The 115542-nt window shown below is 44.0% G+C and overlaps 3 protein-coding genes across 5 annotated transcripts; 2 read left to right on the top strand and 1 right to left on the bottom strand.

Moving 5' to 3' along the window:
- Window positions 1–89: 89 nt before the first annotated feature.
- Window positions 90–30323, top strand: Znf131 (zinc finger protein 131). 2 transcript variants are annotated; one of them, XM_050152796.1, is made up of 7 exons: window positions 90–237; window positions 442–580; window positions 2139–2240; window positions 11928–12072; window positions 19009–19688; window positions 26245–26375; window positions 28470–30323. In XM_050152796.1, exons 2-7 carry the CDS (start codon window positions 457–459, stop codon window positions 29151–29153), a joined length of 1866 nt encoding a protein of 621 aa, XP_050008753.1. In that variant the 5' UTR covers window positions 90–237; window positions 442–456; the 3' UTR covers window positions 29154–30323. The 2 variants fall into 2 exon arrangements, with proteins under 2 accessions (XP_050008753.1, XP_050008754.1); XM_050152797.1 differs by lacking the exon at window positions 90–237 and having other exon boundaries at window positions 448–580; window positions 19009–19363; window positions 19466–19688.
- An 8822-nt stretch (window positions 30324–39145) lies between these two features.
- Window positions 39146–86369, top strand: Nim1k (NIM1 serine/threonine protein kinase). The gene is made up of 4 exons (XM_050152767.1): window positions 39146–39422; window positions 69383–70249; window positions 83414–83682; window positions 85559–86369. Exons 2-4 carry the CDS (start codon window positions 69958–69960, stop codon window positions 86306–86308), a joined length of 1311 nt encoding a protein of 436 aa, XP_050008724.1. The 5' UTR covers window positions 39146–39422; window positions 69383–69957; the 3' UTR covers window positions 86309–86369.
- A 4615-nt stretch (window positions 86370–90984) lies between these two features.
- Hmgcs1 (3-hydroxy-3-methylglutaryl-CoA synthase 1) lies at window positions 90985–109936 on the bottom strand. 2 transcript variants are annotated; one of them, XM_050152791.1, is made up of 11 exons: window positions 109812–109928; window positions 104813–104871; window positions 98749–99206; window positions 98190–98315; window positions 97331–97495; window positions 95866–96031; window positions 95008–95178; window positions 94404–94510; window positions 93739–93864; window positions 93403–93566; window positions 90985–92689 (listed from the first exon to the last, which is right to left on the bottom strand). In XM_050152791.1, the coding sequence occupies exons 3-11, from the start codon at window positions 99194–99196 to the stop codon at window positions 92600–92602; spliced, it is 1563 nt and encodes a 520-aa protein (XP_050008748.1). In that variant the 5' UTR covers window positions 99197–99206; window positions 104813–104871; window positions 109812–109928; the 3' UTR covers window positions 90985–92599. The 2 variants fall into 2 exon arrangements, with proteins under 2 accessions (XP_050008748.1, XP_050008747.1); XM_050152790.1 differs by lacking the exon at window positions 104813–104871 and having other exon boundaries at window positions 109812–109936.
- Between the last annotated feature and the right edge of the window lie 5606 nt (window positions 109937–115542).

The following is a 115542-nucleotide window of genomic DNA, read 5'->3' as shown; positions in this document are numbered from 1 at the left end:
GGGGGGAGAGGAGGGAGGGCGCCGGAGGGAGAGGCGACCCAGGAGTCGTTGTGGGCCGCGGGCCGGACCGGGGCTGGGGCTGCGGGAGCCCGGGCCGGGCGGAAGTCTTGGCGGGCCGTTGGGAGGTCGCCGTGGCTGTTCGGTGTCCTCCCTGGCCGGACTTGGCGCGCCCGGGCGCCCGGAGCCTCCGGCACCGTGCCCACCCCGCTCCAGCTCGCGTCTCCAGACTCCAATTAGGTCAGGCTCGGAGTCCCGCGGCCGCGGCTCCGGCCCGCGACGCGCGGCGGCCGCTCGGCTCGCCTTTCTTCTTCCCCAGCCTTGCTGTCGGCCTCCCCCTCCCCCTTCTTCCCCCGTTCCTGGGTTTTGTTTTGTTTTCGGCTGTAGGGGTTTTTGTGTCAGCCCGAGCTCATGGGTGTACATTATCATGCTCCTCTTTTGTAGAGCACCCCGACGGCCATGGAGGCTGAAGAGACGATGGAATGCCTTCAGGAGTTTCCTGAACATCATAAAATGATCTTGGACCGGTTGAATGAACAACGGGAGCAGGACCGGTTTACAGACATCACCCTGATTGTCGACGGTGGGTAGGGGAGTGGGCAGAGGAGAAAATTGGAGCTTTAGTTCCCTCTCCCTGCCCGCCTTTTTTACCCACCCTCTCCGGGCTCTCTTCCAAAGTCGTGGAGGGTTTGCATCGGAACCAGGAGGGCGCTTGTCAGTGTTGCTCACGTAGACCATGCTGCAGGAAGCTGGTTGGCCACTGTTAATTTTAATTTAGTCTGAGGTGCATCGCATTTTTAACTTATTGCAACCTGTTCAAGTTTTCTCATTGCCCTCTCGAGCGTAAGATAAAGGCCTCTAAGAGTGAGAAAATACCTCAGACTATTTGGTAACAAAACAGGGAGGCTGTCTCAACGTTTTGTTAATAAGCTTCCTCTTAGCAAGCCGCTTGGAGAGTCCAACTCAGGAATCATTTGGGAAATTTTCATCCTAGTTTTCCAAAATGGTGTGGGAAGGAGAATGAAGAGAGACACTGGCTACACTCATCCTCACCTCACTTTGGGCTACTCCAAAATTAGTTGGGGTCTTTACCAGTCTTCCATGTACAGGCAAATCCAGGTTGGAATTCTTTTGTATTTAGTGAAAATGGGCTTCCAAGACAAGCTGTTCCTTAATAGGAGTTTGTAGGTGTGTTGTGCCTACAGATACGGTAGGCATATCGAAACATTTCCCATACCAGACACATGTAGCTTTGTACCTTTTTTCCTTTTGGGGATGCAGTTTCTCTCTGTAACAGCCCTGGCTGTCCTGAAACTTGCTCTGTAGACCTGGCTAAACTCCAACTCACAAGAGATCCTTCTGCCTCTGCCTACCTCCAGAGTGCTGGGATTAAAGGTTTATGCCACCACTGCTGGGCCTGTAGTGTTTAGATATAGATATAGATATCTTCCTAAATGATATATAGACTGCTGGGTTGTTATATTTAGCAGGTTTTTAAAATTTATTTTATGCGTATGAGTGTTTGGGCTCCGCACGTGTACATACGCAGCACATGCCTGACTGGTGGTCACTTCCCTTGGAACTGGACTTGCAAACAGTTTTGAGCTGCCATGCGGGTGCTGGGAATTGAGCCAGGGTCCTCTGGAAGAGAAGCTTGGTTCTCTTAACTACTGAGTCATTTTTTTAGCCAGTATTTCACAGTTTCAGCTTAAATATACCTTGTTACTTAATTGAATGTAACAAAGTGCTAGAAGACATTCTTCGTAAACTGGCTTAAGTCTTTGAAGCTACAAATTTAGCTTCATGTCTAATTAAAATTAAAAATTCCCAAGATAAATAACAGTTATATTATGCGGAGAGGTCTCCTTTATACATTTTGTGGGTTGTTTTTTTTTTGGTGGGTGGGGGGCCGTTATTTGAGACAGGGTTTCTCTGTGTAGCTTTTGGTGCCTGTCCTGAAACTAGCTCTTGTAGACCAGGCTGGCCTCGAACTCACAGAGATCCACTTGCCTCTGCCTACTGAGTGTTGGGATTAAAGACATGCGCCACCACCGCCCAGCCACATTTTGTAGTTTTAACTTTGATTTTGATGTCAGTGTATGATTTCTTTTTCTCCCCCCACCCTAACCCCTCTACCTTAGGACACCATTTTAAGGCCCACAAGGCTGTTTTGGCTGCTTGCAGTAAGTTCTTCTACAAATTCTTTCAGGAGTTTACTCAAGAACCTTTGGTTGAAATAGAAGGTAAGTGGCATTTCCCACACGGTGCTTAATAGAAATAACTGGTTGATTTAGCAGGATATCCTGGGAACTAAATAGCAGTGGTTGTTGGTAGACAGCTGTGTACACCATCCATTGGGAATTCTTTCAGTAAAGCATTTGAATAAGTGGTAGGTACTGGTAGAGTCTGGCTTGTTGCTAAAACCAGGGTGCACTGTTGTTTTCAGAGTATGCATAAATGGAGACTGTTAATATGGGCAATATTGCTTTAGCCTGTGTTTAGGAACGATTATGATTTCAGAGAGGAGTTGATTATACTAGGCAAAGGTTATCAAGAAAATTGTGTGTATGTGTATAGGTAATGTGTGTGTGTGAGTATGTGTGTATGTATGTATTGGGTACTCCTGTGCCTACACACAGCCTAGGTCTAAGGCCAACATCTAGTGTCTTACTGGTGGCTGTCCACTTTACTCCTTGAGGCAGGGTGTGAGACCCAGAGGTCTAGTCTAAGCCTGTCTCCACCTTCCCAGTGCTCTACTTAAAAGCAGATGGCTGCGACATCCTGTGGGTTGGTGTACAGGTTAAATGGTTTCTCGGGGGCTGAACTCCAGTCCTCTTGCTTGCACAGCAAGCACTTTAGTCAGCGAGCCACCTCCCTCAACAACTAACTTTTTTTTTTAATTTTTCAAGACAGTTTCTCTAGCTTTGGAGTCTGTCCTGGACTCACTCTGTAGACCAGGCTGGCCTCCAACTCACAGAGATCCTCCTGTCTCTGCCTCCTGAATGCTGGGATTAAAGGTATGCCCACCACTGCCTGGACACCTAACATTTTAAACCCTGGCTCAGATTAGAATTGTTGCTAATTGAGAAAGCAGCACCGGAGAAAGGATCTTGGCAGTTTTCTTTTCTCTCAGTACCTCTGACCTATCCTGTATCTATTATAGTGTGGTACACATAAGCCTTAAATACTTAAGTTGCAAATAGGAAAAAAAAAAGGAAAATACTTGTTTTAAAAAATAAATTTTCTTTAATCCCAGCACTTGGGAGGCAGAGGCAGGCGGATCTCTGGGAGTTCAAGGCCAGCCTGGTCTAAAAGAGCTAGTTCTGGGATGGGCACCAAAGCTACAGAGAAACCCTGTCTTGAAAAACCAAAAAAAAGGAAAGAAATAAAATAAATTTTATCGATTATCATTTTAACCCTTAACTCTGAGATTGCTCTATTTTCTCCCAGGGTCACCTGGCTGTAAAGAAAGTCCTGGGCACATAATTAGAACATGAGTTTTGGTCTTGGTTTTACTGTTTATTACATCATGCTCTTGAATGATGTTTTTTTTTTTTTTTCTTTCCCTCGAGACAGAGTTTCTTTGTAGCTTTGGAGCCTGTCCCGTAACTCTCTCTGTAGACCAGGCTGGCCTCCAATTTACAGAGATCCACCTGTCTCTGTCTCCCGAGTGCTGGAATTAAAGGCATTTTGCCACCACCACCCAGCGTGTAGCTTCTTTTTTTTTTTTTAGGCTATAAAACACATAAAGTAGTTTGAATCATGTCCTGGACATTTGGTGTAAGAGTGGGTGCTGTCATCCTCTAGAAAATGCTTTTGTTGGAATTTGCTTTGAGGATGCAGTCAACCTGCTGGGTTCAGACACAGTTGAGGCTATGCATCCAATCTAAATTAGTTTCAAAATCTCCATAGTCCTGCCAAGGTGCTAATCCCAGTTGAAATCCCATCCCTAGGGAGACAGGCAAGATGATTGGAAACTGGAGGTCACCAGGAGAAATATTAGGATCTCAAACACATGAACATCTTTGTGTGGCTGTCAGAGTACCTGACTTGGAATTACAGCTTATTTTACATGTTGCTGAGAAAANTATATATATATATATACACACCCCTTTTATATTACCTTGCTTGGTTCTCTAGAAATTTCTTGGAGTGTATTTTTCTGCTTATACCTCATTGCTCAGCTATGGGATTTGGGCTTTGCTTAAGTCTAAACTGGAATATTTGGGAAGAAAAATACACCCTTAAGATTGAGTGCTGTTTGGTTTCACGGTCTGGTCAGCTCTTTGCCGAGTCCTGTGTCTCCTCTGGGAGTTTAGTTGTAGACAGATGGTGGGTGTGCTTGTGCTGGCTCGTCTCCTGGGTCTAGACTTCCCATCCTGCAGCGTGAGCAGGCTTGGGCTTTCCTGATAAAATTACCTTTGACAAGAACTGCAGCTGTGTCATTCCCCACCGCCACCTTGATGACGTGGAATAAAAACTGTTGCCCCTGAAGCCAGTTACACACCATTTCAGCTTTGTGACTTGTCCTTCAGCCATCTGTAATCTTCAGAAGACAGGTAGTCCCTAATTCAGAAAGGAGACTGATTTTCTCAGTCTATTTTTTATCTGCTTCTGAAACTACAGATCTAAAGTATTTGATTTCTCTTCTGGCAATTCTGTCATGTCCAGAAAATTTATTCCCAATGAAAGACAAGACAGACAAGGACCTATTAAACATTAAAAACCATAGGTTTTTGTTTGATTGTTTTTAAAGACCAGCTCCTGCCGTCATAAACACTATATAGACAAGACTGGCTGCTCAGATTAAAGGCGTTGCCACCATACCCAGCCAGAAATTATTCTGAATGTGAATTTATTTTGGTTTTCGATAGATAGATAGATAGATAGATAGATAGATAGATAGATAGATAGATAGATAGATAGATAGATTTTGGTTTTCTTTAGATAGGTAGATAGATAGACAGACAGACAGACAGATGATAGATATTTGGTTTTTCGAGATAGCATTTTTCTGTTTAACAGCCCTAACTGTCCTGGAACTAGTTCTTGTAGACCAGGCTGGCCTCACAGAGATCCGCCTGCCTCTGCCTCCCGAGTGCTGGGATCAAAGGCGTGCGCCACCACCGCCAGGCGATAAATTATCTTAAAAGAAATATTTTTTAAAAAATATTTCCACTATGAGAGGAGTAAGGGATTGGTAAGAAATGTTTTAGTCCTAAAATACCAGATTGTATTTTTCACAAACCTGTCTGCCGCCTCTTCACTTATGTGGCAGGTGTTGCCAGCTTGATTTACATTAGCAAATTATTAAAGTCATTGGTTTGCTCCTGGGAGAGTTCTGGACTGGTTACATCAAGCAAACAAACCCTGAAGTGCATATATTAAGAGAGATAGATTAAATAAATAAATAACATTCCTAGGTTTGAGGCTAAAGATCGGAGAACCGTACTTGAAGTTCTCACGACTGATGATTCTGATTAATCCAGATTAGGAATGGGGCTGGAGAAAGAACTCAGCAAGGGTAATACAGGACAGACAAAACTCTAGAAACAGTAAACATTCCAGTTTCTCTTTTAAGGTCCCCTTCAACAGTTTTTTCTAACTTTGATCAAATTTCGTTTTTTATGAATGTTAGTGGCTTGGTTGTTAAGTGAGAAAAGTATCTGTTGGCCATTTTTCAGGAGGACCGTGTCCAAGTTATTTTGTGGCTCTTGATAGCTTCTCTTTCCTTCCTTCCTTCCTTCCTTCCTTCCTTCCTTCCTTCCTTCCTTCCTTCCTTCCTTCCTTCCTTTCTTTCTTTCTTTCTTTCTTTCTTTCTTCTTTGTAGACTTCCCTTTGTAGACCAAACTGGCCTCAAACTCACACAGGCTGGCCTCCCTCTGTTTCCTAAGTACTGGGATTAAAGGCGTGTGCCACTGCTGCCCGGTTTGGTGGCTTCTTTTTCTAAAAGGATTTATTTTATTATATTTCTATTTTGTGTATATGAGTATTTTGCTGTGTGTGTTTTTGTTGGGTATATGTGTGCCCACAGAATCCAGAAGAGGTATCAGAGCTCCTGAAACTGAAATTACAGACAGTTGTGAGCTGCCGGCGGTGCTGGGAATCAAGGCAGGCGCTCTTTAGAGCAGGTGGAACTCTAACAACCGAGTCATCCTCCAGCCCTCTTGCCGGCTTTAACCTGCGTGTACCATGTGGAGTTTTCTACAGACAGATGGCCAGCCCCTTCGGTTCTCTTTAGTAAAGCAGATCTTAATATAGTTTGGTGCAGTTTCTCTCGCTCGCTTTCTTTCATGGAATCCTACTAGGCTGGCCTAACATCGGAGTGCTAGGATTACGTGTGTTCACCACCAGGTCCAGTTTATTTAAGATTCTTACTGGTATTAAATTTTTGTACTTAAAATAGTGCAAATACCTAATATATAAGTACCTACAAGGGTTCATGAAACCTCTCTGATAAAATCCAATAATGAAGTTCAAGTTAAAAAGCTAAGAATGTAGCTCAGTAGTAGAACACTTTCCTAGCATGTTCATACAAAGCCCTGGATTTAATCTGCATCAACTTCCACCCCCAAATCTGTGGCAGAAAAAAATTCCAAGATATTTAAATTGGGAGAAAGAGTGATTCACATGGAGGATGTTGATTTATGAAAGTGATAATGTAAACCTGGAGTTAATAAGACCAGGGTGTTCGGACTTCTAAGCAACAAGAAAAAATTGTCTTTTTCCGTGGACCCAGGAATCATACTACTTAGGTTTGCTCCTACTTTTTAAACATTTAATTAATATTTCTTTCTTCTTTTTCTTTTTTTTTTTTTTTGTTTGTTTTTTTAAGACAGGGTTTCTCTGTCGCTCTGGCTGTCCTAGAACTAGCTCTTGTAGACCAGGCTGACCTCAAACTCTCAGAGATCCGCCTTCTTCTGCCTCCCAGTGCTGGGATTAAAGGCATGCGCCGCCACCACCACCCAGCTAATATTTCTTAGGCATGAAGATTCAGTAAATGATACCATGCCTGGTGTATGATGAGCAGTATCGATGCTTGATTTTAAAAAGCAGTATCTAATTTTACTGTAGGACTGTTTAAACATTGTATTAGAAAGAACGTTTGTACTTTCAAACATCTAGTCAAATTTCTTAAAAGATAGCATAGCCTTTCCCTTAGCAAAGCAAAATTGAGGTGATGAAAATTAAATTAGGGAACCAAAGCTTTTGATGAATCCATATTTTTAGTTTCCTTACTTAGTATCACATAACTCAGTGTATATTTCGTCTTAAAGTATTTTTCAATATTCAAGTTACTTTCAGACACTTTGAAGACAAGTCAAAATGAGTTCTAAAGTTCTGTCTTGCCCCAGATCAGTTTCTGGAAGAGCTGGGCCTAAGATGTAAAATTTTGACTCTCCTGAATGATATCCCCCAATTTCTAAAAAGATTTATTTTCGTTTTAAAATTACATGGTGTGTGTGTGTGTGCATGTGTTTCCAGAGGCAGCAAGTCGAGCTGGAGCCACAAACAATTGCGAGCCACTTGACATGGGTGCTAGGAACCAAGCTCAGTCCTCTGCAAGAGCAGTAAACACTTAACTGCTGAAACAGTTTTCCAGACCCAATCACTTTCCTTTATATACATAAAGATTCCTGTTCTGAATACTTACAGTTGCCTTTAGATATATAAGGTAAATGGAACAAACATAACAATGTTTTGTGAGCAACAGTTGTATACTTTTTGCAGTGTAGACTTGGACATTTCTTGGTCTGGAATTCTATTAAAAGTTTTTCTTTGCTCCTTTATTTTTTTAAAAATATTTATTTATTATGTATACAACATTCTACCTCCTTGTATGTCCACACGCCAGAGGGTGCCAGATCTCATTACAGATGGTTGTGAGCCACCATGTGGTTGCTGGGAATTGAACTCAGGACCTCTGGAAGAACAGCTGGTGCTCTTAACCACTGAGCCATCTCTCCAGCCCCTTCTTTGCTCCTTTAAATAGCCTTCTTTGTGCTGGAGAGATGGCTCAGCCGTTAAAGGCTAGGCTCACAACCATAAATATAAATAGCCTTCTTTTTTTTTCTTTTCTTTTTTTTTTTTTTTTTTTGGATTTTCGAGACAGGGTTTCTCCGTAGCTTTTGGTTCTTGTCCTGGAACTAGCTCTTGTAGACCAGGCTGGCCTCGAACTCACAGAGATCTGCCTGCCTCTGCCTCCCGAGTGCTGGGATTAAAGGCATGCACCACCGCTGCCCGGCTTAAATAGCCTTCTTACACTCAACTTTTTTGTTTGTTTTTCAAGACAGGGTTTCTCTGTATAACAACCCTAGTCATCTTGGATCTTATTCTGTAGACCTGGCTGGCATCAAGATCTGACTGCCTCTGTCTCCTGAGTGCTGGGTTTAAAGGTGTAAGCCATGACACCCAGCTGAAATAGTCTTTTAAAATTGTTTCTTGAACTAGGCTAGCCTCTAACTTCAGAGAGATCCTCCTGCCTTTGGATTGAAGGTGTGTGCCAGCATACTTGAACTAGACACTTAGTTTCAAATTTAACTTTAGCATTTTTTTGTGGTATGTACCTGTGTTTTGGAAATCTCTGTTAGATGCTCTTGAGGTACAGATCAAAAGTTTTCTCTCAAATAGGTTACAATGAAGAGAGTTTTATAAACTAAATTACTAGGGCAGTTGCAGGCTTGAGCCTGTGGGAAATACTGAAGGTTTTGTTCCTAACTCATAAAGAAACAGCATAAAGGACCTCCTGTGGAGATTGAATTAGTTACCAAAATACCTTTGAACAGAGGAAATTCTAGGATCAGTTGGCTTTAACTTGTGACCTCAGTCAAACATTTGAAGAACTCTTGCCATGTTTAGACTCAAACGCATCGAATAAGGGGCTAAGGGGCTGGAGAGAGAGTTCTGCAGTTAAACGCACATAACTGCACCTTAGAGACTCTGAGTTTCATTCCCAACACCCATGTCTGATGGCTTACAACTGTCTATACCTCCAGTTCCAGGGGGATCTGATACCCTTCTTAGGTCTCTGCAGACAACTATGTGTATATAAACATAGACAAGTGTAGATAAAAATAAATGTTTAAAAATTTCAAACACTTCCAACTTTGTTTTATTTTTTGAGACAGGGTTTCTCAGAGATACACCTGCCTCTGCCTCCCAAGTGCTGGGATTAAAGGTGTGCACCACCACTGTTTGGCAAACACTTCCAGATTTACTTGAGACCAGTATGACTCTGATGACCATATCAAGAAAAATAATTTAAAAAGAAAACTGTAGGCCAATATCTATTATGATATAAAAATTCTCAGTAAAATATTAGGAAAGTAGCCAAGCATTGTGGCTGGCACCTGTCAATTCTCTTACTTGGAGGTTGAAGCAGGAGGGTTGTCACATGTTCAAGGCTAACTATAGAGTGGGACCCTATTTTTCAAAAAAGTTTAGGGAAATGGCTCAGCAAGTAAAAAACAACTTGTAAGGAAAGCTGAAGATCTGAATTTGATCCCTGGAACCCACCAGATGTGGTAGCAAGCATCTGTAACCTCAGCACTGAGTGAGGTAACTGAGAATAATGGGCCAGCTAGCCTGAGGTTACCAGCACAGCAGCAGAAACAAAGGAATAGCCACTTAAACAAGGTGGAAGAACAGCCTCAAAACCTGTCCTCTGATCGCTGAACTTGTGTACTCTCACTCTGCATACACATAAACTAGGATCCTAAATCCAGCATCATAGTAATTGAAAGATGATTTATCAAGATCAAATGAGATTTGTTCCTGTGATACAAAGATAGTTCTGTGCAAAAATGAGCATGGCACACCATACTGACTGGTTATATCTTCCCAATAGAATGGGCAACGCATTTCACGAATGTGACCTTAACATCATGGGCGACAGAAGAAGTAGACATAGTAAAGGAAACAGAACACAACCGGTGGAATGGGAGAAAATGTTTGCAAACCAAGTATTTATCTGAAAGAAACTGAGAGAACTCAGAATAACATTTAAAACTTCGTTATTTAAAAACAGAGTAAGAACTTACGTAGAAACTTCTCCAAGAAAGAAAACAAATGACTCTCATGTAAATGAGAAAAGTTCCATCTGTGTCATTACTGGCCAGACAAGTATGTATTTAGCAAGGATCACTGCATTTTTGAAGAAGGTGTCAGGGAAGTAGAAGACGGGGTGATGAGAGAAGTGAGTGTGGCCACTGTGAAAGATGGAAGCTTAAAGTAGAAACGCCATATGTGTTGAAGAGCTTTCCGGGGAGGAGAGTTGCCTTGGCTCAGGTCCAGAGGTTGTAGTAAGGCAGAGCACCTTGACCCAGTGCAGTGCTGAAGCAGACGCCTACAGCCACTCTCTTGGCGGTTTGTAAGTGAGGAAAGACCTTCCTCCAACCAGCCCTTCTTTAAAGTCCAGTTTAAAGAAGTGTGCATTTATGAGCCCTTGCTATGCAATGTAACTAAAACTTTGTTGGCACATAAATGTTCCTGTCCATGTTTGAGTTTAAAAAAATTTCAAGCTGGGCACTGGTGGTGCATGCCTTTAATCCCAGCACTTGGGAGGCAGAGGCAGACAGAGTTCCAGGACAGGCTCCAAAGCTACAGAGAAACCTTGTCTCGAAAAACAACAACAAAAAAGAATTCAAACAGTTGAAGTTGCACAAAGTCTGCAGGGTGGATAGAATAACTAAGGCCCGTCTCTTTAGTAGTCCATTCAGCTTTGAATAAGCATTCTCAGGATCCAGTCTGAGGAACATGCCACCAGCTGGGGGCCAGGCTGCTAACACACGAGCTTTCATCTTTTAGCCACATCACATATAAACCAGTAGTTCCACATCTGAGCATCCATGCAAAAAAATTGGCATCAGGATCTTCAGGAAGTTGTGCTCCTCGGCCAGCAAGATGGTTCAGTGAACAGCAGATAGAATGCAGGCCTGACAACCCTAGTTCAATTCTTTTTTTTTTTTTTTTACCCTAGTTCAATTCTTGAAACCCACCTTTGACCTCCCCAGGCACACTGTGACACGTCTACATGTTCAAATACCACACATACATAGAATAGTTGTAATAAAATTTAGAAATTATTTTTTATTTTTTTATTATGTATATAGTGTTCTGCCTGTGTGTGTGCCTGCACGACAGACAAGAGGGCACCAGATCTCATTACACATGGTTGTGAGCCACCATGTTGTGGTTGCTGGGAAGTGAACTCAAAACCTCTGAGCCCTCTCTCCAGCCCTTACAATTTCTTTAATTGTTTGTCTACATTCTTTTTAGGACCATTCATAGTAGCTAACATGTGGAGATGACCTAAATGTTCATCAGCAGAACACGGAATGAATGTTCTAATGAATAAAGGGAATTTTTATATACACAAAATAGGATACTGGTCAGCCTTTAAAAATTCTGCTGTATGCAACATGAATAAACCTTGAAAAAATGTTAAATTAAGACAGTTAAAGAAAGATAAATGATAAAATATCTATTTAAATAACTTTCTGAAATGGTCAAACTCATAATTGAGGGGTGGGGGTTGGACAGGTGGCTCAGCAGCTAAAAGAGTATTGCTTTTCCAAAGACCCAAGTTCAATTTCCAGCTCCTCCATCAGGTGACTCACAACCACTTGTTACTCTAGCTTCAGGGAGCCATTGTTTCTGGTTTACACAGACACATAATTTAAATAAAGTAAACCTTAAAAAGTAAGTGGCGGTGGCTGGAGTGGGCTCCTCAGGCCTGGAAGGGGGAGCATGAGATCTTACTTGGTAAGTAGGCTATTAATTGTGATGATGAGGATTGTGGAATGTGACTAGGATATTAATTGTGATAAGGAAATGACAAATACTTATCAAATCCCATGTGCTTTCCTCTTTACTGTGCATTCTGCAGTTTGAGTTGCCGTGAACTAAGTGTACTGTGCATCTTTTTACAGGGGTCAGTAAAATGGCTTTTCGTCACTTGATTGAGTTCACGTACACAGCAAAACTAATGATACAAGGAGAAGAGGAAGCTAATGATGTGTGGAAAGCAGCAGAGTTTCTACAGATGCTGGAAGCTATTAAAGCCCTTGAAGTCCGGTAATGGTTACTTCTTCAGAAATGCTAACTGATAGTCAAGACTGTACTGTGTCATAGCATTAAGTAGTGATGTTCTGAAACTAGGAAAATTTTGGATATTGATTATGCCTTCCATTTGCATTGATTTCTCAAGTAAAAACTCATTAAAATAAGATTAAAATAGCATGCCTGAGTCAGGTGTGGTCGCACACACCTTTAATCCCAGGACTCAGGAAACAGAAGCAGGCAGGTCTCTGGAGTTTGAGGCCAGCCTGGTCTACAGAATTGAGTTCCAGTACAGCCAAAGATACATAGAGAAACCCTGTCTCGAAAAACCAAAAAATTAAAATAAAAAGTAAAATAGCATGTCTAGGCAGGTTTTCAGGGTGGTCTCTGGACCCTCTTTAGCTGGATTTGATTGATAATTATTAGTACTGGGAATATTAATAAAAATCAGTAGGCTAGATGAGGGTAAGTCATGGCTTACCTATTGGTAATGACTTCTTAGTTAAAGTTGTAGTACTGTGAGAAGACACCATGACCATGGCAACAAAAAGGAAAGCACTGAATTGCCTTACATTCAGGTTTAGTCCATTATCATCACGGTGGGAAATCGAGGAGCCTCTGGAGGCCAGTTCTATTACAGCCACCTCAGTGGCCAAATTAGAGCTATTGTAATCTAAATGCATTTATGTAAACTTGTTATAAACTCCAGATGACTTAAACCTCCATCTGACTTCTGATATGTCCACCACAAAGGGAAAAGATAAGTGTTCAGTGGTATTGTAGCATGAAAACAGGTCCATTGCTAAGGGGTTACCACTTGGTATTAAAACACAGAGTTTCTTCTGTGTTTTCAAAAACTACTAAAGGATACAATGAGCAAATCTCAGCACCTTCACTTGGAGCAGTGTAAAGGGTAAGCTGAGGGCTCTGGCGTTGCTCTAGGTTACCCTAGCTCTATCACTGACCTTAATGAAGTACTCAGCCCATCAGATGATATAATGATGCAACTTCCTTCACAGAATTGTTTGTGAGGCTTAATGCCTGTAAAATGAACAGCGATGTATGTAGCGTAGTATTCTAAATGTGCAAACTGTTACTTCACTGGTACCTCCCGGTACTATTTGGCTTTCCCTTTCCTCCTGTTGTTTGCTTTTTAAATGATTAGTTTAAAAAGATTATTTCTTATTTATTTTAGTATAGTCCATTAGCATGTCAACAAATAGTTTTGCAGGTTGTTTTCCTGCAGGAACAAAACTATTCATTCCAACTCACTGGTATGGTTTAGTCAGAAGATAAAATTGGGAATAAATCTAGGAAAAACTTGAACTATAATTGTTCATAAGCATCATTTTTTAAATTTTTGTTTTATGTGTATGGATGTTTTGCGTGCATGTATGTCTACACCATGTGCATGAGAACCACAGTTAGAAATGTTTGTGAGCTGCTGCCATGTGGGTGTTGGGATGGAACCCAGGTTCCGTGGAAGAACAAATGGTGCTCTTAACTTCGGAACCACCTCTCCAGACTCCAGTAACATTTCTTTTAGTTAATATGACAGTTCACAATTGAACTGTTCTGATAAGAACTTGTGTATCTCCGTTCTGAAAGCTAACACCTGGTACATAGTGTGGAGGCGTTTGTGAGTGGGTGCCAATCCACACCAGCAGAGATAGATGATCCGAAATTGATTAGTAAGATGTGCGTGAGGCTCTACATAGATGGCACAGTTTCAGATTTGTGTTGTGTGGGAGCCTTTTCCTGTTTAAGGTCATGAGTAGTATGTGGACACTAGACAGCAGAAAAGTGGAGCACACATTGAGTGTATGTGTTTCGTGGTGCAGGTGTGGAGGTCAGTACAGTTCTTGTAGTTGTTGTGGCTTTCTCCTTGTTGTGGCAGGGTCTCTATCTTTGAACTTTTACTTAAATTTTTAAAAGAAAAATCACCTCATTCTAATTAACTCTAATTAAATAAAAAATCACCACCTACTTTAATGAAGTACTCAAATAGTTGCCCACTTCCAAACGTCTCTGCTTTCTCTGTTGCTCTTTGTATTTGAGCCCACTTGGCCCGTAAGCACATAGGGGTCCTGTTTCTGCCTCCCATCTTTCCTGAGTGCTGGGGTTAAAAGCACGTGTCACCACAGCCCAGCCAGTTTCTTCCTTTTCAATAAAATGGTTTTGACATCTTTCAAAATAGAGATGTTCTCTTAAATGAATGACTAGACAGTGTAATAACTTAGTTTAAGTAAAATTGATACAGACTTCAGTTGCTAAAAATACCTGAAATGATTACAGTGAATTGATGTTAAAATCATTCTTAGATCCTTAAAGCCTGCTGAAATGATCTTTCAAAATTTGTATTACTGGAACTGTCACCTGGAAAGGAGTATAAATTATTAACTAAGTATATACTTTATTATGGGCTACAGGTTTGGCAGGCAAGTCCCCAGTGCTGCGAAAACAAACATTAATTATGTAAGTTTAATGGGCTAGACAGTTTAAGAATGAAGGTTTAGTTTTGGTTAAATTTACTTCTTAAAAGAACAATTGATGGGTGTTATATTTTTTTTTTTTTTTTTTTTTGCAGACAAAGGTATATACAGTACTCCTTTTTTTCTTTTCTTTTTTTTGGTGGGGGTTGTTTTTGAGACAAGGTCTTTCTTTGTGGCTCTGACTGTCCTAGAGCTCACTATGTAGACTAGGCTAGCTTCAGACTCTAAAGAGCTTGCCTCTGCCTCCCAAATGCTGGGATTAAAGGCATGTGCCACTACCACCCAGCTTCCAGTCAGCGTTTTATTAAATCAACATGAGTGAGGAATCTTTACAGTGTACAAAAGCATTATCGCACAGCACTTGATGATGACAGGTTACAGTCGTCCCCCATCCGCTAACAGCTGAGAGGACAGCTTTGTGGAGCTCATCTCTTCCTCCACCTTGCTCAGCAAGTGCCTTTATCCGCTGAGTCATCTTGCCAGCCCAGCAAACATTTTTTTCAAGAGAAATAGCTAATAGCTTATACTTGTGTTATCCATGCAGTGTGTAAATGAATGAGGTGACTTTTTAATAAAGCTTTGTTTGCATAAGTTGCCCTTAGGTCACTTTGCTAACTCCTCTAATGAACATTTGTTATTCTGATAAGAGTATGTATGTGTGTATAAGTCTTATGATTTAATTTTGTAAAACTTTAACCACATTTATTTATTGTGTGTGTATGGGGGTGCATGGGCCCCAGCACAAATGCCAAATTATAAAAAGCAACGATTTAGGGACTGGAGAAATGACTCAGTGATTAAGAGCGTTTGCCGTTCTTGCAGAGCACCTGGGTTCAGTTCCCAGTGCCCATGTGGTGGTTCACAGCCATCCCTTTCATTCCAGGAACATTCTGGGAACATTTCAGAAAATCTCTTTCCCCCTTCTGACCTCTGCAAACACTATGCATGCATGTGGTATACATACATACATGTAGGCAAAATGCATAAAATGAAATGATTACATGTAATAAAAAATTATAAGTAAAGACTTTAAAAATATGCAGTTTTAACATACCCATAAAACCATTATCACTATCAAGTTAATGAATATGGCACTCTTCTGTTTCTTCATTTTGTAATCCAGACCTCCTTTCCCAGTCTTAGGGATCATACCAGTCTACTCTTACCACAGGTCCCGTCATTAACGTTTTCTAAAATTTTATATACATATATGGTAGGTGCATACTTACCTAATTCCATCAGTTTTGAAATTCATTGATAACATTGTAGACATTTTTATCTACCTTACACTCTGAAACAGGAAAGACTTTGTTTTCAAGATGTTATGTGTAAGTCATGTAACAGCCTGAGAGATCCATGAAAAGTTGTTTCCTAGAAATACTCTTGTTTCTATATTTTCTTGGCTTCTGGTAATTTTTTCTCATAATTAACCTCTCAATCACTAGTCACTCTGATCTACCAGTAGGAACTGTGACTTAGTCCATTCATTCAGTTTTTCACGTATTAGGCTTATTTAAGACTACTATTAACAGAATTTGAGTAAACACCATTCGCCTACCTTGCACATACAGATTAAGGCCTTCACTAGGGACACAGGTCATTGCCTGCAGTTCAGAGAGAATGCTTGAATCTAGCTGTAGTGTTTGGAGGGGGCTGTCTGAAAGGCGGTCAGTCATTTAGTCTTATTTATCACAGACACCTGAATAGCACCTGAGTGGTGGTTGTCCATGTTGTGATCCTGGGTTCTGAAAGATTTAATGGTTTTCCCACTTGCCTTCTGGATGTAAAATACCGTCTCTCCAGGTCCTGGGGTTGCTGCTTGCCCCCAACCCAGTGTCCTAGTATAGCAACCGTAGCTTACTCTGTTCTAGGTGTTAGTGACCCACTCCTACCCAGAACTTGCATAGGAAATGTTTCAAGAGCATTTTTACAAAATTTAGAGACCCATTTGGCCTCAAGTGTGCCCTTATAAATGAGCTGATTTGTTCTTATGATAAGATGGTATCCAGGTAACTAAACTAGAATTGAGTTTGAATCCTTTAAGCCCATATGTGACTATTTCCTGGAAGCGATAACTACTTTGTCCCAGAATTGCTATTGGAGAAAAATAATGTCAAAGACTATCAGGGCAGAATCCTAAATTGTCTAATTAGGTTTACAGGAGCTTCCCATCCTTTCTGTCATCTTCATTACTCAGGAAGCAGCTGAGAAGAGGTGACCCCTGTGTGGGGACAGCTGAACTTGGCCATCAACCTGCCTTACTCAGATTTTTGGACAAGGAGGAGGTGAGGGAAGTTGAGTGGGAAACTATTTGAGTTAGTGTTTGAGGAGGTTATTGTAATAATTTGCATATCAGTATCTGTGGGAGGTAGGAAGCATAAGAGACTAACCTCTTTCTATTATCCAGTTATTACAGTGCTTTTGTGATTTAAAAGAGGCACCACTTTCAGACTAGCTAGTGCAGGAAGCCAGGCGTGACGTGATATTCAAGGAGCAGCTCTGAGCCTTGAAGCAGCTGCTCAGATTGGAGCAGTAGAAGAATAACTTGAGAAGCTTCTCAGGGTGAAGCCACCACACACAGCTCCCAGATCAGTGTCAGTCAGTCAGTAGTAGCATCCTGTGTGCAGCCATGTCACATCTTTACAGTGAGACAGGCGTGAAGTCTACATCAGAAAGAGCGTCTTTTCCTTTAGGACCAGTCTGCGATAACAAATGTATTAACACATTCAGAATGTTGGCTCTTGGTGTAACGGTGGCAGTCTGGGCAAAGCAGACTTGTTTAATAGACTGCTTAGTTAGTCTTATTGAGAACAGCCATTTATAATATACATGGACCTCTAAATGAGTAACTCAGGAAGTTTGCGAAACCACTCTCTTTTCCCTGTGATTGTGGTTTTGGAAGTAGGTGTCTTGAGTGTGCCCTGCCTTTCAAGTTAGCTCACCAGATAGTTAAGCCACTGGCAACAGCTTGTGTGTCAGTAAAAATATAGCAGGATAAATCATGAGGAATGTTGGCAAGAGCTGTGAGGACAGCCTACCAACCTTAGCCGCTGTGTGTGTTTTGACTTTCATAAATCTGGTTGAGGCTGAGCACCTGCAACAGAAAGCCAGCTACTTTGTCAAATTAAGCATTTCTTCCTGACTGACCAAAGATACTTGTGGGACACTTGTTACCATATTAGTCACAAAGTATGGTTGACTCTATACGAAATGAGACTTTGAGACTGGCAGACTTCAGCTTTCCAAAGGTTGGGTGTCAGTTCCAGTATGTGACCAACAGCATGCTAATTGCTTCTTTTTAGAAGAATTAATAGCGTGCAGTTGTGATGAGGATCTCAAGTCTAAATCCTCAGTCTTTGATTAGAAACTGCCTCCCTTTGCCCGAGTTCCTTAGTTCCCATGTCTGTAAAGATTTTTGTTCCACCATGAATTTTGTTTTTCCTTAAAGCAGCTGAAATCAGGATAGAGGGGAAGGGAGAAGGTAGAGACAGCTGTGGGCGGTGGCAGACTGCCAGGACACAAGGCACACCTGCTTCTGGTTTTCAGCCCACCTGTGTCAGCAGTGAGACGTCTTCGCTTTCAGGTTTTGGAGCGTCTGGTTGAGCATTCCTCTCTAGCATTTCTAGATGAGGATGACAGATACATACACGCCTTCTCCTTGTTTCAGGCTTGATTTGCAGAGATTTCTTTTTAAAGCGCCCACCCTGGACATTTGATGCCCTGTTGTCACAGTATTGTATCTTAGAGGCTTTCGTGTAATTTCAGCATGAAGATTGGCAGTGGGGAGGCAAAGGTGGGTGGGCCTCTGGCTAAAACTTTTTCCCTTGTTTTCTAGAAATTTAATTAAATTTTAGTTCTCACATTTTAATCTGTGGTCCAATTAGAGTTCTTATTTATAAATGATCTGAGTTTAAAGGTTGAAATTTTCTGATACACATACCAGATATTCCATCATCACCACTTTGTTGTTGTTGTTGGGTTTTTGTTGTTCGTTTGTTTGTTGAGACAGGGTTTCTCTGTGTAACAGCCCTAGCTGTCCTGGCACTCGCTCTGTAGACCAGTGTGGCCTCAAACTCATAGAGATCCGCCCACCTCTGCTTTCTGAGTGCTGGGATCACAGGCGTGCAGCACCACCGCCCAGCTAAGCATCAGCCCTTTTAAAAAGAGTCTCCATTGAATCACTGTGAACAATTTTCTTTTCAGAAGTTAATTTCATAAGTATTTGTTTTTGGACTTTGTCATGTTCCATTAACCTTTGCTTATCTGTACAATATCATTGCCTTAATCGTTACAGCTTTTAGGAAATCTTAAAATTGATACAGTATAGGCTGTCCAATTTTATTTTCTGCCTTCCACTTAAATTTAGTTTATTTTTTCAAAGAATTCTATGATTTTATAGATTTTTGTTTAATATTTATTTTCATAGTTTTTTTTTAAGGTCTTAATTTATACTTTTCAGGAACAAAGAAAATTCGGCTCCCATAGAGGAAAATCCCGCAGGGAAAAATGAGGCAAAAAAAAGAAAGATTGCAGAAACTTCGAATGTTATCACTGAATCCTTGCCGTCTGCAGGATCAGAGCCTGTGGAAATTGAGGTGGAGATTGCTGAGGGCACGATTGAAGTAGAAGATGAAAGCATGGAGACCTTGGAGGAGGTTGCTTCCGCCAAGCAGTCTATAAAGTACATCCAGACAGGCTCCTCGGATGACTCTGCGCTCGCATTGCTGGCAGACATTACCAGCAAGTACCGCCAAGGTGAAGGCAAAGGACAGCTTAGTGAAGATGACTGTGCGCCCGACCCCATAAGCAAACAGGTAGAAGGCATTGAAATTGTGGAGCTTCAGCTGTCACATGTGAAGGACTTGTTCCATTGTGAGAAATGTAACCGTTCCTTTAAATTGTTTTACCATTTTAAGGAACACATGAAATCACACTCCACTGAGAGTTTCAAGTGTGACATATGCAATAAAAGGTATCTCCGCGAGAGTGCTTGGAAGCAGCACCTAAACTGCTACCACCTCGAGGAAGGTGGGCTGAGTAAGAAGCAAAGAGCTGGGAAGAAAATTCACATTTGCCAGTACTGTGACAAACAGTTTGACCACTTTGGACACTTTAAAGAACACCTTCGAAAACATACAGGTAATTAGCAAAACTTTGAAGTATATTTTTTCTGCATTCGCTTGAAGTCTAAATCCTGTGTTTGGTTTTTCAAGACAGGGTTTCTCTGTGTAGCTTTGGAGCCTGTCTTGGAACTTACTCTATTGACCAGGCTGGCCTTGAACTCACAGAGATCCACCTGCTTCTGCTGGGATTAAAGGCCTGAGCCACCACCGCCCGGCTTAAATACTTGATGCTTTAAATTACAAATCATTTGTCAACCTTGAAGATGATTGTCACTCTTATGTCTTACCCTTGTTTATATTCTTCAAAGAAGTATGTAAAACATTTATTTGCTAAGTACCATGAATTATTAAATCCTAATTATAGTATGACTTTATTCTATTTTTGTTTCCCATGTTAATGTTACATAGACATTTATAAGCAATCTTAACATTTTTTTTTCTCCTTTTGGGGGGCATACATTTAATTGTCTTGAGAGTGCATGCTGTATTCTGTGGGTGTTGAGTGGACATGTGGGTCTGGTCATACCTGGTGTGCTCCTGCATGTGTGGAAGCCAGAGATGGTTGAGTCTTTCCTCGGTAATTTCTTTTCAACTTTATTTAAGCAGAGCCTTACTGAATCTGAAGTTAATCTGTTTAGTGAAGCTGACTAGTCATGGATCTTCAGGGATCTGCCTACACTCCTCCCCCTGGCCAAGTGCTGGGGTCCATACCCACACTGCCATTCCTGGTTTTTTACATGGTGTCTGGGGTGCAGCTCAGGCCCTGTTGTCTGTGCAGCAGACACGTTACTTCAAGAAGTCATATATATTTTTGAGCCAGAAAAAGATAGTCATCTGTGTCTGTCATCCTCTACCTCTCTCAGTGGCAAATATCTCAGGACTAGTAGACAGCCAAGGGAGGTGAGGCATACTCTTTCTTCGAAGAACTGTCCCAATCTTGAAGAAATCCTGGAAGTCTTTCTTTGGTCACTGTAGTTCTGTGTCATTTCCCTACCCTCCCACCCCCACACATTTGATTCCTTGTCCTTGCTTTAACTCCCTGAGCGTTCCTTGCTAGATTTCCTAAGTCAAGCACAGGACCTACTGCCAGTGACTTAAATTTTTACTAGGCTCTAAACCCCATATAGTAAGAGAAAGCAAGTTACTGAGAGCTGCTAAGAGTTGGATTTCTAGACAGTTGTGCCCAAGTCTTCTTACGTGTGGACTCCCTCCCTCCCTTTCTCCCTCCCTCCTTCCTTCCTAATTATCCCACTGCCCAAAGTCCCTTGTAGCTCACTAATAGAAATTGAGGAATCAGATGCAGCCCCAGTGATGATGGCCCACAGGAAAAGTAGTGTGGGAACAGGTTTTCAAGCAAAAGAAGACACAGGCATAGAGGAGAGCATGAAAGCAAGTTGTGTGCTTTCCTAGTAGAAGGGTGGGTGACTGTAGAGTTGGGTCACAGTAAAGGAATACCAAGAGATTGCTAGAGCAGGCCTCCTGGGTGACATGTGGGGGATCTACAAATGGTTTATGGGCAAAATAAGTGTGAGCAGTGAGAGAAGGGACTTCCACCCTGTGCTTTTGATATAGCAGCGTGACTATAGGGCTGAAGAACTTCATATGAGATATCAAGTTAACTTATTTGATTTTATTAGTTGTAAATTCTAGAACCATATATGCTCACTGTAGGGTCCATTTAGTACAGAAGCAAGCTGAATGAACATTGCCTTGTAGCCTTAAATATGAAAGCAGAAGGGTCAGGTTTCTATTTAGAGCAGCGACTGGCACAGTAGGTTGATGTGAAATAAAACCTGCTGACTCTGATGAAAAAATCTTTTGGAATAATCTTAAGAACGGGAGATGAGATAGCAGTAGTGAAAAGAGGCAGGGCCCATGGGATTTGGTGATCTCTGAACTTTATGTTGGAGTGACTTTGTGACTGGCGGAAGCCAGCAAAGGGTGAAGAAGAATACCAGACCCATTTGAATAAGAACCTTGAGGTGACTTCAACATGTTTTTAAGTAGTTGTTCCCTACTTTCCAAGGAGAATCAGAAAATAAAAATCACAGTTGAGTTCTGGCTTCAGTCCTGACAGTTACCGCTTTGGTGAACATGTGGGTCATTTTATACTGAGGCCCCTTTCTTTGCATTAGGGATAATGGTACACATCCCACAGAGAGACTGAAGTTTAACAGTCTACATGTCTTTCAGAAAAAGTCGCCTGTGCAGTGGTGGTGCACACCTTTAATCCCAGTACTGGTGGATCTCTTGAGTTCAAGCCCAGCCTGGTCTACAGAACAAGTTCGAGGACAGCCAAGGCCACACAGAGAAACCTTTTCTCAACCCCCCATCCCAAAAGTCATATGACTGTTTCTAGATTTCAACTAATTGTTTAGTAACAGCTCGAGTAGCATGCAGGGAAAAGCGATTCTTTTCAACTTAGCTAGATCTTTTTTAAAGATTTATTTATTACAACACGTATACTGTGTTGCTTGCATGTCTGCCTGCAGGCCAGAAGAGGACACCAAATCTCATTACAGATGGTTATGAGCAACCAGTGCTCTTAACCACTGAGCCATGTCTCCAGTCCTAGTCTACATCTCTTAAAAGTAGCTCCTGGCTCCAGGGAATAACTTACTGGAGAGTGTTGCTTGGGCATACAAAGCACCTGGCACATTCGGGGCAGGGCAGGGTCAGTAGGTCAGTGGTAGAGAATGTTTGCCTCTAACCTTCAGGATATTGCCGGCATTATCAAGTGACCATAAGCACACACTTCTGAGAATAAAAGTGCAAGCAGCAGATTTATACCATTTCATTTTAGACTCACCTTTCTTTGTTTTTGGCAAGTTCTCATTATGTTGCTCAGCTGATCCTTTTGCCTCAGTCCCCCGAGTGCTGGGATTGCAAATGAAACACGACGGGTTTTATTTCCCTGTGGCTACATATTATTTTAGTGCACATCGTTGCTGCTCTGAGTAAACACAAGGTTTTCACTAGAGTGGCATAGTAAGCATCCTTGTACATTTACCTCTACACACGCTCATATAATGTAGTTTGAAGGGCTTTTTATTGCAGGTGTGTGTGTGCCTGCCACCACATGAGTGTGGCGATCAAAGAAGAGCTAGCAGGAGTTGGTTCCTTCCTCCTGCAGTGGGTTCCGGGAGCGGAACTCAGTCCATCAGTCAGAACAAGTGCTGAGCCCTCTTGCTGGCCTATGTAATTATTTTTTTAAGAACAGAATTTCCAGGTTAAAGGAAATCTTGGCAAACATCAGATTGCTTTTTTTATTCCTCCTTCACTACGTACGTATGAGCACGTGTGTGTGTCTGTGTGTAGCGTGTGTATGTTTCTGCGTAGGTGTGTGACTGTGGCACATGTGAGTGAGTGCACGTCTGTGTATATGCGCCGTGGGAGCCAGAAATCAACTTCAGGTGACTTTCGAGTCTCACTGACCCTGAAGCTCACCCACCCGCTGGCTGCCTGGCTGGCCGGCTCCACAGAGCTACCTGTGAACACCCTGCTACCACATCAGCTCCAGGGCTGAAGCCCCAGCTGTGCTCTCCCACAGCTGGGTTCTTAGGTGAACGCTGGGTGCCGACTCAGGTCTTCAAGCTTGCACTGCTGGCACTTTGTGGGCATCTTCCTGAGCCGCTCATATTGCCTTCTCAAAAGGCTTATAGATTTCACTGGTAGTGAAAAAATTACGCACTGATAAAACAATCATTTTGTTGAGCATATTTCTCAATGTTTCTTGAATCAAAAAGTTCTCTCATATCAACACTAATTCTGGATAATCAGGTATTGCCTAATTTATCATGTGCAAACTGTACAAAAGCTATATTGACTTTATTGGGAGAAGAACTTGCGACTTGGTAACTTATGTCAATGTACATGAATATTTTGGTCATATAGATCCAACATGTCCTTGTTTCTGGGGTAGTGAAGCCTCTGACGTCTAGGTTCTGTGCTCTGCAGACACTATGCTGTCTTTGAATCCCCATACTCTTGCTTGGCAATTGTTCCTCCACATCCAAGCCTTTCAGCTCATCCTTCCCCATCAGTTTATTACAATATTTCTGATTTCTCTCTTAGCCTGAACCTTGTCTTATCTTTTCTTGCACAGAAGGCTCCTACTTGTATTTATCCTTCCTTGTTAGAGAACAGTGCTGGAGAAAGTGCTGTCTCAGACCTTCATTGAGGCAATTTCTGGTCTGATGCCTTTTTCTAATGGAATCTCCAGATTCCTGCTGTGTGTGTTCAAGACCCTTCCCTCCACTCCTGAGTTAGCATAGCTCTTTTTACCCACGTCTCCAACAGCTTGATTTTTCTTCAAAGGCCAGTGCTGAATCTTGCAACTTGAACCATGTCCATCTTTATTGCAACCCTTCTTCCCTCTTTTCCTGCCTTCTTCCCCCACAGAAAGTCAATAGATGGTGATTTCTCACGGATTAGAAATCTCTTCCAGTCCTTTTTCTTCTTAAAGAGTGAGTGTGTGTACGAGCTTGGAAGTTGAACCCAGGGCTTTGTGCACGCTAAACTAGCAGTCTATCGCTGAGCCACACCCTCAGCCTTATTATTCAAAACACTCTGTTTGTACTGCCGACTTCTCATTAACTGCTCCATTGTGGCTAAGCCCTGCCTCTGATCCCGATGTACGGCCTTCGGCAGTTCTGTTTCCACTGTTAGCTCCTCTATCTGCTGTCTTACTTGGGGTTTCTCTAGACTCTGTTTGTGATTCTGTGGTTATATAGCACACTGAGCATTTTGATCCATCTTGGAAGTATTCATTGCCGCTGGAAATGACCCGTTTATCTATGTATCAGTCCATTCTGTATATAGACATTCTCCAGAACTGTCTATACAACTAGCTCCTGGGAATCTCTACTCTGCTTTGAGTGCCTTTTAAAATTATTTTTTAAAATTTCTCTCTCCTTAAAAATATGTATGGGTGTTTTGCCTGCATGTAAGTCAGTCTGCACACAGAGGCTAGAAGGCATCTCCTGAAACTGGAATTATTAGATGGCTGTGAGCTGCCGTGTGTGCTGAGAATCAAACTTGTGTCCTCTGGAAGAGCAGCTGTTGAGCCCTCTCTCTAGCCTCTCATTTAATTCATTTTTTGAGACACAGTTTCATGTAGCCCAAGTGGCCTTGAATTCAGTAAATATATTGTCCAGGATGATCTTGTACTTAAGATGTAGCTGCCTCCCCCTCCCAAGTACTGAGATTATAGATGTGAACCCCCACACCCAATTTATGTGGTGCTAGGGACTAAACCCGGGTCTTGGTGCTATTTTGCAAACACTCTGACTTCATGGTCTTTCCCTGCATCCCCACTTGACAGACACTTTAAACTCCTGCACTCTTGGTTCTTGATAGTAGGTGGCATACTACTATCCCATACATGTATCAGATATTACTATCATAGTCATAGTCAGTTCCTCCCTCCTTACCCGCTCTGCAGTGCTGTACCTGGGCTCTGGCTAAAATCAACTCCCTTTGGTCGTTCTGTTCCAGGCAGAATTGCCCTGCCTTAACACTGATGCAGCATTCGGATTTATTTTCATGACAGTGTTCAAGGCATCAGCTTATTGTTTTATTTTTTAGTTTTGTTAGAGACAGAGTCTCACTGTGTAGCCATTATTGGCCTGGAACTTAGCCATCTCAGGCGCTAGGATTGAAGGCGTTCACCGCCATGCTTTATTGCTTTTTGAGACAGCATCTTGCTGTGTTACAGCTCAGAATCTTCTGCCTTGGCCTCTCCTAAACGGAGATTGTGGAGCTGTGCCTCTCTGTCCTTATTATTTTACTGTCGTCACCGAAAGTGTGATCTGGTCCAGGGGAGTGCAAAATAGAAAAGAACAGGTGCTTAGTGAAAGGGTAGCAGAGATTGAGCGTGATTTTTATCTAAGGAAAAATAGTTTTAGGTATGCTAAAGTACATGAGTTATAAATTGTGCTCCCCTCCTTGAGATCGTGTTAATTAAGTCAGACATTTGGTTCATTCCTGTAGTTGTAGCACTTGGGAGGCTGAAGCAGATTTTAAGTTCAATTCCAGCATAGGGAACACAGGGAGACTGTATTTAAAAAAAGAGAAAGGAAAGCCGTGTGTGGTGGCACATGCCTCCATTCTCAGCCCTGGAGAGGCAGAGGCACACTCAGAAGGGTAACCAAAAAAGTTTGAGGACAGCCTCGTACACATAACAAATCGTGCCCCCACCCTACACACACACACACGCACACACGCACGCACGCACGCACGCACGCACACACGGGGAGGGAGGGGGAAGATGGATATGATCTGGGTTTAGGGGTACACACCTTTAATCACAGCACTTGGGAGCAGAGGAATTGGAGGCCAGCCTGGTCTACAAAGCGAGTTTCAGGACAGCCAGAGATACATAATAGACCCTGTTTCACAGGTGTGCCTCAGTGGTAGGTCATTTTCCTGGCATGCATGAAGCCTGCGTGTGGTTCAGTCCCCAGCACTGCAAACGAAAAAAGAAAAAAATTAATAGCCAAAATGATGAACTCTTATCCTTGCCTTTGCTGATGTTCTCAATTTACCAATGTATTTTTTTTTTCTTGCAATAGGTGAAAAACCTTTTGAATGTTCAAACTGTCATGAGCGGTTTGCTAGAAATAGCACCCTTAAATGTCACCTCACTGCATGCCAAACTGGAGTAGGGGCAAAAAAGGGAAGGAAGAAGCTTTACGAATGCCAGGTATGTGTGGGTGTGTTTTGTTCTCAGAAGTGCAGAGTCAATAAATAGTCTGACTCACAGGGTCGACTTAGACGTTCTTGACTCGACAGTAGTGCAAAAAGCAGTATGTGTTCAGCAAAAACTTTCTTGGAATTTCAAAATCTGATCCTTTCCTGAATTAGTGATAATCAGTAGAATGTTCTCTTGTGACACTGGGCAGCAGCAAACCTCAGCTCCCAGTTAACCATGTGGTCACAATTGTCATCAAAACTGATCCTCTCCTGACTGGGTCCAGTGTGTGGCCTCAGAGCAGCTGTAATCTGGGCAAAACCAAAATTGTAAAATTCTTAAACACTGAGGTTTTGTTTTGTTTTCTAGCTTGTGCAGCTCTTGCGTGCACCTTTGTAGGTGACAGTCTCCTGGTGCGCCACCCGCTTGTGTCACTGTAGTGTCTGCTAGGGCAGGTGGAGCTCATGGCCTTTCGTTTTGTTTTTTCCTTTTTTTTTTTTTTTTTTTTTTTTTTTTTTTTTGAGACAGCTTTTGAAGCCTGTCCTGGAAAGCTCTTGTAGACCAGGCTGGCCTCAAATTCACACAGATCCGCCTGCCTCTTCCTGCTGGGATTAAAGGCGTGCGCCACCACCAGGCAGCACGTGTACTTTTGATACAAGTTGTGGTGGTGAATCAGCATGCAACTCCGAGTCAGAATATCACCATCTCAGGCAAACAGAGCCGGAGAAAGACCTGGGAGTAAAGAAAAGGCTGTTTACTTTGTAAGGGTTACTAGGTGTTTTTTTTTGTTTTGTTTTGTTTTTTTTGTTTGTTTTAAGATTTATTTATTATGTATACAGTGTTCTGCCTGTGTGCATACCTGCACCCCAGAAGAGGGCACCAGATCTCATTACAGATGGTTGTGAGCCACCATGTGGTTGCTGGGAATTGAATTCAGGACCTCTAGAAGAACAGTCAGTGTTCTTAACCGCTGAGCCATCTCTCCAGCCCCATGGTTTTTTTTTTTTTGGGGGGGGGGTGGCAGGTTTCGAGACAGGGTTTCTCTGTAACAGCACTAGCTACCCTGGAACTCACTTTTTAGATCAAGCTAGCCTCAAACTCAAAGGGATCCTCCTGCCTCTGCCTCCTGAGTGCTGGAATTAAAGGTGTGTGCCACCATCACCTGATGATTATGGAATGTTTTTGTTTTCATTCAGCCCTAGATGATCAGTGTTAATAAGAGTTGCCCTGAGTAATAGTCTGAAACCACAGAAGTGCTATGGACATGCAGGTTTAAAGACAGTCGTAGCCCAGGCAGCTGCTGAGGCTTGTTCCACTACACCTGCCTGGTTTTGGGGAATAACAGGTTTGGGTGCTTGAATTTATTTACTTATTGGCAGTTGGGCACACATGCTGCAGTGCGTAGAGGTCAGAGGATAATTTGCAAGTTTATTCTCTCTTTCACCATGTGGGTGCCAGAGGTTAAACTAAGGTGCGCGGACTTGTGGCTCAGGCTTTTACCATTAAGCTATCTTGCCTTCCCACAGTTAGTTATTCCTAACCACAGGGACACTCAGTAGCGTCTGGGTGAGCGGCAGGGAAAGCCGGGTCTGAATTTTGAAGCTGTGGGGAAAACTATAGTATTGTTACTTTATATTTGATACTTAACAGGGAACAATGCTAAAATGTTTCCAGAATCTAGTAAATTGTTAGGTTGTATGGGCTGAAGATCAAATGAAACCAAGTGTGGGAAATAGCTTTGCATGTGGTGCACTGGAAACTATATTCAGAATATTTTTGTGACGCTCAATTTACCAATGTGGGTGGTAGTGTTTTGTGTAGTTTTTGTTTGTTTGTTTTTTCCCAGTCCTAGGGATTAAACCCGGGACATCCCACAGATATATTAGGCAAGCCCTTCTATTCTATTCTTTGTGGGTTTTGTTTGTTTGTTTTGTCATTGTTTGTCGATGCTTAGGATTAGACTCAGTACAGTGCCTTGTTTATGCTTGGCAGGTTCTCATTTAGATAACCTCAACCCCTTAGTATATTTTATGGAGAATAAATGTATTCACGTTTACTTCAGTTTGATTATAAGTATTATTAACATATTATGTTTGGTGATTTCAGGTCTGTAACAGTATGTTTAACAGCTGGGACCAGTTCAAAGATCACTTGGTAATACACACTGGAGATAAACCCAACCATTGTACTCTGTGTGACTTGTGGTTTATGCAAGGAAATGAATTAAGGAGGCATCTTAGTGACGCTCATAATATTTCAGAACGTATTGTGACTGAAGAGGTCCTTTCAGTAGAAACCCATGTCCAGACTGAACCAGTGACGTCAATGACGATTATAGAGCAAGTTGGGAAGGTGCATGTATTGCCACTGCTTCAGGTCCAGGTGGACTCAGCACAAGTAACTGTGGAACAAGTCCATCCAGATCTGCTCCAGGACAGCCAAGTGCACGAGTCACACATCAGTGAGCTTCCAGAGCAGGTCCAGGTGAGCTACCTGGAAGTGGGTCGGATTCAGACTGAAGAGGGGACCGAAGTGCACGTGGAAGAGCTGCACGTTGAACGGGTGAATCAGATGCCAGTTGAAGTACAAACTGAGCTTCTGGAAGCTGACTTGGATCACATGACCCCCGAAATCATGAGCCAAGAGGAGAGCGAGCCTAGCCATGCAGATGCTGCTGAGGCTGCCATGGAAGATCACGAAGATGACGAGGGGTTAGAGACCAAACCAAGAGAGTATTCCCAAGCTGGAGAAGCAGAGAATGACAGAACATCTATGCCGGTTTTAGAATGAAATAACAATTACATCTTTAAATTTACATTTGGGGTAAACTGATGGGCATTGTGACCTTACACTATCAGATAAGTGGACCAAAGTTAAAACTACTTCCTGTTGTGCTGAACTGTTTCTATGGAAACAGACTGATGTCCTTCCTTCCAGTTAATGCCACAGAGTGGGAATATTTCTCATAATGAGTGAGAGCTTTGAGAAGTATATTTCTGGTAACTTAAATGAATTATATTCTTATTATATAGTTGGGTACGAATGCATCTATTTTCATTGTGGTCAGGGTCTCCGTATTCTCTTCCCCAGGTCATCTCCTTCCTTAAATTCTTTGCATATTATAAAATCATATAAACCATTAGAATACGTATCTGTATTCTAATGCATGTTAGGAAACTGAGTATGTAGGTACCACAAGGCTGCATGCGGGAAGTGCATTGTTACTGTGCAGTTCACATTTGGGGGTCTGGCTGGCTTTATTTTGAACAACATTCTTGTCTTTCCAGTGGTTACAAATGCTGTCTCCGAAACAGAAACAGTGGTGGCAGAATTTCTAGGATGTTAAAAAAGGAAGAAAAAAAAAAAAAACACCCTTGTGCCTTTTCAAAACCAACAAAACTTCAGTAAAACATCTCTGGTTCTTTCAAAGTTTGTGTTTTAAGGAACATTGTAAACTGCTCTGGGACTTGAAATTTTTGCTTATAATGACAACTACCAATTCTTTATCCTTTAAGTTACATGGAAAATTTTTCATTTAACGGCAGCTGAAGGGCCATTTTCAATTGGAAAAATTCATTTGCATCTGTGGTAAACTTTATTTTGATGAGAAGTTGCACTAGTATTTTACCACCAGATGAAAAAACTAGATGAGCATCATTTTAAAATTAATGTATTTAAAATAAAGTACAGAGGAAAGTATGTATATAATATATCAGGCTTTGTTTTGAATGGACTCTTTCCCCCAATCCTTAATGTAAAGATTTTGTGCTATAACTTTTAAAGCCATACAAATAAGAGTGCTAAACTGTGGACTTAAAAGTAGGTGTGTAAATATTTTTAAATCAGTATTACTTGGAAAATAAAAACATAACAACCACAAAATCAATATGCTATTTTCTTTACCTGTTATATACTGGGAAATATTTACATTTTAAAGTAAACTTTAAAATTATGTGTTCATGACTCTTTTTTTTCTTTTTAATGATTTTATTCTCTTGTATGTGTGGGTGCTTTGCTTGTATGTATGTGCACCATGTACATGCCTGATGCTTCAGAAGCCAGAAGATTCTTGAACTGGTGTTAGAGATAGTCGTGGGCTTCCGCATGGCGTGCTGGGAATCAAACTGGGTCCCCTGGAAGAACAGCCAGCATTAACTGCTGAGCCTTCTCTCCAGCCCCTATTTGTAGTTTTTAACGGCACAACAAGAAGTGGTATTTTTTTTTTTTAGTAGTGCCTATTTTAAACAATTTTCTCCACTTTTTTTAAGTTTAAAGGATCCGTCCAAATAACACTTTAGATAATCCTGATATTTGATATTAAATAGTACCAAATCACAAACTATACTGAAGAGGTGTTTGAAGTCACTCAACAGATTTTGATAGGAATATGAGAGTATGTTTGCTCTGTTTTGTACTTGAGTGCCTACTGCAAACAAAGCTCATTTATATTTTCTCTGAAGTTAGAAATCCCTGAGGAGTTGAGACACCTGTGTTTCAGACTGAGCTGTGGGTGTGCTTTAGCCCCGACGTGACCTCAGACACGTCAATCACCACCCAGTGTCGTGAGCAGTGAGCCGAGGTAGGAAAGCTTGAGTATAGTAAGTAAGGGTTGTGATCACAGCATAGAGGTCAGAGGCAAAGGCAGCCGAAAGGGTTAAAGTTTCCATATTTGGCACGTTAGAGGGCTAGCTAGAACTCACATTCCTTTCCCAAAAGGCTAGCATGTTCGGAACGCAGCTGGATTTGACTGGAAACATGGAGGAAGACAGCTCACTGCGACTGAACTGTTAGATGAATAATGCTTTGCCTCTTGCAAGATATTTTGCATATAGCAAACTCTTAAAAAACATAAATATTCGCTCTAAGTAGTAAATTGGGTGCTTATTCCTAGAAGGTTTTCCCACTTACTTCCCACGGTGGCTTTACGCTTCGGCCTAGAGTGTGGCGGCAGATCTGTGGGTACAGTGTTTGCATTAGAGCTTATGTCTCCCCTACTCATCGAACAGTCGTTCTCAGACACCAGCCGGGTGGGTGTTCAGCAGTTCGGTCCTGATGACCCAGGCTTAAAGCAGAATCCCCCAAATTAAGTGCTTTACATTTAATTTGCATCTTCAGGTTAGCATGAGTTGCCTGAAGTGACAGTGTGGTCATTAAGGTGTTCATTGGAAGTAGTCACACTGTGCCTCACTTCAGAGACAAATAAAACCAACCGGCTGTAAGAGTTCATGCTCAGCCGCCCCAAAGTTCAGTAATCCCCTAAAACACGAGGATCAGAAGAGACGCGGAACGAGGGTGACGATGTGGAGTTCTGTGTTCCGTTGCCTCCTCCGGCACTCTGGTGTCTTCACCAGCCTGCAGGCCCCCTTATCTGAAGCTTTCGGAACCTGGACTGACAGTTGTCCATCTTTGGTCACTGAGCTCAGTTCTATCTACAGGTCCTCTGCTCTCTCAGGTGGTCAGAATGAGGCTGATAGCGTGGCTGCCCCACTGGTGACCTCAGCATGGTCCCAGCCTGTAGTCAGGTTTTAGTACAGGCTGCTGAGGCCAAAGGGTTAGCCTAAGTTACAGAAGACATTTATAAGGTGGGTTTAAATTTATTTCTTTAGCATGAGTTGTCTTAGTGACAATGCGTGGTCATTAAGGAGTTCACTTGAAAGTAATCTTAGAACTGATGTGGGTGTGAAATGAGGTTAGCCTTGGAAGTCATTAAGGCTAATTTATTAATTACACTGGGAGAAAAAGACTTAGGCAAAATCTATTGTATAGCCAGAACTTAAAGGACATCTTAGCCTTCTACTCAGTGTTCGCTACCCTTCAGCGGCCCCTTGGTGGGCAGCATCTTTTCCCCTTGACGTTCTTGTGATTTAGCTGAAATAACCTTTGCTCGGTATTATTGTAGCCTGGGAAAGAAGAGTTTGTTTATAACAGTAGCCGTCAGTCATGAATCACCTACGTATGTATACATCCACACACTTCTCCGTGACCTCGTGGCTTTGCTATTAGATGTGGTGAGACTCTTTCGCTTCAGCTTGCACACAGCATAGGGTAAATACTTATTTTCTTTCTGGAACCCACACCAGCTTTTGATGGGACTGGGAAAGGAGGAGATAAGAGATCAATAAAGCTGTCAAATTGCCTCATTTCCTTGTTCTGAGGCTGTACTGTCTGTGTGGTGGTGGTTGTTCCCTTATACTGGCATTCCATATTCTGAGAAAACTGCAGCCCAAGTAACTGCATGTTACTCCCAAAGATTATTGCATCGTTCCTTAAATTCACATAACCCAGAATATCTGGTGGTTGTTAGGTTATTTCAAATGTGTAAGATGATACTTACCTTGGGGAAAAGTAATTCATCTGTCCAAAGAATTACGGGGACTGCCTCCAAGAAGTCAAAGTTGCTTGCTTGTTACTGACAAGAAAAGAGGCAGCCTTGGATGACACAGGCCACCCAGCGTGCAGCCTGACTACACATGGTCCCCCTGCACTTCCTTACGACGGTCTTTAGTTGAGTGTAGGAGCGAGCTCCTCCTGTCCTCTCAGGATGCTGTTCAGGACTAAGCCTAACTTCCTTCCCGTCAGCATTTGAATCAGCACACAGACTTCAGTAACATGGCAGTGGTCTAGCAGTTAACTGGATCTCGTTAAAACATTGTCCAAGCTGGAATACTGTGTTGGCCTGGGTTAGCCAGCACCTGGGGATTTGCATTGCTAAGCAAGTTCCCAGATATCACTGGCTGTCGGAATTGGGGGTCGCACTTGGTGAACAACTGACCTAGGGACAGGACAGGAAGCAGTCCATCAGCCAGTGGGAGGAATGTGAGTCTGGGGTGTTGCTTTGTGTTTTCGGTACCTGGGGATCAAGCCCGGTGCTTTGACTATGCTAAAGCGGCGCTGTGTCTTCAGCTCAGGACGACTTTGAGAGACGTTGATAGGGCAGCCACGTGTTACTCTAGCAATAAACTTTTTCCTATCGTTCATGGTAGCTTTTCATTGTAGTGACTGGACCACAACAGGCACAGGCACGGACTTTTTCGTATCAAGCAAGACATTCTGTGTTGCAAAAGAATCAGACTAATTGACCAGTTAACACTCCTGTTGCTTCTTGGTAAGTCACGTGCACTGGACTGAAAATGTTAAGTCCTACCTGTCAGTGAAAGAGCGCATTTACCCTCCCCAGTAGACTGGCCCTCTGTGCAGCTTAGCCTATCTGCTTTTCTGAGTTCTAACCCAGAAAGGTGTAACTTCTTTTTATTGTTCTCTTTTGGATATTGCCCAAAAACATGAGCATGCGCGTCCTGACATTCTGGGCTTTCTCTATTTACCGAAGTCCCCTCTTGACAGTGGAACTGTTTGACAATTTCCATTGCTAAACACGCCAAGTTTTTCAGACGTAAATGCAAAAGACATGGCTTCTCTTTCTTTTCCAGCTCCCTTCTCCCAGCAGCTGCTGAGAATTACGAACTCTAATAAAATTATCTCTTTTTAAACTGTTTAACAGCACTAAGCCCTCAAAAGGGGAGTTTGGTTTCCCTGTAACACTGGTCAGTATACTTGGCTTCACGTTGAAGAAAAGTTTGAGAGGTTGGGGATATACCTCTGTGATAGAGTGCTTGCCTGATACGCTGTAAAGTCCTGAGTTCAGTCCCCCAGTCCGGAAGTAAAGAGAGGTTTGCAGGATAGTTACCACAGCAGTGAGAATGGAGCAACTCAGATTTCATAACGCTAATCAGTCTGCCCTTTCAGTTTTTTCTCCATTTTTTTTACTTATATTTTCATTTTAGTAAGAAATTTCAATGTTAACCATTAAGAAGTAAATTAAAACTAAAAGTCAGGACAGCTGAAGTAAAAACACCCAAGGTTGGGAAGATTGCTCAACAGTAAAGTGCTTATTGCTCAAAGACCTGGGCTTAGATTCCCACCATCCACGTAAAAAGCTAGGCATGGTAGCATGTCCCGTCATCCTAGCTGGGAGACAGGAGGATCCCAGGGTGTGCCTCGCCAACCATTCCAGTGGAATCAGAGCTCCAGAATAAACAAGAAACTCTGTCTCAGTAAGGTGGAGAGTGGTGGAGAACACCCAACATTGATGTCTGGCCTCCTCAGGTACACTGTCCCTCACAAAACCACTTTTAAGATAAAAGAAGAACTAGAATATCAGTGGAACTAAAGCTTACAGGGTGGCCTCTTAGTCACTGACATCCAGTTACATTTGCTAAAGTAAAAGTCACGTGGTTTAGAATCATGAGATTCTAAAGGTGCGTGCCTTTAATCCCAGCACTTGGAAGTCAGAGGCAGACACATCTCTGTGAGTTCAAGGCCAGCCTGGGCTACAAGTAGAGTTCTAGGACAGACAGGGCTGTACAGAGAGACTTTGTCTAGAAAAAAAAAAAAGAAAGAAATACTGTGTTAACATTAGATAAAAATCATTTCAGATATCTCTGGGAGAGGAAGGAGGAAGAGGGGAGAGGAGGAGAGAACCGGAGAGAACTTTGTAAAAATAGGATTACGGCAATTGTTTTAATTCAGTTTAATTTTGCTTGCATTTGACTGTAACAAAACCAAAAATGGGGGCTGGCAAGATGGCTCAGTCTATTCATCCGAGCTCAGCCCTTAGGAACTACATAGTCAGTGGAGAGAACTGGCTTCTACAAGCTCTCCTTTAACTTCTCTATGTGCACAATGGCATGCGTAACCACTGCCCCCCAAAATCAGTAAAATAAATGCAATTAATTTTGGTTATATTTTTTTTTTTGAGACAGGGTTTCTCTGTAGCTTTGAGGCCTGTCCTGGAACTAGCTCTTGTAGACCAGGCTGGCTTCAAACTCAAAGAGATCTGCTCACCTCTGCCTCCTGAGTGCTGGAATTAAAGGAGTGAGCCACCACCTCCCGCCTGCAATTAATTTTTTAAAAGAACAAAATTATGGTAAGCAGGAGGCTGGAGAGATGGCTCAGAGGTTAAGAGCACTGGCTGCTCTTCCTGAGGTCCTGAGTTCAATTCCCAGCAACCACATGGTGGCTCACAACCATCAGAAATGAGATCTGGCGCCCTCTTCTGGAGTACAAGCATACATGCAGGCAGAATACAGTATATTTAATAAATAAATTATGGTAAGCTTCAGATAAATGCTTCATTACCATAACAATACTAGGGTTTTTTTATTGTTTTGTTTTTGAGATAGGGCCTCTCCTTGTAGGCTTAGCTGGCTTGGTACTTGCTGTGTAGACAAGGCTGGTCTTGAACTCACAGAGATCAGTCTGCCCTGCCTCTGGAGTGCTGGGATTAAAGTCATGCTCCTTCGTGCCTGACCCACTGTTAGTTCTTAGAAGGTTCTTGTAAAGTTTAAGAAGAAACAACATTAATAAATGCTAATTGTTGTGAAAAAGGAATTCAATTTTAAGCCCCAGTTGTCTCCCCTCTGAGAAAATACAGAAGTAGGCATTTGGAGACTTTCCTCCCCGGCTTAGCTGTATTTCCCTTCTCAAAGTACTAAAGGCTGCCAGGCTGGATGGCTGATTTTCTATGACTCGAGTGGTAATTAGAGACAGAGAAGATCCATGGGAACCAGTTACCTAAAATGTCACACAAAGACAAAAATCTACTGAAGACAAGACAGAAGGAGAGGATCTGGTACATCTAATGTCCATCAGGAGATTCTGAGAAGGAAAGAAAAACTGGGAAGGGATCTGATGGATTAAATGTTCGTGTGTCCCCTACCCCCAGTTCATACATTGAAATCGCAGCCCCTAGTTTATTGGTGTTTGGAGAAAGGTCTCTGGTAGATAATTAGGTCATTAGAATAGAGCTAACCTCGTGCACAAGAATAAAGTTATATGAGAGACTCCAGCACACTGTCTGGTCCTCCCTCTTAGGAGTCAATGAGAAGCTGGTAGTCTGCTGCCCATAAGTTGCTGTCTCCAGCCAGGCGGTGGTGGTGTGCGCCTTTAATCCCAGGACTTGGGAGGCAGAGACAAGCAGATCTCCGTGTGTTCAAGGCAAGTCTGGTCTACAGAGCAAGTTCCAGAATAGGCTACAAAGCTACAGAGAAACCCTGTCTCATTAAAAAAAAAAAAGAAAAAAAATTGCTGTTTCCAGAACTTGACCACATTGGTTCCCTTAGCTCAGATTTTTACATGCAGAGCTATTGGTAAGAAAATGTCCAAGGGCAGTTGATTATACAGCCCAAACTAAGACAATATCTTTTCCATTCAAAAACATCGTCAAATTTTGCAAAGACATGCGTTCTCAGATTTGGGTTGTACACAGATCTGAAATAAAATTTCCCAGGTTAGGCTGCACCGCTTTAAGTTGCAGATTCCACTATGTAATGATAATTTACAGTCAGGGGAAATGTCCACATTCTCTTCTAGGATGTGTCAAGTGTCACCAAAGAGGGAAGGAGGAAGGACAACTAGAGGTGGGAATGCCCCAAGCATGGCCGGGTTCCTGATCAGTGTGGGTGTGGTGTCCTGGGTAACTTACTGGGTACCTGGGAAATGAGGGTAGAATGGCCCTCTTTGTCCTTGAGTAGCAAAAGCACAGACAAGTAGAATTCTGAACACACCTGGGTCCCAACTCCTTAGACACAGATGAAAGTACCCACTTAGCCATTGGTCCCGTCCCATCCCTCAACTTTCCAAGCTTCCTGACCAGATCACCCTTCTTGACTATTGAGTGGACTTTTGTAGGAGAAAAACAACATTTTTTTTTCAAGTTAAGAGAATCAAATGTATTCCCCTCTTCTATGGCCAAGGGATCCCAGAATGCCAAGGACAGAGACAGGTCTGACTTGGAGAGAGGATACTCTAGCTGATGGTGCGGGCTCTGGTCAGCACACTTGAGGAGCAATCTCTGACTGATTACACATTTTCCTTGCTCTGCGGGAGCACGGTGTGAGGGTTTTGCCCGCTGTGCCTGTATGTCTGGTCTGGGATTTGAGGGTCTAGGTTTCTATACAATTTTCCTACAAGCCCAGCGTTGGTGGCACAAGTCTTTAATCCCAGCACTTGGGAGGCAGAGGCAGGTGAATCTATGTGAGTTCGAGGCCAGCCTGATCTAAGAAGCAAGTTCCAGGACAGACAGACAGACAGACAGGACTGTTTTACAGAGAAACCCTGTCTCAAAAAACCAAAAAAATACATGTACTGGCATGTTTTAAGACTTAAAGGGGGCCCTTCAAATATCTATCTATGTTTCTTTCTTCCTTCCTTTCCTTTTATTTTTCGAGACAGGGTTTCTCTGTAGCTTTGGGCCTGTCCTGGAACTCACTCTGTAGACCAGGTTGGCCTCACAGAGATCTCATAGAGAACTCACAGAGATCTGCCTGCCTCTGCCTCTCAAGTGCTGAGATTAAAGGCGTGGGCCACCACCACAGGCACCTTTTTTTTTTTTTTAATGTGACACTTTATCTTTCATTTTATTGTTTTAGGAAGTAAACAGGCTGGTGGTGGCATGCAGTACTTTAAGATTCCTGTTTTTTGTTTTATTTTATTTTGTTTTGTTTTAAGACAAAGAACCCTTATCCTCCACCAAGAGACGACAAGGCTGAGGAAACAGTTCTTCCAGGGTCTTGGCTTCCCTGTGCACGGCCAGTGCATGGAGCTGTCCAAGGTTTTCCTGTCTTAGCCATACTGTTTCTGACCTTTTTAAGGAGCACACAGGAGGTGGAGGCTGGAAGGAAAGGGCCTTGCCTGTGTCTGGAGTCCTGAGGCCTGGGTTTCAGTCCCAGCCCCAGCGTTCCGCAGGGCATTGATTGGGTTATAAGTCTTTCTTTGCCTCAGTTTCCCGAGTAACACCAGACCTCACTCAGATTGGTGTGAGGAGTTAGTCTGTAAAATTATTTAACACAGTGTCTGGCAAATAGAAAAAAAAATTCTTTTGGTTCCCCCCCCCCCCCATTTCTGCCTCATAAGGATTTTAGACATAGATTGTTTTGATTCTTGTAATTCTGCTCTGGCCTTCGGGAATACTTGGGGTAGGCAGTAAGAGAACGTGGGCAAATTGCTTACAGAACTGAAATTGCACCCCTCGATCTGGCTCGGCCATTAAACCATGTGTGAGACTCTCGCTAAGTTGACTGATTTTTCTGAACTCGGCTTCCTCCTCTATTAAATAAAGCACTTGAACGCCAGGAGTTATCTTCTACGTTCTGTGGCCTCTGAATCAAATTCCCAGATCTACTTTCAATCCAGTCACTTGGCGTCCTTGTCTATAAACTAGAGAAATAGTATTTGATACCTACGACCAGCTAGTGTATCATAGCAAGGAGTAGGCAGGCTACAAGGGGGCCAGGACTAAGCTGCACGGTGAGAACTAGGCCTGGCAAGTGTCAGGGACCCAGGCAGGGGGTAGTAGGACCACTTCTTTCTGCAAAGATTAAGCCCTGCCAGACTCACCTGGAGGAGCTGTCGATCGCGGTCACGCAGTGCTTTGCTGGAAGTCCCTGCTCTGTTGGAAGGATCACAGGGTTGTGTCGCGGTCATTTAGAGGCAAGGAATGAGAAGGCTCGGTCGAGAATGCATAGGAACTGTTCATTCAACAGCAAGGGGTTCCGTTGAGTGGTTTTTCTGCTGCGTCTCCGCTTCCCATCCTCGCTCCAGCAGGGATCCACTGTGCAGCAGGCCCGAAACCCGTCACGGAAAGCCTGCCGTGGGTGTCCCCCCCCCCCCCCCCCCGCAGCACAACTACACACTCCCTCCCTTCCGCTCCTCCCTCCTGGCTGCCATAGAAACCAGCCTGCCAGGACCAGGCCCGCGTCGCGCGTCCTGGTGGCCATCCAGTCTCCTTTCCAGGCTCCCCAAAGCCAGCCCCCTGCTCGGGATTGGTCCCGTTCAGGACGCTGAGGGGCACTGGGCTCTGGTGGCGGAGCCTGGAACAGACAGGCAGCGGGCTTTGCCACGGCCCTGTGGGTCAGATCTGCTGCTCAGCACAGTTCCCTGAGCCTTAGGAGCGATCCCAGACGTCTGCGCCCCGGGACACCTACGAGCCTACTCCAGCGCCTGCCACTCTTGTGCGCCGCGTCCGGCAGCTCAGCGAGCTCTCCAGGCGGCCTCACGACAGAGGTAAGCGGGGCTCGTAGCCAGCGCACGGGTCGCGCCAGCCTCGCCACCCTTAGGCTACAGATGTGCGTGGTTAGAAAGAGGCACTTCTTCAGGACCGCAAGGGAGAAAGGGAGACACATTTCTGATCAGCGGTGGCGGTGAAGTGAGGTTAGGAGAAGGTTAAGCGCTCCTGGGGACTTGCACCGTGTCAATCAGCAAACTGAAGAAGGGGACATTGGCACCGGGGCACTGGCTCTCAGCCCTGTGTGCGGGGCCCTGGTCTCGTGTGCACCGCTCTGTGTGTACGGTGCGGTCACCCGTGTCTGTGTGCGTGCCCACACGTGAGCCAGAGGGTAGCCGAGCGCCTTCCGTGCACACACCGCTTCTCTGCACCACAGGCGCGAGATACCAGCCCAAATCTGTAAATTTGTGACTAGGGTTGAGCGAGCACCTGTGTGTCCTGGATTAGCAGTGGACGCAACTTCTCACAGGTGTGGCCCAGGGAAGTGGGTGGCACGAATCCTCAAGGACACCAGGCACCAGAATCTTCCCTAGAGAAAGGTGCTTCTTTGGGAAGACCCAACAAAGTAAGGAGGAACTTCATTGCTCTTCCCGGGTATCTCTCCAGGATTATTATGATAGAGGTAGAGAGGAACCGGAGATAAAACCAGGAAGGGACCTCAACAGAGTCAAAACGCCTTCTACAAGCAGAACCCATTGGTTCCGATGGAGAAACCAACAGATCGATTTTTTTCCCCCTTCCCCTCTCTTCCTCCTTCTCTTTTTCACCGTTACTCTCTCCCTTTTCCAGTTTTTCCCCCTCCGGAGTGCAGCAGACACGAGGGCTGGCCCTATGTTAAGCCCACCTTCCCACCCCCCTCCCATTTCAAAACAAGGGCAAATGAATCACATTGTAAATGCTCACCGTGTAAGTCAGACAAGTTTGGGAGTTAAACAAATCGCGTTTGCACTGTGGGGCCTGGGGCATCCAAAGGAAAACAAACAAAACCAGACGAACAAAAGTTTGTTCCAAGTTCCGATTTCAAACGGGAATGTAAAATGGGTATTTGTTTATCGTAATGGGGATTTAAAAAAATTGTTTGAAAATTCGTATACACAGTTTGCCTCATCAGCATTCAGTGTGATTCACAGAAGCACTTCGGGAGATGGTTTCTGTTAGTGTTGCAAAAGCCCTTCTAATTTTTTGGTTGCCATGGTAACTGAAGAAGGCGCCCTGCACTTAGAGAGGCTGCCTGGCTGGAACCAGGAACTGTTCCTGGAGGGAACATATCCCCTCCCGTCGCCAAGGCAGTAACCGAATTCATAAAAAGATTAAGTTTATTTTCCTTAGTAGTTAAACTCTACGCCATGTTTCTGTGGCGTTTTTATTTTATTTTTAAAATTTACAGTTTGTGCAGCAGACGCTCCCTCTCAGCCTCTCAGACTAATAAGTAAACATTGCCCCAGGAAGTCAAAGGGCCACCATTCCGGAGGGCCCGCTCTCTTCCCACACTAACGGAGGACAGAGGAGCTGTTTTGATGGTCAAGGAATCCTGGCCTGGGACTGGGCTGTTCTCTCTATTTAGCGGCTTAGTTTGGAATTCTAATTAGCCTTCTAATTACGAGCTGGAGAATGTAGGTGGGGGGCCTGGCAGAGGCTACTGGGAAAAAAGCCGAGCCTCGTCCTCCACCGACTGGTGTTTGGTGGGCTGTTGGATGTGCTTGTGAAGCTCTCGGGCATTTATTTTTGGACTGACCACTATTAAGTGGTAAGCCTAGAAAAACTTTCAAGAAAGGCCTTTTTCTGTTAGGGAGAAATGTGGCTGGGATTTGGGGCTGAACTGTATGCTTTTCCTTATTTAAGCTGTATTTAAAATAAAGACAGGTTTGTATGAATCTAAATTTCCCAGTCATGATTACAAATAGGTTATAGAACTCTCTACGATCTCGCTTAGCTTTCGCTAAGGTTTTAGTTTAGGAGACTTGATTTGGGACAAACAGTGGTGCCACACTTCAGACTCTGCCATCAGCAAATGTTGGTGCCTTTAGGGAAAAAAATCAACAGCCGTCATTGCTCTCATTTCTAGACATCGCTCTCACACACTGGTAGTATATGAGTGAACATTTTGAAAGCTTCTAGCCACGGCATCAAAGCGGGAAACACCAAGATTTTTGTCTGAGTAAAGTCGTGTTTTCAGCCACATACAAAACTCCATTTGGGGGATTTTTGTTTGTTTGTTTGTTTTGTTTTTGTTTTTCGAGACAGGGTTTCTCTGTGGCTTTGGACCCTGTCCTGGAACTAGCTCTGTAGACCAGGCTGGTCTCGAACTCACAGAGATCCGCCTGCCTCTGCCTCCCGAGTGCTGGGATTAAAGGAGGCGTGCGCCACCATCGCCCGGCCCATTTGGGGAATCTTAAAAATTAAAATCGACTTAAATTCAACCGTATTTCTCTAGGGTTAAAGAATCTTCATTCATTGCCTGGTATTCTGGAAGCTGTTATAAATCTCAGAAGCAAACTTGGTCTTGATAGTCTACAGCTGGGATGAAGTCTACTGCAGTTCTTAAATGACTTCGATTAGCTCCAAAGTTAACTCAGCCCCTGCACTACAGAATACTGACCAGTTGTACAGGGGGCCAAGTAGCAGTTGAAGGACAAACGATTTCAGTTAGCCACCTGGACAATCAAAACAAAAGTATGTCACTTGGCGGGCTTATGAAGGTGGGTATCAGTCAAGCCTTAGAGGAAATGAGGGTGAGAAGGGGTTGAAGTAGGGTGGTGGACGAGCTTGGGACAGGAAGGAGAGGAGCTGCAAGGGAAGAATCTCAGGTGAGGAGAAAGCAGACCAGGACAAAGTGGACGGAGAATAACACTGAGGATAAAGGGGTCACATGGAAGGACCGCCAAGCAGCGTAAGCAGGATCTAAAAAGAATTCTCCTTTCATTCTCGGCTAGAGCACTGGTACTAAAAAAATGAAGATTTTTTTTTTCTAATTATGTGTTTATGTGTAGCAGGGGTGTGTGCATGTGAGTGCGCATGCCCAAAGGAGTCAGTTGCCCTGGAGACGTTGTGAGCCGCCTGATGTGGGTGCTAGGAACTGAACTCAGGTCCTCTGGAAAGTAGTATATGCTTTTAACCGCTGAGCCTGGTCTCCAGCCCCTGCTACTGACGACTTCCTTTTTTCTTTTTTTTAAAATTTTTTAAAAGATTTATTTATTTACTTATTTATTATGTAAACAACATTCTGCCTCCACGTATGCCCGCAAGCCAGAAGAGGGCACCAGATCTCATTACAGATGGTTGTGAGCCACTGTGGTTTCTGGGAATTGAACTCAGGAGCAGCCAGTGCTCTTAACCTCTGAGCCGTCTCCCCAGCCCCTACTGACACTTTCTAAGCAAAGACTAGGTACCGTAGTTAGCAAAAAAGAAGAACTGTGATTTAGAGAATCCCTGGAGGTCTGGAGTGCCCAAGGAAGGGCAGTGCATTCTGCTCCCAGTTATGTGATGTAGGAGGTTGCAGCTCTCTCTCCTCTGGGTCTGCTGAGCTAGATGCCTGCTAGACATTTCTGCCCAATCTTCAGGCCCCCAGGAAGCTTTCTACTTGTTATTTGTTAGAATCATTTCATTGAAAGAATTCATAGACACACTTTCATTATGTGATTACAACTTTATCTTTTTAATTTTCAAAATATTGTTTAAATTGTCATCAAAATAATATGTCCATTTAATTTTAACAACTTAAACCACATTTAAAGATTGTAATAATAATATTCATACTCCCCAAATATAATTTTTAGTAGTATTTAGCAGTTTGATCACTTGCCTTCCTATATCCAAGTAATCCTCTTTGTTGCTGGTTTGATTGAACAGTTTTAGACATAGCCTACTGAGTTACTTTTATTATGGGTAAGGAATTCATTCTCTTGCTCCACTCCTTCCAACTCACTTCCTCCAGTTTTTTTTTTTTCCAATATAGTTTGTAGATGAAGTTCAAGTACAGCCTCACTAGTAAACCCCTTTATCTGATAATGGCAGGCACTGGGGCCAGGGACACCGTTTCAGGCTTGACATGTAAGCCTGAAGACTTGTGTCCCAATCCCCAGAAGCTACGTAAAAGCCAGAACTGGTGGTGCACGTGTGTGCGTAACCCCAGCAGTCCTAAGGATGTGGAAGGCAGAGATTGGAGAATTCCCAGAAAGCTCTAGTTAATCTCAGTTAATCTACAATACACAGCACAATGGCAAAACAAAGAGACCCTGCCTCAAACAAGAGAACCAGTTCCTTTAGCAGGGCCCTGACTTCCACACATGCTCTGTGGCTCTCTCTCTCTCTCTCTCTCTCTCTCTCTTCATGAAAGCTTCTATCAGCATCTGGTGAAAGATAGCTAAATGTTTTCTAGGACATCAGCCTAAGTACCCGAGAAGCAGTTCTGTAGCCTTCAGATAGAGTTCAAGGATGGCTTGTAGAAAACAGAGGACCTGTTCTCACAGGTTACCAGCCATTGTTTGGATAACCTGGGTTTTATGTAGGGGAAGGGGAGAAAGAATTAGGGGCTAACATCAAGTTCTATGACAGTGGTTAGAAATAGCTGCAAGGAGCAAAGGTCTTGCCTGAACCTTAGTAGAGAAGTCTGTCCTTTAACGTCTCCCATACATTGTATCACAAGTAAATTAAATCCTATTGAGCATACATTGTGACGACTGAGCAATAGATGGTCACTGCCCATCCAAGTTGTAAACTATGATTCTATTTCTTTTAGTTTTTCCCCTCTCTCTGTTTTAGATGATTTTTGGAGAAAACTATGATTTTTTTCATTGCTTTAATTTTTAGGAACCTATTGCTATTTCTTGCCAAATAATTCTTTTAAAAAAAAATATTTATTTATTATGTATACAATATTCTGTCTGTGTGTATATCTGCAGGCCAGAAGAGGGCACCAGACACCATTACAGATGGTTGTGAGCCACCATGTGGTTGCCGGGAATTGAACTCAGGACCTTTGGAAGAGCAGGCAATGCTCTTAACCACTGAGCCATCTCTCCAGCCCTTGCCAAATAATTCTAATGATGGTGAAAACACCTATTCTTAGTATATTCCTCACATTCAATGCATCTGGAAAGCACTGGTTCTTTCCTGGCCTCCTCCTAATCATGCAATACAGGCCTATCAGTTCTCTAGTCCCAAGTCACCTACCAGTTTCCGTATGTGCCGGTGTCCTGAGAGAGTCCTTGTTCTCTCGTTTCTTCTATTATTAGTTTACTGCCTACTTCTATGAAAAACTTATTTTAATTTCTTTTTAAGATGGGCAGTGGTGGCACATGTCTTTAATCTCAGTTCCTAATCCCAGGTAGAGGTAAAGACTAGTCTGGTCTACAGAGTGAGTTCTAGGACAGTTACACAGAAAAACACAAATGTTTATGTGTGTGAGTGTTTTCCCGAATGTATATCCTGTACCATGTCATGCTTGGGGCATGTGGGGTCAGAAGAGAGCATCAGATACCCTGGAAATGGGGTTCAGATGTTCAGAGCCACTCTGTGGGTGCTGGGAATCAAACCCAGGTCCTCTCTGCAAGGGCAGCCAGTGTTCTTAAGTCTGAGTCATCTCTCCAGTTGCTCTGTTGCTGGCAGCTTCCTCTTCTTCTTCTTCTTCTTCTTCTTCTTCTTCTTCTTCTTCTTCTTCTTCTTCTTCTCCTTCTCCTTCTCCTTCTCCTTCTCCTTCTCCTTCTCCTTCTCCTTCTCTTTCTCTCTCTTCCTCCTTCTTCCTCTTCCTCCTCCTCCTTCTTTCTTCTTCCTTCTCCTCCTCTTCTTCAAGTTTTTTTTTTACAATCTATCTATTCAAATACAAAGTAAACAGATTAAATTATTCTGGTTTCAACTTCTAAAACTTCAGGCACATTCATGGATTATAAGAAACCATTTATTTAGCTAGTCTGCCCAGACCAGACCCTCAGGTTAATTTTATATAGAGAATTAAGAAGACTTCGGAGAAAAACATGAGGGGGTCATAAGTGCCTTTAGTTCAACTCAGCAAATTGCCAAGTGCTTTCTGCAGAGGGAAGACATTTCCTCAATGGTGAGGAGGTGAGGAAGGAAGGCCAGAGGAACCCTGTCTTGAAAAAACAAAAATAAAAGATGCTAGGGATTTAAAAAATTGTGTACACACACCTATGTCATGATATTTTGCTTTAATTCATTTCCTTCCCCCTTCTGTCTGGTTTTCTTTTTTTTTTTTTTTTTTTTTTGAGACAGGGTTTCTCTGTGGCTTTTGAGCCTGTCCTAGAACTAGCTCTTGTAGACCAGGCTGGCCTTGAAATCACAAAGATCCGCCCGAGTGCCGGGATTAAAGGTGTGCGCCACCACCGCCCGGTGCTGTCTGGTTTTCTGCATAGTAGATGGGCATAGCTAAGGCATTCAAGGAGACTGGCCCTCACTTACTAGTCCTCTGGGATTGACTCAGTTCTCAACCTCTTTAGGCTGTTTATTTCAGTAGAAGAGTGAGCAGTGCAGTCTCTCTGGTGGTTTGAATGAAAAAAGTCCCTGTAGGCTCCTGTATTTGAGTGCTTGGTCCCTAGTTGATGGAAGTGTTTTAGGAAGGATTAGGAGGCGTGACCTTCTTGGAAAAAGTGTGTCACTGGGGATGGGCTTTGAGGTTTCAAAAGCCCACTTCAGACTCAGTCTCTCTCTCTCTGTTTCTCGTCTCTCCCTCCCTCCCTTCCTCTCTCCCATCTTTCTACCCCACCCACCTCTAACTTGTGGATAAGATGTGAGCTCTCAGTTCCTGCACCAGCACCATGCTCCCTGCCGTGGAGGTCATAGGCTCACCCTCTGAAACGGTAAGCATGACCCAACTAGATGCTTTCTTTTATAGGTCACCTTGGTCATGGTGTCTCTTCACAGCAATTCGGCAGTAACTTAGACAGTCTCTGTCTTACAGAGTTTATTACAATGGCTGGATCAGTGAAATAAGAATATTTAGCACAGTGTTTGGTATATAGTAAGTGATTAATAAAAGTAGATTTCAATATTCTTCATGTTATAATGAATAAAATGCTATCACTACTGACTTAACCCCAGCTAAAAGAACAGCTACTTCCAAATATCAGTCCAAAGGTGCTAGTTACGTGTATTCCTCTCTAGGTCCTCGTATATTACGCTTTAATTATTTTTTGTTAGTTTTTCACTTGGCTCCTACTATGTCCTTGATTTCATTCGATGCTAGGATGAAGATACCAAGCAGAAGGCTAGTTTTATACAGGCTGAACATAAATTTATCTATGAATTTACTCAATGGAGTACAGATAACTTAGCAATTAGCATCAAGTAAGTAGAGAAGAAAATAACAAAGAAGGGGCTGGAGAGATGGCTCAGTGGTTAAGAGCACTGCCTGCTCTTCCAAAGGTCCTGAGTTCAATTCCCGGCAACCACATAGTGGCTCACAACCATCTGTAATGAGGTCTGGTGCCCTCTTCTGGCCTGCAGGGATACACACAGATAGAGTATTGTATACATAATAAATAAATAAATAAATATTAAAAAAAGAAAATAACAAAGAAGTACTTCTGAGAGTTCTGAAGAGCTTTTAACACATAGAGTCATAGCTAACTGAAAACAGGAAGAGTTTGACCTCTCTCTTGGCTGTTTGTATCCCTTTGAGATCCTCCGCCTGTCTTTCTGCTCTAGCTAAGACTTCAAGCACTATATCGAACAGAAATGGAGAGAGGGATCCTTGTCTTGTTCCTAATTTTAGTGGTAATGCTTTCGGCTTCTCTACATTTAGCATGATGTTGGCTTCTCGTAAATTGCCTTTATTATACTGAGCTTTGCTTCTATAGCTCTGGTTTCTATGGGATTTTTATTATGAAGGGGTAGATGGTGAATTGTGTCAAGAAGTTTTTTATTTTATTAAGAATTTTGGCCTAGGGGATTTTTATTATGAAGGGGTAGATGGTGAATTGTGTCAAGAAGTTTTTTATTTTATTAAGAATTTTGGCGTGTACATCATTGGAGATATTGGACTATAATTTTTTTTCTTTTTTTGTTATTTGGAGCCTTGTTTGGTTTTTGTAGCAGGGTAATACTGGCTTCATAAAAATACTTTGTAAATGTTCCTTCCTTTTCTATTTTAAGGCATATTTGAGGAATACTGGTGCTAAATATGTTATTTGAAGGTCTGCTAGAATTCTGTGCTATATCCATCTGGCCCTGGGCTTTTTTTAGTTAGGGATTTTAAATTACTGCTTCTATCTCATTGGTTGTTGTGAATCTATTTAAATTATTTTCTTCATCTTGATTTAATTTTGATAGGCCATATGTATCTAGAAATTTTTTCTTCTCTATAAGTTTTCCAGTTTAGTGAAATGTAGGTTTTAAAATTTTTATATATTTATTATTTTTATGAGTATTTTTGTTCTGCCTGTATGTATGGCTGTACGCCACATGTATGCAGTGGCTATGGATGTCAGATCCCCAAGACTGGAGTTACAAACAGTTGTGAGCTGCCATGTGGGCTAGGATCTGAACCCAGGCCCTCTGCAAGAGCAGCCAGGGCTCTTGCCAGCTGAGCCATCTCTCCAGTTCCTCAATGGAATATGATTTTCTAAATTTTCTCAGGATTTATGTATGGCTTCCTTCTTCATTTCTGACTTTATTTCTTCTTCTTCTTCTTCTTCTTCTTCTTCTTCTTCTTCTTCTTCTTCTTCTTCTTCTTCTTCTTCTTCTTCTTCTTCTTCATTGATTTTTATTAAGCTGTACATTTTTCTCTGCTCCCCTCCCTGCCTCTTCCCTCCCCTCTTCAACCCTCCCCCAAGGTCCCCATGCTCCCAATTTACTCAGGAGATCTTGTATTTTTCTACTTCCCATGTAGATTAGACCTATGTAAGTCTCTTTTAGTGTCCTCATTGTTGTCTAAGTTCTCTGGGATTGTGGTTTTAGGCTGCTTTTCTTTGTTTTATGTTGAAAAAATACTTATGAGTGAGTACATGTGATAATTGTCTTTCTGTGTCCATTTCTGACTTTATTAATTTGGGTTCTCTATCTCTCTTTCTTTTGGTTAATTTGGCCAAAAACTCATCACAAACACCACAGGGGAGAACGGTCATAATCTTACCCACCTGCAAACGTTGTAAGCTACAGTAACTGTCCCGGCTAGTCATGCCCGTTGGTGCAATAGTGGCATGGATATTCTGGGAATAGATGATGACTCTCTGATTGGATTTAAGGCCCACACCTTAAATTGATTGGAACCCGTACCTGGCTCTGTTATCAGTGCCAAGAATCTGTGGTTGAGTAGCTCATAGGCCCCAGGGGAGAACTCAGTGTTATTATTCTGCTAAATGAACACAGCACTAACCAATTAGCAATAACAATCTATTGCTATACCCATTGATTAGTGCGTCCCTCCCCCCTCGTCACAGAAGCTTCTTCTTGCAGCCGGATGATGATTAGCATCGAGACGGCGGAATGCTCACTTCTAAAAATGATGTCACATCGCTCCTTCCCCGTAGTAAGGTTCAGGGAACTTCATAGAAGAGGTTGTAAAAAGATGGCAAGAGCCAGAGGCGATGGGGCAGTAGTTCCTGGTCAGCAGGGTGGCTGTGGAACTCACAGGGGTTGTGACAGCTCCCACAATATTTGCGCAAGCTCAAGTCAAACAAAATGCCAGCAAGGAGGTGGGGTGGGGAGGGGAGGTGGGTGACAGTGATTGACACTTGATAGCTGCCGAGAGAGGAAGCAGAACCCCACTAGGTCAGTCACACTCCAGGGCAGACCCCACACCCAAGAGCATTTAGTTAACACAAATTGGGGAGAGAGAGAGAGAGAGAGAGAGAGAGAGAGAGAGAGAGAGAGAGAGAGAGAGAGAGACTTAAAGGCAAAGTATAAAAGCCAAGTGTGTTCCAGTTAGGGAGACTGGTTTTGTAAAGGCACCTAGCACGAAACCTTTAGGAATACTTTGCATAATTGAAGCAGATCCCAGACTATTCCTTCAAACTAGGTATTTAACTGTGAGTCTCCTGTCTTTGAGGGGAAAGAGACTGGGGATTCTTTGGGATCCTGGACAGAGACTGAGCAGCTAGTGCCTTAGAGGTAGGATTTAACTTACTGCTGCTCTGTGTTGCCTTTGGCTCCATGGGGGAAATAGAAACTTGGAGAAGCCAAGAGCAGAAAGAAGGGCCCAGGCAAGTTCATGGGTGTGTATATTTGCCGAACTGTTGGGAGAAGCCAAGACAGGCAGAGAAGGTCTTAAAAACAGAGTGGAGATTATTTTTTGCGCTTTAAAAATAAAGTTAAATCTGCTGGAAGAGACTAACATAGCACCTCCTAAAAATAAAACCCAGGAAGAACTGAGACTTTTCTACATTCAGTGCGATCCTGTTAGCCTCAGCAGCCTTCCACACTCGGCTTGTTTTCATTGTTTAGGGCTGGCACAAACGCTGGTTTGCAAACATTCTGATGCTCCCAATTCAAACGGCCCCTTAGGAGTGTCTACCCGCATGCTGTGTGCTTCCCGGGGCACCAGAGCCTGCCATAGGACAGCAGAGGGACACCTCGTCAAACCCACGGTGTTCCAGAAAGTTTCCACCAGATGTGAGCTGTCCAGGGTCACTTCTAGCCGACCTGCCCTTGTTTAGAGAAAGGCATAAAAGCATTTTAAAATACTGGGTTGTTTTAAAAATTCATTTTACCTTTTAAAATTTTTTCTCATAAAATAGTTGTTTATAGTGTTTAATTTTTTCAGAAAATAAAAATACTCTTATGAGAGAAATATCTATTTCCCTACTTTCTGGGGGGTCATGCCAGCTTTAAAAACTTCCATCCACTCAGATCAATTCAACCAGCATCTAGGGACCCTTCCTGGAGCCTGGGTTCAGTCCCTGAGGCCCACATGTTACCCTCTGACCTCCACATGCACACAGCGGCATGTGTGCACCCCTACACATACACAGTGAATAAATACATGTAAAAGGAATTTTTTGTAAACCTGCATTTTAGGCTGATCAAGTAGGTAGTTTTCTGGGGGATAAAGTTACTTTGAGCAAGGTGGGAAGGAGGGAAGTCTATAAGCAGGCTGCTTTAACCAACTAGAGACAGGGTAGGTGTAACCCTGATGGGGTTTCACATTCTTCTCTGGGGAAATAGCTTGGAGGGAGAATGCATGGTTACTGCGCGTGAAGCTGCAGACCTCTCAATCCCTGGCGCATGCAGACGCCATCAGTCCTTGCCAAACCTCACATACAACTGCAAATTCAAGCACAGCTACCTGCGCTGTACTGCTTTCTGTGACTGTGACAAAGATGGGGCAATCAGGTCACGAGATGAAAGGTGGCTGCGGCTCCCAGTTGTGGCTGTTCTGATGCTCACTATCTATTGGCCCCGGTGATTTTGGGACCGTGGTGAGTAGTGCCTTATGGCAAGGAGAGCATTGTGGAACAAAACCACTTAGGCTTGACCAGGGAACAAAAGAGGAAGAGAAAGGACCAACGTTCAAGAGGCGTACCACAAACCATAGTACTAGCCATATACCAAGCCTAATAAACCCTAGTTACGATATTCTGTTATGATTATTTAGACGTATTGAAAGTAGCCATCAAGTGTCAGGGGATCTTAAGACGTTCCTATCTCGGTTTAATGTCCCCTAGGTCTACTGGTTAGTTCATCGGTTTAATGTCCCCTAGGTCTACTGGTTAGTTCATGTGAGTGACTGTCCACTTGTGTGGGATCCATCCTGCCCCAGGACCAAGTGAGGGGAAAACAAGTCAGGGCAGCATCCGGTGTCTCTGGTTTCTTCCGCTCATCATTCCTGACCTGTGGCAGGGACTCCTCCCTCCCAGGCAAGCCTCCTGCTGACCTCCAACACCTCTGCAGAAACTCCTGTCTTTGTGCTTCAAAATGCCCTACCTCAGAGCCCAGAATAGACCCCCCCCCCCCCGCAGCCTTCAAGGCCCTCACAGCTCTACCCGAAGGCTCTTCAACCCAACTTGATCAGAACAGAAGGGTCACCAGGGTCCCTTTTTATTTTCCCATCTCTGTTCTTCCTCCGTTTAGTGATCACCTATATACACAAAAGTCTCACGGTCACCTTATCCTGGGATAATGAGTCAGAGGCAAAAAGGAGAGGCCACAGCCTGAGACACAGCTTTACTGACACCTGTAATCGAGCCACTCCCTACCCATCGGTCTAACATCTGGGAGCAGTCTCCAGGCAGAGGTTAAACACAGCTCTAAGTTTGCTCCTGAATATTCTGGAACACCAAGAACTTGTGTGTGTGCACAATCATGATCATGGGTCTAGAGTTCATTGGATTTGTGTCAGGTTCTCCAAGTCCCAACTTCAAGAGAAAATAAATTTAGAAAGCCTACCAGATGTATTCCTAACTATAGTTTTGGCTTTTTCTCATTGCTCCAGCAAGGCTCGGTGGAGAGCACAGGAACCCACAAATGCCATTTATTTATTTCATTTATTTATTTATTTATTTATCAAGATGGAGTTTGTCTTACTATGTAGCTCAGGCTGTCCTGGAACTAGCTCTGTAGACCAGCTTGGCCTCGAACTCACAGAGATCCGCCTGCCTCTGCCTCCTGAATGCTGGGATTAGAGGTGTGTGCCACTCACTACTCTTGGCTTCATTTCTTTCTTTCTTTCTTTTACCCAATATTTGAGTGTTTAGAGCACACCTCTACCTGGGGGGGTATGCTCTAATCGGTAATTATGCCACTTGACTTACATTGTGACTGCTGACCCTTTCTTGGTCATCTATTTCTAGATTCAAAACTTTTTCGAGTGTTGAATTCCATCATCCCAGGCAGATGGAACAGTTAATTGCACTAGATCTAAGTTACTTTAAATACATGGTTTTCAGAAATAAGAGACATTCTCAGATAGCAATAGATATAAAGGTGTGTTTTTTTAGCCCTTAGGTTATGGGCTAATTATGATCAAAACAAAAACAATAACAGAAGCGGTCCACATGGTAGAACTGTGAAAACAGCTGGATCTCACCTCCACCCTGGTCTCCTTTCCTTCCTCCCTGACCACAGCTAAGTATTGCTAAGGCTGAAGTTTTCTGGCACGCCGAAGGCACGCTGGCTTTCCTTGTGTATGCACGGACAATAAATAAAGCGCTTAGAGACGGCTTGGTTTTCACCGCGCACTCCTTAACTTCCCAATTATAAATCGAAAAGTCAAGCTGAAGCTACATAGGGCTCAGGTGGGAGGCAGCGCGCCGAGACTCCTGCCAGTAACCCAGCGCCTGCTCCGGAGACCTGCCAGAATCTTTTTGAAATGTTTTTGCATTTAAATAATGGTCGGTCCCCAGAGCTCGGAGCTCTGCTCCCGCACTGCCCTGTGTGATGGCAGGTCCTCATTAGCTACCTTCATTTGCCTCCTTGGGGAAATTTTTTCAGTCAGAAAATACAGGGCAATTAGCGAGCTCCGTGGAACAGTGCGATTCTAAGAACTGGCTGGGAGGCCCGCTGGCTCCCTGGTAGGCTGCCCTTCAGCTGCCTCTCCATCGTGTGATCACGACTTCCATCAGCCCCCGCTCAGGGACAACTCTGGGGAGCAAAGGGCCTCTAATTCCATTTGTCTTTCTCTGTCACCAAGGCCTCGGTGCAGTCACCTGTGCCCAGGAGTTGGAGAAATAAAGGCAGAGCCAGCCAGATCCAGTCTTCTTACCCCCTTTTCTGTTAATTTTCTGTTGCTTTTTTGGTTTGTTTTTTTGAGATGGGGTCTGACTGTTGCATAAGCTGCCCTGGAACTTAGTTTTCCTGTATCGGCCTTCTAAGAGCCAGATCTTTTAACTAATTAAAAAAAAAAATCCCTCTTTCTGTGTGTGTGTGTGTGTGTGTGTGTGTGTGTGTGCGCGCGCGCGCGCGCGCGTGCGGTGCCCTAGGAAGCCTAGAAGCACCCTAGTGTGCCTTAGAAGATAGTGTCAGATCCTCTGGAGCTGGAGTTACAGGCTGCTATGAGCCACCTGACATGGGTCCTAGGATCTGAACTCCAGAACTCTCTAAGAGTAACAAACACGTTTAACCAATGAACCCTCTCTCCAGTCCCTTCAGAATCCTTTCAAAGACAAGTTTATTTTGCTTTTTGCAAGTCAGGTATGTCTGGGCTAGGGCAGTAGCTTGGTAGGCAAAGCACCTGCATTAACTTGCATGAAATCCGGGGTTCGCTCTCCAGCACTGACCCCATCAGTTAGGCCCGGTGGCACTTGGGAGGCATAGGTAGGAAGATCACAGGAGCCTTACGCTCTTTGACGCCGTGATTCATGTTCTTCAGCGGGCTTGCGTCATTTACAGCCTCCTTGAAGTTGGAAGGCCGGCTTGGTTTTGACATACTTTCTCTTTGTGTGAGGTCCAGATGACTGCCTGGCCCTGCGTGAGTTCTGGGTGTCCTGCATCCTCAGAGGTTATTCTGTTTCTGACAAAAGCTTGTTAAAAAGCAGCATATACTTTTGATTCTGGTATACTCAAGGGATAAACCTATGAAGAAATGTCTTTTTTCATTTTCTTAATTGAGCAGTGATTAAGAAGTATAAAGATTCTGTGGTCTATATGAGCAAAACAGCATTTCCCTTCCCGCTGCAGATATCAGGAATAATTTTGAGGTAAGCTGAGAGAATGTCTTGTATGGAAATGGGGGACAGGGGCTGCTCATGGCTTTTCATAAGGGGGAATTGAGCTATGCACACCAAGACGAGGCAGAGGATTTTTTTTCTTTTTCAGTCTTTTTTTTTTTTTTTGTTTTGTTTTTTGTTTGTTTGTTTTTCAAGGCAATGTTTCTCTGTGTAGCTTTGGAGCCTGTACTGGAACTTGCTCTGTAGACCAGTCTAGACTCGAACTCACAGAAATCCACCTGCCTCTCCCTCCCTGCCTCCTGAATGCTGGGATTAAAAGCATGTACCACCACCACTAGGCTAAGCACAGGACTTTCTTTCTTTCTTTCTTTCTTCCTTCCTTCCTTCCTTCCTTCCTTCCTTCCTCCCTCCCTCCCTCCCTCCCTTCTTTCTTTTCTTTTCTTTTTTTGTCTTGTCTTGTTTGTTTGTTTGTTTCAAGACAGGGTTCCTCTGTGGTTTTGGAGCCTGTCCTGGAACTAGCTCTTGTAGACCAGGATGGCCTTGAACTCACAAAGATCCCCCCTGCCTCTGGGATTAAAGGCGTGCGCCACCACCGCCTGACAGCACAGGGATTTCTAAGACTAAAAGTCTTCTGCTTTGTCCTCCCAGATCTGTACAACCACAGGACGCGTCTTTCGTTCCCGGACATTTATTGTGCACACAGTACGCACAGAGCTGAAGAGCCTTTCCCATAGATCTCTCTGCTTAGAAGCAATCTCCTCAATTCTCCCTCTGCATGTCACTGCCCCCCTAAATCACAACTCTCTGAATATTATGTGTGTCTGTATCTGACGGCACTTTCTGCGGTCATGTGCTAATGTCTGTATGGGGATCATTATTCATTCATTTGTATACATCGCAGCTGAGCAACGATGCTGCCTACAGACCAAAGCAGAGAGTGTTTCTTCACACTCAGGGCTTGTAATAGTACCTGAGACTATCTATACTTGCTAACGGTTCTCATCTGGCCTTTTTTTTCTTTTTCTCTCCTTCCTTCCCTTCCCCTCCCCCCTCTCCTTCCTCCCTCTTTTCCCTTCCCCTCCCCTCTCCCATCCTTTCTTTTGACAAGGCCTTATTAAGTTCTTTGGTCAGGCCTTGAACTTGTGCCCTTCTTGCCTCAGCCTCCTGAGTATCTGGGATTATGGGACCGTACCAATAAACCTAGTTTCAACTTCTTTAAAAGACATAAAAGTTCTGGGGACGTAGCTCAATTGGCAGAGTGTTTTCCTAACATCCCCGAGGCCCTGGCTCAGTGCCCAGCACACCTATTATGCCAGCGCTCTAAGGAGGTACAGGTGAAAGGGTCGGAATTCCAAGGTCAGTCTCAGCCTCGTGACGGGCAGGCAGGGATACGTGAGACCCTGCCTAACAATAAGAAAATACACACAATTATAGAAAAAAATAAAACAATGATTTATCATATTTGAACACATAGACATAGCAATATAATAATATAAATAGACAGAATGGAGCTACAAAGGAGGGAAAATTTCTAGCTATTGTTACAGTTAACAGAAATTTACAACAATTTCTACTAAGTTACAGCGTCCATTGTAAACAATTGAGCAACACTAAACAAAAAATACTAAAAACAAGAACAGCAGAGAAACCTAAAGAATTATAGCTAAAATATAAGGAGCTAGCCACCATACAAAAGAATGACATTAAGCCCTTACCTTACACTATAAACAAACTTAATTCAAGATGCAACAAATATTAGAGTTAAAATATTAAAACTCTAGAAGAAAACAAGGATAAATTTTCCTGAGTTTAGATTAGGTGACAGTGTCTTAAATGGGATACCGAAAGTAAAAATAATAAAAGATAAAAACAGAGAAATGGGGGCATCATCAAAATGTATACTTTTTTTTCAAGAAAAAAATAAGAATTTGTGCTTTTTCAAAGGTCAATATCAAGAAAGGAAACTCACAGAAAAGGGAAAAAAGGCGTTTTTGTAAATCATGTATCCAATAAGGAATTTGTGATCTTCTTGCCTTCACCTTCAGCAAATCTTACCGGTTGGTGTATGCCACCATAAGTGGTCAAAAATCTGGAAATAACAAATGTAACAATAAAACTGAATGAGCTACCTTTAAATTTAAAAATCATTTGTTTTAGTTTCAATTTTTTGTGTATATGCGTGTGTGTTTGTTGTGTGTGTAACGTCTGTGTGTACATGTGTGTGTGTGTGTACACATAAGTAAAAGTGCCCTCAGACCAGAAGAGGGTGTTATATCTTCTGAACTCGGGTCTGCTGAAAGAACAGCAAGTGTTTAACTGCTGAGCCATCTCTTCAGCCTCCAAATAACCAATTCTGAAAACACTTGAAGGATCCAAATAGATATTTATCCAAGAAAATACACGTGTGTTGTGACCTGTTTACCTTACCTGATCTCCTTGAAACACATTTGATAATTTAACTGTCTTAGTGTAGAACCTGAGCTCTGTCCTTGCCAGTCTCCACACCAGAGACACGGGGTGCACATTGGTACTTAATATTCTCACCTCAATAGTGGAGTGATTATCTCTGTTCAGCTACACAGTGGATGTTCAGGACATTGGGGAAAAAGGAATCAATGGCCCATGGTGGACAGTTGATAAATGTTTGTTAGCTGAACAAATGCTAGTGCTTATAGAGACCTGAAAATAAACTGACCGAGAAGCTGATCATCAGTAAGAATTCCTAGATTCTCGCACCTGAATGAGCCCGGACAGGTTATTTAACTGCGCTACTCTAATCCTCCGTTTCTGACTTTGGAGGGGACATAAATTAACTTATGGAAGTTCCTCGAGATTATAAAGTAAGAGCAGCAACTAAATATGGTACTGAAGACTCCCTGTGTTACACCCATTTGCCGGGTATTGAGTTTGAAACCTGGCGCTAACAAAAGAGCAAACCTCCCTTCAACTCCTCTAAAAGTCTAGGTTGAACTCTGTTAGCCAGGTCTGTTTGCTGGCTAGCATTGGCAGTGTGTTTCTTCACTCTTTGGTCATTAATGGTTCTTTGTTATTGGTTTGTTTGTTGGTTGGTTGGTTGGTTTGTTCTTCTGGAAAGGGTTTCTCTGTGTAGCCCTGGCTGCCCTGAAACTCACTCTGTAGACCAGGCTGACCTTGAACTCAGAGATGTCCCTGCCTCTGCCTCCCAGCCTGTTGGTTTTCTTAATGGTGTCTTATTGTTGTGGTTAGTTTGAGGCAGTCTCTTGATGCCCACACTAGCCTTGAACTTGCAATCTTTTTGCTCTAGGCACCATCCCAAATATTGGGATTTTAAGTGTAGCATACCCTGCCACATCTGGCTCTTAGTGGCTTCTCTTTAATATCCAGGTAATTTTAATTCTCTTTTTGAAGATTTGTTTATTTATTATATATGCAATGTTCTGCCGGCATATATGCCTTCAAGCCAGAAGAGGGCACCAGATCTCATTACAGATGGTTGTGTGTCATTATGCTGTTGCTGGGAATTGAACTCAGGACCTCTGAGGCATCTCTCCAGTGCCCCAGATAATTTTAATTCTGATAAAGTCTATTCATCTACTTTGTTTTCTTTCTTTGGATTTTGTGTCTAGTCCAAAATGCTTAGCAGAATTCTTATTTATTTATTTATTTATTTATTATGCATACAATAGTCTGTCTGTCTGTGTGTATGCCTGCAGGCCAGAAGAGGGCACTAGACCCCATTACAGATGGTTGTGAGCCACCATGTGGTTGCTGGGAATTGAACTCAGGACCTTTGGTAGAACAGGCAGTGCTCTTAACCTCTGAGCCATCTCTGCAGCCCCTGCTCAGCAGAATTCTGAAGATGTTGCCTGCATATACTTCTCTCACCTAAGCTTAGAGCTCAAGTCTAATCAGTCTCAATTTACTTACTGTGTATGGGCTGAGAGAAATGTTGACTTCCGTTTTTATTTATAAAACTACCCAGTTGACTTGTCACCAGGAGAAGCGAGCCAGGAAGCAGCATTCTGCCACGGCATCTGCTTCAGTTCCTGCCTCCAGGTCCCTCCCTCAGCTGTTGCTCTGACTTCCATGAATAATGGACTATAAGCTATACAATCAAACCAACCCTTTCTTCCCGAAGTTACTGTTGGTAGTGGTCTTTGTTTGTTTGTTTGGTTGGTTGGTTGGTTGGTTAGTTGGTTGGTTGGCTGGTTGTTTTTTAAGGCAGGGTTTCCTCAGTATCTATCGATCCTGTCCTGGAACTTGCTCTGAAGACCAGGCTGGCCTCCACCTCACAGAGATCTGCCTGCCTCTGCCTCCCGAGTGCTGAATTAAAGGTGTGCGCCAGCCCTGCGGTCGTGGTATCACATCAATAGAAACCCAACTAAGACACCCTGTCTAGATTACTGTAGTCTAAATAAGTCAGGCAGGGTCACTGCCCTTAAGAAACACGCGATCTGGTGGGAGAGACCATCTGACATAATGAGTCACGACTATAAAGCAGTGAAGGAAAACCACACGGCTTCAGGTGTCGGAAGTACAGGAGAGAGCTCCTTTTGGTTTGTGGTGAGTGAAATCAGACTCACAGAGTCTGCGGGCGCTGGCCGAGGTGACAGCAGGCTTAGTGCGTTTAAGAATGAGGAGAGAAGAGGAGAGGCAGAGTGCGGGTGAGTAGAGCGGCTATTGGGGGAGGTGACCTCAGAGGGGAAAGGGGCCCCATGTGGAAGAGTTTTGGAGGACATTGTAAGCTTTTACTGTGAATAAAATGGAAAGTTATCAAAGGGGTTTTGTTTTGTTTTGAAAAATTTTTTTTTAAATCTCAAGACAGGGTTTCTCTGTGTAGACCTGTCTGTCCGCAAACCTGTTCTGTAGACCAGGCTGGCCTTGAACTTAGAGATTCACCTGCCTCTGCCTCCCTTTGCTGGGATACAGGTGGGAGCCACCATCGCCCTCCTTCAAAGGGTTTTAAGAAATGACCTGATCTGATGTCTTTTTAGAGGCTCTTTCTGGGTACTTCGTTTGAAACAGGCCCCATTTGTGGTAGGTCATGGGCATGCAGGGGCAAAAAGAGCTGTGTTTCTGTTCAATTTTTACATTTAAAATGACTTATTTTGTGGGTATGTGTGTTTGAGTTATCAGGTTTGGTGACAAGTACCTTTAGCCACTGAGCCATCTCTCCAGTGGGCAAAAGATAATCAAGCAAAAGCTGGTGGTGGTTAGGTAGTGGTGGCAAGGGGCTGTGTTCCGGGTAGTCTCTGACGGAAGGCCAACACAGACTCAATATGAAACGTAAGGGAAGAGAGGGGTCAATGTCTGTGACTTCAGTAGAAAAATGTTTTGCCGTTTACCAAACAGGGAAAGCTGGGAGAGGAACTACTCTGGAGGGGAAAAAATTCAGAAGTTTCATTCTCCGATTTTAATCTAAATATCGATCCCACTCCTTGACATCCAGGCAAGTTCTCCTGGAGAAGACCTAATGTATGCATGGTATGAGTAAAGGTGGGGGCACCGTCTGAATTGTCAATACGGTCTCAAGGACAACTTGAGAGGGCGCTTGACCCACCCAAATGACAGGGAGCTGTGTTCAGGCAAAGACCAGACACCGGCACGCAGCTCTCATGTGCCGTCAGTACGTAGCAGAGGGAAACATGAGCTTGGGCTGGAGTGGAGGAAGCGAGGCAGGAGCCATCACACAGGAGCAGGGAGACCTAAGGAGGGCAGAATGAGTCACTGAGGACATGGGTACCGCGTGTGACTGAAGACTTGTTGAGATGACTTCAGAAGAAAATACACAGTGGGGAGTGAGAGGAGAAACGGTACCAGGTGGGGGTTGTACATTCGTAACAAATCATTTCTAGAATGAGCTGCCTTTAGGGGCCATTAGACAGTCCCAGGCAAGCAGGAGGAGCTGGACTCCTGTCCTCTCTAGCTGTCAGTGTATCTAGACTCTCTCAGTTCATCTAGGGTTAAAAAGTCACAGGCAATCTGCAACAAACCAGAAAGGAGGGAGTCTTGAATCCCAGGGTATATATTAGGTAAGACTTCGATTCCTGAATCAATAGGATGGGGAATTTGGAGAGGGAGGCAATGGAGAAGTTGGCCTATGAAGAATTCAGGAGGTAGGAATGCATGCAACTAAGAGCATAAAGCTAATGCTGTGTGCCAAATCAGCATGCCAGCTCTGTGTGTGTGTGTGTGTGTGTGTGTGTGTGTGCGCGCGCGCGAGCATGTGCTTGCTTGCCTTTTCTCTAGGTTGACACCCAACCATGCAAAGTCACTCTGTTTTCCATGCTCTGAGTCTTCGGCACTCTTAATATGAAGTGAGAATCACTGCTTCTCACACCTTGAGAGCCTTTTCTGGATTGTCTCCCAAGAATCAGAGTTCTTCCAGGCTTGCCTTCTAAGTTGTGTGCGGCAGAAAAAGAGGACTGACTGTGCTATAGTATTCCAGCAGGCTCGGTGTGGTTTACGGCTTTTTGATGGTTTGATCCATGTGGATACTTCAAAGGTCCAGAAGGGGGCAATGTGACATTACTGAAACTTTTGCTAGCCTTGCTAAATCCAGAGTCCCTGAAGGTCTGGAGCCAAGTGAGCCAAAGACATCCTGGGTCCGGTCCTCTCACTTGCTGGTAAAAACACACAGGGACATCCAGTGGGAAGCCAAGGCCTGCCCTAATTCTGACCCTAAGCCAGCGATCGCAAAGTCCCCCTTTGGTGGTTTCAGCTCACAGCATCTCCTGATAGTGTTTAATGGAAGAACACTCTTGCTGTCTTCTGCGTAAGACCCACAGTATTTTAGAAGTGAATAGAAACACCTTTCATTAAAGACACTGAAAAAATATGAAAGTACAAATTCCTTTAAATTCCTTTCCCCTAAAGCTTGTGTGCTATAAAGCAGAACACATTTGCCAAATACAGACAAAAAATTCTCGAGCTTGAAATGTCCATCATTACTTAATTGACAGTATTACTGGAAAAGTAAGGATGGCTTGGGCCAGCAAGATGGCTTGGCAGGTAAAGAGGCTTGCTGTGCAAGTCTGTTGGCCTGAGTTCGATTCCCCCAAACCCCTGTAAAGGGAGGAGGGACCTGACTCCACAGAGCTCTCCTCTGTCCTCCACACATGACCACACACACACATCCTGCAATGAACATTTAAATAAATAAATTGATAATACTGTTTGTTGAAACTAACTTTTTACTCAGAAGTTACGGCGGCATACCTTTGTGGATCTCTGTTCTTTCTCCCACAGGATAACATATAAAACTAAGGTTTGTGAATTAGATTACACAAAGGTATTTGTGTAATATTTGAAATAGTCTGCAGTACCAGAAAACTAAAATGTGAAGTTTCTGCAGTTGATTTTCTGTCCTGGGCTCACCATCCATCATCTATCTATTGTCTATTTCTATTCATCCTCTATATCTATCTCTATATAGACAGATAGATAGGTGTAGACAGGTATAAATTTTAATTATAGAAGTAGTTATTCATGTTGTAAAATGTCCAGACAGAATGGAATTGGATGTAAGAAACCAAGGCACCTCTTTGCACAACCATCAGATTGCTTAAAGAAGGCAGAATCTGGATTAGTCAGCTTCTCCTGGTTTTATTTTTGTTTGTTTGGTTTTTATCTATATACATGTTATTATGAGATAGAGGCTTGGTATGTAGACTGGACTGTTTCACATGCCCCTGCCTCAGCCTCTTGGGTGCTTGAATTGTAGGTGTGCACCATCAAGCCCCACCAGTTGGCTTTCTCTCACTGTCGTAAAATATCTGTGGCAAATGCAGGCAATGGAGGCTCACCTTTAATCCCAGCACTCGGGAGGCAGAGACAGGTGGATCTCTGTGAGTTTGAGGCCAGCCTGGTCTACAGAGCTAGTTCCAGGACAGCCAAGGCTACAAAAAAAAAAAAAAAAAAAAAAAAAAAACTCTGTCTTAAAAAACAAACAATGATGTGGTAAAATAAATTAATAGGAGTAAACATTATTTTGGTTCATGGTTTCAGGAGTTTCAATTCACGTTCATTTCTCCGTGTTGTTTTGGGCCTATGGCACCTCACAGTCCATTATGATGGCATCCACACTTCTCTCTGTGGCTCTGCCAGCCTCAGTACTTGGCTTCCATCTTGGTGATTTCTATTACACCATTGTGTCCACATTCCAGCCAGCCAGAAGATGGAAGGAAGCAAGAGGACCAGGTATGCCTCTCTCCAGTTGTCTCTCATAGTCCCTGACTGAAATGCAGGCATACAGCCAAGTCCAGCCACAGCAGAAATGGGAAAATACAGCCTTCAGATAGCAGCACGCCTGGCTCAGGTTTCTGTGCTGTAAAACAGGGGCTTTCAAAAATGGCTGCATGCTGAATCTTGGGAACCCTAAAAGCAAACAAAGGCTGGAGGAATCTCTCAGGCAGAAGACTTAACGCAGGATGCATGAGGCCCTGGGCTTGATCTTCAGCCCTGATCTCAAGTGTGTTGCCTGTTCTGTGTGCAGGGATCAGTCAGACAGGGGAGCCTCGATAAGGCTTTCAAATGCACTCGAACTTTATTTATTTATTTATTTATTTATTTTATTATGTATACAATATCCTGTCTGTATGCCTGAAGGCCAGAAGAGGGCGCCAGACCTCTTTACAGATGGTTGTGAGCCACCATGTGGTTGCTGGGAATTGAACTCAGGACCTTCGGAAGAGCAGGCAACGCTCTTAACCACTGAGCCATCTCTCCAGCCCCTGCACTCGAACTTTTTAATAATAAAAGTGTGTGCAGTATTCTCCCCTCACTCACAGCAGTAAGTGCTCGTGAACGATAGACTTTCCTTAGCTTGGCTCAAATAGAAAAGGTTTTCTTGAATTCCCTGATCCCATGGCCCATGTGCTTCACATCTTCTCCACATCTTCCAGACTATATCCCTCTGGAACGAAGTGACATCACCAAGCAGCAAAGGAGCAGTCTGGGCTTTGATGTGCAAACATTTTAGTCCCCTAAAAATAAGCTGTGAGTTGCAAATAAGTATGAGTGTTCCCACACTGCTTCCTAAATCAGCTATTTCTGGGGACACGGGGACCGTGTTTGTTTTTCTGCTCAGGGCTACCTGCTCGTGGTTGGGTGTGTGGCACACTATCTCCACGTCATTCCCTGCTTGTTTGAAGGCAAGCATTGCCTTTTCAAGATGATGGGGAGATCTGTGCTTGCAAAATGAATCATAAATGGGATTTAAATTTCTATTCCGCATCCAGGAACCTGGAGTCTTTCTATTCGATTGTGGTGTTTTCTCTTCCTAGTATTTTTTGAAACGCGTGGTTGATAGACTGTCAGGTGACCTAAACACTCAGTTCTGGCAGTCAAGAAGCCAACAGTGGAAAAACCAAAGGCAACGTTGTTGACCTCAGTTGCCCTTGTGAAAGAGGACTGAAGACAGCGTACTTCACAGTGTTGCCAGGGCGTTCATTCATGGCAGATGTGTCAGAAGTTGATGCGAGGGGTCTCCATCACTCTCAAGACAGGGCCTCTCACTGTCTTGGAGCCCTCTGTGTTGGTTAGACTGGCTGGCCATAGGCCCCTGGGGTCTGTCTATTTTCTGAGTCCCGGGTGCTAGGAGATAGATACTGACTACCACATCCAGCTTTTGTACAGGGGCTGGTGGTCCAAACTCATGTCCTCATGCTTGAAAGAGAGGCATTTCACCCACTGAGTCACCTCCCCGTCCTGTTCCTATACAATATAATTTTTAAATTGTCGCTAAATTTTGCTTCTGTAAAAGAATATTTGTGGTTTGAAGTGCTAGGCATTCTACACAAGACGATGCCCCGTTGAATGGCCTGCGCATGCACACACATGGTCTGTGCATCTGCACAAAAGGGCACACCACACAACCCTGGTCCAACCCTTCGGTTCCATTTACTTATGTTTTAAACATATTTAACTCACCATTTACAGATTTAGAGAGCGTATCAACAACAACAGCAACAACAACAGCAACAACAAAAACTCTCAATTGCCAGTTTCTTTGGGGGATTACAAGATTTGACTTCCTGCATGATCACCCAGCTGGAGTGGAGCAAGGGCTGGCTTAGCATGCGAAGGGCATTGTGAGGGGTCATCTAGGTAGGGCACCCTATCACAGATGTTTCAGCCTGGGATCTCAATGGTCGTGGGGCTCTCCGGTGTGGTAGAACTCAGTATGGGAAGAGAGCTGACGTAGGCCCATCTGACTGTAGGCTACATCTGGACCTTGGATTGTGAGTGTGGGTGGCCTCCGGAAGACCCAGGCTGAGCAGCTGGGGAAAGCACCCTGTGATAACAAGTCGGGAAGCAGCTGTGTTACAGAGTAGCAGCGGCGGCACTTGCGTAGAAGCAGTTCATAGCGAGTTTACATTTGCTTCAAAATGTCTTTGCTGCTCCCCATGGGGATCTCATTGTGTATGTTAAGAACTAAGGCCAAAAGTAAAGATGGCGCAAATTATTTCTAAATGCTAAACTTTCAAACGAACTGTGTTTGTTAACGATCTCTGTGTGAGGGTGTAATGTGTCTGGGAAGGATTACAACCACAGCCTGATTATCACCAAATCTTGTTGCCACATATAGGGAAAAAAAAAAGCACCCAGATTTTCTTCTAAGCGAGCCTGACCCTGCCAACCAACAAAGGGACTGTCTGAAAGCCTGGCCCAGAAGTTTTGAAACAGAGACAAAGAGAACAAAGGCAAGATGGCTTCCTTTGATATTATTTTCACAGTGGGTTGCAAGTCTAGAAAATAAATTACCAAGTAAGCCCTGTTTGCTTTCATCTTATTTAATGCATTGCTGTGTGGCAGCGGTAAGCTTGTAATTAAGGTCCATTCTGGCTCCTCCGGATACTTTGATCTATGATGACATGACTCCATATTTTTTGTCTGACTGAGTGTCTAAGTTCTTACTAGGGTCCATAAAAAAAAAAAACCTGGTAAAAACAACGATGGGAACTACCTGCATCTGAAAAATGGGAGATTTCCCTCTGAAATTAAGCATTACCTTAACTTCCATTACTTGTTTAATTTTCAACATGATCTAGCACTAAAGAGCAGTCAAGATATGCACTGAGGGTAGCCGCCCTTTAGACTCTAAGTAGGATTTCTATTGACAGAGGCCTAATGTAAGTCCCTGGGGAGGGGGTGGAAATAAAATTTTGCACAGTGGACGTGCTTTCCCTCATGGACCCACACAGCTATGCAGATCTAACCTTCCTGGGCATTCTTTTATTCTGATTTTCATTCTAGTAGAATGTGAGAGTGTGTGGAGCTTCTCCTCTCTTAAGACTGACTTAGAAAAGTCATTATTAGCAATTATTAGCAAGTTTATTAGCAATTCAAGTGCATAATGACACATGTTTGTCAGGACAGGGTTTCTCTGTGTAACCCTGGCTGTCCTGGAACTAGCTCTGTAGACCAGGCTGGCCTTGAACTCACAGAGATCCTTCTGTCTCTGCCTCCTGATGCTGGGATCAAAGGCATGCACCACCACCACCTGGATTTTTTTTTTCCTAATGATTGTTATTATTGAGAAATTTGCAGTATGACTGGGAATTCTGATAATCAGATGTTGGGACTTCTAATTTGATTGACAGATTTTTTTTTATTCTCTATTGCTCATCTCTTCTAGACTAAAAAAATAAGATTCTTCAAGTAAATAATTTAATTCTCAAGAGATCTCTCTCATGTCTGAGTGATCTTTTAAGTTTTAGTGTTTTGGTTTGATTTTATGGATGCTTTCTGCTTCCTTCTTGTTCTGTTTCCTTTAAGTTCCTCTTGGTTGTCATGGTGGTTTGGGTGGGTGCGGTCTCTTTCATTTTGGAGCCCTTCTATTGGTGCCTCTTGTGTGGCCGTTCACTCTACTAGGAAGAAACTAAGACTGGGTTAAAAACAAACTCACAATCTCTTTCTCTCTCTTCCTCTCTCTGTGTCTTTCTGCCCTGTTTCTCTGTCCCTGTGTCTCTGTCTCTTTCTCCTCTTTCTCCCTTTTTGTCTCTCTCTCATGTGTATGTGTGGCCGGGTGGGTGGGTGGTTGGCTCTAGCACCCAAGGGTTGTGAAATGGGCACTCAAGAGAGCTTTTGCATTGCACAGTCTCCAAATGTGGTCTCTCTCTCTCTCTCTCTCTCTCTCTCTCTCTCTCTCTCTCTCTCTCTCTCTCTCTCTCTGGCAGTCCTCTGGAGAAACTCTGAGGGTGGCATCAATAGAATATCTCCCTGAGTCGTATGTTTCTCTAGACCATTTATGATTGTGGTAGACCCAAGTCCGGAAGACATGTATTTACAATCTTGCTCTTGCAAGTACATTGGCCCTGCTCTTGCAAGTTCTGGCCCTGCTGATGGAACCCAAGTGACTTAGAGCAGTTCCCATAACCAGACAAGAGGCAGAGTACTGGATTGGAAAGCAGGATCCATAGCCTAGGCTGGTAGTTGAAGACAGTTGGAAAGATCTGGAATATCTATAGGCAAGATGGGAGGAGAGAGAGAGAGGAGTGTTGGGACTGACCATTCACNGGGGGGGGGGGGGGCGGGGGGGGGGGGGACTTTTCCTCTGGAGCTAGTCCAGACAATGAGAATCCCCTGCCTAGAGGTTTAGATGGTTAGTCCTCTCTTTTCCAGAAACTGCAGGTGCAGGAAGATGAAGGAAATGGGATTCTGTAAACAAGTTTTACCTAATACTCCCTCCTGTGCCCAGGGTTCTTCTTGAACTGGGCAGGGAGAGGAGGGCAGAGCGCCGTTTAGCCTTCTTTGGAGAAGTATGGGCTGGGAGCTTGCTCTCCCACACTCAAGCCATCACCACGATTTCGGCTCTGCAATCTTCAGCCTTGTAACCACTGAGACACTCAACCCCACCCCTGCCCCCGGTGTTTCATGCTTTTGTTTATATCTATTTATGTGAATTATTTTGTTTATATCTATTTATGTGATTTATTTTGGAGTAGAAAAGGGCTCCTTTCCCCCTAATTGGATCATTGGCATTATCAATGAGTTTCAATTCATCTTCAATACAAACCTAATTCTTGTAAATCTGTAAAAGCTTCTTTATCTAATTTAAATAGAAGATTAATTGTTTTCCTGGCTTTTAAGAAAAAAAGAGAATCGGTTTAAGGCCATGTTGCAAGAAATCTAACTTGAGGGTCTACAACTCATAAACCACAATACAGTTGGCCACTGTCAGCAGCCGTATCTGATCTCTCCCCGATGTGGAGCCAGGAGAAGGGGGACTTATTGTTTCTAGGAGGCCCCCGAAGTCAATTTGGTTAGTGAGGTTAGAACACTGCAATCCCAGGGCACAAGTGGAGCCCACAATGAGAGTGTTGGGGAGCCAGAGGAGGAGAGGATGAGTCCTGGGTCAGCAATTGTGTGGGAGAAAGCAGGTGCCTGGAGTCCTGAGGACTTGGGAAGAGTAGACCTCTTGGAGGGAGCAAGGGCAAGGAGAGGCATTAGTAGGGGTCCAGCACCACTTCCCAGTCAGATGATAGAACTACAGCTAAGCTTTTCCTCACACAGGAAGGTGGGGTCAGGAATCCCAACAGCTGCTACAGCGTAGCCCAGGCTTTGGAAAGAATGTGCTGAAGCGAGTTTTCTGAGATAATTAAATGTTGGGCTAGTGTTATTAGCTTATAAATAAAAAAGGTATTTGCCTCTACTGAACCAGACTAAAAGCTAACATTGGGTAACTTAATTCATTTCTTCTTTAATAAACTTATCAGATGAGCGCCAGGCACTGTGCAGAGTCCTGGCGCACTCAGAAAGAACAAAGCACACCTTCTTTATTTATTTAGCTGTGGTAAAATAGGCCACTGACAGCCGCAGCCCAGAGAGGAGGCACTCCAAGAGGGTGCAGAGCCGAGAGTTCTTCACAGCTCCTGCTGCCTTGTAAGTGACTTACTGTGCCCAGACTTCTCTTTTGCATGGGTTAGTTGACTTACTCTGCCCAGACTAGCCCTTCTCTTTCGCATGGGTTAAGCTAAAGTTTCTTTCAGAACCATGGTTGACGCTACCCCTGTCTCTTGTGAGCTCCGCGTTGCAAATCTGACCGTCCGTGTCTAGTGTCACTTGAACTTAGCTTAGCCAGATATCCAGAGACAAGTTTCAGAATGCCTGTGAACTCTCTAACATTGGATGCAGATTGTGTGGGTGTGCTTTTTCCTGGTCATAGATTTTGTTAGTGTCTCAAAGGAGTCTGTGAACCTAGGACAATTACTAATTAGTGCCTGAAATCCCCTTAATCCAGGAAAGGGACTTTTGACTTTTTTCGCCTTAGTGTTTTTAGCATCTGAACCATTCTACTTTAGAGCTGTATTAGTTATTGCTAAGTGGCCCCTTATAACCCTGTAACCTTCATCTACCTTCATGTCCCCATATCCAGGAATAGGAGGAGTATTGGGCACAAAGTTCCCTTTCTGATAGCAGTCCCATACTTAGCCCGTAATAACAATAAGGCAGCCCTATCTATAATAATAACACAATTTCTTCAAGCAGACTAGAAATTGTATTTCCAAGGCAATCTGTTAAGTTGGGTCTTTTTGTTTGTTTGTTGATGTGTTTTTCCTTTTTTCCAAATTTTTAGTTAAAAAAAAAACTCTCAAGTTCAAAAATGACACATTTAGGGAATGCTCTCAACACAGAGAGCCCAGCATTCCGTGCTGTGGGAGGGGACGTGGGGACAGGCTGTGCTTACCACCTTCACGGAGAAGTGACATTTCGGAAAATAATCAAAACACCAAGGGGATTCAGGGAGATGATGCTTAGTGCTATTCTGTGAACATCTCAGAGGGCTCTGGGAGTCTCAGACGATGAACGGAACAGGGGGTGCAGGCTAAGTCTGGAATGCGGTCCACAGGGCAGCCTTGGCACCTTAGCCGTGCTGCCCTGGGTTTCTGTCCCTCACATGGACATGGCCCATGAGATGAACAGCCCATCAGAAATATAAGGAAAAAATGAGCAGAGGAGAAAAGTCGCCTTTGTCAATGGCAAAACAGAGAGAACAAAAACAACTAGAGAAGGAGACGCTGTACTGGAATATGACGGCGTTAAAGGAGATAAGAAAGATTCGCAAAAATGTAAGGCAGTTTGAGAATCGATAAACGTTGTCATTATTGCTATCTTGTATTTTTTTAAAAAAATCGATTTTTTAAAAAAAACCGAACTAATACAACATGTGTATTTTCCTAAACTTCAAGAAACAGAGTTGCCTTGCTTGAGACGCATGGACAATCTAGGTTTCCTAAAGCTGGCACGGAGAGCATGTGTGCATGTTGACTTCTCTTTTTGTTAGACCGTATGTAATTTAGCATCTACTATCAATAAGACTCACAAACTCGCAGAGTATGTTGAGAAAAACGTTCACGAGGCGGTCTCACATTCTCCTGTGCGGCACGTTCGAATGCGCTAATTATTTTACTCTCTGTCCTCAGGACGAGCCGTCGTCTGCCAAATTTTCAGGACAGCTCAGGGCTTAGAAGAGGGCTCATCTAAATAAAGGCCGGCTAAAGTGACATTGTGCGGATTTAATCCTCTCGCTGCCTGTGTGACCAGAGGCTGACTTACAAGACTCTTCCTTTCTTGGAGTTCAGATTATTAAGTCCCCAGGGTCCTGCGATTTGACGGCAAGAGAAACACAATATGAAGGTCAGCGACGAGCACCCGCTGCGGGGACTCGGGGGCCTCCAAAGGGCTTTTGCACTCTGGAGTGCGAGACTGCCCGGTCGCACAGGGAAATAAAACGGAGCCTTTGTCCCCCATCGCAGCCACTTAGACGACAGAACATCAGATTCCACCTCTGCATCTAGCTTCCCCAGCGAGTGCTTGGAAAGCTGAGGTGAGTGAGGGAAGGCGTGAAGGGCCAGGAGTGAGGCCCCGCTGGAATTTTGCTCACTCTCAGAGCTCTCATGGACGCTGCTCCGGGAGACCTCAGCTCACATCTGCCTGCCTTACAAGTTGCCCTGACCGTGGCTCTGGGCTGAGATGGACACATGAGCCTGCGTGGACGATGACTGCGGTGTTTGTGAATGGAGGCGGCCTGGTGCACACACACTGTGACAGGTGGGACCGGCGGGACAGCACGGAGAGCAGCTGTCAGACCGAGTGCGCCCAGGAGGGCGAGGAGGACCAGCCCCGCCACCTGACGCCCTTCGAGAAACTAACTCAGGACATGTGCCAAGATGAGAAGGTGATGAGGGAGATCACGTTGGGCAAACGCATAGGCTTCTATCGAATTCGAGGGGAGATCGGGAGCGGAAACTTTTCCCAGGTCAAGCTGGGGATTCACTCTCTAACCAAAGGTAGGGTCGGACTTCCCGAAGATCACCTGTGAGCTATTGGGCCCTAATTGAGGGTGGGGGCTAGAAGGTTACTTAAGTTCATGTTTATAGCTTCTGTTTGTATTGATGGGTCACTAACAATGGCCTGGAATATTGTAGAAGACCTCCCAGTTCACTAGGGTCTCTGGATAGTAGGTACCAGGGTCCCCCCCCTAACCAGGTAAACTACTCCTGTTCTTGTAGTCTCGGGGTCTTTTCTGCCTTAGTCTGCTTCCTGTGCGTCCCCAGTGATACTCGGCTCTTCACTTTATACTTTATACTTCTGGGATTCTGGATGAACAGTGCTCACCACTTTGGCCTCAGGGAGGACCGTGTAGAGAGCACCCCTCTGCTATCCCACCCTAATTGGGCCCTTTCCCAGAGTTACCACAACTTAGTTAGCTAAAGCTGGCAATTGGCGTAAGGGAGAACCTTGGCAAGTCAGCATGCTGAAACTACCATCTGAAGCCCATGGGTTCTACCCTCTCCTGAGACGCCCTCCCTAATGTTGTCGCCTCAGCCTACCCCGTCACCATGCCCCAAGGTCCTGCTTTTTCCCCTATCAGAGGTCTTCTGCTCTCTGTTTAGCCAGGCCCCAACCCCAAGCTCCAGGGCCAGGGACACAGCACAGTGGTATGGAACCGGCCTAATATGCACACGAGGCCCCGAGTTCAATCACCAGCACAGCCGAGAAGAGAGCCTTAGATATGTGCATGCCTGTGTGCATGCCCACAACACGCATGCACATTGGCACATACACTCAAGAGTCACTGGAGCGCCAAATCTTCCAGGCGCTCTGAAGCCTCCTGGGTATCTGGGTTCATATCGCCTCACCTCAGCTCTCTTCCTTGGTGATCTCTGTAAATTCAAGGGCTTCTCCCATTTCCTAGTCTCCGTTTGCACAACGTGCAATGATACCCAGTAACAGTGCTTATTTCTCTGGGTATCAGAAGGAATGAGTAAGTGGTCAATAAATACTAGTTACTGGTGTAATTTTTCACTTACATCTGACCTTCCTTTGTGCAACCAAAGATACACTGAAGCCTTTATTTATTTATTTATTTATTTATTTATTTATTTATTTATTTATATTTTCTGTGTATGTGTGTTTACATGAACATACATGTGTGCCCTGGACCTGGAGCTATAGATAGTTGTGGTGCTGGGAACCCAGCCTGGGTCCTCTGGCAAGAGTAGCCAGTTCTCTTGACAGCTGAGCCATCTCTCCAGCACTGGAGTCTCTCATTCAAGAGAAGTCAATCCCTCATATAAACCCAAATCAGCTCACCTGCATTCCCTCCGGGCTGTGACTTCCAACTCCAACTGCCTGTAAGAGTTATTTGGGAAGGTTAAAAACAATACTGCCTACAAAGCACCCCAGAGCCTTTTAGGTAGTTGTTCCAGGGTGAGATCTGGCACGAGACTTCTTTTAAAACTCTGCAGGTGACAGAAACACTGCCTAAGCATCTCGCAGGTGCTGTCGACGGCCTCTAGAGGAGTAACTTTTGAAACAGGTATTATTTGTCTTCAAATTCAATTATGTAGCATCATGTCAAGCTTTCGCCGGCTTCAAATGTTGAACCTTGTTTCGCTTGAGGTGATATTCACCTCCTCAACAACAGAGGGCACTGCACTGGGCTCTGGGGATAGAAAGAGAGGTACTAGTCACCACCCTCAAGCAGAAGGAGAAAGAGGACATTCAGATAAGGACAGTGCAAGCCAGGATTTGAGAGATACGTGAGCAAACTTGTAGGTTTAAGTCTTCCAGCTTAGGAAGGTTGCACAAGGGGCCAGAGGACAGCTGGATGGAGTCAGCTCTCCTCTTGATGAGGAAAAGCACCTGTGGGACTGACGCTGGTCAGGGTGCTCCAGAACAGGTTGTACTAAGGGCGTGGGGGTGGGATTTATTATAAAGTTGAGATCCCATGATGGACTAAGGACGTGGGGGTGGGATTTATTATAAAGTTGAGATCCCATGATTGTGAAGACTGAGAAGTTCCAAGATTTGCCGTAGGTGAGCTTCAGGACCAGCAGAGACAGTAGAGGAGCTGTTTGAAAGCCAGCAGGCCCAGGGGCCAAGAGCCAATGTTTTACTGGTTGAACGGTTGAATCTGGGAGCTAGAAAAATAAAACTCAGTGTCCCAGGGTAAGACAATTGAACAGAGGACATTTTGAAATCCAGACTGGGCAAAGCCCACCCACCTTTTGGTGTATCTCTTGCTTTATTCTACTAACGTGAAAATGTATATTTTTCACTCCTCCATGCGCAGAATAAACGTTTGACCAAACACCTGAGCACCCCAGGGCCAGTGAAGTTGACAGAATTAACGTTCACAGTTGGCAGCTGTGTGGATGTGGAGTTGTGGACGGAAGACGGCAGAGGGAGGTGGACTTGGCCTCCTTGGCTGTATGAACCAAACAAAGATTGGTGCTTTTTAGTATGCATAGGGCAATAGTAAAGAAGGAGTGCGTGCGGGATGGAAAACAAGAAAACTGCTGATATCCAGAAGAAACCATCCCCTGGGTGGGGACATGGCGTGAGATCCGAGCAGGGTTGACATTGCGGTGGTTAGAGAAGGCAGTGGCCGTCACTCAGAGGGACAGCAAGGAGGAGCAGTAATAACATTTTACACCCCAAGTGACGGCTGGGTTGCACCTACTTCCTTTTTGATGGAGACTGAGCCTGGGTCCTCACATATCCTAGCTAATGCTCTATGCTGAACCACACTCAATCCTCTCCTTACTTTTATTTTGAGCCACAGTCTCCTTAAGTTGCCAAGGCTGGCATTGAACTCATTCTGGAACCCAGACATGCCATGAACTCATTATTCTCTGGCCCTAGCCTCTTGGGTGGTAGATGGGATTACAGGCCGGTGCCAACAGGTCCAACATGGCTAACATTTTATGTAGACATAAGCCCATATAGACAGGGTGTTTGTACGCATGTGTTATCGGGTGCTGAGAATCAAACCCATGGTCTAGCACATTGTAATCAAACACTCTACCACTGAGCTATATCTCAGCCCCTGGAGTGGTTTTAAATACATATCTACTCTTTCTCTGTGAGCACCATGACTTTCCTTATTTTAACTTTTAAAAATATTTAGTTTTAGGCAGGCGTGGTGGCACATGCCTTTAGTCCCAGCACTCGAGAGGCAGAGGCAGGCGGATCTTTAAGTCTGAAGAGCCTGGTTTACAGAGTGCGTTCCAGGATAGCAGAGATACACAGAGAAACCTGTCTCAAAACTAATAATAATTATTATTAATTATTCTTAATAATACTCATTAATATATAATTATTACATTATTTATGTGTATCAGTGTTTTTCTTGCATGTTTGTCCATGCACCACGTGAATGCCTGATCCCCACAGAAACCAGAAGAGGGAGCTGGATTCCTTGGAACTGGAGCTACAGACTGTTGTGAGCAGCGTGTGGGTGCTGGGAAACAAACCTGGGTCCTCTAGAAGAGCAGCCAGTGCTCTGAGTCAACTCTCTGGACCTTCCTTTCCTTTTTCTTTTCTCAATGAACACTGGCTCTCAAAAAAAAAAAAAAAAAAACACAACTTCACTTTTTACTCAAATCAACTATTTAAAAAGGAAACCAGTGTTACAATAATGGGGTCAATAGCATCAGCTGCTTGGAAGGCAATAACGAAATAAATACAATACAAATAGATTTTAAAGTTACCAGCTAATAAAAAGCCATTGATTAAAGCAACCAATGGGAAACTTTCTTTTTGAGGGGCTGGAGAGATGGCTCAGTGGCTAAGAGCACTGGCTGTTCTTTCAGAAGTCCTGAGTTCAATTCCCAGCAGCCAGATGGTGGTCTCACAACTGTCCGTAATGAGATCTGATGCCCTCTTCTGACCTGCAGGTGTACATGCAGACAGGACACTGTACACATAATAAATAAATCTTTTTTTTTTTTAAAACAACTTTCTTTTTACATTGATTAGGAGAATTCAATGAGAATTGGGCTGAGCTCACATTATTATCCTGGAATAACATTTTACGTGGTTGAGGGTTCTACTACTATCACTGCTTTGTGCCCTGTGACTCTTAAAGGCTCCCCTATAATGTCACCCAGTCTCTTCTGTCTCACAGATGAGGAGGCAGAGGCCCACACATGGCTGCTCCCATGTTACAGCAAAGCCAAGTATAGAACTTGGCTTCCTTCCTTCCTTCATAAGACTTCTCCGCAATTGTGGGAACTGTGGGAAAATGTTAAAGAGGCCTGTCTCCTCCCCTGCCTTCGGCAAGCTAGCCAGGTTAGCTGCTGCCAGCGACTTCTTCACACCTGTGGACATTCTCCCCATTTTGACACCATTCTGGAGCAGTGGGTTTTGTCGAAGGAATAGGAAACACACTAGGGGTCAGCGTTGCAGTACTAAGACGTAATACCTGAGATATTTGAAGGAGGGAAGGTTTATTTCGTTCACTAGTCAAGAAGTTTGACCCCCATTGTCTTTGATCCTGTGGTGAGGCAGTGCAGCGGGAGACATAGCGGCTTGGAAGTAAAAAGGAGATGTGAGAAGGGACTGGGGTCCCCACATCCCCTTCGAGTGGACACCCTCAACGTCTAACATCAATTCCAGTAGGCCCCGCCTCTTAAGCTTCTGCCACCTCCCAGTAGCATCGTGGACCAAGGACCAAGTCTTTAACACTTGGGCCTTGGGAATGGGGTACTTCATAGCCAAATGATTGATAGTAGTGACCAGATCTTATAAAAGAAGCATGGCGCCTTCTTCCAGCTGACTTCCTGCCTGACCATCTTCCCCATCCAGACAAGGTCCAGGAGAAAAGAGCCACCATGACTTATGTGGAAAAAAGGCAGGGCAATCCCGAGGGAACACATGGACTTGCGAGTTTGTGAGATTTGCGTGGAATCTGCTTTTCTATCTGTGTGACTATAAAAAAAGCCTTGTCTCCTTTCTGTGAGTTTCCCCATGTATAAAGTAAGGCAAGGGTTAGCTTGCATTAGCAGCAGATCATTGGATGGAGCAGATTTAAAACTGCATGACATCATTTTAGCTTGCTTTCTGTTGTTCTGATAAAATATTCTGACCAAAAGCAACGTGGGGAAGAAGGATTTGTTTGCTTACACATTCCTATCACAGTCCCTCATTCAGCGAAGCCAAGGCAGAACTCTGAAGGTGGGAACTGAAGCAGAGGCCATGGAGGGGTGCTGCCTACTGGCTTGTTCTCCACGGCTTGCTCAGTCTGCTTTCTTATATATCCCAACACCACCTGCCCAGGGGTAGCACCTTTCACAATATGACCACAGTGGGCTGGGCTCTTGTACATCAATCATTAGATAAGAAAATGCTTGCCCATAGGTCAATTTTAGAGTGCATTTTTTCAGTTGAGCTCAGTTGAAGTTCTGTCTTTCCACATGATCCTAGCCTATGTTGTTGGAGGCTGCTCATTTGTTCCCGGCCACTCAGACCTAAAATATTTGCAATGCTGTTTGGCCCATAGCTTAAGCATATTTTCTAGCTAGCTCTTATATCCTAAGCTAACCCATCTCCATTAATCTATGCATCACTACAAAGGTCATGGCCTATTGGTAAAGTTTTGGTAGGCTCCGGTGGAGGCGTCTGTCTCCTGATCTGGCTACATGGCTTCTCCTGACTCCGCCTACTCTCTCGCTATCTCTTTCAGCTTGACTTTACTTTGTTAAGCAATGGCCCTAAGTAGCTTCTTTATTAACCAATGTCAATAAAACATATTCCCAGCATACATCACCTCCTACACCAAGCCTGTGTAGAGTTAACAAGACTTTGATCAGAGCAAAGATGCTACGTAGCACACGCTAAACGGAACACATGGGAAATACTCATTAAAGAATAGCATCGGTCTTCTCTCAAAGCAGTCTAGATTTTTCAGGCCTGAGCCATTTATCACTCAGTTCCAGGAGCAAAGGTGTGCTCAAATTAGCTCAGGAGGGGAGAGATATAGTAGGGAAGTCTGAGGACCCACAGCGGGGTCTCAATCACTTCACTCATTCCATCTTTCACCCTTCATAGGATTTTATGGCTTCCCGTGATAACATTTTATCTTTATTGTCATGGTATTTATCATCATGATAAATATCTCTCTGCTTCTGTATACAGAATGACATTCCACGTTTATTATTCAAATGCATCTTGGCCAGGAATTGCAGTTGCTAGCTCAAGCTCTCTATAAGTTCCCCTTTATTGCCTATCTCCATTCTACTAGTTTTATTCTATTTCGGTTCAAATTCTAATATATATATTAGAATATATTATATGTTATATATATTATATCTCTCTGTGTGTATATATACATATATATTGTATATATATATTGGTTCACTGGACAGCTGTGATGGCTGCTTTAGAGTGAAGGCCATTGCAGTCTGCAGGGCCACATACCCACTACTCTCTCAGCGGAGCTCCAGGTCTAAGGCGAATAAAGAAAACAGCACGCTGGTAAGTCTAAGTGTATCCACGATGGGCAGAATAACCAGCTAAGCTGAGAGACCACCACGAGGCCAGAGCAAGGCAATGCTCATTTCGTAGACAGGCTGTTAGGTGAGAAGACAAATGATGACCAGCATTTATCTGAATTGCATGACTTCCTGTCTGATATATTAAAGTTAACGTTGTACCCACCTGCCCGAGTTTCAGAGAACAATTCCCTACTGCGTGGATGGCGCTTCATAAAGCTTGAATGCTCTTCTTGGGCCTAACCACCAGGAGCCTAACCCTGTTAGCAAAAGCCCAGTGTCCGCCCGGGTATGGGGTGGCAGGTGAGAAAGAGGGCAGGGAAGTGGATAGCGGTTTGTGCAAATGTGCCCCCCCCCCAAAGCCATCTTGGCCAGAATTGTCACGAGGTTTTCTAGGAAACACGAACGTTCTGGGTATCAGAAAACATCATTTCGATGCCCAGGAAGTTCCCAGGACAATAGCTAAGGATTTAAGAAGGAAAAAAAAAGACAATAACAATAAAGACACCCGCTGCTCTGGGTCTCCAGGAATAAGATAACAATATGGCCTCTCCTCGGGCAGGAGTTTCTTTTCATAGCTGACAGCGTAGATTCTCTTGGGATCTGCAGGGACATAGGGCAGGCTAACAGTCAGCGTGAATCCCTTTTTAGGCTAATTAGACGTTTCTCGAAAGCGATGATGCACCGGGCTTCTGAATGTTTTATGTCCCATCTGCGGTCACCAGAAAATAACAAAGAAGCCACAGGTACCCAGAGCTTTTCTGGGTCGCTGCCCCTGGTGACTGCTGCCTTGCTCTTTCCCTCAGCTTAAGTTTCAAGAGTCCTTGCTTCTTCTCTTTCAGTTTGCTCATTCATTGGTCTGCTCACTTATTTTTGTTTCCTTTGACTATTTGTGTGTGTCATGTACGTGTGTGTGTCCATGTGTGTGGGTGGGTAGACTCACCCGCTCTTTCACGTGTGGTGGCTGGCGGCTGACATTGGAATCTCCTCCTGTATCTCTATCTCACCTTTAAAAAAAAATTAAAAATTCATTCTTTGGTAATTTCACACATGAATACAACGTATTTAGATAATATTCCCCCACAGTGATTCTTCCTCCAGTTTTCCCCAGACCTGACCCTCCCCAGCCCTTTTCTAACTTCATCTCCTTCTCTTTCTTTTATAGGTCACCGAGTCCAATTATTGCTGATCATATGTGTCTATCATTTTTTTTAAACATTGTTCATTTTGCCAATGGACTTCTTTGCCCTGTTTTGGCTAGATTAGCTAACAGAGGTCCCAGGGGGACCCCTTTCTCTCTGCTCCCCATAGCACTAGAGTTCTAGATTTTACAGTTTGTGCTGGGGATACAAAGTCAGCTCCTCATGCTTGCATAGACAGGGCTTTACCCACGGACCCATCTCCCCAATTCCCCAATTACCATTACAAAACAGGCATATATATATATATATATCAAATGCCTCCTGAGTGCATGCCTTATTCTGGACTTTAGAGGGACGAGTAAGGTGTGTAAGGTGTGGCCTCTTGTCGCGTAGGTTCTAATAGCTGCTTAGAGGAGACTGAAAACAGATACTACAAGTTGCCACAGAGTAAGGCTATAAGTGTGTGCTCACCGGACACCAGCAGAATCCAGAAACGGCCTGTTAACTAGAAAGGTTTACAGTGGGTCCTGAGATTTACTTCACAGTAGGAAAAGCTTCCGGGAGAAAGATAGTATGTAAAGTACCCACAGGTGAGAACCAGTGAGGGGGCACTTGGGAATTTAGAAGAGCTGGGGCAGACGAGCCTGCAGAGAGAGGCAGGAGCGGACACGGGCGATGTTGATGCAATCATCGGCCTGCCCGCAAACACTCTTCTTACTCGGTTGAATTTTGTCATTTAGGTATCAGAAAGCCACTGAAGACTGTAAACAAGCAATTGATGGGATCTGATTTCAGTGAGCAAGATGAACTGAAGGCGGGGAGTCAGGAGAGTAAACGAAGGCAGTCTAAAGATCCGGATGAATGAGTAACGATGCCCATTGTAACTAAGGGAGTGGCAAAGAGGGTGGAGAGAAGCAGTGCCATTGAGAAAGGTTTAGAATCCTGAAAACTGGGCTGTGTGATGGCTCAGTGCTTGCATTGCAAGTGTGAGGATCAGAGTTCAGATACTCAGGACTCACAAGCAAACCAGGTGGGCCGTCTGCAACCCCAGTGCTCAAGAGGCCAAGACAGGGCTCTGCAGAGCAAGGTGGTTAGTGAGATTAGCTGAGTTTGTGAGTTCTGGGGTTCTGGGGTCAGCAAGAGACCCTGCCTCAGACAAAGTAGAGAGAGATTGATGGAGACAGTTGGCATCGGATGCTGTATCTATCACATTATGACTTGAGTCCCCTCATGTTTATTATAAATACTCAACATTTGGCAACTGTTTGGTGAATTGAGTCAGGACACTAGCTTCTCACGGAAGCATCACAATGGTAAGAAGAGCTAGCAGACAGAATGAAGGTGGGCTAGAGGCTTACTCAAGGTAACCCTGCTTAAAGAAAGCCCATTGGTTTTTAGAAAGTAATCCCCTCCTCTTAAAGGGGAAGAGAAGATGCAGAAGGAAGAAAATTTGGAGGTATTCATTATGGATACTTAATAATTGAAGCCTTCACACAAGTTTAAAGATATCTGGATTCTCTTGAAAACTAAAAACTCAACAACTTCAGATCCGTGGTCAAACTAGCAATGACCATTCAGAATTGAGCAGCAGCAACTGCCCTTCGGTCTCAGGCATACTGCAGCCCCTGCAGCCCCACTGACCTCTCTTGTTACCCCTGTCTGCCCTTCCCACACTTCAGCTACTCCCCTGCCCTCCCCACACTTCAGCTACTCCCCTGCCCTCCCCACACTTCAGCTACTCCCCTGCCCTCCCCACACTTCAGCTACTCCCCTGCACTTCCCACACTGCAGTCGGACCACTGTTCCCACAACCGACCGGAGTCAAGATGATGACACTCTCCATAAATCCCTGGCTTTCCCAAGGCTGCCTTCCCTAAAGCAGGCTCCTCTGAGCCTAGGGGTTACCTCACCCTGCTAGCACTCCTGGCTAATTTGGGGATCACTATCCATCAGTTCACAACTCTGTCATAGAGGGCTCCCCTCAGCCTCTCTAGCACAAATGTTACATCTCATGTAGGCCAACATATGCATCATCCCCTGGGCTTCTCCCTTACCCCCAGTCACAACTTAGTGTTCTTACTCAGAGGGGCCGCACCATATTTAAAAAAAAGGGGGGGATTCCTTCCTAATATTAACCACATGTATCATAAGGGCTATTTTCAAAGCCCTTCTCTTTCGCTGGTTTGTAAGAACAGTGTCCTGTCTTCTCCCTGCCTAGTGAGCACTGTATCCTACCTGAACACGTGTTTAGAGAGTAGATAGGGGTTGTGGAACTGACTCAGTTGGTAAAGTGCTTGCGTCACCAGTGCAAGCACCTGAGTTTGGATTCCCAGAAGCCACAGAGAACACTGGCCATCAGCACGTGGGGAGGTAGAAGGCAGAGATAGGGAGACACTCAGGAGGAAGACCCCTGGAACATTCTGGCCAGCTAGCTTAGCCTACTGACAAAGATACAGGACAAGGAGAGGCCTGATCTAAAACAAAAGGTGAAAGGTGCTTAAGAAGAAATGACACCCAAGGTTGTCCTGTGTACGTGCTTCTGCACATTTGTGCACCTACACATCTGTGCATACATGAGTAACTATGAAGACGGAGTTCTTTAGGGAACCGACATCTTTCTCTTTCTTTCTTTCTTTCTTTCTTTCTTTCTTTCTTTCTTTCTTTCTTTCTTTCTTTCTTTCTTTTTTTTTGAGACAGGGTCTCTCTGAGAAGTCCTGACATCTTGGAACTCACTATGTAGATCAGTCTAGTCCTGAAATCACAGATAATCTGCCTGACTCTGCCTCCCAAATGCTGAGATTAAAGGTGTGCAAAATTATGCCCGGCTTTAATAATGTTTTATGTGGTTCTACATTTGTGTTCTAATGCAAAGCACAGCTGTCACGTGACTTAACACGAGATGAGCAGAATCTCAAGAGGTACTCACTCCAACAGCACTTGTCCCACCCTACTCTAGTCCTGGCTCGGGGAGGGGGACCTTTGCTAAAGTGGTTCTAGTAAAGGGAGGGTTCTAGGAAAGGGAGATTAAGATCCCTACTGCCACCTATTGTCGAACATTCACAGTGCATGGAGCTAATGGGTCACAGAGCTGAGGTTACAGGATCCTGTGACAAGGAGAAGGGAGATAGCAGGAGAAATCCCTTCTGCAGGGACTGCGGGTCTGGAAGGTGGAATTTTAGCTCCGCAATAGCAACTCTTCTGGACGGGATGTACAGACTGTATGGTTTGTTGGTTCAGGGAAACAGCGAGAGGCAATCAGTGCTAACCACTGAAAGGTAGAACAGACGTGACCAAGGAAGAAGAATGCCCAGAGGATGTCGGTGAGGAAGCCCATTTGTAGCCAAAGTGGGACTTAATTACTCATGGCTTGCTTCCTGGCTGCTCAGTGTTGCTTCCAACAGAAGCAGCTCCCCACATCAGATACCACCACTCCCTCAGTCCATTTCAGAAAGCGGAACTGACCTTTAACTCGCTAGTAAGACTCCTGCTTTGAGCAGGCAGCGTCTATTTTCATGCCAATAACACTGTACCAAAGTTCTTCGAAGCAGGTGTGTTGCAAGTAGGTCAAACAGCCAGTCTGCCTCCATCCCTTCTTGCTTGACTGCTAACTGCTTTCTGGATAGTCTGGCCAAATCTGAACAACGGAATGAAGCTGTGTTATGAACTCAAGATTCATTTATTTCTAACGGTAACCATTTTCATCATGTGCTCTATGTTTATTGTAGAAAAAATTACAAGTATTAGTAATCAATACACAGAATTTATAGAAGAACTATCTGTGATCCTTTAGATAAGCCTTCCAGAGTTGGGGTGTAGTTCAGTTGGCAAAGAGCTCACACGGCGTACACAAAGCCCCCCACCACCCCGCTTTAGTCCCTAGCCCTACAAAAAAGTAGGCGTTAGTAGCACACACCTGTAATCTTAGCACTTGATAGATGGAGTTAAGAAGTAAGAAATTCAAAGTTATCTTTAATTATATAATGAATTCAAGGCCATCTTGGGCAACACAAGATCCTTTCTTTAAAAAAAAAAAAAGTCCTCAGGGGTGGTGTTGGTGCATGCGTTTAATCCCAGCACTCAGAAGGCAGAGGCAGGATTTTTGTGAGTTCAAGGCCAGCCTGGTCTATGAAGCAAGTTCCAATATAGTCAGAGCTGTCACATAGAGAGTTCCTGTCTCGAAACCCTGCCCCCGAAAGTATCTAAGCATTTTAATAAGCTGTCTCACTATATTTTTATCTATGAGTGAATATTTGTATTTTTCTGATGTCTCTTACATATTTAATGTCTTTTCATATCAATAAGTACAGACTGACATCACTCTGGGGTGCGTTGTTATAAACAAAGATGAACTACCCTTTAACCACCTCTCGCTGGCTACTTGCTATTCCCTGTAACCCCGGCACCCTTGTACATACATCAGGTCATTTCTTTAAGATTCATTGCTAAAAGTGAATGGCTGGACTAAAGGATGTAATCATCTTCAGGATTTCAACACTTTATACTAAACTAAAACGCTATCCAGAACTATTGCACCACGAAGTCCTCCCTCCAGCTGCACAGGGATGGGCCAATGCCTTCTTACCCTCACCAACCCAGCATAGACACAGTATGTCTGCATGTCATACGTATGTCTACATACATACATGTCATACATATGTCTGTATGACTTTGCATGTCAGGCACAGACAAAGTAACATAAAACACAATCCTTACAGGGAGAGGGAAGATAATAGGGAAGACAACATTTATAGGCTGGGGAGCTGAGACTGCAGAACATGGGTATTCTAAACACCCAGAGCCTGGGTGTCACGGTCACCTTATGCAGGTACCATGGGAGACTTGCAAGGGTAGGCTAATTGTGAGGCTAGCTTCGCAGGGTCACCAGGGATGACCTGAGGCAAGGACAGGGACATAGTGATAGAGAGATCTAGGTAAAGAAATGGTCCCGTGCATGAATGTTTGCTGTTTCAAGAACAAACTAGAGGAGGAAGTTGGAGGGGAAGCTGGGCCAGAGCCACAGGCTAACACTGAAGACAGAAGCCTGTTCTGATCCTGAACTGCTCTCTGTGCTAAGTCAAGGACTTTTAACTTTACTTGGAAAACTAGGTGAAGATGACAAGTGAGAACTCATTTGTGAGATAGGAGTTGGCAACCAAACCTATTGATAGATATTGATACTAGACTTGAGATTTTTTTTTCATTTCCATTGATTTGGGAACCACTGAACCTCTATGTCTGATAGGATAAATAGACTGCCCAGAACCCTTCCAGCTTTAAATACCAATTTCCTTGTTAAAAAACAAAACAACAGGGCTGGAGAGATGGCTCAGCGGTTAAGAGCATTGCCTGCTCTTCCAAAGGTCCTGAGTTCAATTCCCAGCAACCACATGGTGGCTCACAACCATCTGAAATGAGGTCTGGTGCCCTCTTCTGGCCTTCAGGCATACAAGCAGAAAGACTATTATATACATAATAAATAAATAAAATAAATATTAAAAAAAAAAACCTTTAGCTCTTTTTTTTTTCTTTCCAGAAAAAGTGGCCATTAAGATTCTGGACAAGACCAAGTTAGACCAGAAAACCCAAAGGCTGCTCTCCAGAGAGATTTCCAGCATGGAAAAGCTACACCATCCCAATATCATCCGCCTTTACGAAGTCGTGGAAACCCTGTCCAAGCTCCACCTGGTGATGGAGTATGCAGGAGGCGGGGAGCTCTTTGGGAAAATTAGCACCGAGGGGAAGCTTTCTGAACCAGAAAGCAAGGTCATCTTCTCCCAGATCGTGTCGGCCGTGAAGCACATGGTAAGCGGGGAGGCCCCCACTCTGCCTGCCGGGGGGCCCCTATTCTGCCTGCCGGGGGGGGGCCCCACTTCGCCTGCTGTGGGGCTTCAACTCCGGGGATGTAGGGCTTTGATTTGTTATCACATAGACACCACAGAGAAGGTCGGCTCTGCAATAGCGGACAGCTGACCCTTCTATAAGTCAGAACTTTAGCTGGGACCAGGGTTCTTGCCTCTGAAGCAATATTCAGGATCTTGGTACCCAGCAGGCTTGTGGCTCCTTCTGAAGTTGGCAGGAGCCTATCAGAGAAGCCAGATGAGCGTCCTTCATTTACTGCCCACCCATTTAGCTTGTCACCTTTCCTTGGCCCTCCTTTCCTGTACTGGATGCCTGTATACCTCATCTCAGAGCTCACATTTCAGTCCTGGCCATACTTCCCGACCAGCCCAGTTCCCCTCTCCCTTCCTGAAATTCACTTCAGTCCCAGGTCAACTAACACCAGACTTTCTCATCTTCAGTGACCGCCATCTCACTCTTCTCCCCCCCCCCCCGCCCCCACCTAGTGCTTACTGATTCTCTGCTCCACGTATTGACGCCCAATTAAGTCATTCTTTAGTTCTCCAATGATTTTTTTATAAAGCTGGATTTTGTGACACACACTACCTGACTTCTCCGAGAACTGTTTCTTCTGTGTGCTCGCTCGGGCCCCACCGTACTGCTGGGCACATAGCGGGAACTTGTGTACGTAACTACCCGCTGCCAGGTAGGAGAGCACCAGGCACTCCAGGAGATGGTGCAGACACGGGTCCACAGAAGCCCTGTGTCCTGCCGTTGCTCCCTGCAGTCTGGCCTCTGAAAAGAGAAAGGCTGAAGGGCAGTCATAGATGTCACTGGATTTGTGTGCAAAGACCACGCTGATGGGGCTGGAGAGATGGCTCAGAGGTTAAGAGCACTGGCTGCTCTTCCGGAGGTCCTGAGTTCAATTCCCAGCAACCACATGGTGGCTCACAACCATCTGTAATAAGTTCTGGTGCCCTCTTCTGGCCTGCAGGCATACATGGAGGCTGAACACTGTGTACATAATAAATAAATAAATCTTTAAAAAAAAAAAAAAAAAAAGACCACGCTGAGCATCCAGCGTTGTAATGGTCCTCACAGCAAGCAGCCTTCTGAGGCGCGCACCAGCATCGCACTTTGTGAAGAAGTGCGGTTCGTTTGACACGCTGATGGAATTGAATGTAAATTTGACCAGTTCTAGCTTGCAAAGCCTGTTTTGTTACCCCCAAGGACTCATTGGGACAAATGACATTAAACCTTTACCCAAGCCTTTAAAATAAAATAGGTCAAAGTTCCCAAGACTATTGCCTGAACTTAGAGTGTAAGGGCAGGCAGGGACACGTACTGACAACACATAGCAAGAAACCTGCCAAATTCAACCCCCTCCTTTTGGCTAAATTATATGAGCCCACCCAAAGGAGTATGACCAGGAGGATGGAGCAGGCTCCAAGACTTCCTGACTCTTGATCTCAGTCAAGGGAAAACTGAGAAAAGCCAGGTAAGACCTCCAAAAGGAAGGCTCATTATTTGATTGTGTCTCAGAATTGTGCAGTTGCATAAGAGCCAGGTCTTTTGTTCTGGCACGAACTCCAGAGTCTGCATGGCACAAATTCCAGTAGCCACCGCACAGAAGACTCAAACCTTTGGTCTACTTTTGGGGGTAAAGGCATTACACTGGGTTAAAGGTTGTGTTAGTTTCCTAATATGATTTAAGTTGTTCCTATTGAATTTCTGTGTCTATGCCAGCACCGTCACCCACTTCTCTGTTGCAGAAAAACGGATCTGTTTTCTATTTTGCCATTTACCTTAAAATTGACCGTCTCCCATGTTTCCTTCACAGCATGAAAACCAAATTATTCACAGAGATCTGAAAGCGGAGAATGTGTTCTATACCAGCAGCACATGTGTGAAGGTGGGAGATTTTGGATTCAGCACCGTAAGTAAAAAAGGCGAAATGCTGAACACCTTCTGTGGGTCTCCACCCTACGCCGCACCCGAACTTTTCCGAGATGAACACTACGTTGGTGTTTACGTGGATATCTGGGCCTTGGGTGTCCTTCTGTACTTCATGGTGACAGGTACGATGCCATTTCGAGCAGAAACGGTGGCCAAACTAAAGAAGAGCATCCTCGAGGGTACCTACAGCATCCCCCAGCACGTGTCAGAGCCCTGCCACCGGCTCATCCGAGGAGTCCTTCAGCCCGTACCCACAGAGAGGTATGGGATCAGCTACATCATGAACAACGAGTGGATGCGAGGGGTGCCGTACCCCACCCCTTTGGAACCTTTTCAACTGGACCCTAAACATTTGTCGGAAACCAGCACCCTCAAAGAAGAAGAAAGTGAGGTGAAGAGCACTTTAGAACACTTGGGGATTACAGACGAGCATATCCGGAATAACCAAGGTAGAGATGCTCGGAGCTCCATCACAGGGGTCTACAGGATCATCTTACATCGCGTGCAAAGAAAAAAGGCTTTGGAAAGTGTGCCAATCATGATACTACCAGAACCTAAAGAAAGGGACCTAAAGAAAGGCTCCCGGATCTACAGAGGCATAAGACACACATCTAAGTTCTGTTCAATTTTATAAATGATATCAGACAGCTGGCAACTAACCACAAGTTTCTGCTTTTAACTTTTCTCATAGACAACTTGGAAACGTTTTTGTAATTTTTAAATAAAATTCAAATTTGAGATATGCATACCGCCCCCGCCTCAACCAGAATCTCTTAGCCTAGATTCTGACTTGCCTCGACATCTTTGTCTTGTCGTACTTGAGTATTCTCTCATTTAGTGGAGAGACGTTACGTATTTAGGGCTGGGTGCCAGGCACCGTTTAAGGTGCCGAGGAGATAGCAGAGACAGTCCCCTTCTCCTGCGTGTAGGAAGACAGATATCCTTGCTAGCCGCTATTTTTGTTTTTAGAGGAAAATGACAGCTAGAGGGAGATGCCATGCCGACTCCCGCAGGATTGCCTAATTCTAGAAGCATGCTGCTTTGGATTAGACCTTTAAGGAGGGCCACCTGAGTTGGAAGACAGTGTGAGAACCAAAGGAGTAGCCACAGTGACTTGGAAAAGGCGGAGATTGTGCCTACTAGCCAGGGATATAAATTAGATTCCTCCAAACAGGACCAGTGACAAAGGCTTTCACATGGTTTATTTGGAGAGAGATCCCACAGCAGAGTAGCAACAGACAGAAGAAACAGCAACAGACAACTCAGAGACATTATCAAAGCTGGCCAGTGGCATAGGTGACTGCCATTCAGTCCCGGGGGTCTTGAGAGGCATCGTGTGTATCACATCTCAAGGGGCTGCCCAAGGTATGAAAGGGGAAAGACTTATCAGCCCTCGTTCACCGTTGGGCAAGGGTAGTCAATGACATCACCTACCCTCACATTTCCAGAAAGTGCTGGGTGAGCACCAAGGGATTTCTTTGTCCTTCTCAGGCCTCTGCATCAGAAAAACCTTAGAGAAGGCAGGAAATGGCCACAGCAGTGGCTTGAGGCAGTGTGCTGTCAAACAGGGTCTCTGTGAAGCCTTCCATCTTGCGTGGAAAGGGTTGCTAGCCTCGGTGGCGGTGGCTGGAGGAAGCACTAGGGCAGGGAGGACCTGACGTGGTACACAGAAGCTAACATGGCCTTTCTGGACACCCCTCTCCACATCAGTCCCTCTGTTAAATAGATTCCTTGGAGCGGGTGGTACCTGGAAGGACTCAACCCAGCGAGTTATCAGAGCCGTAACAATGGCTCTCAAACTCCAGCCACCAGGATTACTTAGTTTGTTTTACCAGACCAGCAGGTTCCCCCTCCAGGCCTTTAGATTCAGTGACTCCTTGGGTGGACAAGAGCCTTAACAACCAGTGACTTGAAAGTTTGCTATTCTTTCTAACAACCTAGGCTGAAGTGGATGAGTTGTTTGGGGTCCTAAACAAACCCCAACAAAGAGGATGGTTTCACTGAGACTCCAGTAAGGACTCGTGTGAACTGGAATCTATGACTACATTGACTGTGGCTATTCCTTGACACACTATTAGGAGATATGACTGCTTAAACAACATCCCAGGTGAAGCTGATGCTATTAGTCAGGGGCCAGGCTTTGAGGCTCTCTGAGCTACCATCATTGCTGTGGCCAATCTGGAGGCTCTAACTGGACTCTCACCTGCTTCTCCCATCAGCTACCCTGATTTTTCCTCACCTTTGACCAACATTTGTGCGTGACCCAAACTGTCATCATGAAAGGGTTCGAGTCCTTGCTTGCCCTACCCTTGGTAGACCATAATTGCCGCCATTGCCTGCTCACTACCATCGTTGACTCCAGTAGTAACACACCAGCATCTTCAGGGTTCCCAACACCTTCTTTAGTTCCTTATTACACTTAGGGTCAAGTATCTTCATTAGGATAGCACTTCCATTCTTACCCTGCGAGCCCACTGGCATGGGCAGCCGAAACGATCACGTTAGTCATAGATCCAATTCACAAGAGCCGTTTCATTAGGGTTGCTAGTGAAAACATCCCCCTTACCCCCTGGGAACCCAGACTGTTCATCTACTTCAGCCTAGGTTGTTGGAAGGAATACAAAACCTTCAAGTCACCGATTGTGAAATTAGTCTACCTTCCTTCCAGCCTGATTCCCACACCCGTGATTTTAAAACAGTAAGGGACATGGAAGCCATTATTAAAGCATGCACACCGATCGCTGGAAAACAGCAGACCAATAATGCAGGTTACACATATAGCTGGGCCTTAGGCCACTTGGGTTCTGTTTGCAGCATTCAGGGCTATGGTAATGCAAGGGGGTTCTGTAGTCCTTGATACAGTGTTGAATGAGATAAAAATCAAGTGTGCTCTAGGACAGTGGTTCTAGCCTGTGGGTCGTGACTCCTTGAAGGGGGGGGGAAGCAATGATCCTTTCACAAGGGTTGCCTAGCACCATCGGAAAACATAGATATTTACATTAAGATTGTTAACAGTAGCAAAAGTAATTATGAAGGAGCAAGGAGAATAATTTTATGATTGGGGATCACTGCAGCACGGGGAACTGTATTAAAGGGTCCCAGCACTCGGAAGGTTGAGCACCTCTGCTCTAGGACCTAGCATGATTATTTGGATGACACACTGCAGGCGAGAGATGCAGAGCCGTAGACCGAGTGGGCATCAATTCCAGTGAAGATGAATTGCTGCTATACTCACGCAGTTGGCTCTGAGGATCTGGTAATGCCCAGATCACAACCTGGTGGCTCTGCTTGCTTGCCACCCAGTGCATTTTGGACGGCCTTAGTGAAGGCACCATCCTTGGGATGTTTGTTCAGTCTTGCATAACGAATCCAAATATTTATACCTCCAGGAGTTTCTCAGAATTTCAATAGTGCGCTAGGGTGGCTCCACCATAGCCACCCATCTGCTGTTTGCCACAGTCACAGTCCAAACCTCATGGCCGCGTGGAGGAATACCAAGATCAGCTTAGATGCCCCTCCCAAGTCCTAGGTAAATGTTGTCACGATGAACACTCCCACAGCCCATCTTATAGTCCCCACTCCACCTTTTCTAACACTTGCGTGTCTGCCCAAATTGACAGTACGTATTAACCAGCTTCTGCTGTTATTTTCTACTTTGGCTGTGTTTAGACTTCACTTTGGTTCTTGGTTCAACAATGGAAACATGAGGACAGGCTCTGGAAGCAGAAAGTCATTACACAGGCATGATTTAGAAGTCCTGGCAGCGTCTCTGGACAAGGAGCTGTCCTTGTCCACCAGAAGACACCTGTTTTGCAACCTTCCCCACTGCACTGACTTCATTTGAAGGTCCCCGTCTTCCTGTCAAACCCTGACTTTCATAAAGGGGAAAGGTAACAACCAGCCTTCTCCCACCCTCAGATGCTGTAGTTTCCTTCTGTAGCAAGAGATGAGGTTCCCCTTACATATTCTTTTAAAGACACTCTGACTTTTAGTATGCCTTTAATTGGTGGTTGACCGACTTGGGGCTACCATTTGTTTCCCAGGCTTCTTAAGTAGGTAGTAAAAGCTGGCCAAACTCAGTCTTTATCTTGGGCCCTCATCTTGTTCAGGTAACCACAGGATCCACCGTTTTGTCTTCCTCCAACACCTACAGATGACAAGCCTTAGTAGTGAACGTTGATCCTACATGTCACGTTTCCATAACCCTGCTTGCCAATACCACGTTCATGTTTTTAGTGTCGCAACAATCCCTTCGCCTGGAGATTCTAGCCAGCCTCTTACTTCTCATGGAAAAGTATGTAGGGACAAGATGCTACAGGAATCCACAAGCTTCAACGCCGGTGAAAAGTGCTTGTTCTGATAAAGGACCTGGCGCCCTGCTTCAGGAAACCACCCGATGAACGTATCTGCAATCCTCTGCGGCATATTACTGCCTTGGTAGAAACCATTTTGAACAAAAAAATCTCAGGTCAGCTCCCTCTTCCTGCAACCAATTACGGACAACAAAAACCAGAGGAACCTTTAAGTTAGAGCTGCTCTTCAAAAGTCTGAAGGAAACTCACTCTGACATTAAGATCAAGTGGTTTCTGCTGGGCACAGTAGCACAAGCCTGCAATCCCAGCACTTAGGAGGTGGGGGCAGGGGAATCAAGAGTTCAAAGCTAGCTTACTAACTTACATGAGACGCTGTCTCAAAGAAAACAGAAGCAATGTAATATAAAATGAAAGATCCCGCTACAATCTTTGCTATACCAATTTCTGTCTCAGTCTTCGGAAGACTCCAGGTAGCAGACAAAAAGACAAACTCTCAGTCAGGTCACATGAGGATCACAAGTAACTTTTCATATCTATTGTGAAGCCCAAACATGAGTATTTGTAAAATTAAAACTCCAGAAACAAACCCCCCCAAAACAACAAAGGAGATTCCCCATAGGACACAGGAAACAGAGTTGTTCTTAGGATTCTAGAACCTGCAAGAAAAGTGACCTAAGAGAAGACTGGACTCAAGGCAGAGTGCTAGGACCGGCCCTGAAAATAAATTATGCGCACTCAATCTAGATCCAAAATGATAACATGAGCTGTACCGTTCTAAAAAAACAACCTGCTGTGTTTGCTAATTCGTAGACTCCTAAAAGGGGAGGCAGAGACCACACATGGGGCACATTTACCTCTGGCGTAAGCAGAGTGTGTTGCTTAAACGGGTTTGGATGTGTCTGAGGAACAAGCAGAAGAGCGGCGAACTGAAGGCTCAGATCTAAAAAGAGCTATCTGCTGACTCCAGGCTCAGAAAAGGAAAGAAGACTCAGATATCTGAAATATTTGCCTAAAACTTTATTTCAAAGGTATTCACCTTGCTGTTAGTAAGGTGTATGGTCAATGCTCCGTGCCAGTATCGCCAGGCTTGCCCATTGCCGGCAATGGACTCTGAGAAAACCCACTTCTTGGCACTCAAACATTAAATTACTTTTCCAAACATACAGAAATCTCAATACTTGCAAAAAGAATGACATGCACTGTTTCCCCACCATCCTTTAAATCTGAACGTACATCATTAATCTATAGCAGTGGATGTTAAAATGAAATCATTTTAACCAATTAAAACTGTACAAATCAAAATTCTACTGGTTAATATTGACAAGAATATATTACAAATGCTACATTACACATTACCTTGCAATCTGAAACATTACACACTTATGTGTTTAGATAACTGAAACTTCACAGAATTGAACAGCAAATAAAGTTTAAAGAATTTAGTTCTGTCCATTAGTTCCAACTATCTCTGTTTTACAGTTTATGAGGCTCATGTCATGTTCAGCACCAACATCACCCAGAGGACGTTCCAAGGGATTTCCTTTTTCATCTCATGTGGTAGTTTTTGTTGTTTTAAAAGTGAAAGTTAAGGGGAAATGTTATGAATTCTACTTTTAGATCTTGAAGTGAATATTCCTTTTGGCTGGTCAGACTATATGAAACTTGTCACTATGTGAAAATGTGGGTTATATTCTTATTTTTATTGGACAGATACAAAAACAAACAAAACACAAAAAATACACAAACTACAAAAGAAAAAAGGTGTCCCGTGAATTTAAGCTGTTGGCCTATAAACTGGACTTGTAACACTGTAACCTAGTAATACCCTGCCTCATTCTTCCTACTTCCCACCTCCTCCTTGCCAGCAGGGTGCTCAGGGTTGCTTCCTCACACCAGCTCCAGTCACCATGAACTGGCTGGAACCAGTTCCCAGGCTGTGTCCACAGTGCTCAGGAGAACCAACCATTTGCTGTGGCAGAGGCCTGCTCAGAGCCAACATCTTTTTGCTCACATGATCACGGCTAACCTTTCTCAATGATGGTTCCTCCAGATTCTAGAACCATTACCCTCTTCAGGATTTACAAACCTTCAAAAAAGATAGTATTTGCCTTGCCATTTTCAAGCATGGTTTATGTGTAACATTTAAATTCCACAATCCGCAACCTAGAAAAGTTTTTCAAAAAAGGTACAGGTACTTTTTTTATTTGTTAAAGTACAAAATTCTTACACATTAAAAAAAAAAACATTTTTTAGAATCGGACACTAGTACCTCCGCTACCGTCGACAGAAGCAGTCAGTTCATGCCGTGTTTGCAAACTAAACTGCATGCATATGAACATCCAGAGAGGTATAGAGTTTTTCAGAGCCCTTTAACATCATTGCAGTACATTCACCATTGGCCAGACCACAACAGGAAACGTGTTAGCAAGTTCAGCAAAGACTTTTCCAAGAACACAACAGTTTTCTAGGCTCTGTGTCAGTTACATTCAGTTACATTATACTTTAAGCAACATGTAATCTTTAAAATTGTCCCCAGACAGCCAATCCTCCAACTGTTTCCATTCCCCATCCCAGCCCCAGGCCACTGTGAAGCCTTCCACCCCACAAAGCTCTTAGTGCTCCCCGTTGCTGATGACAGCTGATTCCGCCTCTGCTGCTGTGGTAGGGAGTCTTGGCACTTTCTTAGCAGGGCTTGGAATATGCTAAAATGAAAAGAAAACAGTTGTTGGCTTTTGTAACTTTTTCACTATCAATCATAGGACTCATTAAATTACCTACAGAGAGCCTACTAAAGGACAAATTCAGAGGCTGACGCTGACACTCACATTCTATACAGCTTTCCAAGGAGAAGCCCAACACCCAAGACAGACCTTACAGTGAGATGACTGCCATTACTCATGGAACGAGAGGAGGGCCTCCCAAGACTGCGCTTGCTATAACATCTACTCGCAACTCAGACACTAGCTTGAGGTGCCGCCCACCTGGTTTAACAGCAAGATTACACGCTCACCAGAGGAGCTGTAAGGAATAGAACTAGTGATTCCACTGGCTTTACCACTTACTGCTCTAATCCTGACTTCTCGGGGCCTCACTCTGGAGTTAGTATCATTTGTAAACATCACAGAGGTTAGTGTAAGGTTTCCGAGGGCTATAAAATGAATGTAAGCAGCGTGCCTCACACACAACAGGAATTTGGACCACAGCTATCGCCGTCACTTCTGAAAGCCTCAGAGAAGTACGAGAGGCTCAGCACCCTCCTCCATATTGCTCCACAGCTGGAGTCGGCACAGCTGGCCTCGGAACCCTGACTCCCCCTGCTTTACTGATATTTCTCTAAGTCGCGGTATCTGTTAGGGCTCCGAATCCCAGACACACGGGAGTGAAAAGAAGAGGACCAACGATGCGGGTGACTGACCTCTGTTGCTGTGTTTGAATGTACAAGTCCCACTCCTTCCTCCAAATTGTGGCCATTGGTGGAGGGGCGCCGCGCGTAAGTTCTTCTGTGCTTTTCATCCACCCTGACTAGGTACCACGTTCCTTCAAAGAGTGAATCTATCGAACACTGGGGAATATAGTTGGCTGAAGAGAAAGCAGGACACCGAGTTACTCACGATATGACCCATCTGGCTACACTCAACAGAGTTTTCATCTTCCTCTGCAGCTTTCACTGACGTCACACCAGCACTCCCGAGCCTTGTGTGCCCTGTTCCCCGTGACTGTACACAGTCAGCCTACAAACACACAAGCTTACCTAAGTGGTGTGTGTCCTCCCTCAGCTTCATGTTTTCAGCAAAGACATCCGGCGCCACACAAGTTCTTGAGTCGAGCCTTGATTTTAGATCACATAAACTTGCTGTTATTTTGTCAAGAGCGGATCCTAAAGGAGCAAGTAAGTTCAACATTAGAAGACAGAGTAGCATGTCTCCAACAAAGTTAAAAAAATGTTGCCAAATGCAAATAACTTCTTGTCTCTTAACAACTACTGGCTATTGTCTAGTTAAAATATAGATCTATCTTGACACAACTTCCTACCACCTCCGGCTAGATGTTATTTAGCATCAGCAAGTCTACAAGTTAAGTAACACCTGGCATTTGAAACTATAAGTATTAACTTGTCTATAGTTAATCCTCAGTATAATTTTCAATGATGCCAGGTTTTCCTAAGTTTTTCCTCAGTATTTTTCCTCCTCCTTTCTCAAGGAAAGCACAAACGTTTGCTTCAATACAGTCAAAACCACAGGGAAAATACGGTCTATTAGTCATATTAAGGCAGATTGGTAGGGTAGAGAGTACAAATTTATGTGGCAAGAAGATATGAAATTGAGAATGGAATGATCGATCAGAGTGACTAGTGAAGCCATCTGACCTCAGCGGGTTGGCTGGCAATGTGCCCTTGCTGAAAGACCCAGCACTTACCTGGGGTGGCATCTTGCGTGACTTTAAGGGAGTACAAAGTGGCAGCCAAGCCAGACCCATAAGAGAACACTCCGATCCTCTTCCCTGCCAACTGCTGAGGCGAGTACCTGTGTGAGGGACAAAAGGGCAAACTTAACAGATACAAATGACATCTTGTCAGGAGCCACACAAGCAGTACAGAGCTAAACACAAGCTCTAACTTAAAGCTCCTTTGGTTTGTTTTTCTGGTACATGGTCCCCCCAACAGGCTGGGCTTGCACTAACAATCTTCCTGCCTCCACCTCCTGTGTGTTGGGATTACAGGTGAGTGCCACCATTCCGTGCTTCGTTTAATGTTCCTGTAGATCTAGGAGTGGTAATACTGCACTAAGGAGTCTGACCTGAGGATTTAGTATTAGAGTACTACTCCAAACAAAAGCTTACGTCTTTTAGGAAATGATGGGGCTTAGTGAAATTACTGAACCACACATAAATCCTCATCATTAAGGACTTGTGGTTCAACTGCAGCCTGAACCTGTATACCTCCAACAGTAGATGGCAGCCGAGCAGACCTGAAGATAAGAGCAGTCAGAAGAGGAGCCAGGGAACCGCAGTTTCTACTTACTGTGCCAGAACAGAAGCGAGGGACCCATACACAGAAGACGTGTACATATTCCCATTCTGATTTGATACGAGCAGAGACGCCTTTGTTTTCTGGTTAAACAGATCAGAACTAGCCTTCATAAATGCCTTCTCCACATCTCTGTCAAAGTATGTATCTTCCAACTTAACATCCCTGGAAGAGCATATTTAAGGAGACAATTATATGGCATCTAAACACCATGCTTTTATTTTATTAGTAGTTGTCCCAATTAATATTCAAATCTATGAACACATAGGATTTTGTTTTGCCACTAATTAAAAGTCAGGGAGCAACAAGGTAATTGTATAAATGATGCTAGCCACTTCTAAGTTCTTTGCCTGACATGGCTATCATCAAGTGAAGACACCTTGATACTGACAGACTAATAGGCTAACAGATTCACTGAAGCTTTGCAGCCACTAAACACATAGTGGAAGTCTTTCAAAGCCAGCCCTGTCTATCAATTTAGCAACCTATGAGACCAAGGAGGAACTGTGTTCATCTTCTGGGCCAGAGACTGTACTCCTTAAGAGTGAATGATCTATACCAGCTCCAAGAATGCCATCAAAAAAGAGATGACAGGAATCAAGCATGAATTACAAGCAAACTGCTATTAGGTGGTCACCGCGACACCCTGGCAGAAAAACTAGAGGGCAGTGCTCTGGAAGGCAAACCTTTGTTAGCCTCCTCCAGCCCCCTGCCTGGAGCTTCTAGCAGCCCCAGACCTGCTCCTGGGTGTAGCAAGCTGCCCTTTTCCTGCCAGAGGGGTTGGGGAGGATCCCAGCAGGGGGAGGGTAACATACAAATAAACATTTAAAATAAGCACAAAACAGCTCTTACCCAAAGGCTTCCAGGCCACTGTAAATACTGTTTTTATCTCTGTTCTGATCATTAAGAAAGTCATTCAGGAACATCCGAGCTAGAGATTTCTGCACCAGTTTACAATATGGCGAGTGAAAGATCATGAAGCCAAAATCATTCAGGGTGAAATCTTTATCGTTTCCCTCTGGAACAGAAGAGCAAGGAAACCATGAAATGCACAGAAGCCAGCTCGACTGTAGGGTGTTTCTGTCTTTACTTACTCACTAATCTTAAGAGCGGAAACAAGTTTTCGTACTGCACTGCAGAGAGCAGAGGGGATGGAGACAGAAGAGCTACTCACCCAGGTCCTTAAACAGCAACCCCAACCTATCTTATGAAACTGCTCAATGGTTTAGAATGTGTAGTTAAACAAGACACTCAGTTACGTAGGACCACATCATTGATTTTCAGCTCTAAGAGTCATAACCTATTAGCACATCAGTTGGTCGGCCTCTTTCTCTAAAGAACAGAAAAATGGCAAGCTGCGTTAATATGCAGCATGGGTCATTTCATGGCACTTCTGCCTCTGTTCAGATATATACACATAAAAACATATACTGTGGGGTTCTAATCAAAAAGCTGAAATATCACTGGCCTATTAAAAACACAATTAAGCCTGATGAAGGAGGACCATGAGTTTGAAGCCAGTCCAGGTTATAAAACCAGACTGTAGCTCATGAAACACTACCTTTAAAGAATGACATTTAACATACACTGTTAAGTATAGTACAAATAGCAAGCATTGTTACATATTTTCTGTAAAACAGTGTATTTTATATACCACTATACAATGATCCTTTTTGTGGCTACTATGTTCCTCAATATTTATCTTGAATTATTTTTTTTATATTTATTTATTTATTTATTTATTTATTTATTTATTTATTATGTATACAATATTCTGTGTGTATGCCTGAAGGCCAGAAGAGGGCGCCAGACCTCTTTACAGATGGTTGTGAGCCACCATGTGGTTGCTGGGAATTGAACTCAGGACCTTTGGAAGAGCAGGCAATGCTCTTAACCACTGAGCCATCTCTCCAGCCCCCATCTTGAATTATTTTTAACCCTCTCTTCTCTAAAATCACACTGTAATAAGAAAAAACTAACTTTTTAGACAGTTGCCTCTGAAAAATAGTTGAAAACTAAAACTTGTTTAAATACTTTTCTCAAAATTAACAAAGTTCAATTTTAGTTTGTAAATGTAATTTACAATGTAATGTAATGTAATTGATAAATCAACTTAAGTTTTAGAAAAATACTTATGTCTTTACCTAAATTACACACTCTCAGAGACTATGGGAAAATGATATTTAGTACACGAAGAAATGGAAAAGATATTAATAACGAAGGCAGTTCACGAAGAAGTTTCTCATTACAGTCACATTACTACTGCTCTGTAGATACCAGAACGTAGTACAAGAAACGGGGTTGGAGGAAAACCGACCTTTCTGCCACTGGGCACGGATCTTCTTGCGGTAGACAGAGTAGCAGCGGTCCAGTGCACTGAGGTAGCACTGTATGGAGAGCTTCCCATCTACTACAGGGTATTCGGACAGCATGTCAGGCTTGTAGAAGTCATAGGCATGCTGCATGTGTGTCCCACGGAGCCCTATAGAACCAAACAGAAGATGCTGATCCACTCCTGCTCCACGATGCCTGCACTGTAGCAGCACACCGCCTTATTCACGCGCTCTTCTCAGTCAGTCAACCCACAGCACTTCAGCATAGGAAGCGCAAGGTGAAGTCAAAATTAAATAAAACCTGGAGCACCACGGGCAGTCCCAAGACTGCTGCAAGTTTCCTAAGCAAATCTACTAAACGATGCGGTTGTCCTGAGGATAAGTGAACCTGTCAATCACTACTCTAAGTTATTTCTTCAACTCTACCTCAGCCCATTTGATTTCTTGGTAGAGGGAGGACAACTCTACCTTTTGGACAAAAGGCACAAAGATAAAGTGATAACACATAAAGCACTTGTCAGTCAATAAACATTCAGCAAGTGGTAGCTTCTACTACTACACTCAAATTCCTCAGAACTTTGTGTCACTGAAACAAGTAAATACAAATAAATTAGCTGAATCCCAGGTATTTAGAAGCCAAAACAGAAGGAGCAAGGCTGCAGGCATCCCTGGGCTACACAGAGAGCTCCAGGTCAGCCTGCAGCATGCAGTGATAACCAGTGTCTCGACATTTAAAAACAAGGGTCTGGGATAAGCTCAGGTGAAGAACGCTTGCCTACCATGCACAAGGCCCAAGGGTCAAGTTCCGCACCACAAAAAAGAAATGTCTTCTCAAATACTCACCTCGTTCAAAAATTAAAGGAGCATTTGGCCCAATTAGCAGAGCCACAGCTCCGACGCCACCTGTAGGTCTGGCATTTCCTGTGGCATAGATAGCAATATCTCCTGCAACTACCAGAGCATACCGTCCTGAAAAAAGTAATGCAGAGTGATCAAAACCACACATGTGAACTCAAAGGTCGGTTATATTTTCCCCAGAATATGCTTTCTTTACACTAGTAAAAGAAGAAAAAAAAAAAAGCAAAGCTTTCTGTCTAAATTTTGAATGGATAATTTTTTTCCTATTACTGCTCCTAAAGAAAACAGTTCACATAAGCTGAAAGTCACAGTCATCTTTCTGAATTATTTGAATTGTTACAGCTAGTACTAGTTAACACACAACACTGTCTAAATAGCCACTGGAGGGCTGGGGACACTATTCAGTGCTAGAGACCCTGAGTTCCATCCTTAACCCTAAACAGAAGAGGTATCAGGTCTACACATCCTCAAGAAGGGCTATGTGCATGTCTATGTGTTTCTGTTTGCTTTTGTCTCTGCTTCAGAATGCAGGCATGGAACATACCATCCCAAGAGCTGGATTCGATCCAGTTCACAGCGTTGAAGACTGCAGCTGTGCCTCCATAGCAGGCATTAGTTGTATCTATTCCTTCTATATCTGTATTCCCAGACTCCTCAAACAGCTGCATCAAATTCGACTTCACTGATTTTGATTTGTCGATGATTGTCTCTGTTCCGACTTCTAGCCGCCCAATGCAATCATAGGACAGGCTATTTCTCTCCATCAGATTCTGAACCACAGTCAGGCAAAGAGAGTTGATGTCTTCCCGATCCGTGCAGAAGCCCATCCTGGCCTGCCCTAGGCCGATGGTATACTTTCCAGCATCTACACCATCGTATTTTTCCAACTCAACTTGATCAACATATTGAGAAGGAAAGTAGATCTCAAGGGCAACAATTCCAACGTCTTTTGGCCAGCAAGCTTCTGCATTCAATGGAAGTGACCCAGGCATGGTGAAAGAGCTGTGCAAAGAAAAAAAGTCCATAGTTTTAGATCTTAGGTTGCTGACTTTTCAGTTTCAAGGCTGCAAAACCAAAACAGATGGTGAGAATTCAAGTCACCTGGATTACTGCAGATTCTCTAAGTTTAGCACATTGTATTGGGGGCAGTCAGTTAAAAATATGCAAAGCAGCAACTTCATGAAAGGAGTATGATTTATTAGCTTAAATTATAGCCTTTTAGAAAGGCTTCCACCTTACTCAACACTGGGTATCTTAAGACTTAAAACATCATTTAAGGGCTGGGATATATATAGTTCAGTGGCAGAGCACTTGCCGAAAGTGTGCAAGACTCTGGGTTCAATCCCTAGCATTTCTCTCTCTCTCTCTCTCTCTCTCTCTCTCTCTCTCTCTCTCTCTCTCTCTCTCACACACACACACACACACACACACACACACACAGGTGAGGGACCCTTCCATAAAATTTTTCAGTAATAAGTAACTATGAAATAAAATGATAACTTAAAAGTATGACTGACAGGCTCTGGAGAGATGGCTTAGCAGTTAAGAGAGTTGAGTCCTTTTCCAGAGGACCTGGCTTTCATTCCTAGCACCCACATAGATGGCTCACAACCTTCAGCAGCCCCAGTTTCAGGGGATCGCTACCCTCTGGCCTCCACTGGGGAGGCAGAAGCACGTGGATCTCTGTGAGTTCAAGGCCGGCCTGGGCTACAAGAGCTAGTTTTAGGACAGGTTCCAAAGCTACAGAGAAACTCTGTCTTAAAAAACCAAAACCAACCAAACCAGCAAACAAACAAAACAACAACAAACAAAAAAATCTTTTTTAAAGTATATGAAGGATCAATCAAAGAGAATATTTATTTCTGACCACTATCAAAAAGTATAAACAAATCAACCATTGTCTAGGTTTACCTACCAAAACAATGACAACAAAAAGCTAGCCCTTCAGACCACTGTCATCTACCCTGGGACTAGTCATTTAACCTAGGTGCCTCAAGGCCTTTAAAAGGTTTAGTCATCAAGAAATGAAAAACCAGTCTGGATGTTTCCAACAGGGTGTGTGTGGAGGACCAAGTTAATAGAAGAACTGGTTACAAGCCTACTGGCTGAGCTGCGGTGACACAAGGCAGGAGCCGTTCTTCAAACCCTACGAGAGCACAGTTCCCATGTTAGGTATGTAATAGCTGGGCAATGCTGATCAAGAGATGGGACTTTTAGTTCTCCACCCATCTAAACATGTAGTTTGCCAAATCAGTTTGCTATCTTCTATAGAATTTGACAACCTACTGCTACTCTACACTAAAAAGGAAAAGTCAAGCCCGCATCACCTGTCCTCTGCCACTCCCAACACTCTGCTTTAACACTAACATAGAATAAGATTATAGGTTAATTATTGAGATCCTAGGGAGATATCTAAAGCAGAGGTTTGGTCCTCAGAACATTAAACATCTTCAGAGAACAAGTCATTAGGCTGTGAATATATTAAAACATAATAGCCGGGCATGGTGGCACACGCCTTTAATCCTAGCACTCAGGAGGCGGGTGGATCTCTGTGAATTTGAGGCTAGTCTGGTCTACAAAGTGAGTTCCAGGTCAGCCAGAGCTACACAGAGAAATCCTATCTCGAAAAACCAAACCAAACCAGAACATAATAAATAAGCACCTAACATCTAGGTTAAAGATTTTACTTTTTTGATAGAATCTTACTCTATAACTTAATCTTCTAGACACAAGACTCTTTTCTTTTTTTTAGGAGGTAGGGTTGAGATAGATCTCACTAAGTGTAGCTTTAGCTAGCCTGAAACTCACTATATAGACCAAGCTGGCTTCAAACCCATAGACAAACATCTGCACCTACCTCTGCCTCCCAAGTAGTACTGGGATCTGGGATCAAAGGCATGTGGCATTTTTTTTTTTTAATTCCCAGAAACAATTTGCTATAGCACACTCTTTACGTCTGGCAGCCATGTAGTCTGGGGAAATTGAATCCCACTGTGATATGATGATATCAGAGGTTATGATCGAAACCAAAAGGACAGAACCAAAGCCTTCTTACTCTTTTACAGTTCTTCAATGGATGCTGTATTATAAATATTCTCTGTAACACAGACAGGGTTCCATGGGAATTACAACTCGATATAAAAAGAATTCAGAAATGGCAGACACAGTGATGGCAACATGAACCTAGCACTTAGAAGGCTGAGCAGGAGGATCACTTGAGCCCAGAAGTTCAAGGACAGCTTGGGCAACATAGTGAGACTGTTACCAAATAAATAAATAGAATGCTAAGCTCTAACTATGAAAACACTGGCAATCTTCCCCCCCCCACACCCCTTTTGGTATGGCATTTGGAGAGATGGTCCTTGGGAGGAGAGGTCATGAGAATGGGGACCTCACGACGGAATCAGTACCCTAGCATTTCTGATTGTGAGCCTAGCCTTTACCAGCTTGGATAGCACCTTTACAAGAAGATACTAGAGAGCTGGTTCAGGTCTGTATTCATGCATTCTGTACCTTCCATGAAGGGCCATGACATCTCCAATCCACAAAAGAGCTTTAAAGAAGTGATCATGTATCTTGAGCTGTACTCCAAAACTTTGCCCAAAAAAAAGAGAAAAAATTGGGGGGCTGGAGAGATGGCTCAGAGGTTAAGAGCACTGGCTGCTCTTTCAAAGGTCCTGAGTTCCATTCCCAGCAACCACATGGTGACTACCATCTATAAGATGATCTGGTGCCCTCTTGTGGCCCGCAGGCACACATGCAGGCAGAACACTGTATACATAATAAATACATCTTTCTAAAAACAAAAATTCTGTTGTTTAATCCCTCCAGATTAAAGTACTATTTGATATGGGGCTAATTTGTGATGATATCTAAGCAGACTAATAGACCTGGGTAACCTCAATTAAATCCAATGCCTTTGAATCTCTTCATTTCTTAGACTTTCATATATCCATTTTACCAAGCAAAGTGTATGTACTACTCAACGGGAAAACAACAACTAAATGTGATAATTTGCCAATTATGTACTTTAAGCTCTAAATTACTGACAATGGTTCAGTGTTCATTACATTAAAAAAAAAGTGTCATTAGCAACAGACACAGAAGCATACATTACATTACAAGGGGATCATTCCAGTGGTAGCCTAAAAAGAAAAGTAAAGTGGTCCTTTTTAAAAAAAGGTTTTGAGACAGGATTTCTCTGTATAGACCCAGCTGTCCTGGAACTCACTTTGTAGACCAGGCTGACCTCTGCCTCCAGGAGTGCTGGGATTAAGGGTGTGTGCCACCACCATCCGGCGGGATAAAAAGGTCCCCACCTTCCTATCTCCTAAATCTTCAGCTCCTTTTCTATGTTTTAAATCAGAAGGAACAAGCTGATTGCAGCTGCTGTCTTCACTTGGTGCTACTACAGAATCTCTCTGCCAATTCTATGGCTGTCTAAAGTTGGTACCCACCTGACTACACTGAGGTTGAGATGAAGACATAAAGGAGCTGCGCATTACTAGGCACAGATTCTAAATTAAGTCCTCCGCATAACATACAGCAAAAGGTTCAAAAATTAGCATTAAGACAAACAGATCAACATACAGGGCCCTGAATTCAATCTCCAGATCCTCAAGGAAAACGTAAACTGAGAAAGAAGCCAGCCCAGACACTATGACAGCATGTAGGTGACCCATCCACGGACTCCCTTCTGAGTGCCCACCGCAGAGGCAGTCGGAGTGACACCCTCACCAGCCTTCTTTCCCTCTTCAAACTGCTTGCGACATGATGAAGACAGTGGGACTTTCTGCCTTGCCTCTGCCTACAGACTTACAAAGCTTTTGGAAATCAAATGAACAAATCCATAACCTCTAAACATTGCAATGTACCTTTCCCACTAGTAAATTTAGTGACAATCTGAGATTATGTTGCTGCTAAATATCAAATCACCTGTCACAAAAGTATAGGTTAGCTCAAACAGACCACAAGGTGTCAAGCTCATGCTTCAGACTATACACACACTGCACATCTATGAACGCTGTCTGATTTGGTCAATATTGTTCATCCTCAGAGATTTCCTAGTGGCAGAGATATTTTCAATGTGTTGTTGGTAAATAGATATCCAATTTGAAATACAGCAGCTCTAATGGGGGTAGGGGAACCAACCAAGCAACCAGACAACACCCAGCTAACAGTATGACACAGCAGAGAAAAAGTGATCGCTTGGTGACATTTAGAAAAGCAGAAAGTGGTATTTAGAAGAACAGAAAGTTGATCTAACTTCCAGCATAAAGGTTATAGTTGGGTAATAGGCCAGAATAGACAGAATAGGCCAGAAACAATTGAATTGTAGTGTCTGACTCCTTATCCTGCCAGGGGATGAGATATTTTGGTTAATTCATGGTGATTCCTAAAACACAGTGATTTTCTAAACAGAACTTTGAAAACCTAACAGTTAAGACATTCTCTCACATAGCTTAAATTGTTGATAATAAATTATCTTTCACGGCGTGAAACTTGCAATTTAAAAAAACTGGCAGCAAGTGAAGATTCTTTATTTCTAATAAAAATACAAATATTTCCCCTTTCAATCTCAATTTTAAAAGGAGGCAAAAAGTACATACATGCCTACCACAAAAAATGGGAAACCACAAGTTTTCCAACAGCCACCACCCTCTGAAAACAGTCCTCTGCCCTCTAAAGGGACCACACCTCTCTGGGGGACAAAAGATGCTACATGCCTTAACAAAGTCGGGCAAGAAATCTTGTATACTTGTGATACTTTCTAGACCTTTCGCTAGGGGTAAGAAGTGCACTCCCCTCCCCCTGTGAATAGTAAAGGAGAGAGAACAAAGAAGAAAGAAGTGGGGAGGAGGAAAGCAGAGGACTGGAGCTCTGGCGCCTTGGGCTATCATGAGTCTCCTGGCTGAGCTCTCTGCAGCCACTCCCTGCTGGCCCACACCTGACAGTTTTTAGCTCCTGCAGATTCTCCAGCTCTTCCTTTACTGCTTAGGGTCAGCATCTTTTTCCTGTGAGACTGTGTGGCGCTGCAATAGTCTAAACACTGCGGCCGCTGTCTGTTCTCACCCAGAGCACTATAGGTGCACACTGCAATGTCAAACTACTGAAATCTCAGCATTTGGAAGGCCAAGGCAGAACTGAGTCAGATACCAAATAAGATCCTGCCTCAAACTAACAAATGGCAAATAAATAAATAAATACATGCATACACTGTTGGCAGGCATGCCTACCTGTGACTATTTCAGATTAAGTTTATTACCTATATTTTTCATGTTATAAGCAGACACTAACTTTTAAATACAAAATTAGAAAGTCTCCAGAGGGATTTATAACAGTAACTAAATTTTCCAGGTAACATACAATCCTAAGAATAGTTTTAGGAATACAGGTCTCAAGGCATGGTGGTACGTGCCTTAAATCCCATTGCTTGGGAGGGAGAAGCAGGCAGATCGACAAGTTCCAGCCAGGTGACATAGTGAAAGAAAGGAGAGGGAGGGAGAAGAAAAGATTTGGCACAAGAAACTGTCATTAGTTCTAAGATTAAAAATTACACCCCTCCCACTAGAGAAAACACCTTCCTTAAAACATGACTGGCGCCATACCTGTGCGAAGGACAGAGAACTGCAGTCTCCAGGTCGCTCACTGGTTCCTCCTTCGGGCACTACAAGTTTCAAAGGAGAACTTCTTTTAAAGTCATAAAGCACTGCACAAATCAACGACTTCAATTCAAAGAGCATTAAAGCAAGAATTTCCTTATTTAATTATATTATGCAAAAAGACGGTTCAACGCATGCTTAGAAAAAGACGGCACTTTGAGCCCTTATGGCGGCAGCCTTACGGCTCTGCTGAGGAGCCAACATCGCAGCATCACTCAGACTGCGGACTCTGCTGCGAGAGTAGCGGTCTCCTCATGAACATGCGCTACTAAGAACTGAGATTAAAGAAAAAGAAGTAAACTCTACGGGGCTAGCAAGCTTCTAGAATAAAGAGGCCTACAGTTTCAGCTTATTGGCACTAAAGGAGCTTCAGCAATAATTTGTATCTTTTTAATCTCAATTTCCTCACCCGTAAAATCAAGGTACCCGCCCCCACCAGCTCACTCTGAAGGGCTTTTTGAGAAGATGAAACATGGAACTGCTTGGTAAGATCAGGCACCAACACTCCAAGGGAGGCAAATGCTCACAACACTGAGCTACTACAGCTCCAGAATAAGCAAACCTTGAATTTGTAAGAAAAGAGAATATTACATTCCAAAGGGGGAAAGCCTTTGAGTACAGCATTGTACATACACTTTCAGGAAATAGCTTATCTTTTATTCCTTATTGTCTCAAATTATGCTGTGTTATCTGTAAACTAAGGAGGCCAAGTCAAGACATTTCTCAGTAGCGTAGAAAATACCATTCCTTCCCCATGTTGAGGTGCAACAACTTACTAACTTCTTGAAGCTGTGGCTAATCTGCAGCAAAGGCATTTCCCCTGAAACACTACTATGCACCTTTTCCACTTGTTTATTTTCAGAGTGCTGGGATCAAACTAGGGCCTCCCTTCTGCCAGTCAAGTATTAGCCACACCCTCAGTCCTCTTCCTACTTTAATTAAACTGGGGAGGGAAATAGGAGGAGGGTGGAGAAAGACACACATAGAGAACCTGAGCACATTAATGCAGAGAAGGAATAGTGGGAACATAAAGTCTGTATGATTCTCACAAGAGAGGAACGGCATCCGGGAGACGACCCCACCAGAGAGGCATAAGCTTTAGATTCTATTCTAAGTTGCTGGCAGGGCGCAGTTCTGCATCTTTGATCGGAAAAACTTGAAGGCTAGGTGCACCAAAGTCCAAGTTTTCCAATGCTGATATGATGCCGCGTGTAGAAACCTCACCTAAACTCCTGCGACAGGTCAGTCAAAATGCTTGCAACACTACGAACGCCATAAATTCAGACTCGGTGTGTAAGGTGTATGTGAAACATTCATTTTACCTTTGGACTTGGGTCTTATCTACAAAATCAATCTCTCCCTTCCTTACACAAACACACACAAACACACAAGCGTGCAAGTGTTTCAAAACATGAAGTTTACTTCCAGACTCAAGCATTTCTGATAAAAGGATACACAGCCCATAGTGACAAAATCTAAAGTTATCAGACTCTAACATCTTTACGGAGCAGATAAGAGGAATCAACAGGGATGATCAAGAAGCAGTTAAAAGAGCTGCAAGCAGCCACACACACCACAACAAAGGCTTGGAGACTCACAAATCATGGTACAGGCAGTCTGAATTTGGCCAAGACTAATAGAACTTGCTGCATTTACTCAACAGAATTTCTCCTTTTAGCTCATTCACCAGCCTTGATTCAAACAAGTCCTCAGATAAACTACTCTAGTAAACACTGGTCCCTGAATAACTGTAAGGAGTTGTTTGTTGATCTCTTGCATCACTGGAGAGAAAACCAGGCTATTGGAATGTTCATTTTTCTTTAGGAGGCTATAACCAAAAATTGTTAGTCTTTACCCTCATCTGTACAATTGTACCTAGATCTCCAAGTAAAACACACACAGCCCTGACTCTCCCACAACTACTGGTCTGCCAATCAGAGAGTCTAGTCCCATTTGTGTATCTACTGTATGTATGTGTGTGTGTTCATGCGCCATGGCTTGTGTATGAGTCAAAGGACAACTCCCCATGATGGCTTCTTTCCTTCTACCTCCATGTCCTGGGGACTGAACTCAGGTCATTTAGACTTGGCGGTGGTGGGGAGGAGGCAGAAATCTTTAATAAATAAATGAATATTATAAAATAAAAAAAAGACAGTGTCAAGTGCTCACTTGTTGGAAACAGGACATGGGACGGGGCTTGGGAGCCTCTATTCATCCTTCAAGGCTCTCTTCTAAGCTCTCTTTTCTAGAAAACTTTCCTAGGTAAATTACGGAGTTTTCTAATCAAGGACCTGTATTCCTATCCAGATGCATCATTCACAGTTCAGTCTGTATAGCCTATGCCACTGAAATATTAGTTATGAGGAGATGGACAGTCTAGTTTGATTCTTTTTGGTTTATTGGTTGATTGATTTCTCAAGACAGGGTCTCTGTGTAGATTAGTTGTCCTAGAACTCAGTATGTAGCCCAGGCTGGCCTCAAACTTGCAGAGATTCAAGCTATCTTAGCTCTGCTTCAACAAGTACTGAAATTAAAGGTATGAACCATGCCCAGCTTATCTGATTGATCTGACCATTTGTAGAGACTTTAGAGTAAAGAGTACTTAAAAGATTGGCTGAATTTGGTGCTATAACAATTCTAGAGCATTTTTTTTAAAGATTTAAGTACCCGAGTACCCATCACCAGGAAGTTTTTGTTATTACTTCTGAGATAAGTTAAGGTTATAGAGCCAAACATTGTTTAGGAGTTTACAGAAGTTGATTCTTACTCACTACTGTTTAAAGCAAAGGATGGGTTTGCATCATTCCCAGATCCTAATCTGAACAAAGTCAAAAAAGGAAGTTTGCCCCCTCTTCTACTCATTAACACATGAACCAACACATACCCACAAACCCTGCAAAGAGTGAGCTTTGAAAGGTTACTTTCTTTCTCTTTATTGTTCAGTTGACAGACACTAAGGGAACATTAACAAGTGCCAAACAATAGGCTGAACAGATGAAGATTCTAGTGCTAACATGAAGCCATTAATTAGGTAACATGTTTCTCAACCTTTTTAATTTCAAAGTGACACAGCTGTCTACTATATGGCTTTCTAAGCCCTAAATCAAGTGGTGAGGTTGTGTTCCCTTTCCAAATGAAACTATCATCACATTTGACCTCTTTGGAGTACATAAATGTAAAAAGGTGTATATTCTGATACAGAGTTCAGCATGTCCTTCAACCACACCTACAGTTCTGCTGGATACTGAACGCTACAGCCAGGTATTAAACCATTCTAGAAGACCCAGAAAACCCATGTTCCATCAATGTCTTGGATTCTACGTTTCTTCTGACGGCAATGCAGCTAAAACCTCAGTTTAAAGATAATCAAAAACAATTCCATCAGATGACATGTATAAACAATCAGAAGAGGCATTTATGAAAGACAAAAATTAAATGCAAGGCCCAGATGACACGGACTTCAGTGACTTCAAACATAAATCTTTATACTCCCTCTTCCCCAGCTTTTCCAAGCCTTCTGAGAACTGCAATTGCAGAAGACACCAGAATTGCACTACAGGAAATATCTGCTAATTTAGGAAATACCTACAAAGGATAGGCACAAAGAAAAGGCAGTCTCTCCTTTTCATGGGACAGGTTATCCTTGCTCTCCATCTCCATGCCAAAAAAAAAAAAAAAATGGCTGAAACGTAAAAGTCTGATCAAAGAACACAAACTGCTCAGAAGTCTCAGCCTGCAAAAAAACACTTGTGGATACCTTTGGAGACTTTTAGTCTGTCTCCAATCTGATGGAATCCGTACAATACAAATTTAAACTGCTTGGGAGGAAAAAAATCTGTAACTATGAGTAGTTAGGTGTGCTGTTAGCATGCCTTGCTTCTCACGATTCATCCCTAAAATACAGCAAATGTTGGCAGCCATCAGAAGGGGCTAACCATTTCGCTCCTGGGTAGGCCAGATCACCAGCAGAGGGAGGGGTGGCAGCAGAGGTGGGTAGTTGAAGGCAGTCAGAGATGGCCCGAGGCCAAGGCCACAGGGGCGAGCTTGGCAAAAAGGACAAGTAGGTGCCTCCTGCCACCTACTCCCCAATTCCCTCCTTCAGAATGTCGCAAAGCAATTCTTTCTCTACCAGGGATCAAAGAAGGTCACGTTTTCAAAGATTCCCATACACTTGGCTTTGAAATTTCCTTCACTTAACCCTAAGTCTATCTGTGTGACAGGTTCTGTGGGCCCAGGACCATCACATCCTCACAACACTTAAGGCTGGTTGTTATTAAATATCGTGGAGATATTAACGGGGGTGGGTGGGGAGAAAGAGGTGGAGGGAGAAGGGACTCGAGCTCACTCATTATTTTAAGCAAGCCACATACCAAAGATGTCCAGAGCATCAGTCTTTGGCTAGGTCTAAATCACAGGTGTGATTCTGTGCACCCGAATTGGGCAAAAGTAACGCTCCCCACTTCCTCTCATCAATGGTGTACGTGGAGGGAGGACACACCCCCTGCCAATCTACTAGTCTGCATCTGAGCCTGGGCTTCCCCATCCCTTTGGGGTCCACCATTAACCGGAGGAACGCTGACAGCCCAGCTCCCTTCTCAACCCCTGCTGATGCCCCACTTCGGTGGTCACAGCTACCTCAGAGGCGACTCCGACTTCTGACTATGTCATCAGAACACCCGGTCCTCAACGCTCTTTGCCTTCTCTCGGAGCCCCGCCAGCCCACAGAGAAGTCCGGGTCCCCTTGTCCGCCCCGGCTCCCCGGCTCGCGAGCTCCCGCACAAGCCCACTCCCGGCGCCCCGTCCTCCGGGACCGGGTCGACACCTTCACCCTGACCGGAGCAGAGCGCTGTGCCTTCCGGCCTAGTCAAGGACATCGCCTCCTCCCCGTGTACGCCGCCCGCGGCGCTTAGGCCGCCGGCTGTCCCGTCCCGCGCGGGACACTCACCCAAACGCGACCGGACCCCGGCTGAAGAAAGGAGCAACCCACGGAGGACAGTGCACGGCGCCTCCCGCCCTCAGCAGCTTTATAGCCACCGACCCACCCGACTCCGGCACCGCCGGGAGGCGGCAGGGGGCGGGACAGCGGCTCCCACAGCCAATCCCGGCGCGCAGAGTCGCTCAGCAGCGCCCGCCCCTCGGGCCGCTTTCTGCCAATGGGAAGGAAATGAGAGGCGGTGACTCGCTAGGGTTTTCCCTCGCGGAGGGAAGGGCGGGGGAAGGGGCGGGGACAAAGTCGGAGGACCGGGGAAGTGGGGTGAGACGGTGACGTAGGGTGGCCCGAGAACGTGCCTGCCAATGGCTGGGCGGCGAGAGCCGGCGAGAGCCAACGGGAGCGGAGTGAGAGGCTCTCTGACCAATTGAAGGTCAGTGAGAGGAGCTAGGGACCAATGGCGACTCCGCGTCCCACTGCTGGGGCGAGATGGTCAAGTGTGGGAGGTGAGCTGGTCCCGGCTTGGGAGGCTGTCAGGTTGCCTAGCAACCACAGCAATGCTTCTCCTGTAAAATATTTGAAGTACTTGATTTGAATTCAGTCTCGATGTTTTTCAGTTTCCAGAGCAGCAAAGTGAGCCTGCATCACAAGTTAAAGCACACGACTGACTTCACCCTGAATTTCTAAATTTGTAAGTATTCTAAATACCCAATTTAAAACTGCCCCAGTTCCTAAAGAAATTGCTATTGAGACAGTTCTTCCTGAGTCAACCTAAAATATGCTATTTTAGGGATTAGGCGTCAGTGAGAATGATGCAAGTCTTGCCGAGAAGGGAAGCTGATCCAGTTCAGTGACTTTTTGGGGGGCTTAGGGGAGGCAGGCACCTGGCCCAGTGCTCATTGTATCGCCTGAGCCGTGGTAGCTACCAAATAAAACATTTTTTTCAGTGACGAAAAGGGTACCATAATTCTCATCATAGTGAATTGCAGGATAAAGACCATCTCACTCTCTCAGAAAACAGAAGTTCAAACACGACAAATGCTCTCAGAGAGACCCAGAAGAATGACCAGTTTCTACCTTCGAATAGACATGACATGACATGACATGACATATACTTGAAATAACTTGTCGACATGAGATCCAATACTGTGTACAATGAATATACGCCATAAAATATGTTAAAAAAAACAAAGAGTAGTTTCTGCTCTCCTACTCAAATAGAGAAACCATACTGCTTAGCTTAGGGGAGAGTGAATAAGGGAGGCTCAGAGTTGCGTTAATTCTTCCTATCTCAATTCCATTACTCACCCAGAACTACTGGAAAGGGCCATTGATAATTCCATGTCTCAAACTACTACTGCTATGTGAAGTTTATTGTACACTATAGATGCTGACTCCAAGCAAAACAGCGCTTGCTCCAAAGGGAATAAGAGGTGAATTATTCCAAAAAAAAAAAATTAAACAAATAAAACAACAACAAAAACCAGACAGTGGTGGCAGCAGACACCCTTAATTCCAGCACTTGGGAGGCAGAGGCAGGCAGATCTCTGTGAGTTCGAGGCCAGCCTGGTCTACAAGAGCTAGTTCGGGCTCCAAAGCTACAGAGAAACCCTGCCTCGAAAAAACAAAACAAAAAAAAAGAGGTGGGTTGTTGGTTTGTTTGTTTGTTTTGTTTCTGGACTAAATATGAGCAGCCATGCCTGGGAACGTGCGCTTGTGTTTTCCTGAGTGACATGTTCCATCACAGAAGAAGCGACATGAACTGTTGCGGCCTTAGGGCAGAGACAGTGAATGCATTTACCAAATACCTGGTGGGAATGGCAGGTGTTGGGTTATAGCAACACAGGAAAAAGTCTGCTCTAGGTTTCATCATTTGGTTGGTGGAAAGAAGTTACCTGCTTTATTAATACATGCTGACTTTTTTTTATTTTGTTTCTTTTTTTTTTCAGTACAGGGTCTCTCTTGTAGAGATAGGTGTCCTTTAACTCGCTTTGTAGGCAAGGCTGATCTTGAACTCAGATCCATTCACCTCTGCCTCCCAAGTGCTGGGATTAAAGGCATGTACCACCACTACCTGAGCCTCCTGTGGAAGGTTTTACCTGATACTCATCAGGTCAGAGATACAGAGGTGGGTGCTGAGTGGCTATAAAAAGAGCTAAAGTTAGCTTAAGGTCATTTGGGCACTGGATCTTCAACATTCCAAGTCCCCATAAACACAAGATAATCAGCCAGTCTACAAGTTCTTCAACTGTAATTTTCAAGAAACTCCAGTTCACGTGACCTGGTAACACATTCTCAACAGTAAAGTATCAAAATATGTTAGACACGGAACCACTGTGGAGCAGTGGTATAAGTTACTTGGAGAGCAAGGTCCGTTCATTAAGCGCTATGACTCCATTTGATATTGATCTCCATTTTATCCAGGATAATCCTACTTAGAGTTACTAGACGATAAAAAGAGAAAGTCATTGTTTGGTTGTGATAAACAGCATTTTGGGTGGGGTTGGGAAGCTAAATATCCTGGTATATTGGAGCTTTGTCCTTGAAAAGGGATTGCAAATGGTTCCAAGTTCCGGAGTGTACAGTCGGAAATGTACAGTCATGAGGATGAACATCTCACAAGAGCCGAAATTCCTGCCAGGCACACACTGCCCTTTTGATCTAATTAATTTTCAGTGTAACGAGTGATCAACTGGGCAGTGGCACACACCTGTAATCCCAGCACTCAGGAGGCAGAGACAGGCGGATTTCCGTGAGCTCACGGACAGCCTGATCTACAAAGAAAGTTCCAGAATAGCAAGAACTGTTACACAGAAAAACCCTGTCTCGAAAAACACCAAAACCAAACCAAACCAAACAAAAAACCAAAGTGATCATGGTGATTATTACAAAGTTGAGCAATGGACTACAAAATAGGTTAGGGATTAGGTAGTAGTGTCTACACTGAATTAGAAAAGTCTCTAGAATTTTGTGAAATATTATAGTAGCATATACTAGACTAAAAATTATCAGCTGTTATCTGTGAGTGATGGCAAGCTATACATATATTCGTTATGTAAAAGATTTCAAGTTTTCTGAGCCACAAGTTTTGACAAAGCATAGTCAGGTCAATATCCTGGTTAAGACTTGCTAAAAGATATGTCCTATTAAAAGGTTTTAAAGAAGTCCAAGCTTTATAGCTTCTGCTGGTAAACGTTGTTGGTCAAGCACTTTAGATGCCATTCATCAAAGGAAGGATAATCTGTTGTAATGCCCTACTTTGGAAGGAAAATGAAGCTTGCTAAGGAGCCGGAAGATATAATGATAATGTTCAGTATCATAAATTCACACGTTGAACCAACATTTACTCTTTCCTTGTTCTATGGCAGGAACTGCATGAAACCTATGCTGTTAGTCAGGCAAGCATTAGCTACATGAGATGTGCTATAAAAGCCATTCTGGATGCTAATCAAATCTTGAAAACCTGCTACACCTAGTACGTACACACACACACACACACACACACACACACACACACACACACACACGGGTGAAGGGGTGGCAGTTAAATATCTCAATCATTTAAAATTGGTTTTATGTTGTAATGATAACATTTTGGTCACCTTGGGTTAAATAAATATATTATTGATTAATTCTATTTGTTTCTTTTTAATTTTTAAAGTGGTTACCAGAAATTGTAAAATTAGAGCTGCAGCTTCCGTTTGTGGCTCCCATGTGTCCTAAAGCACAGGAAAGAAAGGAAATGGGAAACATAGACTCTATCCCCAAAGAGAATGTAGTTTAGGTTAGAAGTTGGGGAAAGAGGAAAGAGAGCCAGGGACTGACTTTCGTACCACAACACAAAGACTAAAGGTAAAGGCTGTTCTGCCGGAAGTCCGAGCTTTATAGCTTCTGCTTCAGATAATGTCAGCAAGGGGAGAGTGGGAAGAGACCTCAGGCTCACCAATTATTTCTGTCTCCTCTGGTTTGCACAGCTTTATTTAAGATAGTAGTCAGTCAGATGTTTAATTTCCACATTAAGGCTTTTTCACCTTGAGCCCTCTCCTTGGTAAAATGGCTTCTAGGTTCTCTGGAGCTTTCGGGTTGATGTTTCATCAGCGGAGGGGCTCAGTTTGTGCACTGGGTTTGAGGATTGGCTCTTCCTCCTAATGGATGGCATGCAGACTGACCAGGTCTAGCCTTTGCTGCCCCCCCCCCCCCGAATCCTACCCAGCAGCCCCATCACAGCGCTCCCCGTATTCTCTCTGTCTCTTGATTCAGAACCCTTCCAACCCCACCTCACCAAGTAGAACTTCAGCTCAGGGCTTCCTACAGACCTTCAGGAGTCAGTCCTTCCGCATCACTGAGGGAGCTCTAATCCTTTTTAGTAGCCCCATAGTTCTGGCCTATTGCTAAGCCCCAAAGCAGGCTTGAGGTTCCTAAGAGGTACTCTCTTCCCCCAGGCCTTTGGAGGATTCTTCATGGGAAATGAGCTGACAACTCTATGGCCTGAGTGTGGCCAACAACTCAGTTTTGTTTCCAACACTACCTCTCTCTAGGGTGTTATAACTTGTCCTTCCTCTTTCCATAGGTTGCCTTGCTACCATGGGAGCATGCATGAAAGGTATTTTCAATATTGTGCAGTTATCAATGAGCGTCTAGCTCAAATGCTGCACAAAGCATGCCCAGAGGATAGTAGTTCAAAGGAAGATTGTTTAATTCAGCTGGGCCATTATGACTTTCCAGAACAGGTGCTACTCATTCTTTATCACATTCATAAATCTTTACTGAGGTCCATAGTGTGCCAAGTTCAGGAGTTTCAGGTGGTAAACAAGAAAGATAGGGTTTTTGACTTTACCCTGGTTAGTGGACGAAGACAGAACTTTATGTAAGAAAACAGAGGAAATGAGCCGAGTTGTATTCCAATGGTACTGTGAAGAAAACAGCACACAGCCAAAAAACAAACGGTGTTATTAAAGCGAGGGCGTAGGGGAGGTGGTTAGGAAGGGTTTCTCTGAAATCGTGACGCTCACCCAGTCTTGAGGGCTGAGAAGTTGCCAGGCTCTCCAAAGCTCTAGGGACAGAGTGATGGTAGGAGAGAGAGAGAGAGAGAGAGAGAGAGAGAGAGAGAGAGAGTGAGAGAGAGAGAGAGAGAGAGAGAGAGAGAGAGAGAGAGAGAGAGAGAGAGAGAGAGAGAGAGAGAGAGAGAGAGAGGAGAGAGAGAGAGAGAGAGATCTGCAGAGGGCCTGAGAAAGGCACAGGCCTGCTGTGTGTGGAGGATTGCAATCTAAGGCCCATGCGTAAACTGCATTCTGAGAAACAGCAAGTTTTGCACACAGTTGATGGGACAGAGGACAGGACAGAGGGGAGGAGAGGGTGATCGTTTCAGAGAAAGGGATCCATAAGCTGCACGATGTGGGAACTGAAACTTAAACCGAGCTAGTAAAGTGAAAGCTACAGGGGACAGCAGAGAGCCCGCTCTGTTGCATTGGGTTTGCTGTGCAAAAACATTGTTGATAGGACAGGATGCAATTGTCCCCTTATGTCCTTGAGAAGAAGAGGAGTGAGTTCAGTATTGTGTCCTCCTCACACCACAGTCCTGACAGCCACCTACTTCGTCAGCATGAATGTTTGCTGAGTGCCTGCTATTCCCCAGAGAGTATAACAAGTGCCTCACATAAATTGGTTCTGCCATGGACTTCCCGCAGGGCAGGGAACCTGGATTGCTTATCATTCTTGAGAGGGAGGGGGAATGGAGTTGGGGGGG

This window comes from Alexandromys fortis, unplaced genomic scaffold (assembly GCF_014885135.2).
Source record: "Alexandromys fortis isolate MF-2015 unplaced genomic scaffold, M_Fortis_MF-2015_v1.1 scaffold_73, whole genome shotgun sequence".
NCBI classification, from domain to species: Eukaryota; Metazoa; Chordata; class Mammalia; order Rodentia; family Cricetidae; genus Alexandromys; species Alexandromys fortis.
The sequence above is the reverse complement of the archived record's forward strand: the minus strand, read 5'-3'. Positions and strand labels throughout refer to the sequence as shown.

Bases quoted from the DNA above. Each gene is read 5' to 3' on its own strand.
- Znf131 (XM_050152796.1), top strand. From the start codon at position 457: ATGGAGGCTGAAGAGACGATGGAATGCCTTCAGGAGTTTCCTGAACAT. The intron at 581-2,138 runs GTGGGTAGGGGA...CCTCTACCTTAG, and splicing joins CATCACCCTGATTGTCGACG to GACACCATTTTAAGGCCCAC. The intron at 26,376-28,469 runs GTATGTGTGGGT...TGGTGATTTCAG, and splicing joins AGAAGCTTTACGAATGCCAG to GTCTGTAACAGTATGTTTAA.
- Nim1k (XM_050152767.1), top strand. From the start codon at position 69,958: ATGACTGCGGTGTTTGTGAATGGAGGCGGCCTGGTGCACACACACTGT. The intron at 70,250-83,413 runs GTAGGGTCGGAC...TTTTCTTTCCAG, and splicing joins GATTCACTCTCTAACCAAAG to AAAAAGTGGCCATTAAGATT. The intron at 83,683-85,558 runs GTAAGCGGGGAG...TTTCCTTCACAG, and splicing joins TGTCGGCCGTGAAGCACATG to CATGAAAACCAAATTATTCA.
- Hmgcs1 (XM_050152790.1), bottom strand. From the start codon at position 99,196: ATGCCTGGGTCACTTCCATTGAATGCAGAAGCTTGCTGGCCAAAAGAC. The intron at 93,567-93,738 runs GTAAGCTTGTGT...CTTTCTCTTCAG, and splicing joins GGAGGACACACACCACTTAG to CCAACTATATTCCCCAGTGT. The intron at 92,690-93,402 runs GTCAGTCACCCG...TTTTCATTTTAG, and splicing joins ATTCAAACACAGCAACAGAG to CATATTCCAAGCCCTGCTAA.